Source organism: Pseudorasbora parva, chromosome 4, assembly GCF_024679245.1.
Source record: "Pseudorasbora parva isolate DD20220531a chromosome 4, ASM2467924v1, whole genome shotgun sequence".
Classification (NCBI taxonomy): Eukaryota; Metazoa; Chordata; class Actinopteri; order Cypriniformes; family Gobionidae; genus Pseudorasbora; species Pseudorasbora parva.
The window spans coordinates 10,384,007-10,528,185 of NC_090175.1; the positions used below are offsets into that span (position 1 = coordinate 10,384,007).

The 144,179-nt window shown below is 38.5% G+C and overlaps 5 protein-coding genes and 2 long non-coding RNA genes across 13 annotated transcripts; 2 read left to right on the forward strand and 5 right to left on the reverse strand.

Annotated features, from left to right (window-relative positions):
- Positions 1–1,313: 1,313 nt before the first annotated feature.
- Positions 1,314–7,896, reverse strand: zgc:66455 (uncharacterized protein LOC393502 homolog). Its single transcript, XM_067440843.1, has 10 exons — positions 7,760–7,896; positions 7,659–7,680; positions 6,587–7,000; positions 5,673–6,332; positions 5,435–5,494; positions 5,062–5,147; positions 4,905–4,963; positions 4,673–4,824; positions 1,986–2,123; positions 1,314–1,828 (listed from the first exon to the last, which is right to left on the reverse strand). Exons 1-10 carry the CDS (start codon positions 7,817–7,819, stop codon positions 1,455–1,457), a joined length of 2,025 nt encoding a protein of 674 aa, XP_067296944.1. The 5' UTR covers positions 7,820–7,896; the 3' UTR covers positions 1,314–1,454.
- A 7,636-nt stretch (positions 7,897–15,532) lies between these two features.
- Positions 15,533–33,765, reverse strand: b3gnt2a (UDP-GlcNAc:betaGal beta-1,3-N-acetylglucosaminyltransferase 2a). 7 transcript variants are annotated; one of them, XM_067440848.1, is made up of 3 exons: positions 33,418–33,765; positions 26,717–26,805; positions 15,533–17,789 (listed from the first exon to the last, which is right to left on the reverse strand). In XM_067440848.1, exons 2-3 carry the CDS (start codon positions 26,754–26,756, stop codon positions 16,525–16,527), a joined length of 1,305 nt encoding a protein of 434 aa, XP_067296949.1. In that variant the 5' UTR covers positions 26,757–26,805; positions 33,418–33,765; the 3' UTR covers positions 15,533–16,524. The 7 variants fall into 7 exon arrangements, with proteins under 7 accessions (XP_067296949.1, XP_067296948.1, XP_067296947.1 ...); XM_067440847.1 differs by having other exon boundaries at positions 26,717–26,825; XM_067440846.1 differs by having other exon boundaries at positions 33,379–33,765.
- A 4,070-nt stretch (positions 33,766–37,835) lies between these two features.
- Positions 37,836–53,577, reverse strand: commd1 (copper metabolism (Murr1) domain containing 1). Its single transcript, XM_067442607.1, has 3 exons — positions 53,366–53,577; positions 49,213–49,500; positions 37,836–38,629 (listed from the first exon to the last, which is right to left on the reverse strand). The coding sequence occupies exons 1-3, from the start codon at positions 53,537–53,539 to the stop codon at positions 38,522–38,524; spliced, it is 570 nt and encodes a 189-aa protein (XP_067298708.1). The 5' UTR covers positions 53,540–53,577; the 3' UTR covers positions 37,836–38,521.
- Positions 53,578–54,765: 1,188 nt separating this feature from the next.
- LOC137073764 (mucin-2-like) lies at positions 54,766–60,025 on the reverse strand. The gene is made up of 6 exons (XM_067442471.1): positions 59,757–60,025; positions 59,191–59,389; positions 55,785–59,057; positions 55,588–55,648; positions 55,383–55,424; positions 54,766–54,916 (listed from the first exon to the last, which is right to left on the reverse strand). Exons 1-6 carry the CDS (start codon positions 59,898–59,900, stop codon positions 54,826–54,828), a joined length of 3,810 nt encoding a protein of 1,269 aa, XP_067298572.1. The 5' UTR covers positions 59,901–60,025; the 3' UTR covers positions 54,766–54,825.
- Positions 60,026–64,403: 4,378 nt separating this feature from the next.
- On the reverse strand, positions 64,404–67,946 carry LOC137072887 (uncharacterized). Its single transcript, XR_010904697.1, has 6 exons — positions 67,891–67,946; positions 66,976–67,029; positions 66,658–66,736; positions 66,388–66,543; positions 64,642–64,753; positions 64,404–64,518 (listed from the first exon to the last, which is right to left on the reverse strand). It is a non-coding gene; the product is annotated as an uncharacterized lncRNA (long non-coding RNA).
- Positions 67,947–80,171: 12,225 nt separating this feature from the next.
- Positions 80,172–94,005, forward strand: LOC137073765 (cadherin EGF LAG seven-pass G-type receptor 2). The gene is made up of 14 exons (XM_067442472.1): positions 80,172–80,195; positions 80,284–80,414; positions 84,317–85,267; positions 85,786–85,929; positions 86,844–87,095; positions 87,185–87,283; positions 89,088–89,260; positions 89,378–89,526; positions 89,665–89,972; positions 91,448–91,558; positions 92,075–92,266; positions 92,404–92,498; positions 93,465–93,629; positions 93,801–94,005. Exons 2-14 carry the CDS (start codon positions 80,313–80,315, stop codon positions 94,003–94,005), a joined length of 2,946 nt encoding a protein of 981 aa, XP_067298573.1. The 5' UTR covers positions 80,172–80,195; positions 80,284–80,312.
- A 2,092-nt stretch (positions 94,006–96,097) lies between these two features.
- On the forward strand, positions 96,098–96,924 carry LOC137072891 (uncharacterized). The gene is made up of 3 exons (XR_010904701.1): positions 96,098–96,189; positions 96,320–96,341; positions 96,448–96,924. It is a non-coding gene; the product is annotated as an uncharacterized lncRNA (long non-coding RNA).
- The last annotated feature ends 47,255 nt before the right edge of the window (positions 96,925–144,179 follow it).

Below are 144,179 nucleotides of genomic sequence, written 5' to 3' on the forward strand. Positions count from 1 at the left end.
TTGAAAGTGGCAATCATTTGTATATTTTGCAATATATTACAGAAATATATATTTTTATGTACAATACCATCAATATATTATTCCATGTATTTACGGTTTTATATATATATATATATATATATATATATATATATATATATATATATATATATATATAGGCTATATATAATTATCCCTTTAACTCTAATTTCGCAGTTTTGAATTGAAAATAGGCCTATCTTTTGCGAGATGCATGTAATAAGTCACTGTCAATGTGAGGGGACAAGAAACAATGACAAAGCCATTTTCATCAGATATAATGAAATAATAATGAATGTAGCCTATTGTGAATGAATAAACATTTCCCTAGCGTTCGTACCCTTATAGGACCTCGGTGATTAAACAGCCCTGCTTCTCCAATCTATTGCAGAACTCTCTAATTTAAGAACAGAGCTCTGCCGTTACACTTCTTTAATGTGTTTTTTACTTGTACAATTTCGATTAGAGCTCTGCAATTGCATTTTCTACTTGTAAGGAATTAATTAGGGAGCTCTAGTTGTAATGGTAATCCAATTGTAGAGCTGTGTAATTAAAAATGAACGGAATTCAATGGAGACATGACTTGTAAGAATTCATTTGTAGAGCTCTCTAATTGAAATTGTTACGGTTAGGAAGAATTTGATTGTAGATGTTCAGCGTGAGTGTCACACCACCATTCGTCTCTCACACTCATTGATGTCTTCACACACATAAATTGGCCTGGTTAGAGCAAATGCATATAAACGGGGGGTTTTGGTAAGATAACGATTGCCAAACAAGTCCATCTAAAGCCACAATACGTGTCCTTTATCATGTATGGTATTTTTTACTACATGGATAGTGTTTAAAAAGCAGTGTCACACTGAAGGACTATATCCATCCATCCATGATATAAACAGAGCTATTCCCACATCCTTTAAATTTCCAAAGATATTTTTTTAATGGAGACTGCACTTACAAAAAGCCATAACTCATGAAAAGAGCTGAACTAGTAAAATGTATCCACCTAATTTTACATACATTTACACAATTTTGCATAAAACTACTAATGATGGGGAAAAGTTACTTTTAAAAGTAATGTGTTAGCTACAATATATAATTACTAAAAGTAACTATTTTGGGCTCACTTTTAACGCGCTACTTTACTAGTGATATGGGAAAATAAATGTGACTTAATGCATTACCCCGACATTGAAATTTACAGAGTACAGAAAGCACTTTTGATTTCTATTTTTTTTTTAGAGTGAGAAGTCTTCTGTGAACAAAAATACAAGAACAGACCAAACACAAACCAGTGTTTCACCAAATCAATTCATAAATTATAAACTAGCACAGGAAAAAAGCAAGCATGGAAACAAAGTAAATAGTTCACTAGTACAAATAAAAACCCAGTGAAGTGCAGTGAATTTAGCGACAGACGAGAGCAACACTAACAATCAGAACTGGTGTTTCTCAGCATGGATTTTACTTCTAAATCCATCAGGAGGCACTAGAGAGCTGAAGCGTAATAATGGCAGGTCCAGAGAGCGGTGGCCATCTTTGGGGATCCTCATGGGTGGGGGTGGAGGCGGGAATCTGGACACGCCAATGCAATCATCATTTCCTGTGTTATTGTTGTCATCGTCACTGGCCACGGCATCCACGACACTGCTAACGTTGCTTTTTTGGCAGTGAGGCAGGAACACCCCCCTAAAGTGTCGGCGATATAGATAAAGCATCACCAAGAGCAACAGCAAGATGAGCAACACGAGCAGGCCACAGATGGCGTAAACACCCCGGAGGATTCTGGGAGATAACGTCCCGCTACAGTCTAGAAAGTGAGTGGAGAGGAAAATGTAAAAAAGTTATGATAGGCAATTAAAAAACAGGCAAGCGAAGGCAAGTTATTGGGAAAATACTGAATATACGGTATCATCCATGAACAGAGTAGACATGTCAATATAAACTTCTGAATATCAGTCTCTCACCAAGTTCAGCAGATTCCACACAAACGCTCACGCCCTCGCGGTAACCATGGAGACAGCGACAGGAGTACGAGCCGAACTGATTCACACACTCGGCGTGAGCGCCACACACCACCATTTGCGTATCGCACTCATCGATGTCTTCAAACACACACACGAATTCACCAGTTTAGAGTGGATTGAGATAAACAGATGTTTTGGTAAGATCACGACTGCATAAGTCTCCATCTAAAATCATTTTAAGCCAGTATTTTTTGACTACATGAATTGTGTTTAAGACACGCTGTCACACTGAAGGACTATATCCATCCATCCATCCATCCATCCAATTAATCATCTAGTCTATCTATCCAGCCATCCATCCATCCATCATCTACTGTATCTATCCACCCATCCAATCATCTATCCATCCATCTAATTATTAGGGGTGTAAGAAAATATCGATACACGTGACTATCGCGATATGTTTGTCGATACTGTATCGATTCTCAAAATATATATTTATTTATTATTTTGTGGCTTTGTTTTCAAATTAATCCACAGACTGTGTAAAACCCAACAGCTAGAGGGCAGTGTTATCTCAGTCAGAACGTAACTGACTGTGTGTGTATATACCAAGCCTGCAGTCTCCCTCTCATTTACTGAAGCTTTCGCGCCTCGATCGCCCCCCGGTGACCGGTCCCAGTATAGCCGCCCCTCTGTGTTTTCTAATGGACGCGAGGCAAACTAAATAATAAAATTACACTTCAAAAATGTTTCCCCAAAGTTAGTTTATGTCACTGAAGGCAGTTATCATCACGATGATTTCATTTCAGGTGTTCGTTTTAAAAATAAGTTTACTTTGAGTTAGTTATTTGATTCTATAAAAATGGTGTGTGTGACGTCATGATTGACAGCTGAGACTGACGGCTTCTCTGAGTGAAGTTGTCACTGAGGCACTAACGGACTTTTTTCAGAATTTTTTGGGAGCAGATTAGAGCTTTAGCTTTAATTTCTACATTTCCAAAACTGTTTATTTCACACCAACATAATGAATTGTTCTGCATCTGCGAGAGTGTGGGCGGGCTTTTGATATCGCGACTGTACTTCCTGCTCTACTTCCTGCGCTCTACTGCGCAACTCCGGTCCCAAGATGTCCGGGCAGTGCAAGGCCTCCTGAAAGCTTCAAATCTGCCAAGCGGAAACGGATGATGTCGAGTCGTCCATATTTTTTTACGGTCTATGGTATATACCAAGCCTGCAGGCTCCCTCTCAGATACTGAAGCTTTCGCGCCTCGATCGCCCCCCGGTGACCGGTCCCAGTATAGCCGCCCCTCTGTGTTTTCTAATGGACACGAGGCAAACTAAACAGTAAAATTACACTTCAAATATTTTTTCCTCAAATAAGTTAGTTTATGTCATTGAAGGCAGTTATCATCACGATGATTTCATTTCAAGTGTTCGTTTTTTAAATAAGTTTAGTTTGAGTTAGTTATCTGATGCTATAAAAATGGGGGGTGTGACGTCATGATTGACAGCTGAGACTGACGGCTTCTCTGAGTGAAGTTGTCACTGAGGCACTAACGGAATTTTTTCAGAATTTTTTGGGAGCAGATTAGAGCTTTAGCTTTAATTTCTACATTTCCATAACTGTTTTTCACATCAACATAATTAATTGTTCTGCATCTGTGAGAGTGTGGGCGGGCTTTTGATATCGCAGCTGTACTTCCTGCTCTACTGCGCAACTCCGGTCCCGAAATCGCTACTGCGCAGACTCGGTCCCAAGATGTCAGCGCCGTGCACCCCCGCCTGAAAGCTTCAAATATGGCAAGCGGAAACGGATGATGTCGAGTCGTCCATATTTTTTTTACGGTCTATGGTATATACATTTATATACAGTGGGTACGGAAAGTATTCAGACCCCCATTCATTTTTCACTCTGTTATATTGCAGCCATTTGCTAAAATCATTTAAGCTATTTTTTTTCTCATTAATGTACACACAGCACCCCATACTGACACTGGGTCATTCAGACCCTTTGCTCAAATGAAGGTGTAGAACCATCTCAAGGATGATCAGAAGAAATGGACAGCACCTGAGTTAAATATACGAGTGTCACAGCAAAGGGTCTGAATACTTAGGACCATGTGATATTTCAGGTTTTTTTTTTAAATAAATTGTGTGTATATTAATGAGAATTTTTTTTTAACTTAAATGATTTTAGCAAATGGCTGCAATAGAACAAAGTGAAAAATTCAGAGTCTGAATACTTTCTGTACCCACTGTATATGTGCACATGTATATTACTAGTCACAGGAAGATGGACGGATGATTGGATAGATGATTTTATTGATTTATTATGATTATAATGATTATTATTACCATCATTATTATTATTATGTACTTTGAGATTCTTCGGAATGAAAAGTGCGTTATAAATAAAATCTATTATTATTACGAATTAGTATATAGATAGCTAAAATATCTATATACTAGATAACAATAATAATAATACTAAAAAATGCAATTAAAATAACAGTGCTTTCCCAAAAAGTAAATTAGAAACATTACATTTAAATTAAATAAAAATGTTTTAAATAGAGTTTTACTAAAATATTTTCATTGTATTTAAATATTTAAACACCATTTAATTTAAATATGAATATAAATACATTATAGAAAATGAGCAAGAGCGACAGGTGTGCGATCACCTTCAGTAGAGACAGATGCAATGACGCCCTGAGTTTTGCTGGTTTGGGATCTGATGGTTCGGTCCTGTAGCTCCTGCAGACGGGACTGAAGAGCTCCTACAGCGCCCTTCTCAAACCGCAACCACACAATGAAGAAAACGCCAGAACTCAACCTAAAAACAAACCCATCGCCAGTCTGTCAGCAGATCTACTGGAAGAATCTCCCAATGAACATGCTTCAGGAAGTGCTCACTTTTTCAGTCTTTTGAAGTCCAGACTCTTCAGGGGGAGATGTCCACACGCTTCTTGTATCTGTAAAACAATATTGAGCCCGAAAGTGGCCCGTTTGACTGAACATCTAGGGGAATCATAATATTTAGGAAATATTAAGGAATCATATTGAGCATCACCATGGTCTCTAAAGCAGGTCTGAGGGAAAAGGGTTCTTCATAATGAGGCTTCAGAAGGACCTCTACATCCACCTCCAACAACAGCTCTGATTGGACAGATGATATTACAGCAGAAGAACGTTTGCCCTTATAAACTTTCAACAGTGGACCTAAACTTTGACCTGAATTTTTAGGTTAAGGCAAGTCAAGTTTATTTATATTGCGCATTTCACACACAATGGCAATTCAAAGCGCTTTACATAGAAAGTGATAACATGCATTAGAAAAAGAATACCATGCGTAAAAATAAAAATGGTTGTAAAGAAAATAAAAAAGATAAAATGGTGATAAATAGATCCCTATCTGCTAAAGGTTTAAGGAAAGCACTCCTCACCTCCAGGTAAATGACTGCTGTGAGTGACATTTCCTATGCTCTGCTGGTAGTGAGCTTTCTCTGTGGATGGAAACAACAATATAATAATTATATTAGGCATTTTTAATTTCTTATGTAATTAGAACATCTTGGCGTGCCTGATTGTCATTGGAAAATTGGGGGGGAAAAACAGTGATGGTCATAAGAGAGGATCTATGCAAAATGTACTGCCTTTTAAATGTAAAGAATGTAACTGCACCTTTGCGGTGTAGTTTGGGTTGTGTGTCCAGTGTGACGCTGCTCTCACTCGCTGTCGTCTTCATAGAAACATCTTCCCCATCATCCCGCGGCCCCACTTTCTCAACATCAGACGCCATTTTGGGTCGGCCCGGCTCCATCTCATCAGGAGAGTGTGTTTGCGCGTGCACATTCCTACGCATGGGAGATGGAGGGCGAGCAGCGGGTTTACCAGCTTCGCTCCTGGTGTGTGGCGGTTGAGTGTTTGGGCCGAGCGTATCTGTGAGCTGTGTGTAAGCCGCCTGGTACCTGGAGCGGAGCTGAGCTGGTCCACTTCCCGATTGATTTTGTTGGGTCTCAGTGGCCAACCCACCAGCTGCTTCTAGTGACGTTGCAGAGAAATGATTGCCGTTGTATGCATCATCGTCAGATGCAACATCACTGTCGTAACCAAACGATAGATTGCGAGGAGCTAAATTCGTAGTCGAATCCTGAGGACTCTTTTCCCAGGATTCCCTTTTCCCGAAAGGGAGTTCATTCATCACTGAGGTGGAGCCAAATGTCACAGACCTGGTCAGACCAGAAGAAGCGGTTTGGGTGTTCAGACCTGGCGGAGCAGCTGTAACTGCATCCATTTCATCTCCATCACCTAATGTTGCTTCTATCACGTCTATAGGAATGTCTGTACAGAGAAATACAGTGTCAACATCTACACATCAGTTTACTAAATAAATAAATATTACTCATATACTAATATATTTAGTACTTCTGTTCCTCTCAATTCTGATTTCGTTTTAACTCCTACGGTGGCCGATTTAGTCCAAGATTAACATGGCTTCCAGTTCGACCTTGTCCATGAGTGCAATCGAGTGTTAAAACACGAAAGACGAAGCTTTAATTTACTGGTATGTCCCTCTTTGGCTAATAATAACTCACCTTCATACTCAAGATTAGGAGTATCCAGAGGTCCGAAAGATTTATAACGTCCATAGAAGCCCCTGTATGGGCCGGGAAGGTTCCTGTCGATGAGCAGCACCACCTGAACAGTGTTGGACACAGAGGTGTATCGGGCCTTACTCCAGCACCTCTCCAGGACCCTCTGTCCTCCCGCAGCCGCTGGAGACTCATCCAGGTGGATCTGATCGCTCTTCAGGTGACAGGCGTCCGGGGACGTCAAGTCCTCCAGATACAGCTCCAAACGCTTCCCAGGATGCACCTGGATGGTCCAGTTGCACCACACTGGGGGGTTTGAGCACAGATAGTCAGGGGAGAAGAACTCACCACTGTCAGCGCGGAGAACTTGATGGCAGCTCCGCAGGGCATAGAAGGCGTATTGCTCTCGACCTCCACCTGACACGAGAGAGAGAGAGAAAGAATTAAGTTCACCTTTATTATTACAGTCAACTTTCTATTACAAAAGATTTACAAAAAAACTAAACACAACCCCCCCCCTTAAAACCGAGAGAGAGAGAGAGAGAGAGAGAGAGAGAGAGAGAGAGAGAGAGAGAGAGAGAGAGAGAGAGAGAGAGAGAGAGAGAGAGAGAGAGAGAGAGAGAGAGAGAGAGAGAGAGAGAGAGAGAGAGAGAGAGAGAGAGAGAGAGAGAGAGAGAGAGAGAGAGAGAATTACTGGTCATTTAAATGAATAAAAATAACAATATCAAATAAAAACATACATTTCTTATACAATATATATATATATATATATATATATATATATATATATATATATATATATATATATATATATATATATATATATATATATATATATATATATATATATATATATATATATATTTAATGGTATAATTGATTTTCCCTTGAATAACCTAATTTTCACACAATAGTCATTGAATATTTTAGGAAAATATATAAAGTTGGAAAAAACCCGAGAACAACGTAAACAAACAAGCAGAGCGACATTTTTCATTCGTATAAAAACAAAAAAACAAAACAAAAACGTGTTCATAGGCTACTTATCATGAAAATATGACTGACAGCTGTTTACCTGCGGATGCCTGTCTGTCGATCTGCCAAAAACAGACAATATGAGTGAGATGTGAAGCGGAGAGACCGCCATCAGATGACTTATGATGATGAGCTACTCACCTCAGCACTGTTTATCAAACGTGTCAGATAGATTAATATCATAAGAATATATTTAGTCATTTTGGAATTATGATCGTGAACTTTCTGCGTTGTTGTCAGTTGCTTGTTTTAAAACATAAGCGGAAGAATCCGGCAGCATCACCTGTATTATATCTGCAGTTAATGAGACAAATTTACCTGTCGCGCATGACCGAATGACATGCGACGCTCTCTTGGTCCGACAGAGGGCGCTGCTCGGTCTTATTTCTTATGATTTAATCTAGGCTCGTATCTCGGTATTTACGAGTTGAACACGCATGAAAGTCACCACGAAATCGTAAATACCAGTGGGAACTTCGGGATTTTCTTTAAGCAAAAGAAAATGGAAACTGTGATTCATGTGGTAAAACAGAATCAGCAGAGCATACTTATAGAGTGTGATGCATATGAAGGAGCAAGATTTAAGATAAATCAAACTTTATGATCTGTTAAAATCAGTTGTCTCTTTAGGTTCTGTTAGGAAATGAATCAAAACAGTCTGGGATATTTCATGAATTAGTTATTTTCTTAAAACAAACAAGGCCAATAGATTTTAGAATTTTTTTTTATTATTTATTATTATTATTATTGGTTTCAAACTTCCAATCATTATGCGCTCCACACTCCTATCCAGTAGGTGGCGGGAATGCACCATTTAAATTGGTTTGGCAACTGCCATTAACATCAAACGAAGAAGACGAAGTTGGGGGCGTGCCCGTGAGAAACACTGCAGAATAGAATAAATGGATGCAATGTACATCTGTAGTTGAATATAACGGGTATTTAGCAGTGGCACTGTCAGGCTTTATCATTTAAGCTAGCATTGTAATAAAACAATTAGCCTAATATATAAGGTCAAGATACAGTTTACAGTGGCTTCATAGATTAATTAAAAACGTAAAAGATTAAAACTCACCTGATGATTTACATTCTTTGATGTTCATTATAAGCAGAGTTAAAGGACCTGTATGTAAGAAATGTATTTCAATGAATCATAAAATGGCCGTGATATCTTAAACTCCGTGGACCCTGTACAGGGACGGGAATGACATCGTCATGTATATACTTTCCATTTTAAATGTCTGTGGAGCTATGATGTTATATGTCGTACCATTTGAAAGTCAGTCTCTACTTTCTGGAGATATGCATCACTTTGGCATTTGTTTTACACAAAGTAATGTTTACACTATATTACTCTGGTCCCATTTCCGCCTGGATTTGGCCTTCCCAAATTGAAAAGCCTCCCATACACACATACAGTGGTCTAGCTAGGTTCAAAATATTGGTGTCATTTTACAGGAAACCCTTTAAAGTTACATAAAACACTGCTAAAAGGGATAAACATGTAAGTATATGTTGTGTAAGCTATTATACCCCCCCCCCCCAAAAAAAGGCGCTTTTTGATTTTTTTATATAAATTAATTTTTGAAAGTGTGTAACTCAGGCCCTGTGTGCTCTAGGACCCTGCAGGCACTTTGGGCTGTTTCCAGCATATATAATTAATTTAATGACATGAGAATATTGCATTTATATCACTGTATATGATGGTGGGAAGGGGTGGTGGAGGGGGGGAAAGGTGGAAAAAAGGGGGGTCATCCCTTCAGATCCATTTGAATAAATCACAAGGTGACACAACATGACACAGGCAAACTTCGTTTTTCCACTGTTTTCTGTAATTTAGTGGAAACAGCCCAAACTGTCTACAGGTTCCTAGAGCACACAGGGCCTGAGTTACACACTTTCAAAAATGAACTTATGGGGGGGGGGAAATCAAAAAGCACCTACTTTTGGGGGGGTTATTACAGCTTAGACAACAGAAACACATGTTTATGACTTAGCATTGTTTTATGTAACTTCAAAGGGTTTCCTGCAAAATGACACCAACATTTCGAACCTAGACCATGTGTATGGAAAGCTTTTTAATCTGGGTAGGCCAAATCCAGGCAGAAATCCCCAAAAATGGCCCTGAGTGTAAGAGGTTAAGAAATCATGTTCATTTCAAATAACTTCTATCACTGACAACAGTAGTCCGGCCAGGTTATTATTGTCATCATAAAGTTGTTGTCTCAGTCCTCAACTGATGTTGATGTTGACATGTTGTGTTTTGGCCTGAAGCTCCGCCCTCCACCTATCGACCAATCATGAAGTCAGTAGTGTTTGGGCATCCGGGTTGCCAGATCTGCTCTAGTTACCACAGCTGCAGATCTACAAACATTTCTGCTGATCCTGCAGACAATCTGGCAACCTCGAGTCAGGGGGAGGGGGATACACCGCTCTACAGTCAAAGTGATTGCAGTACCAGTTTTGGCCACAATCATACATACACTTCCTTTAACGAACCTTGCTGTATTTTCGTGAAATTAATTCAAATAAAGTACACCGCCATCTTGCTCCGACCAAAGAGACTTAAACACACATGATGTCGTAAACACGACTTCTCACCTCGTAAATACCAACACAAGTCCAGTCCTTCTGAGGCTCGTAGCTTGTATCTTCGTCAGCAATTAACCCATAAGAACCCGGACTAATTTATCCTTATAGGAAAATTATGAGACATATAAACCAGGCTTAATGGACCTCATGTTTCTGCAGTTGTTTTTGAAATATTATATCTCCTCTTTGTGGAAGATCTGTAATGCTATATATTACATTAGGCATTTACTTATCAGTAAAAAAACAAACAAACAAACAAACAAAAAACATTATCTATAGCCTATATATTTTTTGTTAAATAACAGTTTTTTTTTTACAACAATTATGCATATTATTCAAAATTATTAACAAATTATATCAAGCCATGGATGGATCTTTCAACACTTATCCTCTGCTTGCTGATTTTAAGAATCATTGTTGTCAGTGAAATGTAGACATGCTTGTAGAGTCTGAAAACAGTTGCGTGACATGTTGTCAGCCACCATGGGACACATGCAATTTTTTCAAGTATGCACCATTTCCTGGCATTTGGTGCAGATCATGCGCAGATCAATACCAATCAATATTTCCATTTTTTAAGCAGTTAAGCAGTGCTGTTAATTTTTTCCCCCAGATGTTATATAACACAGAGAAAGTAGGCTTATATAACTAACGTGATTAGATTGGGCAGGCGTCACTGATTGGGACAGCCTATCAGCAATCACCCTCAGCTTTCTGCCAAAGTCAACTCCATGGTGAGATTTAGATAAGAGACGAAACAATGGGTGAAGACTCAGCAGGTCCATCCCGGGAGTGTGTCGACCCGTGATGTTCTTCAGTATGCGGTGTGTTTAACACAGTCAGGAAAAAAATCCATTAAAACTCTAGCAGAGGTTTGTCAGAGCGTTGCCTTTGTGCTATTGCATTGTGGACAAGTGAGAAATGTTAAATAAAGCAACATGGTAAAGTGATAAAAATGACTTGAAATTCCTTTTACATTATTTTAAACATTAATATTTTTCATAACTCTATGTAGGATGTTTCTGCACATAAAAGTAAGCACTGTGGCAGTAGTAATGCAATATTTAGAAAATGTACTCTTGATACTCAAGTACTTTTAAAACCAAGAACTTCAGTACTTTTACTTTAGTAGACATCTGACTGTAGTATTTCTTTTCTCATACTTGAGTAAAATTTAGCAAAGGGTATCTGTACTTTTACTCAAGTTATGAAGCTGTGTACTCTGTCCGCCTCTGATGTTGGTGAAAGAAAATATAAGAAATTTAAACTTTATAAAGTAAATTGTCTACAAGAGCCACGTGGATTATTTTTTATAATTGATGGATGCACATTTTTGGGCTTCAAATTTTGGGCACCTATTCACTGCCATTTTGAAGCTTGGATTAGCCAGGATATTTATTAATATACGGTAACTCTGATTGTCATACATCTAGGTTTGCTTGAGGGTGAGTAAATCATTTTCTTTTCTTTCTTTATTTTTGGGTGAACTATCCCTTTAAGGCTGACTCGCCAATCTTTAGCCGTGTTTTTTGGCACAACCAACAACTTACTATTTGATTTTGGCAGCGATCTTGTTACAGATTGGAAAGGTATTGGGGCAGTTCTATGAAGACATTTAAAAACTAATAATAGGATTTTCAATTCAATTGTGAATGATACAGGCAGCCAGTGAAGGGATCTGAGTGTTGGAGTAATGTGATTTCTAATTTTAGAGTGAGTTTACATTCGTGCGAATGCATTATGAACTCTTTGTAAGTGCTCTTTGGTAAGTCTACGTAACAAATGCATGAAGAAGTTTCTCATTTTAGAAGGGGAGAGAATGTCACGTACTTTAAAGATGTTTCTGACAGTAGTCCATTTCATTTGTAATTGGAATGTAAGCCTGATAAAATAGCGTTTGCATCAAATATGGCGTCAAAATTGTGTACTTAAAATTGCTACCAGGATCATGTGATCAAAAATGACTTCCAGCTGCATCTGAAATCACATAAGATCCAAACTGTGTTTTGGCACCCTTGAAAGGGGCGCCATGGCATGGGGCGTTCTAAATGAAAGTTAACAACTGAATCCCTTTATGAATACGGTCCCTTTCTTGTCTGGCTATCACCAGACCAAACATTGGTCTTGGTCCTTGAGAGCAGGAGTATGCTCTGTATTTTCTACTGCACAAGAGACGTGATAAACGATCATTATTCAAATGACTCTGTACAATTGGATAGTCCTTCAACCAATCAGACTACAAGAGGCGTGATCAAGGAGCAAACCAGTCTGTGATTGGTTCCAGCAAAAGTGTAACAGAAGCAGTAGAAATGAATGCTCGATCCAGGCAGGTTTTTGAGCCTATAAATTACAACTTCAAACCATGACTGACGACTTTGTCGTGTTTCAGCCAAAGTTACGCCAGACTCCCTGAGCGCAAGGAATTGCGTAGCTAAATGTAAACAAAGCATGGCGGACCATACAGGGCTTATGCTCATTTACAATCATTTCTATCTCCAAAGGCGCTTACTTTTTACTTATTTGGGAAACAGAGGAGAAAAAACGGCACATAAGGCAAGAGAAGCTGTTATACCTTTTATTTTATGTTCTTTGTATATTTGGAAATGTATTTGGTATTCATTTATTCTTGTACTCAATGGACTGGAAACTAGCTGACGCTAGAGAAGCTGCTGATAATGCATAACATTTGCGGATAAATAACATTAGAGCAATACCTTATTTTAATAAATGATTTGGTTTTTAATGTATGACTTACATAAACACCGCATCCGTAGGGCTGCCATTGTTGTTTCACGGGCTATGTGATGTCAGAACTCGTAACTGGGAGTACATCGATCTAGTACGGGTTCACGGGCGGGACGTCACAAGTTTAATGGCCGTTCCAGTGCACTTTCACGGGTTGAAGGTTAGAAAAACATGGATCACGGTTTGTCTGGAACGTGGCATAGTGTACAGGTTAGACTGAGGTGCAGGCCAAAATCAAATCGCCGGCAGATCAAGCTGGGTTTACCAAGTCTTGTCCCTTTCACAAGTCCGTCACTTCAAGGAAGTCAATTTATAATTTATGGTCATGTTCTGCCCTTTGGGGTGAGGAGGGGATAGAGGGATGCTCTCTTAAGTACCTACCTTGGATAAGAAATTACTAGCCTACTTCGCAACCTCTAAATAGGCCTACATTCTATATGTGTGTAGCATGAATTTAATCTGGATAATCTGGAAAAGTACATTCAATATGTGTGTAGCATGAATGTAACTACATTTGCCATGTTGTCATTATCACAGAACTTCCTGTCTTCATTGGCACACTGTAAAAAATTATTTAGAAAAAAAGTTACCTGGTTGCCTTAAAATTTTGAGTTAATTGAAATTAAAATTTTGAGTTAATACAATGACAATTTTTTGAGATTCGACAACCTTTATTAAAATATTATTAAAAGATTTTGTAAGCATATTGGGTAATTGTGTGTGTTTTATTTCTGATGACGCAGTGAAACATGCCAAATAGTGTTATTTTAATGATTTATCAAAAAATGTATGTGGTTCAGATACAAAAATATTTTGAGTTTCTATTTATTAAACAAATTTCCTTCATTGTATCAACTCAAATTTTTAATTTCAATAAACTCAAAATTTTAAGGCAACCAGGTTACTTACTTTTTTAAGTTAAACCAACAAAAACCAACCAAATTTTTTTACAGTGCATTCACAAATCTTCTCCCGTGGCCCTAATGGTAAAGGGTCCATGCTCTATCTCGCCGGTAGTAGCTATTAGGACAGGTACTAGCTGTCTAGTTTTTTTTTGAGTACTGTGAATTCAGACATACTTCTTTTGTCAAATAGCTATGCTTTTCGCCAACTAGGGGAGAGCGGGGCAAAACCTTATGCTTTTTGACTGTCTCAGTTTAAATCCACTTGGGGTTTAGAGTGTTTATTTTTTCCCACATGTATTGCACACGTACAATTATGTGGTTTTGTTTCATTAAAACAGTGTATACTTTTTGCTCACATTGTAACATGAGCAAATGACAGTTTAAAATGTTATCAGATATAATAAATAAAAAATCCAAAACAAACTAAATAAATGCATATTTTATACACACATTTTTTATTTTGACAACAAACACATCGCTAACACAGCAAAAACTGAATACTAATGAATACTTTCTGAACATTGACTCACAGTCATTATTCACCCTTTTCTCATTGTTTCTCAAAAGAATTCATAAAAGTATAGAATATAATATCATATTTATAATAGGGGCTCATTATAACACCTACGACGGGGATTAAAACTGTGGCTCGCGTCTTCTGCTGTTGGATCAGCATTAACGATCTCAACTGTTAACAGATATAAGATTACAATAATATCAGATTTGTCTTATTTTAAATAAACACAAAAAACAGAGATGAAAAATAAACTTAGTAAGAAATTTACCTTTACTATGGTAAAATAAATGTTCAGTAATACCTTTTTTTAATTCTTTAAATCTTTTTGTTAAAAGCTTTTTTAATTTTGCCGCTATTTTTTTCTCCATAGTGTTGATATGGCAACTAGTAAATACGCAAAGTTTCCATCCGGTTTATGTGTGGAAAGATATCGGAAATTTTAAATTACGACTTCTGAGATCGTGATTACGAAATCATTGCATTCAAGTTTCAAAATGTGAGGGCGTTCATGTGCAATTTATACGTAGGAAATTTGTATTTACGTTAATATCCAAGAGCACCTGAAGGCAGCATTTTAATATTTAATGTTAAACCATGCCTACTAACCCCGCGTTAGGTTGTGCCCCGCTCTCCCTATAATAGGGAAGTATGGGATTTTGTTTGCTGCTTTTTAGATGGTCCAGAGTTGCCCACATCTGCAAGTTTAATTATTTTAATATAGAGGACAAAGCAGAACTTAATTAGAATAAAAAAAAGTGCTTAAAACTGTGAAACTACAAAGTCAAGTTTCACATATGGGGTCAAAGCTGTTCAGAATAGCCATGATTACAAATCTGTGAACATATGATTACAACTCATATTTGAAGAATTTACTGAGCTTCACACTGAATATGACACGTAAATCCCATCCTTAGAGCTCCGCCTCCGTTTGGGGCTAACAGATAGGCCTAATTATAATACTTACTGGGGTTTGGGTAGACTTTGATCTTCCAATGCTCATTCAGGTCATTGTGTGTTGCAAATATGCCCTGTTGCCCTACAACGATGATGCAAAGGTCACAACTCACTTGAACAGCATACAAATTAAGTAATAAACCATCTAATGTGGTCGTTGTTTCACTAGTGTAACTGGCGATCACTCAAACAGCAGCTTCCTGAGATTAGGGAGGTTTAATGCAATAGAAGTCAAACAGCTCACTTCTGCTTTTCCCAAACACAAACACAGGCATAAATAAAAGCAACGATATAAAATTACACAAAATAAAACCACATGTCTCTAGCACTTTCTTTTTATGAAAATACACCCGGATTTCTCACAATGCATCATATTTTACTCAATGCGAGTAAATTGTGTAAATGCATCTACGTGACTTATTTTTTAATACAGTTCCAGGTATCCTTGTGAATGATTTATCGGTTCACATTATTCCAATGAAAATAAATCTTCACAATCTTTCTTTAAAACATAACTTGCTCTTCTCCAACCTTCCTTCCAGGTGCCCCCTCAATTTTAAACCAGACACTGCAAATACTCAGTAATTTTGTCTTGTTTCTAGTCTAAATATCTAACAAATCTTAAATCAAGATGCATTTACTATATAAGTTAAACGACATAAAATATTTTTTCTTGTTTTGTTAAAAATAAAATCAAAATGAAGTGAGTTTTTGCTTAAAACAGCACAATGATCTGCCAGTGGGGTGAGAAGAATAATCTTGTTTCTGATTGAAATCCTGTTTCTTGTTTCCGTCCCAAACTAAAATAAGATTATTTTTCTCACCCCATTGGCAGATCATTTAGCCTGTTTTAAGCCAAAACTCACTTCATTTTGATTTTTTTCCCATTTTACCTAGTAAATGCATCTTGATTTAAGATTATTTATATATTTTGACTGGAAACAAGAAAAAAATACTAAATAAGAAGAGCATTTTTTGCAGTGCATTGTTTTTTTAACTTTGAATACACCAAGTTCCAGAAGTTTAGATGGGTTACGAATGCCATTTCTTGCACGACCGTTGTCGTGTTGCACCGCAACAGTTCGACGTTGTCTATACTGAACACGGCAAAGAGAATATTTTTTGTGTGTGTAAGCAACAGGTCAGTTTACTCCTCGATCCAATATTGACAGAATTTCTGATAATAATGGGTTCTATTTGCTTTTCTTAAGTTGCTTAGCGTCCGGTGTAGACACAATGCTACAGTTCACGTTAGGGTCATTTATCCAAGACCAGATCTTTATCATGTCCTGTGGGCTCCTGGGATGCACCAGAATCAAATTTTTGTAAGCACATGGATTCTCTCTGCTCTTCTGCTCAATGTCAAAGGTCTTGAAGCCCATGTGTTTCTCAGGAACCAGTCCCAGTCTCTGCAGACACATCCCCGTGTACACATCGTCAATCGGGTACAACGTGACCACACGAGAGATCGTTCTTAGCCGCAGTCCCAAATCACCCGAATACAGGTAGCCTCCGCCACCCGCGTATGGAGGGTAACCCCCGAGGAACACGCTCTCGGGGATATAATACTTGAGTTTTCTGCTCCGGTGTGGTCCGGCATTGGTGATCACGTCGCCAATAAAAAGGTCCTTTGTGCTGGACGTCGAAAAGTTCCCTAGGTAGCTTAGAATATGCTGCGTGTTGACGAAAACGTCATCATCGCCTTTGAAGATATATCGAGCAGAAGCGCAATGTGTCCCAAACCACTCCAGAAATAGGACTTCTTTCAAGGTGAGGTTGAAGAACGAGTCTCGGTAATCCCACTGCAGGACGTCGCCGTACAACGCCGCTTCGTGCTTGACCATTTCCGACAAATCCGGGAAGTGGTCCGTCGCAGTCGTGATGCCAAGTAGGAACACCGTGGCAATGCGTCGGCCGTTTAGAATACCAGCGCGACCCCATGATTCCCGGATGGCCTGCCGTCTGTCGAAATGTGGCGCTATGGATTTTATCGCGAGCAAAAGGTACGGTGGATCAGAACACACTTTGGGTGCGTCCGTTATCAAGGGATATGACCTACATCCCATGTACAATAGGAAATCCTGGAATCGCTGTGGTAGTGAAGAAAAGTCATTTATCTGTGTAATCACTCTGCCGTCTGGCTGGCAATGATTGGTGCGATTCAGCCAATGCGGGACTCCCCGAAAGTCCTGAGGAGGATTGGTGCCATTATTTACAAGGGGCAGGTAGTAGATGTCGTCGAGGCGGTCCTGCTCACGATTCCAGAACGCCTCACTGACTTTCGACTTCTTCCAGAACACTTTGGGCATCATTTTCTGTCGTTTGTGGATGTCCTGCTCCTGCCCGTAGCTTCGGGACACTTCCACCACGATGTAGATGAGGAAATTGGCTAACATCAGCACTCCGAGCATCTTGGTCCTGTTCCAGTTGCTGTTCATCCTGAAGATGCCCTCACAACCTGCAGACACAGAAGGAGATTCATTACCTATTGAGGTACAGTGTGGAAACAGAGGTTTGGATGGTCTACAGAAGAGGGTGGAGAAAGTGCAAACCTCGATGGCCTGGAAAGTGGAGGAAGATGTTAGTTACGTTAGAAAAATAGTCAGTTAGTATGGACTTCGTCCCAAATCCCTCAACGATCTGTCAGTCTGAGAGTTATTCACAAAACCGATTCAGTGAATCATAAAAATCAAAAATCATTCAATCATAAAAATCATGAATATCAATTCTGATCTGGGACCCTTGCATAATTGGTAATAAAAAAAATGTATTTCCACATATGTAGGTGGCCCAGAACAGAATTGATATTAATGATATTTAAGAAGAATTCATGCATTTACACCATTTATTAAACTATAACGTTTTAATGATTATTCTAATTCTGAGAATAGGGAAGTCCTCAGAATATTTTTTTCCAGCTAATGAACTATAAAAACATTGAGAGTCAATCCGAATCACGAGCTCGAGGATTCAAAGCAGCAGATGATTTACTGTAGAAACGTAAAGGGTTCTATCAGGTGCTTCATATATATCCAACCTTTTAGGGGTTTGGTAACTTTGTTAAAAAGGTTTTGAAAAACTTTGGTAACACTTTAGTTTCGGGTTCAGTTATCACTATTAACTAGCTGCTTATTAACATGCATATTACTAGGATATTGGTTGTTTATTCATGCTTATAAAGCACATATTAATGCCTTATTCTGCATGACATATTGTACATCTCTTAGATCAACCCAGTACCTAAAATTAAACGGTACAAAAACTACCTTACTTACTATTAAACGTCTCCTATAAACTGCATGCTGAATTCGACTAGCACTTAAAGGTGCGGTAAGTGCTTTCTGGTAACCGTTGTTGATCTTTTAAATCACCAAAACAAACATGCCCCTATGTTGACAGGCTCAGTCCCACATATATGTAACACAGGCAACGACTATGGCAGAATCTGTGTGTTACTCTGGTAATCCAGGTTGAATATTCAATGAAAAAGTATTCCCTCTCATGAATTGATAGTATACGAGCATGACAGTCCAACTAACGAACATAATACAGTTATGACCAGTTATGGCCTGTTCTTCGTATGTCGCTAACTCAGTTAGCTGGATTTGATTGTTGACGATTTGGCTTGATCTCGGATTGTTTGGTTCTTCGACGCTCATCCTGGACTTGCTGTCATAGCAACAGGTCCGTTAGCTTAAACCTGCTCGGGAGCTTATTTCATGTAAACAGGATTAGATTCATCTTGAGGTGATTCTTAAAATCTGTCCCAGCTGCTACCTTTATTACAAGAGTTCATTACTGAACCAGGGGCAATAAAGTTTATTTGAAAATAATATTTTAATGTTGTGTACTACTAATAATACTACAGTATAGACATAGTCACTTGATTGAGAGATTTATTCGTGAATTGTGATGGAATGATTACTAGACGTATTGGAGGTTTACACACATTGTGCAGTTAATCTCCGTCGCGCATTAATGTGAGCGATGACGGATCTTTATGGGATGGCTGGATGCAGCGCAAGCGATACAGATCATATGAATAAGAAACTTTAGTTAATACTGTCACGTAAAAAATCTGCTTCAAAATGAAATAAAAATAAAATTACAACATTAAAATAAAATGTAAAGTGTGTACAAATATTATAAAAGCGTGATTATAAATAATCGGGAATCATGTTCATCAAAACAGTGCAGATTTAATTTATCTAACTTTTATGTTGGTTTGGTCGTTTGTCTGTTTCCTTATAAAGGTCCAGAAATTCGTTTTTTCTTCTTTTCTTTTTTTTGTAGGTGGCTATTTTAATTATGATGTCATTACGTTGTCTTGGCGCCAGCCAATCGCTGCATTGCTGATCGTGGTTTCGAGTGTCGATGCGTCTGCCCCCTTCAGTGAACACAGGCACGAGCAGTGATCTCAGATAACTTAATTTTAATCCAATCTGCAAATTTGTTTGAAGAACCAAATTATCCAGAGATCAGTTATCAGGATAATCATCATAGTCATCTGAGATGACAGAAATCATCTCAGATGTATTAAGCGAGGTACGAAGAACGGACCCCAGATTAGAGAGTTATAGCGATTACAGAAACACAAACAGTTGTGGAAATTAATGGGTCTTTATCGTCGCTAAAGTGAACAATGATAATGGTTGCAAAAGGACAATCAAGCGAACATGACACACGAGCATATTCAAGCAAAAGCCAGCATATATTAGTGTTGTGAAACAAAATAAAACCAATGCTACATGCCCATTGAGAACTAATAAAGCTCTCCAGCGCTGGAAAGCTGACATTTCTTGCCTGATCGTATAAGCCTTCTTTTGTTCCAAAGACATTTTCTCTTTTTTTCTTTTATCTGCCATCTCTCTCTTTCTGTAGTCGCTCGGCTAATGTCCGTCTTGTGTGTCGTGTGTTTTGAACAATGACGTGCACTGATTGCTCTCTCTTCTCACCGTCACTTGTAGACACGCCCCTTACTGCTGATTGGCTACAAGTTTGTTTAGGTACTCGGCCCGAGTCCGTTTTGTAAAGCAGTTTTGAAATAACACTTACCAAAGCCACACCACACAAATTGGTTTATTTTGTTAGCAAATATGTAACTATAATTGTTAAAGGGTTACTTCAGCGATTAGCATATGGCTTGTTTCAGTAGAAACCCTGGAGTATTCAAATGATTGTGCTTTTCCCCCTCATATCTCCCTGAGACAAGAGATTTAAACATTTTATTTCTGGAAAAATTCCTCCTATGATTCAAATTGACGATATTTGCATCATAGGAGAAACATTTGTCCAAAGGCTAAAGACTACAGCCAGCAGAGGGAGCCATTTCCGCATGTTTTGAACTCACGCATGGGGATGGAGATCACACCCACAGCTCAGCTCGCAGCTGCAGACACTCATTTAAACGGAGCTATGCTGAGCAATGTAAGTCTTTTAACTTCTCAAATTAATTTCTATGAAAGTTAAGCTTGCAAATGCATGAACTGAAACGCGCCAGACGGAACTCGGGTTGTGAATGTATGCCGCGAGTGTAGTCACGATTACCTCAGCTCTCATCACGAGAGCTCAACAGCTCATATTTAGTTTTTCATCCCCATGAGACAAAAATACATTTTCTGTCTTTTCTCAGTCTAGAAGGCACCAAATTCAAAAATAATTTCACATTTCTACTACATTGATGACCCAGTTTAAATACAGATTTATCTTCCCAGCGCTGAAGTACCCCTTTAAGTTCTTTCAATCGATCCAATTTCTCCCTTTCATATTTAAAAGATTTCATGAGGTTAACTTATAGCCTACTTGTGGTCAGTCTGCACACATACTGATCAACATGCTTGTTTGCTTTACGGCCCCTTTAAATAAAGTTGACCAAGCATAACATTCGATCTACATCAGAGCATCAGTGCGTCCGTGAATCTTTCTACAGCGTTGCTGGCAGGGCAGCCAGAGAGAATTTTTGAGAAGTTTGAGGCAAAAGTCGTAGTTTAAACGGTTAGTTCACCCAAAAATGAAAATTCTGTCATTAATAACTTATCCTCATGTCGTTAGACACCCGCCAGACACAGATGAAGATATTAGTGTTGAAATCCGATGGCTCAGAAAGGCCTTCATTGACACCAATGTCATTTCCTCTCTCAAGACCCATAAAGGCACTAAAGACGTCGCTACAAAGCCCATCTCACTACAGCGGCTCTACAATCATTTATGAAGATCCAAGAATAGTTTTTGTTGGCAAAAAAACCCCCTAAATAATGACTTCTATAGTGATGGGCCGATTTCACAACAAAGATTCAAATCGTTATGAATCAGTGAATCAATTCATGATTTGGATCGCGTGTCAAACTGCTGAAATCACGTGACATTGGCGATCCGAATCATGAATCGATTCACTGATTCATAACCGTTTGAATCTGTTTTTAAATCGGCCATCACTATATAAGCTATTATTTCGTTTTTTTGTGCACAAAAACTATTCTCGTGGGTTCATAAATGATTGTAGAGCCGCTGTAGTGAGATGGGCTTTGTAACGACGTCTTTAGTGCCTTTATGGGTCTTGAGAGAGGAAATGACATTGGTGTCAATGAAGGCCTTTCTGAGCCATCGGATTTCAACACTAATATCTTCATCTGTGTCTGAAGATGAACGGAGGTCTGACGGGTGTCCAACGACATGAGGGTAAAGTAAATATTGACAGAATTTTCAATTTACATTTTCATTTCTCCTTATTGAACCTTTTTGGCATAAAGTGTTCTTTAAAATCGAGTCAAGAATCCTAGGTTTCTATATATAAAACCACCGAACCCCTTTTCTAAGAGTAACTTATCTTTATAATTATCGTTCTTTGTGTGAACTGGTCTTCATTGTCTTAATGCAGATTCTTGTTCTTATTATGTGCAATTTATTACATTGGTGCGTGTTATTTCAAATAAAAACGTATTTTTAATTATTTTCTTTTTGTTTCATTAAAATAACTTTAAAGATTATAAAAGCTTCAGAAATGTCTGAAAAATGAATGTCCAATCATGTTGTGGGCCACATTTGAACTGTCAGTTGATCAACTGTACAAACACATGGATTGGAGTAGATAACCAGAATCGAGCACTAAAGGCTTATGGTGTTAGTGCAGCACATTATTATACCTCAACCCAAGCAGCAGCAGCGTGCTCATGCAAAAACACAAACTAACCAAAGATGAATGGTTCATCCAGAAATTACACTTCTGTCATTATTCACTCACTCGTTCCAAAAGGGAACCTTGGGTAATGAATGATGTCATAGAAGAACCATTTGGGCTTCTTGGTTGCATTGATGTCAAAGGTTCTTTGTGGAACCTTCCATCCATTCTAATATAGAACTTTTATTTTTAGGAGTAAAGAGTTCAGATGCAAAAGCCTCTAAAAGTTAGCCTAGAAATCTAGACGCACCCTAGCGGCAGCAAATCTAATCTGACCGTGAGTGTCATCTAGCAACTCTCAATACCCTTCTGAGCTGTAAAAACCCTGGTTGGGCCAATCACATTGTGTATAGAGTCGGTGGGAGGGGCCATAATGACGAAGGCCGAGTTGCGTTTGCGTGCTTCTAGTAAACACAGAAACTGGCGAACGGCAGCGGTCTTTCGAATCAGCTTTGACCGCGACTCTGGAAGACTTGGAGTTAAGCTTTTCTCTGAGAAAAGAACAAAGAACGGCACTGAAGTCATTCTTAAAAAGGAAAGATGTGTTCAGAGTTTTGCCGACCGGATACGGTGAATGTTTAATCTTCACATGTTTACTAGCTTCAACTAGCTCCGCTTCACCTTCGTTGCTCTGGTTGGTGTAGCGCTATCCTATCGCGTGCAGAGGGAGTTTGAAAGACAACCGTTTATCCGCCCCTCGGATTGAGCTGTCAATGGTGAGTTTCCAGACCAAACATCTTGATGTGGGTCCGGCTTGTCAGGCTATCTAAAAGTCACTTTGGTCAAAAATGTGATAACCATACTGAGTGAATGCTCTCCGCATATGGTATACATTCATAAAAAAGTTTCACTTCAAACCCACTAAATCCCAGCCTCAGCCCATTCAGAACTACCGGTACTTTGGTAGAAACCTATACATAGGAGCCTGACAAAGAGGCTTATTTAAGAAGAAAAAAAGACCCACTTTATATTAGGTGGCCTGAACTACTCTGTACTAACATTGTAATTAATCATTTGATACAGTGTCCCTAACTTTACCCTTAAACTGACCCACACCACCACACCTGACCCTAACTTTACCCTTAAACTGACCCACACCACCACACCTGACCCTAACTTTACCCTTAAACTGACCCACACCACCACACCTGACCCTAACTTTACCCTTAAACTGACCCACACCACCACACCTGTCCCTAACTTTACCCTTAAACTGACCCACACCACCACACCTGTCCCTAACTTTACCCTTAAACTGACCCACACCACCACACCTGACCCAAACTTTACCCTTAAACTGACCCACACCACCAAACCTGACCCTAACCCTACCCTTAAACTGACCCACACCACCACACCTGACCCTAACTTTACCCTTAAACTGACCCACACCACCACACCTGACCCTAACTTTACCCTTAAACTGACCCACACCACCACACCTGACCATAACCCTACCCTTAAACTGACCCACACCACCACACCTGACCCTAACTTTACCCTTTAACTGACCCACACCACCACACCTGACCCTAACTTTACCCTTAAACTGACCCACACCACCACACCTGACCCTAACCCACCCACACCACCACACCTGACCCTAACTTTACCCTTAAACTGACCCACACCACCACACCTGACCTTAACTTTACCCTTAAACTGACCCACACCACCACACCTGACCCTAACTTTACCCTTAAACTGACCCACACCTGACCCTAACTTTACCCTTAAACTGACCCACACCACCACACCTGACCCTAACTTTACCCTTAAACTGACCCACACCACCAAACCTGACCCTAACCCTACCCTTAAACTGACCCACACCACCACACCTGACCCTAACTTTACCCTTAAACTGACCCACACCACCACACCTGACCCTAACTTTACCCTTAAACTGACCCACACCACCACATCTGACCCTAACTTTACCCTTAAACTGACCCACACCACCACACCTGACCCTAACTTTACCCTTAAACTGACCCACACCACCACACCTGACCCTAACCCTACCCTTAAACTGACCCACACCACCACACCTGACCCTAACTTTACCCTTTAACTGACCCACACCACCACACCTGACCCTAACTTTACCCTTAAACTGACCCACACCACCACACCTGACCCTAACCCACCCACACCACCACACCTGACCCTAACTTTACCCTTAAACTGACCCACACCACCACACCTGACCTTAACTTTACCCTTAAACTGACCCACACCACCACACCTGACCCTAACTTTACCCTTAAACTGACCCACACCTGACCCTAACTTTACCCTTAAACTGACCCACACCACCACACCTGACCCTAACTTTACCCTTAAACTGACCCACACCACCAAACCTGACCCTAACCCTACCCTTAAACTGACCCACACCACCACACCTGACCCTAACTTTACCCTTAAACTGACCCACACCACCACACCTGACCCTAACTTTACCCTTAAACTGACCCACACCACCACATCTGACCCTAACTTTACCCTTAAACTGACCCACACCACCACACCTGACCCTAACTTTACCCTTAAACTGACCCACACCACCACACCTGTCCCTAACTTTACCCTTAAACTGACTTACACCACCACACCTGTCCCTAACTTTACCCTTAAACTGACCCACACCACCACACCTGTCCCTAACTTTACCCTTAAACTGACCCACACCACCACACCTGTCCCTAACTTTACCCTTAAACTGACCCACACCACCACACCTGACCCTAACTTTACCCTTAAACTGACCCACACCACCACACCTGTCCCTAACTTTACCCTTAAACTGACCCTCACCACCACACCTGACCCTAACTTTACCCTTAAACTGACCCACACCACCACACCTGTCCCTAACTTTACCCTTAAACTGACCCACACCACCACACCTGTCCCTAACTTTACCCTTAAACTGACCCACACCACCACACCTGACCCTAACTTTACCCTTAAACTGACCCACACCACCACACCTGTCCCTAACTTTACCCTTAAACTGACCCACACCACCACACCTGACCCTAACTTTACACTTAAACTGACCCACACCACCAGACCTGACCCTAACTTTACCCTTAAACTGACCCACACCACCACACCTGACCCTAACTTTACCCTTAAACTGACCCACACCACCACACCTGTCCCTAACTTTACCCTTAAACTGACCCACACCACCACACCTGTCCCTAACTTTACCCTTAAACTAACCCACACCACCACACCTGTCCCTAACTTTACCCTTAAACTGACACACACCACCACACCTGACCCTAACTTTACCCTTAAACTGATCCACACCACCACACCTGTCCCTAACTTTACCCTTAAACTGACCCACACCACCACACCTGTCCCTAACTTTACCCTTAAACTGACCCACACCACCACACCTGTCCTTAACTTTACCCTTAAACTGACCCACACCACCACACCTGTCCCTAACTTTACCCTTAAACTGACCCTCACCACCACACCTGACCCTAACTTTACCCTTAAACTGACCCACACCACCACACCTGTCCCTAACTTTACCCTTAAACTGACCCACACCACCACACCTGTCCCTAACTTTACCCTTAAACTGACCCACACCACCACACCTGTCCCTAACTTTACCCTTAAACTGACCCACACCACCACACCTGTCCCTAACTTTACCATTAAACTGACCCACACCACCACACCTGACCCTAACTTTACCCTTAAACTGACCCACACCACCACACCTGACCCTAACTTTACCCTTAAACTGACCCACACCACCACACCTGACCCTAACTTTACCTATATCCCACCTCAATATCAGCAAAAGTTTTTTGCAATATAATATGAACACAATAAGTACATTGTACTTATTTTTTTGATGAAAGAACATAGTAGTTAATGCAACCTAATATAAAATGGGACCAAAAAAAAGTCAGACGGACTTAGAGGCTTTTGCATCTGAAGTCTTTAATAAAACACAATAACAGCACAATTAATGAGTTTTGAAACATTGTGCATGAAAAACCACAAAGCTATCGTACTCTTCTTCTGTGTACAAGTTAAAAACGCAACAGGTTTAAATGACACGAGGATGAGTTAAACAGGACAAAACTTTCATTTCTGGAGGAACTGCTCAGCTATAAAAAAAACCATAGATGCCAATAAAACGTTAATGTAACGATTGGTCCGTTACTCACAGCGAGGGCATCTGCAGGGCAAGTCTAGGGTGAGCTCCATGAGCGAATCCGGCGGGAAGCGTCCAGAGTATCTCCTCCTGTGACCGTACCTGAACAGTAAGGGATGAACCTGCTGCATATCAGCCAATGTTTCATACCAAACCCACGGTCTCTCTCGATCACAGTCTCCACACCATCTAACCATTCCCCTTTCAACCAGCTTTCCTTCTTAGAAGCTTAAGCTTTCAGTATCACCCTGAATTTCACATACTATCACATGCTTCCTTCTCATTCCTCAAACACATCATGGGTTCCTCATGACACTAATTACAGATGTGCAGCGTCAGACTCTTCCTGGTCTCGTGTAGCCAGACGTTTGACTAAACAGCTCTGGCATGCAGTTTATTTTCACCCACTTCCACAGGAAGAGACAATCTAAACTGCCATGTAAAGTGATCGACTGATAGTCTAGGGATGGTTTATGTAGGCAAAATAGTGGCCAAAATGTGCACAGACTGTAATGGGCCTCATGATATTCAGCCATTTTTTAAAGATTACATCAGCTTGCCGTATTTTGTGCAATGTGCCTAAGATGGCATCACGTGGTGTGCCTTCGGAGATTAAACTTGAAAGCATTTTACTGCAGGACAACAGGTCCATTTTATGACTGCAATTTAGATCTTTTCCCAGCATGATATCGCCTACACTCCCGCACAGAAAACTTTCCACACTATGCTATCACTACTCTACTTTTAACACTTTGTGTGCCAAGGAGCTCAATCACATTCATCCCACTATTTTACTGGCCACTGCATGTTTTGTGCAACTTTAGGAGCAGTGACTGAGCAACTGCTAGATTGGCAATGGAAAAAAAACTGAGAAAAAGAAAAAATAGGTAAATTTCATACTAGAATGTATTTAGGATTTAATCACTCTGAATTTAATGTAAAGCGTCACACACCATTACAGTACACATATATTAATCTCTTAAAATACGTGTTTTAAAAAAAAAAAAAACACTTTGGCAGACATTTTGTAAAGAAAAACTACGCGCCTGCGCACGTATTCAACCGCGCTTGCCTTAAGACTTAACATGTAATGCTTACGTGCATGCCGTCACCGTTCTCACAGATCCACGTTTTTTACGTTTACACGAAGATGATAATGGTCTTGTTTTCAAAACTATTTCAAAGTTTGCATTCTCAAGCCATTGGCCCCAAAGTACCTAACTAATGATTTTTTACAACGGAAAATAATCAACTCAGAAACTTTATTCAGCTGAACAATAGCTTTTTTTTCCTTCTAGAGCTTCTTAATCTCTCTTGCATTAATTTCCTATTATCACTGTAAAGCTTTCCGCATTATAAAAAGCGCTATATAAATGGAGGTGACTTGGACTTGACTTATGATTTCTGTAATATAATGTGTAATAATTGCAGTACTTTGGCAATGTAACGCCTGTTAGTGCTTTTAACTCTTTCCCCGCCAAACACAGAATTTTCCGTTATTTGTGAGAAAAACTGAATTTTCCAAGTGTCCGTGTTTTCACTGTCAGACACTAGGGGGCGCTATTATGCATCTTCTGAATGAGTACTGAATCTCCTGATCAAAACACAGGCGAAAAAAGACGCAGTGAAACAAGCGATCGCATGTATGCATACGTAAAATAACGTAATCATCAACATTCAACATCATAGAAATCAAAACGATCTAATGTTACTGAATGAAATGGAAAAAAGGATGAGCTCCAGGACTGTGAAGCATTAGGGCTGACGATGGACACGATCTACTCCATCTGTGTTTGATCATCACTCTGAATGTAGTCTTTCACAAAACCTTGAATTTCTCGGCTTTTTTCTTCAAAATGTTGCTTTTTTTATGAAACGTACCCATATTCAAGTGTTGATAAAAAAGGAATGCATGAAGCTAGAATAATTTTTTTTTTGTTGTTTAAAAGAAGAGGGTCAGCTCTTTTGATATATTGCATGTTCAGATATTCATAACACAAAATATTCTATTACATTTTTGTGAAAATTGTTTTAAAACTCTGGCAGGGAAAGAGTTAAAGTTGGCATGCAACGAAAGCTGCAATAGTTTTTGTTAGGGGTGTACCGGCAGTGAAGGTGTAAAATCAAATGACGATAAAAAAAAAATATATAGTCCAGGGTGCTAGAATTAGAATCTCTTGAAGAATCGAAAATTTTGGTCCAAAAATAGGAAAAACTACGACTTTATTCAGAATTGTCTTCTCTTCCTGGTTTGTATTCAAACCGCAATGAATCAGTGAATCGATTAACGATTCGGATCGCCAATGTCACGTGATTTCACCAGTTTGACACGCGATCTGAATCATTGACCGATTCACTAATTCATAAAAATCATTTGAATCTTTATTTGCGGATTAAACACAAACCCAGAAGAGAAGACAATGCTGAATAAAGTCGTAGTTTTTGTTATTTTTGGACCAAAATGTATTTTCGATGCTTCAAGAGACTCTGATTAACCCACTGATGTCTCATATGGACTACTCTGATGATGTTTTTATTCCTTTTCTGGACATGGACAGTATAGTGTGCATACACTTGCATACACTCTCGGACTAAATATAAAATATCTTAAACTGTGTGTGAAGATGAACGGAGGTCATAAAATGACATCAATTTCATTTTTGGGTGAACTAACTCTTTAAGCTGCGCTTAAATAAGGCGAAATGTTTGAGAGTTGCCAACTGAGTGCATATGAAGCAAATCAGCTGATATGTGCGGGGTTCAGTGCAGCGGCTCGTGAGTCCTGACCGTCCTGACAGAACACAGACAGACTAAATGACACTTTCAGCAGAACATCTCAAATGGAGATTGATAAAATGCAGCTTACTTGTTTATTTGGTGTTTTCAGATCATCCACGCACGAGAAAGAGCTTGCGTTTGTGCAGTTGCCAGATTTCAGTAATTAAATCCCCCAAACAGAGGTTTTCTGTGAAAAGAAACCTGTATACTATCCAGTTTTACCTAAACATGTCCAATCTGGCAACCATAGGCACGCGAGCTCTCTCTCACGCACACGGACGATCTGAAAACACCAATAAACAAGTAAGCTGCATTTCAGCAATCTGCATTTGAGATGTTCTGCTTAAAGTGTCATTCAGCCAACATTTTAGACTTGTCTTTTTTCGTCAACGATATTGTATATTTATATAACGTTAGTCACAAAGTAGTCTAGGGTTACGCAGTGACTGTGATGTAGCCTAATCTGAAATACAAATAATTAAAAATATATAACTTATATTTTTACAAAATGAATAGCCTTGTCAAATGACTATCGTTTTAACTTATATAGTGGAAAAGGTGACTTTTGCTAGAAGGATCAAGTGAACGATCTAAGCAAAGTATCTACGGTTGTATTTTGAAATACAAAATAATATTACCCTTTGTCATTAGACACACTATTTAGTTTTGTATGGTACTTGGTGTTTCCTATTGTTACTGTAAGCATCTTGCGTCATCTAGACACTGCGATCTCTCTAAGAAACTTTCAATTTAATCAGAAATTGTTTAAACAGTCAATAAGTGGATAAATCGCTACTGCTTGCAGGAATGCAGTTGTAATTGCCCCTTTCTTCAGTTTAAGACGCTGAGCGAAGCTTGCTTGAAATGGGCCGAACAAACAAACGATCTTGTTGTGGTATCGGATTATAAACATCAGCCATGACTGTTGACATTTTTTATCTGTGGGAAGGATTTGTTAAGTCCTCAGGTCTCCTGAACAGCCTGGAACATGAAGTGTGTCCATGCGAGCAGCTTGTTTACCTGATGATTAGCTCCATTTCCGCCTGACAATGAACATGTTTGGACAGACACAAATGTTGGGGGGCGTGCATATAAATGATCCCCAACGCTTGCGTCACGGTTGGGTTTATCTTGAGAAGTTTTGGATTCACGAGATCTCCATAAGAAGTAGGAGGCAATGGTGTTTGAGACTCACAGTATGTGATGTCCATGTACTGAACTCTTATTATTTCACCATGGCAAGATTAATTCAATTTTTCATTCTAGAGCTTTAACTCAATTAAATTAATGGCAAAATCCCTTTTGGCTGAATCATTTAGACGAATCACTCACACTCTGAATCATTTAATCTGAATTCTGCTTCATAAAACAGCAACATGACGAAGAAAACAAAAGCATCACTATGTAAATGCTAAAAAATAAAATAAAATAAAAATCCTGTTTTCCTTCAGATATATTTGTGTTTTGATGAAAACTGATTTTAAAGGTGTAGTAAACATCCTGATGTCATAATTCTTCTGTATACACTTTACTGTAAACAACAGTGTGTGTGTGTGTGTACACACACATGTTGATACTTCTGTCATCACAAGGACTTTCCACAGGAGTCATGGTTTATTCACTAAAGCTCAAGTAGCCTATTTTTTTAATAGTGTTAAAACTGTGCGAATGGTCCTTAAAGCAACGTTCACCTAAAAATAAAAAAATAATAATTTTCACCCTAGTGACATTTTAGATGCATATGTTTTTTTGTTGTTGTTTTTTTTAACACACACACACACACACACACACACACACACACACACACACACACACACACACACACACACACACACACACACACACACACACACACACACACACACACACACACACGCACGCACACACACGCACGCACACGCACACACACGCGCACACGCCTATCTTTACAATGGAAGAAACCAGGAAAAGTCAAATGGACCAGGACCAAAAAATATAATAGCTTTATGTGAGAAACAGATGGAAATATTAAGTACATTTTTACAGGAAAAAAAGTAAAATATGGTGCAGGTTGGACATCAGTAAAAAGTATCATTGTTTGGAGCAAGTTTTTCAACATGCTTCATATTTCCTTTGAGAAGCTTTCCAGTGAATAAGGACCTAAATTCTGTTTTGTTTTTTTGTTTGCAAAAAAACAAAAGTGGTCATACAGATTGTTATCACTGGGGTAATTTGCGGGCGGGTCACCACTTTTTCCTTTTCCTGTTATTGCAGCCTTAATATCTGATATAGCATTGAATTAGAAACTCCTCACACATTTTTGTCACACCCACTATTTAAAAGTTCTGCCACCGAGGCCTGATAAAGCCAGGATTAGGCCTTAGTTCATTTGGAAATTTAAGTTTTCTTAAATGTAACTTATATAAACATGCCTTAGGAAGAAAAAAAAAACATTACTGGTGTCCATCTTGAGACAAAACATTGACACTGATTTAATTTAAGATATACTTTCAGTTAAAGGCACAATATGTCATTTTTGCAGCTAGAGGTTGCTTATTCAAACAAAGGCGTAGCATGTTTACGTCTTGATTTTGCTGTTTAATCAAATTACACAAATTTGTGTGTGTTGAACGTCATGTTACAACGCAACTCTGTGCATTCGCTTGGCAGCTGCTACGAGACACTTGTTGCACAGTGCTGTGATGCCGGAATGATTGATAGTAGGGGTGTAACGATATAAAAAATATGACGATATGTATTGTTGATGGAAACTGTGTGATGCCGGAATGATTGATAGGCGACGCACAGACATGGTTTGTGTCCTGGTTAAAATTATTTTCTATTATTAATTGCTTATTTCTCTGCATTTAAAGCTCCACTGTGTGATATTTTCCCCCATCTAGCGGTGTAAAGGTATATGACATCCAGTGAATAATAGTTTCTGTTCCTCTCAATTTTGATTTAGTTTTAACTCCTACGGTGGCCGATTTAGTCCAAGATTAACACGGCAATCCCCCTCTTCACATTCAACAAGGTGCCATTGAGTGTTAAAACGCGAAAGGCGAAGCTTGAATTTAAGGGTATGTCCCTCTTCAGCTAATGTACTTTCAAGATGGAGGGGGAACATGGCGACCAGCATTCGAACCCCTCACCCATATGTATTTTCAATGGCATATTATAAACTTACGAGAATACTTTATTACTTGAAAGAAGTAAAAATACATTAATGAGCACATATATTTTTGAAAGAACCAAGTGTTTTTAGCTAAGAATAAACTAAAAAAGTTACACAGTGTAGCTTTAAAGATTCTTGGAAATATTTGGCATAATGAACATAAGTCAACAAAATATGTAACATTACTCTGATGGTTGTTGAATATTTTAATTAAAAAAATCTAACATATTGTGCCTATAAAAAAATGTTTTGTTTGCTTGTTTTTTTTTCTTTTGGAGACTTGACATTAAGTAGTCAACGTAGAGGTCAAATGATCTGTGTGAAGAGTCTTTAACTGTACTTTTGTCTTTCAAAACAAAACATACTGAAAGCCAAGACTTGAAAAATAATGATAAAAGGGCAATTCATAGATAGATAGAGAGAGAGATAGAGATAGATAGATAGATAGATAGATAGATAGATAGATAGATAGATAGATAGATAGATAGATAGATAGATAGATAGATAGATAGATAGATAGATATCAAAATGTGTGTTCAATTCCGTTATATTGAAATTAATAATAATAATAACACGATCAGGGTGGCAAAAGTGATTAACAGACTTAGGCTAGCAAAATAAAAACATTCATATCATGTAGTAGGCTTTATGGGATCCTCTTCGTCATTTTTTAATGATTAAATCGACACTTTTGGCACTTTATAAGTCCTAACCGGTAAGTCTCCAATCGTGTCTGCATTTACCTGTGGCTGTAGGTACGTGGCAGTGGCGACTCTTCTCACCTTTTATCACAGCGGCCCACAAATGATCCTTCTTCAAAGGGACATTTTCCTCTATATTTTGCTCTTAGTCCAGCGAACGGAATTGCTGTTGTTTATTTCTTTAGTGAACATGAAAGTCCCGTTTTCAGTTAGTCATCCATCCGTTCCCGTGCCCGAGCGCGGCGGCGCATGCAGTCGAGTCAGGTCAGTCTCCTCACGCACGCGCGCGCGCCCCCCTCACGGAACTCCCGGACCACGGAGGTTAATGGCTATGCCAGTTTTGGTATAATCTCACAAATAGATTGAAACATGGAGAAAACACTCGTCCCTATCTGCAATGCGCACAACTCATGTTTTGCTTCACATGTCCTGATATCCACCGATTTTGGGGGTGGGGTTAGGGTTGGGCTTCAGCAGATAGCCTACACCCATGTGTCTGAAAGATGTGTTCTCTCCTCTGATTACTGCCTAAAACTTGCCTCAGGACAACACTCTTCACTTTGAAAGCATATTATGCATATAATATATGCACTTGAACTTATTTCACATGTGAACTTGAGGCGGTTTCATATCTTTAAGAACTTGAGGCGGTTTCATATATTTAACTCCAATTGTCTCAGTGGCGTGCACAAGTCTGTGTGTGTGTGTGTGTGTGGGGGGGGGGGGGGGCGCTTGCACCTTTGAAAGTGAAAGTGCCCTTTTCGATTGAAAGTGAAAGTGCCCCCGCGAACGCGATTTGAACCCCCACCCCCCACCTTCCGCTAGGAGTAGGAGTAGGAGTTGAAATAAAGGTTATTTTCAAGTTGTGTTTACTTATGTTTAGATGAGTTTAGGCTATTCATGTTTTAAAAGCAGTTGAACCTTGATTTCTAGGTTTAACCAACTGGATAGATTTTACATTTATGCAAAAATGGCCATTAAGGAAGGAATAACACTGAATGAAACATTAAAACACCTCTCTTGTTCTCACTATATGCCCTATAGCAGTCATTTTAAAATATGTTCTGCATCACATGAAGGGCTTCAGTCTGAAAAACATTTTACATAGATTGTTCAAACATTAAAAATATGATTCACTTAATTGAAAAAAAAAAACCCATACACACACACACACACACACACACACACACACACACACACACACACACACACACACACACACACACACACACACACACACACACACGCCTAAATATAAAATCCGTAAAACCCGTTACCAAAAAGCAGTAGAATATGGATAACCATCATAAACAATATTGCAGTTATTATATTATGTTATTTCTTTATATACTTCCCATTATTAAAGTATGTCATTTTAGTATCACTGTAAAAAAATTATACGATCAGTAAGTTGACAACATATCTTTTTACATTGCATAAACGCATCCAAATAAATAAAGCAATTTTAAACTTTTTAAAGTCAGTTTAATGTAATTCAAGTTGAAATTACTTAAACATCCAAGTTGATTGTACTTAAAATTAAGGAAGCAACTTTTTTATAAAAAGTTTTTACAGTGTAGTATTTACCTATAAAATTAAGCAGAGGTCAAATTAAGCAGAGGTAATTTGTGGAGGTAATTTGTTAAAATTGCTTATAGTATTACTATTAATATTTCAGGCACTCAATTTCACGGCAAGTAAAATGCTTGCTATTTTTATTTTAGTAATGAGATCAAATGTTTTTGTTTGTTAAAATAAGATATTCTCCTGATATCTGTAAACAATTGAAATATCTCACTGTAAACAATTGAAATAACTTAAACATCCAAGTCGATTGGACTGCAAAAGTTTAAAATTTGCCTTTTTTTTTCTTTTTTTTTTTACAGTGTAACAGTATTCTCTTCTTTTCTATTCTGCACAATTGAACCCGGAGTGGCAGCATTAGTTGGTTCTGTCAGTATCAGGCTTAAAAAAAGAACAAGTAAACTCATATGATACTTTTCAGAGAAGGCCACAACTACCCCCATTGTCTTCTCATCTGAATAATTAATCGGGCGTCCGCCAGCTCTCAGGCTGCTTAAAGCACACATTTGCTGTGGATGCCAGAACGAGGAGCATCTGTTTGAGGTCGAGCAGGAACAAAAGCTGCCTGATGTGTTTGGTCTGTGATAAACACACAACACTCCCCGTCTGGTTCCCGTCCAGATATTCACACCTGTGCGAGTGGAGACACGTCTCAACCTGTTCACCTGAAGGGTGTTAACTTGTCTTAAATATTTAAACAGATATCACTGTGCTTTAGTAAACAGAGTCTCCAAACGGAAAATAAAGCATCTAAAACTTAACAACATTGAAGGTCAATGAATGTTGTTTTTCCCACCTCAGTAGAAAATTATTATATATTTAAAACAAAATGATGTTTTTTCCTGTGCATTTCATATGTGGTTTGCAATTTTCTAACAATAAACACAGAATAAAAGTAAACGTAATAAATATTTTATAATTTTTTTTTAAATACAAACATTTGTGCATCTTTTTTTGCGTTTAATATAAATGTTCGCTACAAACAAAAGGCATTTGTATCATAACGAGACACCAATTTTTATCCTAATCATGAACAACATGCCATTTATGGCTTTAAATATATGGCAACAGTATCTATTCTCAGCATCATGACCTTTGCTCAAAAGCACAGGGGTGATAAAGATGTTTGCGTAAAAGCACCCTTAACCCTGTAAAGAGAGTAAGGGTGTGTTCACACTTGTAGTTTGGTTTGCTTGGTTAAAAAAACAACCCGAAAAACATTTAGTCTTGTTTCGCTTACCGTTCACATTGGCATTTTAGCACCGAACCCAAAGGCATAGTGATATGTTCGCATGAACTTCCGAAACAGTGCTGTATTTTGGACTAAATGCGCTCGCTGTTTGGGCGTAGCTACATATGATGGTATTTTGACAAGCTGAAAAATTGTGAAGAGCTAATAAAATGTAGCTTGACGTGGTCATACTATATTCTAGTCAGAATATGAGTCTGATGCTCCATTGAGCTGTGATTATGGGGTATGTTTCAACCGAACCAGGAAAGACCTCAATTGGACAGACCTACAACCAATCAGAGCAACGAAGAGACGCATAACGTAGTTGTCAAATGTCAACAGAGCTCAAGTCAAGCTTGGCTGTGTTGCCAAGTCCACGTATTTTTTCCGCGGGTTGTTTTCCATGTCCACGGGTTGAAGTGACTGTTATGTGATATATAGACCCATGAGTGCGAATTTTAGCAGGCAACCTTGCCAAAATAACACACATTTTACCCCCCAAACACCTTTTTTTCTTCTTCGGCGAACTCCCCGAGAAGCTATTGTTTAGGGCTAGTAGTTGGAGGGTTTTGTTGTAAAAACTTGGCAACCCTGTCTGCACGCGCGCTGGATTAAACGATCTTTGCCGGTGTTAAAAAAATAAAAATTGAAGGATACACAGCCGCACTAACAGAGCAATCGCACCGGGGTTTCATTTTAATTGAACCAAACATGCAAAGTGTGAACACACCTGTAAGCAAACCCTGCTGCGAGTGCTCTGTTAGTCCGGTTTATTTGAATCCTGACATCTGAACCCTGGTGTTATATGAACGCAACACAGACCAAAGACATCTAAACAAACCAAAAATTGGACATGATTTGACAAGATGTGACCCTTAAAGCTACACTGTGTGATATTCTCCCCCATCTAAGCGGTGAAACGGTATATGACCGTCCATTTTCTGTTCCTCTCAATTCCAATTTCGTTTTAACTCCTACGGTGGCTGATTTAGTCCAAGATTAACATGGCAATCCCCCTCTTCACATTCGACACGGTGCCATCGAGTGTTAAAACGCGAAAGGCGAAGCTTGAATTATGGGTATGTCCCTCTTGGGCTAATGTACTTTCAAGATGGAGGGGCAACATGGCGACCGGCATTCGAACCCCTCACCCGTATGGATTTTCAGTGGCATATTATAAACGTACAAGAATACTTTATTACTTGAAAGAAGTAAATATACATTAATGAGCACATGTATTTTTGAAAGAACCAAGTGTTTTTAGCTAAGAATAAACTAAAAAAGTTACACAGTGTAGCTTTAAAAAGACAATGCTCAAGCATAGCTGTTTTTTTTCTCATCAGGAGTGATCAAGTCAGTACAGTCGTCGAAATGCCTCCTTCGTTTGAGTCTGTAAAAGAGGAATTCCTGTCAACATTTTATAAGCTTTTCACAAGTTTTCAGCTGAACAAAATACCATCATATATAGCTATGTACATACAGCAAGTGCTTTTAGCCCAGAATACAGCATAGTTTTGGATGTTTGGTAAGCTCAGTCACAAAATATATGTTATTAAAGCCATTTTCTCTTTTTTGTATCTTTAGGTTTGGTCTAAAAAGTGACAGTGTGAGGGTAAAGCGAATAACGACTAAATGCATCATTTTCTTTTTTGGTCTGAAACAAAAGATCCAAGAGAACTGAACACTGTGTACAAACACACCTTTAATACTCAGCAATTAAATCTGGAAGACAATGAGTGCTAAACTATTAGTTAGGGCATGGCACTAGCATGGGTTTGGTTCCCTAGAAACCCCCCTGGTCACATTTAAAGATTTAAGGGGGAAAATGACTAGTATTTACTTAATGCTCAAAAGTAGGAGTGCATATTTCAGTGATATAAACATTTCAAATGAGTATGTACTAATTTACATTTGTCTGCAATCCCATCCTGATCGATGAAACTTGATCTCTCGAAGTGTTCACACTCAAAACCACAACTAAAATTAGATTATGTAAGAGATGACTTAGACAAACTTTCATAATGTATGTTAAGGGTTTGCTAGGATTCGAGAAGAGCTTGCGAAACAAGAGAAAGACTTTGGACGGGTCCGTTCAAGCACATCATTTGCGATGTTCCTGTGTGACGTCTATGTCAGTATATTAGTAACTAACACCGAAATAATACAGAACCTTAAGTGCTCCTTTGAGAGGAAAAAAAAATAACTCGCATATATCAAAGTTCGAGTTTTGACATTGATTATTTATGATGAAAATAACAATACAGCACACATTCTCTCTCTCTCTCTCTCTCTCTCTCTCTCTCTCTCTCTCTCTCTCTCTCTCTCTCTCTCTCTCTCTCACACACACACACACACACACACACACACACTTTAGCTGCGATGAACAACGCTGTCGATGCTCTCCTGAAGCTCTGCCATCTTCTTCAGCACCAAATTCACCTTCTGCTCATCAAACTCCAAACACACAAACTCAGAGCTCTGAAGGAGAGAGAGAGAGAGAGAGAGAGAGAGAGAGAGAGAGAGAGAGAGAGAGACATTCAGTATGACTGAAGAACCTGAAGTGACCCAGAATCATTTAAAACCACACGTGTAATATTTTAGCACTGCTGTTGACACGACCTGCATCAACACAGCGGTGTAAGATTCACTGCAAAACACTCTAAAAGTAGTTCCCACCCAAACAGAACCGACATAAATCCTTTAAAAAACTTTTTATTTTCAATCAATAAAAAGATTGCTTTTAAAGGGGTCATATAATGCCATTTTTATACAAGCTAACATGATTCTTTAGTGTCTAAATGAAAACTTTGTATTATACTTTAATTAAAAATTCTCATTAGTATTGTAAGAAAAAACTAATTTTACCTGGTCAGTGCTCAATAACAGCTCTGTTTTCACCAAGCCATTCTAGAGCATTTAGCTTTAAATGATAAATGACCCCGCCCCTCAGTTATGTGGGGCGGCGCGAGGAGTCGTTGCCCATGACAGCAGAGGCGACGAGTCTTTGGGTACGTCTCAATCCGCTCCCTAGTTCACTAGTCAGGGAACTGATTAGGACATAAGTCAATGGGCTGACTCCCTGATCAGTGCCCTGGCAATTGAACTAGGGATCCAATTGAAACGCACCCTCTGAGAGGACAGATCATAGACCGTAAATAAGATCAACTCTATCAATTGTAACCAGAGTCGGACCGGGACAAGATCTCGGCTCCAACGAATTTAGGAACATCAGAATGACTGCTGTGTTCATTATTACACCCGAGAACAGAACACCACAATCGGCCAGCGTCTCTTCTTACACAATGGCGGACTGTAACGACCATAGATATCATATAGATTTGAAACCTAGATGTCTATGGTAACGACGACAGCTTGAGCTCGCTCAGGGCGGGTCCGAGCTGAAACACTGCTGTCAATCAACAGTCGTGGGAGGGGTGTCCAATCGTGTGACGTCACACATCGAACGGCTTGATTTCAGACAGGTGAAAACCAAGCGGCAACCTCCCGCGATCTCTCTTGAAGCCAATACGGAAGTAATGTAAACTGCGATTCCTTAACTGGCCACTAGAGGCAGGCTCCAGAAGGAGCAGAATCTCATTGAGCCCCATGTTAAAATTCTCAACTTTACACCAGAAAAAAACATGTTTACAGCCTGCTACAAATTGTGGTTTTGGCTTATAAGGCTAATTTTGATCTTCATGACGACTGTGAGGAGGGTGAATTTTTTTATAACTCATTCGTTTACGTTATATAAAGCCTTAAAGTTCTGCATAATTAAGGGCGTGGTTACAAGTGGATAGCCATTTATCTGCCATAGTTATTGCGTCACCTCAGCTCCGCGCACATCCCGCCTTTTTGCCCATTTTCTGTTATGTGGGAGTGACGCACAATGACTCGCTCACAAGATGGCGACGCCCAGCTCGCCCATACTTTAAGCTTCAGAACGGCTTATCGGAATCTTATGGGTGACGTCACGGACACTACGTCCATATTTTTTTACAGGCTATGGTGAAAACATATAAGGAGATTTAAAAAAAAACACTTGATGGATTTTTATCATTATAGGATGGTTGTGTACAGGCACGGCCAACACACATTTCCATACAATCAGCTTGTGAAAGTGCATGTACCATTATATGACCCCATTAAACCTTCATTTGAATGAGAATTAAGAACTAGAACTTCCTGTAATTCTTGATTTCGATTGGTCAGCATTCTGTAAACAAGTTTGTTTCCAGTGATACTAAACTGCACATTAATTTCTGAACCGCTTCCCTACTGAGTTTCTCTTCTCTATCTCACTTGTGAATCAGCTTTATGTCCATCTGAAATGACACCCTGAGTAGGTACTACCTTTGAATTTGACTCCTGTGGCCTCATGGGATTGATAGATCCATTGAATGCAAACTTTAGAATCTCACTGGAGCTTTTTTGCCTACTTCTTTTCCACATACTATAGTAGGAAAGTATTCGATTTCAGGCACAGAGCATTTACTGGGTAAACGTGACCTGAAAGTACATTTAGCATTCGATCCAGGCTGGGTCACGATCCCCCTCATGGTATATTATATTTTGTAACTTATACATTATTATCCCTTAATTACAGGGCAGCAAAAGAATAGTGTTGTTAAAATGATCCAGAAGGACAGATGAAGAATGGGAATGATATCAGCTGCTGAAGCAGATCATTATGACCTCACCAGACACCGAATGCAGTTTTTCATTCACAGTGAACCAGAGCATGAACCCTAAACTAACCTTCATCTTAAACACTGCACTGGTGTCTCCTTCAGGAAAGATACATTTCCCCAATGTATGAATACACAACTGTTCAAAGGTTTGGGCTCAGTAGAATTATTAATTCTTTTTGACAGACTTTATTTATTTAAACAAAAAAAACAAAAAAATGAAAACGGCTATGAGATATTGTAACAATTTAAAATAAGTGTTTAAAAATGTAATTTATTCCTGTGATCAAAGCTGTATTTTCAGCATCATTACTCCAGTCTTCAGCGTCGCATGATCCATGTTTAACTTTTATTTTTGAGGAAACGATTTTGATACGATTGCGATACGTTTATTTTCCTGGATGAATAGAAAAGATCAAAATAACAGCATTTATTTAAGATATATAACATAAAAGTCTTTACTGTCACTTTTACAGTCTCCAAAACTTTTGAATGGTAGTGTATGCACACATTAACAATTTGTATTAATTACATAAATATTTAATTAGTGATACATTATTGTTAACTTATATTAGCTCTTAATACATTATTGAGAAATGTTAATTTATGTAACTGGGATTATTATAAATGTATTAATACACAGAAAATTACCCTAGATTAATACGATTAGGAAATATTAGAAGAATTAATATTACAGATTTTATTAATGATTAAGAAATTAATGATTATTATTAAGTATATTAATGCAATAAACATTGTGCCCATTATTAGTTTATGTGGTAACACTTTTCCAATAAGGTTTCATTAGTTAACATGGTAACTCTTTATTTTAAGGTTCAGTTATTAACTAGTTGCTTATTATCATGCATATTACTGGGATATTGTCCGTGTATTAGTACTCATAAAGCACATAATAATGCCTTATTCTGCATGACCTTATTCTACATCTCTTAATCCGACCCCTAAACTTAAATACTACAAAAAAGACCTTACTAACTATTAATAAGCAGTAAATTAGGAGTTTATTGAGGCAAAAGTCGTAGTTAATAGTGTGTATGTGTTCCCCATACTAAAGTGATACCGTTAACATTAACTAAGAATGAACTGCACTTACAAAGCATTTGTTTATCTTTGTTAATTTCACATTTACTAATACTTTATTAAAATCTTGTTAGTATTAGTCAAAGCACTGTGAACTAACATGAACAAATCATGGACAGCTGGATTTTTATTAACTAACGTTAACAAAGATTAACAAATACAGTAACAAATGAACTGCTCATAGTTAGTTCATAATACATTAACTAATGTTAACAAAATAAACCTGTGACACTGTATCTGGGCACTAAGAGTTAACGGGAAAAGAAGCAGATACCAAAATGAGGCAAACATTACTGTGGGGAATCTGACCTCGTAACAAACTCAAAAAGACCCAACAATACACACACAAAAATGCTGACATCCATGCAGTCAGATTATGACAACTGCATTTCATAAATGTGACTCTCAAAAATGTTCCCTTTAAGTACAGCATAAAGGAATAACTGATGTAATGTTTACAATTATTGTAATAACTATCAATATCTGATATGAAAATAAAATTTTCATTGGGATAATAAATATTGGCATATGTCAAGTTGCTTTTTCATGGTCACAATAGTCATATCACATAACCTTTAACCACAGCGACAGTGGCTAAAGTAAATATAATAACATCGGAAAGCACAATTGACACGATATTTAATAAACAAGCCCAATTAAGGTGCCAATTCATCTGTGAAATCTAATTAACTGACAGCGGCGGACATCCACAGACCGCAAAACGGATAGGAGCGTTGCTGGAAAACAGAAACATGATCTGAAATCTCACACTGGGCGACGTGACCGAACATAGTGACAGGCCCGTCCCGAAAAATTAAGGGAGTCATTAAATTTTCATTCTTATTAATATCTGAACTGTACAATACATAACGTGTTCTGTGGACGTGTGCAAAGCTCTATCTTCCTTGCCGTCCAAACACAAACACTGAGATATCTGAAATGATTTGTGTTTTTATCATGCAGTAATTGATCTCGTGACCCAGAATCAATCTCCTCCTGTTCTTGTGGTTGTGGCCGTGATGAGGGACGCTTATGCTCTCCAGCTGCTCTGAAGAGGATTGAATACCCAACAGTCCCCTATTCTCTGAGCATGAATCATACGCGTATAATGCATCTCGCAGCACCAATGATACCAAACAATTAGAGCACTCAGACAAACAAACGGCTGAGAGCCACTTACGTCGAGCGAAGGCTCTTCTTACAGCGCTGCTATCGTTTTGCTATATTGTGTATTTCACAGCATTTAGAGTGTGTAGTGTAATACTTATGAGGATCAATTGACAGATTGGAATATAATATACATAACTATGTTTTCAGTGGTGTATAAAGACCTTAGCATTATGTTTTTATTAGCTTAGAATGAGCCATTTCTGTCTCCATACACCACGGGTCTCTTTACAGTGAAGTCAGGGGTGAGGTGTGGACGGATACAATTCTCAACCTCCCTGCTAGATGCCGCTAAAATTTACACAGTGCACCTTTAGAGGGGAACTTCAGCGCTGGGAAGATGAATGTGTATGTAACTGGGTCATTTATGTAGTAGAAATGTGAAATTATTTTTTAATTTGGTGCCTTATAGACTGAGAAAAGCCATTAAATGTATTTATGGCTCATGTGGATGAAAGAAAACATATTGTTATTATTGTATTTGTCCTATCGTTTGTAATTAGCTTTGTTGTTATTTTTAATAAAAAAAAAATAATAAAATAAAAAAAATTATATATATATATATATATATATATATATATATATATATATATATATATATATATATATATATATATATATATATATATATATATATATCAATCAGTGCCTTGCGAAAGTATTCGGCCCCCTAGAACTTTGCGACCTTTTGCCACATTTCAGGCTTCAAACAATGATATAAAACTGTAATTTTTTGTGAAGAATCAACAACAAGATCATGAAGTGGAATGAAATTTATTGGATATTTCAAACTTTTTTAACAAATCAAAAACTGAAAAATTGGGCGTTTAGAATTATTCGGCCCCCTTAAGTTAATACTTTGTAGCTCCACCTTTTGCTGCGATTATGGCTGTAAGTCGCTTGGGGTATGTCTCTCTCAGTTTTGCACATCGAGAGAATAAAATGTTTGCCCATTCCTCCTGCAGAACAGCTGGAGCTCAGTGAGGTTGGATGGAGAGCGTTTGTGAACAGCAGTTTTCAGTTCTTTCCACAGATTCTCGATTGGATTCAGGTCTGGACTTTGACTTGGCCATCCTAACACCTGGATATGGTCATTTTTGACCCATTCTATTGTAGATTTTGCTTTATGTTTTGGATCATTGTCTTGTTAGAAGACAAATCTCCGTCCCAGTCTCAGGTCTTTTGCAGACTCCATCAGGTTTTCTTCCAGCATGGTCCTGTATTTGGCTCCATCCATCTTCCCATTAATTTTAACCATCTTCCCTGTCCCTGCTGAAATAAAGCAGGCCCAAACCATGATGCTGCCACCACCATGTTTGACAGTGGGGATGGTGTGTTCAGGGTGATGAGCTGTGTTGCTTTTACGCCTTTGTTGCATTGTTGCCAAAAAGTTCAGTTTTGGTTTCATCTGACCAGAGCACCTTCTTCCACATTTTGGTGTGTCTCCCAGATGGCTTGTGGCAAACTTTAAACAACACTTTTTTCTTCTTGCCACTCTTCCAGAAAGGCCAGATTTGTGCAGTATACGACTGATTGTTGTCCTATGGACAGAGTCTCCCACCTCAGCTGTAGATCTCTGCAGTTCATCCAGAGTGATCATGGGCCTCTTGGCTGCATCTCTGATCAGTCTTCTCCTTGTATGAACTGAAAGTTTAGAGGGACGGCCAAGTCTTGGTAGATTTGCAGTGGTCTGACACTCCTTCCATTTCAATATTATCGCTTGCACAGTGCTCCTTGGGATGTTTAAAGCTTGGGAAATATTTTTGTATCCAAATCCGGCTTTAATCTTCTCCACAACAGTATCTTGGACCTGCCTGGTGTTTTCCTTGTTCTTCATGATGCTCTCTGCGCTTTACACGGACCTCTGAGATGATCACAGTGCAGGTGCATTTATACAGAGCTTGATTACACACAGGTGGAGTCTATTGATCATCATTAGCCATTTAGGTCCACATTGGATCATTCAGAGATCCTCACTGAACTTCTGGAGAGAGTTTGCTGCACTGAAAGTAAAGGGGCCGAATAATTTTGCACGCCCAATTTTTCAGTTTTTGATTTGTTAAAAAAGTTTGAAATATCCAATAAATTTCATTCCACTTCATGACTGTGTCCCACTTCTTGTTGATTCTTCACAAAAAATTACAGTTTCATATCATTATGTTTGAAGCCTGAAATGTGACAAAAGGTTGCAAAGTTCAAGGGGGCCGAAAACTTTCGCAAGGCACTGTGTATATATATATATATATATATATATATATATATATATATATATATATATATATATATATATATATATATATATATATATATATATATTATCAATTGTGAAATAAGCTCATAATGGCCACCTCTAAAATATATAAATAAATCAAAAGAAACAGAAAAAGGAGGCTGTCCTTCTCATCCTGCCCCGCTGAGGTTAAATGATAACATAAGGCAGATTTTACTGATAATAATCTAAAATCTGCAAATGAAAAAAAAACCCAGATGACCTTGAAAGAGCTGATAATGTACGGAAAGATTTAATGGCAGGGTAATGGCGGCTAATGTCACTAATGGCTCTCCGTTTCCTGTAACTCAGATCTCCTGATATCACGGGAAATAAAGACATGGATTAGAGCTCCATCAAAACCTCATGCAGTTCGAGAACATATTGACCAGAGGGTGCACACTTTGCTGATGAGGGTGTTTCTGTAAATAACTAACAGTTTATGATATCGATTAGAGTTATCGTGAACAGAAAATATGCATAGAAAAACTATAGTTTCACTGTAATAGCGACAAATAAATAATGGTTAAATTACTGAAAATTCTAATTAAATTACAAAAAGTACATGTATAATAAATAAATCCATGTACATTTAGTGTATATTTAAATAATATACCATAATATAATATAAAATAAATGTAACAACATGTGTTTATTATTCATACATAATTAATAATCAAACCGATGGTAAAGAAGAATCCATTTTTAGAGTGTTTTTTCCTTTACACTGCAGCACTATCTTTTCATAATTAATTATTAATAATTTCCATAGATATTCAATGTAGTTTCAGGAAAGCAGTCATTAAAGCAGAACTGCTTCACAGCTGTGCACTTACAGAAAATTATTCTGAACATCGATCAATCAACAAGAATTCAACTGGGCCATGGTATAATTTGATTAAATACAATTTTGCTTATGGTAAGATCTCATTTCATCTGCGATTTACATCATTACTCATACAGACAAGAGGCCAGTTTGCATTAGACTAGTACTGCTATAACACTTGTCTGGCAGGTAATGCACACGCATCAACATGCACTGCTGTTGTTAATTCTAATTATTGGTACAAAGAATAAAGAAACAATGTAAGCTGAGCCGTTGCAGAAGATTATTAGAAATCTCGGAACATCTGTCAATCATCAAAAAAGAAAAGAAAAAAAGAACTGTACCATGTAATTAAAATAAGGTTAAAAACAATTGATAAGAAATCGTTTTGGACTAATATCTGCTATATTAGCTTCTTCCTATGCTACACTTGTCTAGTTAAAGGGGGGGATGAAATGCTGTTTGATGCATACTGAGCTTTTTACACTGTTAAAGACTTGGATTCCCATCCTAAACATAGACAAAGATTCAAAAGCTAATGTTGGACGTTTGATGGAGTATTTCTGTGTCAAAAATACTCCTTCCGGTTTCTCACAAGTTTCGGAGAGTTTTTTTCGAGTATGGCTCAGGTTGACGTTAATAGAGCGGAAGGTCCTTGTATGGGCCGTACTAGAGCGAGAGAGGAAATGCACGCCCATAAACACTCTATCAGGTGCAGATCCAGTCGTCCGTGAACACTTCTGAGGCGCCCTGTGGTCGCGCCGCGCTCCACTTTATTCCTATGGGTGACGTCGAGCAACTTCAATGCTTCAGCACAGCATTCTGGGAAGGCAGCGCTGCATTTGAACCGATTTGAACGCAGAAATGACGGGAAGCTTCACAACATCGCTTCAATCGCGTCTCAAAGTGGATCTCCACCATTCACTGCTGTCAGGACTTCACCAAATCATACCAAAGAAGTGTGTTTTTGACGGAGCCGTCCCAGCAATAAAGGTTCGGTCCTGCTTTGGAAGCAGCCGGTGACTAAAACAGCTTCAAATGTCTGTGCTGTTGGCTATCGTCGCGTGAGTAAACATCAGTAAACGACACGATCGCGTGCTTCGTCATTCAAATGCGCTAACGGACTCCATTGTTTTTCTATGTATAACGTTACACTATCTGACGTGCAAAACCGTTTTGCTTGCTCTGCAAAGGTTTAGTCGCATACAATAGTCCATAAACCGAATCATGTCCTCATAAACTGCGAGTAAACACACAAATGTTGACAGGCCACTAAATACAGTACATACCACAGAGACGGACGTCCTGCTGCTGCTGATTCTCCTGTTCAATTTATTTCAGCCTCCGAATGATTCTGGATCATATCTATTAGCTGAGACCGATAGCGATGGGTTTCTCCACGCTTGAGGACATCACCGCTTTGCGCTCTCATCATTCTTTAGCTCCGCCCACTCGATACGCCTCCAGCTGCTCTGTTTTTTTCCGGAAAGACTCGGTACAGCCCATATTTCTTTTATAAATATAATAAAACGAAAGACTTTTCGGCGATATGAAGGATTCAATACTACTCTATAGGTACTCAAGATTGACATGAGATTGACTGAAACTGAGTGTTTCACCCCCCCTTTAATGCACATACAACAATATGCAATGCTGTTGATCTTTGATACTAATAATTTATTAAATGATCATAAAAAAAAAAAAGCTCAAATATGACAAAAAATTCACAACAGTATAATGCTATTTGTCAATGTAAACTCTTAAAATACTCTCAGGTTTTGTGCAGACCCTTTTCTCCACATACATCTCTGAACAAACACCCAAAATATCACGACAGCGTACCAGGGTTGCCAGGTTTTTACAACAAAACCTGCCCAATTGCTATTCAAAACTAGCCCAAAACAAGCCTGATCGCGTTACGGGGGTAAAATATATGTTTTTTTTTGGCAGGGTTCCCTGCTAAAATTTGCATTCCTGTGGCTAAATATCACATAATTGGGGTCGCTTCAACACATGGACATGAAAAGCTGCCAGCGGCAACAGTGTTAAAGTAGCGGACTTGGCAACACTGCAACCTACCAATGTGAACTCAAGCACCGAGGGGTATGACTTAATTTTTTGGGACATGTTTGCACATATCATAGGTGTGTGCGATACCAGACAGAGTACCCACATTTCCCAGAAATTATCACCATCATCATCATCATCATCATCCTCATCAAAACTGTGAAAACGGAAGTATTAAAAACCTATTGAGGCATATTACCCACAGATATCAACAGTATGTTTACACCGGCATTGTTAACTTTCCCAAAACATAATGACAATTGCATTTTAGACCCTGCGATTTTGAATGCAACCTGGACTTAACATTACGTGGTGTGACATTTTAACTTTATTATGTGTGCTCTCTCTGTATTATGTTGTGAGTTTATATTACGGCCCTGTTTACACCTGGTATTGAGATGAATTTTGGTTGGTTGTATCACAAGTGCTAAATGCTAAATACAGGTGTAAACGAGGTCTAAAACACATTGAGCTCGGCCACTTTTAACCACTTCCAGAGGTAGTCGATAATGTATTCGTTATAATATATATATATATATATATATATATATATATATATATAATGTAAAGGCTGATGAAGGTTAAACGATACAAAAATAGCACTTTCATATATATATATATATATATATATATATATATATATATATATATATATATATATATACATACATACATACATACATATATATACAAACACATACACACACACACACACACACACAGGAGTAGATTAGACTGGATTCAGGGTAAAAAAATTAAAACTCAACCAACATATGAAACAACAACATCCATTACAAAAATAAAACAGTACCAGTGTTTCCACAACTTAGACTGATAACAGGTTACGCTAGTGCTAAACCTTGATACAAGCGGCACCAAGTGAAATCTTGCCTAGGGCATTAAATTGGTCAGGGCCGGCCCTGATTGCACCCTCTTTTCTCACCTCTCCGGTGCGGCCAAGCTCTAACTCCACCAGGGCCACGGGGCTGTTGGACACCTGCCCCCTGCTGGCGGATGTGTGCAGGTCCACCCTCCACTTCAGGCCTCTGAGGCCCGGCTCCCAGCGACTCTGAGCCAGCAGACTCTCTCGCACCCGCGTCCGGTGGGCCTTCCAGAAGCGTGCCAAAACGGCCGCCTGCTCCGGAGTCACGCCGCCGCCGCCCTGCTTACGTGTCTGGGCCGTGAGGAACGCCTCGAGCTGCGTCTGATCCATGTCCGCAGATGCGATGGACTGACAGAGGACAGAGAGAGATCAGGATATGGGTGTAATATGGGATAAGAGTAGATAAAAGCTGGTAAACGCAGAGTTGAGCTTCTTGAGTCTATTCAGTAAGGAGTGTTTTGATTTGTTTATTAAAAGCTCACCATGATTGGCTAAACAGAACGTCCTCCAAAAAAAGATATTTACAAATCGTAACCAGCCAGGAAGGTCTCAAAAATCCCACACACACATTCAAAGCAGTCCACACACATGACGATTTGCAAATGCAGATTCAACGATCCATAAATACATGCAACATCTATTATAAATGCGTGATGGAAATTAATTCAAGAACTTTATATTATACATATTTGTGTAAAGATTTTTTTATTTATTTAGGTAAGATGCATTTGTGTGAGCATTTTGGGAAATATTTATGCTTTTACTTGTGCATTTATGAATTGTGTTTTGAATTTACGAATCCGATTTTATAAATGTGAATTGTGCTGTGCATTTATGAATGGCTCCATACGCAGCCTGTTGATCACGCCTCTTATGGTCTGATTGGTTGAAGGACTATCCAATTGCGTACAGGGTCGGTCAGAAATCTTGGAGTAATCTTTGATGACCAGCTGTCCTTCAAAGACCACATCTCAAAGACAGCTCGGTCATGCAGGTTTGCACTGGACAACATCAGGAAAATCAGACCGTTCCTTACGGAGCATGCAACACAGCTTCTTGTCCAAGCCCTGGTCATTTCTAGACTTGACTATTTCAATGCGCTTCTGGCTGGACTTCCATCTTGTGCAATCAAACCGCTGCAAATGATTCAGAACGCTGCGGCACGTCTTGTATTCAATGAGCCCAAAATGGCTCATGTCACACCTCTATTCATCTCTCTGCATTGGCTACCACTCGCTGCCCGGATCAAATTCAAAGCTCCGACTCTTGCTTATGGATCTTCCACAAGCTCAGCACCCGCATACTTCGACTCACTCCTACGAGTCTACACCCCCACCAGAAGCCTTCGCTCAGCTAATGAGCGAAGGCTTGTGGTACCATCACAGAGAGGCATTAAAACCTCTACAGAACTTTTTCTTTCATTGTTCCTGGTTGGTGGAACGATCTTCCGTCCTCCATACGCGCGACAGAATCACTCGCTTCGTTCAAAAGACAGGTAAAAACTCATGTCTTCCATGAGCACTTAATCTTACATAAAAATAAAAAAAAACTCTATTTCTCCTTTCTCCATCCCTTTTCTGGTTTTTGCTACTCTAAGCGGTATACAAATCTTGGTATTTGGGGCACTTTTTGTGTTTCTTTGCCTCTTCTTGATCGATCGCTTCCTGTTCTCCTGAGTTGTAAGTAGCTTTGGATAAAAGCGTCTGCTAAATGCATAAATGTAAATGTACAGAGTCATTTGAATAATGCCCGTTGATCACGCCTCTTGTGCAGTAGAAAATACAGAACAGACTCCCCAGACCAATGTTCAATCTTAAAGAGGTGGTTGCATGCGATTTCACTTTTTTAACTTTAGTTAGTATGTAATGTTGCTTTTTGAGCATAAACAGTACAGCATAAACTTGGCACTTCAGCCAATAAAAATACAGGAAACTACATTTGGCCATTTATCTACATTTGGCCATCTATCAATCTAAGACCATTGTGTTTTTCGGAGGGATGGGCTTCATAGAAGCAGGAAGCAGACGAGCCGTTCAAAGGACAGTGGAGACAGAGGCGTGGAATACAAGAAAAATATGCCGTAAAAAAAAAAAAGAAGTATTAAGACATGTTATACTGTGCCCCATAAACACAACAAAGCCTAGAAAAAATACACGGGACCACCCCTTTAAATTGAGCTTGGTCTGGTGATAGCCAGACAAGGATAAAAGCTAATATTTGGAATTATTAATTTTCATCCGACCAGTTTTACTGTTTGGCCAATAAGTGTCATAAGCAGACTTTCATTTTGACATCGCTGAGATGAGAATGCAGCAGCACAGGATCTCATTCTCCATCTTCATTAGATTCCCGTCTTTTGTTTAAAGGTGCAGTGTGTAGTATTTAAGAGGATCTATTGACAGAAATGCAATATAATATACATAACTATGTTTTCAGTGGTGTATAAAGACCTTACATAATAATCCTTTATGGGTTTTTTTTTTAGCTTAGAATGAGCCGTTTCTGTCTCCACACACCTCGGGTCTCCTTACAGTGAAGTTGCCATTTTGCGCCATCATGTTTCTACAGTACACAATAATCTTTGCATAAATGACCTGTGCTTCTCGGTTTGAACAGAGCTCGGAAAATAAAGCTTTTAAGTATAATAATAAATATTAGGCAAGGCAAGTTTATCTTGTATAGCACATTTCATACACAATGGCAATTCAAAATGCTTTACATAGAAATGAATTAAAACAGTGATAACATATGCATAATAAATAAGAATACCATGTGTAAGAATTAAAATAAAAACAAGGATAATTAAAACAGTTGTAAAGAGAATTTAAAACCCCTATCTGCCTGATTCTACATTCGGGTACCTCTATCTGAGATGGAGCAGGTTAGCAATGTCTCCTGGACCTTACAAGACGGGCTCCTATAGGAGACGTTACCCCTTTGCCCCGCAAATATTAGTTCCTAAAATGTTACTCTTAAAAGACTATGCATTTTGTTTTATATTGTGGTTGATATTGTAAACTGGTTATGTTATTTGTTGCTGCCATCTCTTTTCAAGAGGTCACTCTTTTAAAAGTGATTTTTTTTTTCTCAAAAAATCTCAATGATTGTTTTTAAACTAGTTAAATATAGGAAGATGAATGAATGCATAAATGAAAATAATATTATACAGACATATTACACAAAATACGAGACAGGTCTGTTAAAAGGTGAACAATGTATGAAAAGAATTATAGAGTTTGCCTTTCTATTATTAGTAATAATAATATTTTTACTATTTATTTGGAAAAAAAAAAACAGGATTACAGAATCAAAATCTTCTATCTAAAGTATAGATCTGTTTATTTTACATATGTATTTATCTGGCTATTTTAATTTATGAATGCAGCCTTTATGCATGAGTTAGTATCTCTAAAAAAAAAATCACATGATAAGGGCTTTTTATCGATCATCAGCCACCCTGCTCTCTAAGTGTTACAAAATCCATATCGTCAGTCACTAAACTAGTGTACACTGTCACTAAATATTGAAAATAAGTCAAACATAACGCAATTATCGTAATAATAAACGCTCAGCAAGTGACATCCATGGCTAGTAAGTCTGGTTATAATTGTGAATTAACATTCAGAGATGTTATATTTTGAATCACAAAAGCCATCTGTCAATTTTATGTTGAATTATTAAATAAAATCACTTATGATGATTTTATTTGCTAAGTTTCATATTTATAAAAGTCAATGGAATCATTCTAAACCCTGTTTGAAGGTATTTATGACGGACTTTCATTTCAATATTAAGTATATTCAATGTATTGATAACAAAACATGTAGCCATACACTTTTACGTTACTTTAAAGTTGCTCTGTGCTGTTTCTTCTTGTTTGTTCATTTTGAATTTATTTATTTTTCTTTATACAATGTAAACCATTTTCTTTAAATGTGTTATCTTTTTGCATGTCTTGTTAAAAGTGTAAATGTTGTGTTACGTTTAAGTTCCAATACATTTTTTTATTATTCCATGTCTAGCATTGGCAGTGCAAGAAATCTGCTGCGCTCTAGCGGTAGACGGATGACAGTGCAGTCCACATCTGCATTTAGTGTTAAACAATGAAATATCTCTGTGAAATGTTTCCGTTCGTATGTTAATGCATAAATAGCAATAAGCGTCCTGCTGTCATGTAAGCTCTTATAGAGAGTGGCGGAAGAGGAGATAGTACCTTCAGAAGCGACCTCATCTTGTCATGCAGCGCGCGGAACTCGTCCTGCTTCATCTCGGCGTAGAGCTCATTCTTCAGAAACTCCTCTGTGATTTCTGTATTTCCGTAATAAAGTCTCTGAGTGATTCCGTTCAATAAAGCGCTCACACATCTCTGGCTGTCCGCGTCAGCCATGTTGGATGTTGACAGGGGGTCATGTGATCCGCGTCACACCGCGCGTTCTGTCACTTCCGGCGTTTTTTTTTTCTTTTCATTTTAATATATCTTCCTGGGGCCCAGGAATAGACTTTTGTCCACATTTGTGTACATTATATTTTACTGAATTTCTCTGACACCATACATGTCACGGGTTCACAGTCTGGATGTCTTGTAAAGAGCACAGTCAGGGCTTTCAACATGTCAACAACTTCTCATTGGTCTTTAAAAAGGATATTCAATATGATAATATTTTGTAATTATCATTTAAATCTAACAAATTTTTACATTGTTTGTCATAAATCAATGCCTCAAGAAAATGTTATGGGGTTTCTAATCAAAATATGAGTTTCTTTTACAGTACAGGGCATTGCTTTCATACTGTAATGAACTTAAAGCGTGTTATTTTGGGAGATACAACAAGTGAACAGAGAAATAAATTATATATCAATATTCATATGAAATATTAGACATTATATTGTTATGAAAATGTATATTGTTACTCCCATTATACTTCTTTTTTACATGTTGGAACAAGGACACATTAATATGCAATTTAGATACAGTGGATGGATACATTATATTGAATGGCACTATCCATGTAGGACCATTTTACCCATATACTAGGCTACATAAAGTAAAATGGTATCACAATTCATTTCATTACATTTTATAAAATAGTTGAGAAACATCTTTATACAAAGTTTGGTTAAAAAAAAAAAAAAATGTATTAATTGGTGAATGAAAAAAAAAGTTTTATTTTTTATTTTTTTACTACCAATTATCCTTTTCAGATCATGTCCTCAATTTTTTGTGTGTTTTCATACACCAAGTGCTATGTCACCAAGTGTCATACCATTCCAGTTAAGAGTGATTTTTAAGATTTTTCGGTCAAAAGTGACCAAAAAGCGCCAGAAGGTAACAACTGAGTGGAGTCCTCTACAGAGGATATAACATATACATTTCCCTCCCCTTTTTCCCCCCCAAAAAACATTTCTGTTTAATCTCGCACTAGCACCATAACTGCAGAAAATAACTACATTTTGAGAATTCCAATTTTTTTTATTTATTTTTTAATGATAAAGTGACAATGAAATGCAAAGAACATAAAACGTTAAGATAAAAACTTGCCACATATATATATACATTACAGCAATACAATAAAGTGACTTAATGCACACACATTAAGTGTGTTTTAAGACATTTTTATTTAGAAATTTAAACTCACACAGGTCACACCATCACCACTTTGACCCCATTACCAGTCAATCAAAGTGAGCGGACATTCCTCTACATTCAGCAAAGTACTTTGACGGAACAACAAAGCGGCACTCATTCACCAACAACATCTCCAAGCTGTAACACATAGAAGACAGTCACATTCAGGCCTGATTTTATGTCTGACATATAATAATTAATTGGGATACTCTGTTTGTCATATAACAAAAATAAAGTAATACAAAAAAAGTATTACAGTATACTAGTTTAACATCTGTTTGTTCAAACATTGTTGTTCATGTCACAACATGGTGAAAAATGGAATTCATGTAATGCGGTTACCTTGCTAACAAAATATGATTGTAATTCATTGACAACATAAAGCGTTACTCAATAAGCAAAACATCCCAAAATATTGTTTGTTCCATAAACTATTACTAAATATTACTTATTTTATTTATACTATTATAATTAGCATGTCTTAAAAGCATTGTGAGCTAAGTTGATCGTAGAGACCATTAGTGGGTTCAATCTTTTGAACTTGTGGGCTTACGATGCTTTTAAGAAACAAAGCATGATTATTAAGTCATAAAAAAATACTTACATCTTCTTCATATCAGAGGGGTTGAATTTAGGTTTAGGTGGCCTGTTAAAAAAGAAGACACAGAGTCATGAATGTTATATTTAGTGTACATACTTCTTGTTTCAGTTTCTTTAATTTTCTTTTCTTTTAATTTTATATTATTTTCCAGTTTTGAATTCAAATTTAAAAACACTTAAAGTGAGTGATTAAGCTTGTGTGCACTTACATACTGTTCATCAGGGTCTTCAGACAGGCAATGTCATCTGTGATGTCATCATCCAAAAAAGCTTTGGTAGAAAAAAAGTTAAAAGATTATATTTAATCATTAATCATCTTTATTTGGTTCATATTTCAGAGAATTCATATATATCTGACTTGCGATAAAAACATTTGATTATAGCATATTTTGTCTCACAAACTAACCATTGCATTTCATGTTGCAAATATTGAGTGATGGCAGGCCGGAATCACAGGCCCACCGATCACTGAGCTGAAATACTCCATACAGGCGCCGGACAGTGGGCCTCTTTGGCTCTTTCTCAAAAAGGAGACCACTGGGTTTGAGGAAAAAGGGAATGTGACGGCGGACTCTTCGTGGATTTGAGTTATTTCCTGGAGTGGGTCTTGAAGGCAAGATTGGGACATTCCTTGAGAATGATTGTGTGCTTGTTGTGGTGGGCCTTGAGGTTGAGACTGTGGTAGGCCTTGTAGTGGAGCTTGAGGTTGATCTTGTGGTAGGCCTTGTGGTTGAGCTTGTGGTTGAGCCTATGGGGGGACTTGTGATAGGGATTGTGGTGGAGTCTGTGGTGGGGCTTGAGGTTGAGCCTGTGATGGGGATTGTGGTAGGGCTTGTGGTGGAGTCTGTGGAGAAGCTTGAAGTTGAACTTGTTGTGGAGTAAGTGGTGGGTCTTGTGGTGGAGTCTGTGGTGGGTATTGTGGTAGGGCTTGTGGTGGAGCCTGTGGTGGAGCTTGAGGTTGAGTCTGTGATGGGGATTGTGGTGGAGCTTGAGATTGAGTCTGTGGTGGGAATTGTGGTAGGGATTGTGGTGGAGCTTGAGGTTGAGCCTGTGGTGGGGATTGTGGTGGGGCTTGCAGTTGAGCCTGTGGTGGGGATTGTGGAAGGGCTTGTGGTGGAGCCTGTGGTGGGGATTGTGGTAGGACTTGTGGTGGGGATTGTGGTGGAGCTTGAGGTTGAATCTGTGGTGGGGATTGTGGTGGGGCTTGCAGTTGAGCCTGTGGTGGGGATGGTGGTAGGGATTATGGTGGAGCTTGTGGTTGAGTCTGTGATGGGGATTGTGGTGGAGCTTGAGATTGAGTCTGTGGTGGGAATTGTGGTAGGGATTGTGGTGGAGCTTGAGGTTGAGCCTGTGGTGGGGATTGTGGTGGGGCTTGCAGTTGAGCCTGTGGTGGGGATTGTGGTAGAGATTGTGGTGGAGCTTGCAGTTGAGCCTGTGGTGGGGATTGTGGAAGGGCTTGTGGTGGAGCCTGTGGTGGGGATTGTGGTAGGATTTGTGGTGGGGATAGTGGTGGAGCTTGAGGTTGAATCTGTGGTGGGGATTGTGGTGGGGCTTGCAGTTGAGCCTGTGGTGGGGATGGTGGTAGGGATTATGGTGGAGCTTGTGGTTGAGTCTGTGGTGGGGATTGTGGTAGGGCTTGTGGTGGAGCCTGTGGTGGGGATTGTGGTAGGGATTGTGGTGGAGCCTGTGGTGGGGATTGTGGTGGGGATTGTGGTAGGGCTTGTGGTGGGGATTGTGGTTGAGCTTGTGGTAGGGATTGTGGTGGAGCCTGTGGTGGGGATTGTGGTAGGGCTTGTGGTGGGGATTGTGGTAGGGCTTGTGGTGGGGATTGTGGTAGGGCTTGTGGTAGGGGTTGTGGTGGGGATTGTGGTAGGGCTTGTGGTAGGGGTTGTGGTGGAGCCTGTGGTGGGAATTGTGGTAGGGATTGTGGTGGGGCTTGAGGTTGAGCCTGTGGTGGGGATTGTGGTGGGGATTGTGGTGGTGCTTGCAGTTGAGCCTGTGGTGGGGATTGTGGTAGAGGTTGTGGTGGAGCTTGCAGTTGAGCCTGTGGTGGGGATTGTGGAAGGGCTTGTGGTGGAGCCTGTGGTGGGGATTGTGGTGGGGATTGTGGTAGGACTTGTGGTGGGGATTGTGGTGGAGCTTGAGGTTGAATCTGTGGTGGGGATTGTGGTGGGGCTTGCAGTTGAGCCTGTGGTGGGGATTGTGGTAGGGATTATGGTGGAGCTTGTGGTTGAGTCTGTGGTGGGGATTGTGGTGGAGCCTGTGGTGGGGATTGTGGTAGGGATTGTGGTGGAGCCTGTGGTGGGGATTGTGGTAGGTATTGTGGTGGGGCTTGCAGTTGAGCCTGTGGTGGGGATTGTGGTAGGGCTTGTGGTGGGGATTGTGGTAGGGCTTGTGGTGGAGCTTGTGGTAGGGATTGTGGTGGAGCCTGTGGTGGGGATTGTGGTAGGGCTTGTGGTGGGGATTGTGGTGGGGATTGTGGTAGGGCTTGTGGTGGGGATTGTGGTAGGGCTTGTAGTAGGGGTTGTGGTGGAGCCTGTGGTGGGGATTGTGGTAGGGATTGTGGTGGGGCTTGCAGTCGAGCCTGTGGTGGGGATTGTGGTAGGGCTTGTGGTGGGGATTGTGGTGGAGCTTGAGGTTGAATCTGTGGTGGGGATTGTGGTGGGGCTTGCAGTTGATCCTGTGGTGGGGATTGTGGAGGAGCCTGTGGTGGGGCTTGCAGTTGAGCCTGTGGTGGGGATTGTGGTAGGGATTGTGGTGGAGCCTGTGGTGGGGCTTGCAGTTGAGCCTGCTGTGGGGATTGTGGTAGGGATTGTGGTGGAGCCTGTGGTGGGGCTTGCAGTTGAGCCTGTGGTGGGGATTGTGGTTGAGCCTGTGGTGGGGATTGTGGTAAGACTTGTGGTGGGGGTTGAGGTTGAGACTGTGGTGGGGATTGTGGTAGGGCTTGTGGTGGAGCTTGAGGTTGAGCCTGTGGTGGGGCTTGTGGTAGGGCTTGTGGTGGAGCTTGAAGTTGAGCCTTTTGTGGTGATTGTGGTTGATCTTGATGTGGAGCTTGTGGTTGAACCTATGGTGGAGCCTGTGGTGTGGCTTGTGGTGGAGCCTTTGATGGGACTTGTGGTGGAGCTTGATGTGGAGCTTGTGGTTGAACCTATGGGGGAGCCTGTGGTGGGTCTTGTGGTGGAGCTTGTGATGGGACTTGTGGTGAGTCTTGTAGTGAAGCCTGTGGTGGGTCTTGTGGTGGAGCCTGTGGTGGGTCTTGTGGTGGAGCTTGTGGAGGAGCCTGTAGTGGGTCTTGTGGTGGAGCCTGTGGTGGGTCTTGTAGTGGAGCTTGTGGTGGAGCCTGTGGTGGGTCTTGTGGTGGAGCTTGTGGTGGGTCTTGTGGTGGAGCTTGTGGTGGGTCTTGTGGTGGAGGTTGTTGTGGAGCCTGTGGTGGGTCTTGTAGTGGAGCTTGTGGTGGAGCTTGTCGGTGGTCTTGTGGTGGAGCTTGTGGTGGGACTGAATGTAGGCTTTGAGGTGGTGCTTAAGGTGGAGCTGAAGGTGGCCCTTGAAGTGAAGCTAGACGTAGGCTTTAAAGTGGAGGTAGACGACTGAGTTGGGGTATCTTCATCATCAGGCTTATCCTCAGTGATGATTTGAATATAGCTGGTGTTGAAGGCTGAGGCTGTGGCCTTGCAGACAACTGCCTCAGAAAGAAAGAAACATGGAAGATGGTAATGAACCTCTTAGGAGACATCATGTAAAATGACAATATGGCATCTCATGACTGAGCAAGAAAAAAAAAGGAATTTGAACGAAAAATAACAATTACTCACGTCTAGCGACAAGATCGTTAGTTTCAAATTTTTCCCCCATGACCTTAATCTCATTAAGCCGAGCTGCCTCCAGCTTGTTCTTTAGCTCACATTTACTCATAATCCTTCCATCACTCGCACTGGACACCAGCAGTACCAGGACCAACACGGTCAAGATATTCTCTAGATGAATGCTCTTCATCTCTCTCTGGTCTGATACCTGGAGGTTAAATACAGCAAAGTGAAAGCACAGGTAAATACACTTTGTTTGTTTTTTGTTAGACCTAGTTAGTACCTTTTTGCTGAAGAAAATGTATAATTCGGTATGTATGCAACATTCACTTATATATACACTGAGAATTCACCCTGTTTAATATGATTGAGCAAGCTTCTTTGATGCATTTTCTGGTCAATTAAATGTAAAAATAGCTGTTTAGCTCAATAAACATGTATATGATCAAATAGATAATAAAGTACATATTTTGACACAAATGTTGTTTGTTATTAGACAAGGTACATCTGTAAACAATTTAAGCAAAGAGCCTGCAATCATACAAGGGCAAGAATCATATTAAAAAGAGTCTTACCAGACGTTTTGCTGCTGGAGATACAGATAAATGAGTCTTCAGATGTTCCTCAGACTGTCTGTGACCCTTCAGATTTATATATGATAGAGTCGCCTCCACCTCGACTGCACCTGTGCTTTTGGTTCTTCCCTCCATTATTGACATTTTTGACTAATTTCTTTCAACATGTTCCAGAGAAGGATGGGCTCTCCCAGTTGAGTTTTGGTTACTCCCAGTGTTCCTTCTTCATCCACCCAAACCAACCGTTGGGGTGTTTTAAGGCACTATATTCTGTAATACCATTTAGGAACAAAGAAAACAGCTCAGTCAGGTTGTGTTACTTCAACATCTGAATTCTGCTTGACTTTAGATCATGATGTTTTGGTTGATTAAAACCAACACACACATCCATAGTAATAATTAAAACAAGCAGGTAATTGATATTTTACAGCTGGACATCCCAAATGCACTGCTCATATGATAGAAGACAAAAATTAACAAGAGGAGAAGACCAACTTTCAGCTTTTAAATCTTAATTGTTTTTTTTTTGTTCTTCGGGTGGTTCTGTTATCAAGGTGTACTTGCCAATTTTATGTCAAGCCTATGATTAAAACAATACATTAGTGGTTTTGCTCAAGGCAATTTCATTTGAAAAGCTCTTTCTAGTAATAGACAATGGTTTTAACGGATTTAAACATCATACTGGTAGTAAACATTCATGAAGTTTATAAAAACTTAGCAATGCATTTCTGTCCTCTGTAGACGACATCTTAATTTGCCATTGTAAACTTTTTAGACAAAAAAGCTAATGTATATTCAGGCGCGCTGTTTAATTCCGGGGGGGCTGAAAGTTGGGTCGGAAAATGTGTGACGTCATTATGTTGTCGGTGGCGACCAGACAGGTGCATGTTGTAGTACCCCCCTTTACAGTCAAAGAGCACAGACGGACCCACCGCCCCAGATTATTGTTGTTTAAAATTAATTACTTGTTAAAACGTGATCATACCATGGGTGTCGGAAGCAAAACTGTGGGTGGTCTCAGAATTTGTTTTTGCTGGAGTAACGTTATAGATACAAATATACTGCAGTTTACTAAACGATTGATTGCGCCAGACAAAATTACGGAAATCACTGAGTTATTTGCCCTGCCTTTTGCCGAACTTGCTCTACTCCCTTTTCACATCACAGATCAGAAAGGCATTTATTTTCAATAAAAATTGAGAAAATATTAGAAAAGTGGAAAAAAAGAGAAAAACACCTAATAGGTTTTCTCGGTTAGGGGTAGGTAAACAGACGTGTTGAATTAGTGACGATAAAAGTTAGTGGGTCCAATATATCATTGGTCTTTAAAAGTGGGTGAGTCTTGTCCTCATGACACACAATGGTTCCGACGCCCATGGATCATACACACACACACGTTAATCATCACTCATAAAGCATTATTTTTATTTGTGTTCATAGGCTACATACAATATCCAGCATCTGCCAGGGCTTTTAGTCCATCAGCGCATATTTTGAGAAATAATGATTCATAATCACATTTGTAAAATATCATGTGTCCCGACCTCAGCAGACTGGTGAGAGTAGGCTAACGTTACATGTTAACGTCCAGCTCACAAACCTCGCGGATGTCTGAACAGAGTTTGTGTCGGTGTCAAGGTCAGCGTCGTTGTTGTTTACATACTTTATTTGAGAAGATTTCCCAATTTTACTTTTCTTAACCGTGTTAGTAGTAACGTTACTCAAAAAAAGTCTACAAATACGTTTCTGCTGCTTATTGCTAACCATGACCAAACGAAAGTGAGCGAGGGGACATGGTGGCGAAAGCACTTCCTGAGGAATTATTAAAATAATTATTATTTAGTTTATATCTTATCCACGGCCCATTATTTTAATCCCATTAAAACACAGTATGTTATGTCAGTCTATTTTAATTTATTTTATTTCATTTCATGTTTTAAATACAATATAATTTTAGTCCACAGCCCCCCACCAGGGGGGCTGATGCTATAACGAGGGGGGCTGCAGCCCCCGCAGCACCCCCCTTCCCGCGCTACTGCGTATATTGTATTTTGTACTGATTTATACTTTATATTTTTTATATTAATTTCTTACATTTTATATAACGTTTTTCTAGGCACTCAAAGTGCTTTACATAGAAGGGGAACATATATATATACACTGTAAAAAGTGAACAGTTGGATCAACTTAAAAAAATTACTTCAATTGGTAACACCTAAACATGTTAAGTTCTCTCAACTTAAATAATTACGTTTTGTCAACTTACTTTCAATGGGTCAATCACACTTATATTAATTGAGTTCATTGAGTTAATTGAGAAAATTGAGTTCATTCAACGTAATTTCATTTCATTCCTACTTAAATGTATTAGTTTTTCCCACAGTTGGATCAACTTAAAAAAATTACTTCAATTGGTAACACCTAAACATGTTAAGTTCTCTCAACTTAAATTATTCCATTTTATCAATCACACTTATATTGAGTTCATTCAACCCTATCATTTACATTAGTCTAACTGAATTTCATTCCATTCCAACTTAAATGTTTTAGTTTTTCCTACAGTTGGATAAACTTTAAAAAATTACTTCAATTGGTAACACCTAAACATGTTAAGTTCTCTCAACTTAAATTATTCCATTTTATCAATCACACTTATATTAATTGAGTTCATTCAACCCTATTATTTACATTAGTCTAACTTAATTTCATTCCATTCCAACTTAAATGTTTTAGTTTTTCCTACAGTTGGATTAACTTAAAAAAAATACTTCAAGTGGTAACACCTAAACATGTTAAGTTCTCTCAACTTAAATTATTCCATTTTATCAATCACACTTATATTAATTGAGTTCATTCAACCCTATCATTTACAGTAGTCTAACTGAATTTCGTTCCATTCCAACTTAAATGTTTTAGTTTTTCCTACAGTTGGATAAACTTTAAAAAAATACTCCAATTGGTAACACCTAAACATGTTAAGTTCTCTCAACTTAAATTATTCCATTTTATCAATCACACTTATTTTAATTAAGTTCATTCAACCCTATCATTTACATTAGTCTAACTGAATTTCATTCCATTCCAACTTAAATGTTTTAGTTTTTCCTACAGTTGGATAAACTTTAAAAAATTACTTCAATTGGTAACACCTAAACATGTTAAGTTCTCTCAACTTAAATTATTCAATTTTATCAATCACACTTATATTAATTGAGTTCATTCAACCCTATCATTTACATTAGTCTAACTGAATTTCATTCCATTCCAACTTAAATGTTTTAGTTTTTCCTACAGTTGGATAAACTTTAAAAAATGACTTCAATTGGTAACACCTAAACATGTTAAGTTCTCTCAACTTAAATTACTACATTTGATCAATCACACTTATATTAATTGAGTTCATTCAACCCTATCCTTTACAGTAGTCTAACTGAATTTCATTCCATTTCAACTTAAATGTTTTAGTTTTTCCTACAGTTGGATAAACTTTAAAAAAATACTCCAAATGGTAACACCTAAACACGTTAAGTTCTCTCAACTTAAATTATCCCATTTTATCAATCACACTTATATTAATTGAGTTCATTCAACCCTATTATTTACATTAGTCTAACTGAATTTCATTCCATTCCAACTTAAATGTTTTAGTTTTTGGATCAGTTGGATCAACTTAAAAAAAATACTTCAATTGGTAACCCTTAAAAAAAGTAAGTTTTCTCAACTTAAATAACTACATTCTATCAACTTAATTTCAATCACACAAGACTCAAATAGCTTTAGAAATATTTATTAACAATTCATTTTATTAAATTTAATTTCCCTTTTTTACAAACTTTGAGAAATCATTACAAACTGTTCATATTTGTTGTGCAAATGAAACTTCCTGACACACTTAACATCCATTTCATTAACAGTCTTTTTGAAAAGTTGTCATTGCCTTTCAGGATTATGCTAAAAACTGAGCCACTAATCTATCTTTAAAAATAAATATAAACAGTGGTTATGCGAATAAATTAGCCACATAAATAAAAAGGGATACTTCACAAAAGGGAAAGTTCACCAACAAATGGTTCAAGTTGTTCCAAACCTGTATTTGTTTCTTCCTTCTGCTGAACACATAGGATGATGTGTTGAAGAATGTTGGTAACCAGACAGCTGACGGTACCCATTGACCTCCATAGCAGGAAAAAAAAATACTCTGGAAGTCAATGGGTACCGTCAACTGTCTGGTTACCAACATTCTTAAACACATCTTTTGTGTTCAGCAGAAGAAAGAAACTCATACATGTTTGGAACAACATGAACCATTTTTGGATGAAATATATCCCTTTAATATATTCTATGGAACCATTTCTACCGAGTGTATTGTGATAAGTGCTTTAGAATAGCTTACAGGCAATGCTATAAACCATGTTAAAAAATCTAATTAAAAAATAAACAGATCATGGAAAATCTTTAACAGCAATGGGTGATTACCCTTTCACCAATCAACTACAGATTCAAACATACAACTAGATACTAGACAAACATATGAAACAAATGGATAATCTTACAAACATAAGAAAACAAATTAAACTAAACTAGATACATTCTTTCAAACACAAACTAGACATAAGCACATTCAAACATTACTTCAAGTTCACTGCAGTCTACTGAAAAGACTGCTTGACATCTTGTGCTAATGAAGCTGTAAGAGCACTTTCTGGAATGCCGTGAATATAAGCTCACCCAGCTCACCCTCGCAATCATCTCGTAGGTTATCCTAAAGTAGTGCACATAAAAATAAATTTAAAAAACATTTAAAAAAAAAAAAAAACATTTTGCTACCACAAATGTAAAATTTTCTGAAAAATAAATCAAAATAGAATGTGGCCTTTCAACTCACAAGGTATTCCTTGATAAGGTCTTGATTTCCCCCCAGGAAAAGGATGAGCCGGCGTTCTGACATGGAATCCGGAAGCTCTGTGCTGAGTTTACTACATGAACAGCATAGGAGACTGCAAAGAAGAAAAGAAACTGTTGAATAAAGTCATTATTTTATTAAAATAAACATTTAGTTCACTTCAGAATTCAATTTCCTGATAATTTAGTCACCCCAAGATGTTCATGTCTTTTTTTTTTTTTTGTCGAAAAGAAATTAAGGTTTTTGAGGAAAACATTCCAGGATTTTTCTCGATATAGTGGACTTCAATGGTTACCAATGGGTTAAAGGTCAAAATTGCAGTTTCAGTGCAGCTTCAAAGAGCTCTACACGATCCTTGACGGGGAATAAAGGTCTAATTGAGCCAAACCATCGGTATACGTTTTAACCACAAATGCTTGTTTTGCACTAACTCTGTGTCTTCTCACATTATGTTATAGCACTGTAAAGGTCATGCGTGACATAGGTGGAAGTACCGATCCAGTGTTTGCGAAACGGTAGTGCAAAGACTAAGTCAAATCCCCTGTCACCTAAAAAAAGAGGGTAAAACATCGCAAATTTCTTTAAAAGACAGATTGTTTCGTTAGATAAGACCCTTATTCCTTGTCTGGGAGCCATTTGAAGCTGCACTGACACTGCAGTTTGGATCGTCAACCTGTTGATCCCAGTGAAGTCCACTATATGGAGAAAAATTTGGCATGCTTTTAAAAAAAAAACTTTAATTTCCTTTCGGCTGAAGTTACAAAGACATAAAGATCTTGGACGACATGGGGGTGAGTAAATTATCAAGAAATTAATTCTAAAGTGTACTCTTTAAAAATGCATCTGAATCAGTCATTGCTGGCATTTATAATTTAGTCCGATAATAAAACATGCGTCAACAAATCATTTATTAGCTTTATACCCTAATACATTTAATCATTCTTGATTAAAGGGATAGTTTTGTTAAATTTACAGGCCATCCAAGATGCATAAAAGGTGACTTTTTTCTTCAGTATATCAGTAAAGATTTTTTTAGCTGAAACCGCATTCCTCTGTGATTCATATAAATGCAAGTCAATGGCTACCGTCACTTTGAGAGTAAAAACAAAATAAAAAAAACATGTGAAAAAAAACAAAAAAAACATGCAGACAAAAAAAAAAAAATACCCGGGGCTACTGACATCACATCGAGTCTTATAAAGTGAAACGATCAGTCTATGCAAGAAACTGAGCATTATTAACATGCAACATTGCCATGAACGTACTTAGGACTGTTTGCTGAGGCTGTTTGCTTCCTCAAAGCTTACAGGTAATAATAGATTCAGTTTCCTCCATAGGCCGATCATTTTGCTTTATAAAACCTCAAAGAATCGCCAGGACCCACAGGTATTATTTTTGGTTTGCCTGTATGCATTTTTTTTTAAAATTCTTTTTGACTTGCATTATATCAACATGGACCACAGTTTCAGCTAAAAAACAACAACAACATATTTACTGTTCTACTGAAAGAAAGAAAAAAGTCACCTACATATTTTGGATAGGCTGAGGGTGGGTAAATTAACAGCATTTTTTATTTTATGACTGAACTATCCCTTTTAAATTGTCCGTTTTGTTTGTGTGGTGATGACATTTCAAATTTCTATGCTATAAACAAGTATTTAGCAATTAAATGTTACTGAGACTAAAATAAGATTGTGCAGTTTATATTAATGTAACACACAGACGTACCAGTTATAAGATTTTAAAAATTGCAGCAGTCTTCTCACGGGTTGCTCCTCCTTTTGAATGGATTACTCTGATTAGTTGATTCATGTACACGTCCAACTGGGCCAGGAACGTGTCTTCCAGTGGAACAGCCATAAGCCTATAGAACTCTGAATTGATCTAAAATCAGAAAGAAAGAAAAAAAAACCAGTCAACAACAGTCAAACTGATTATATCAATTCATAAAAGGTATTTAGCCAGTAAAACCAGAACTTTAAATTATTTTTTCAATACCTTGTAATGTCTGAAAAGCACAGGCCACCTCGCCTTGAAATCCCTGACACTGGCCTCCTGCATCACTACCTCCTTCTATCTATGAGCAAACGAAAGAGACATTTTGTTCATGACAACCTTTTAATTTTTCCTTTTTTTTCAGCCTCTGTTAAAAGTTCAAGTCTGTGGCTGCTTAAGCTTTCAGCAAGTTAACAGACACCTCTACACACACCTGTCAATTGTCAATAATGTTAGATAACACAAGATGGAATTTACTCATACATATCCAACATTAGTAATTAATATCATCAACTATATAAGAAATGATAAATTACTTACCATGTAATATTATAGCAAAGTTTTATCAGTTGTCAAACATTAAGACTTTCGGTCCTAAGAGGAGAAAAAGTAATTGTCAACAATTGTAGTTTGTAAGTGATTGTAAGTGAAAAAATGGTTTGCTACAGGTCAAGGAAGTTAATTAATTAGATGTGGAAATACTAATATTTCTACTAAAAAACCCTGAAAATTTGTCTGGATGTAACACCATGAGGTAGGCAAATGAACGGCGCTAGTGTTAGGCACAATGACGTTCATCACAGGCTGAATCAGAAATCGCCTCCTATACCCTCAAATAGGGCATTATTTGAAATGACAGTCCTTTGTAGTGGTGTCCGAAACCATAGTGGACGTTACTGACTGAGTGCACTCATTTAATTCCACATTGCACCGCAATAACCAGTGTAAGTTACAGCCGGTGTCACAAACGGATGTCCGACTTCACATCATAATTTTGCCCGAAAAAGTGACGTTTTAAAGACAGATAAAAGAACAGACAAACATTACTTTAAAAGCAAACTCAATATTATACTGCAGGAATTCAAATTCGAGCATGTTGTCCCGCTCTGCGAGCACTTCCTGCCCACAGCATTTCCACTAACGTTAACTTTATCTCGCGCGGCACAGACGGTTAAGGAGGCATCAATTAAAAAATATATATTTCATACACATACTCCCAAGATCCAAACTGAACACATTTATATAAGACAAACGAGTAACTTAAGTTACAACATATTGTTACATAGAACATACTCAGAAACGCTATATCGCAAACGTACGTTCAAAAGTTCGGTTAATTTAGATTTAATTAGAATTTATGTTCACAGACAACATCAATTAACTCAAAAACAACTAAAACACACGTCCACAAGGTACATTTTCGAGTATAGTAATTAAAACAAACTTCCAACCTACCTTTTTCATCCGAGTCCCGAGAGAGAAAAAAATGGCCGCCGAACAGAACATTTTCCAATTTTCAGACAGGCTCGTGCGTAATGACGTCAGAAAAAAACGTCTGACGCGGGTGTCCTTAAAGGGAAATCTTACTTTGGGTGAAAGTGACATTTTAAAGGGAAATCATACTTTGGGTGAAAGTGACATTTTAAAGGGAAATCATACTTTGGGTGAAAGTGAGATTTTGAATCTATCTGAATTTCTATGCGTTCAAGTTGAAAGAGTGTACAATTATACTTTGAGTGAAAGTGAGATTTTGAATCTATCTGAATTTCTATGTGTTTAAGTTGAAAAAGTGTACAATAATCCATTACAATTAGGAAAGCAGAAATACCAAGTAAATAGACTCAAATAGTTGTAGTAATCCAACTTTCACCCAGGTTCACTTTTTACAGTGTATGTTCCCCTTCTATGTAAAGCACTTTGAGTGCCTAGAAAAACGTTATATAAAATGTAAGAAATTAATATAAAAAATATGATGTATATATATATATATATATATATATATACATATAGTGAAGACATAACTATATATATATATATATATAGTTTCCCCTCACTAAACTGGGGCATAAGGACCAACCTCCTCCAATTTCTGTTGAAACCAATACGGAAGTAACTTTAACTGAAATTCATCGACTGGCCGACAGGTTCAAGAAGGAGCAGAATTTTATGTTTATAAACATGTTTCCAGCCTGATACAAAATGTGGTTTTGGTCTATACTGCTAATTTTGCCCTTCATGACAACTGTGAGGGGGGTGAATTTTTTATAAATCATTCATTTACATTATATAAAGCCTTAAAGTTCTGCATAATTAAGGGCGTGGCCACTTTGATTGACAGTTGGATGGCCATTTATCCGTCGTCTGTTATTCGTGTCACCTTAGCTCCGCCCACGTCCCGCCTCTTTGCCCATTTTCTGTTATCAGCGTGATACGAGATGACGCTTTCAAGATGGCGACCGCTAGCTCGTCTCTACTTTACGTTTCAGAACGGCTCTTCAGAATTCTATGGGTGACGTCACGGACACTATACGTGCTTTTTTTGTTCTTTTACAGTCTATGATTAGGACCCTCACAGACGCCCCTGCTGGCCTCACTAACACCTCTACCAGCAGAAACTATAGTTTTCCAAGAAGCTTCAGTGACAAGCCAATCTTGGCTACAGGGTGATATGGCTGCGATTTTTTTTTTTTTTTTTTTAATGAATAATCTCAGTCTCAGAGGAACTTTAGTGAGCGGAGTGTGATTTTCCCTGATGACAGAAAGTTTGTCTTAAAATATATTATAGATATTCTTATAAAACAACATTTAAAAGATGCGTCTTAGTAACAAAACAAACAGTAATGATTAGTACTGCATAGAAATAAAGGTGTGGTATAGGTAGTCAAAATATTTAAAAAAAATATTTACTAGGGCTGGACTAGGTTTTGCAACCTCAAGACGTCATGTTCATAAAAAAATATTTAAAAAAAAATCAGCTCATCCACAGTCATCAAGCCAATCCTGCCTATACACCCAAAAATTGGTTTCTTTTTGGTAGTCGAGGTCTATTTAGCATCACTGCCATACAAAGAACCTGTCAAGCCCCTTTATTACACGGCTCTGTGAAATACTTGATTCTGATTGGTCAATCGAGCATATGTTATGAAAGGGGGTATGTATATGTACATGGGGGTTTTGTGTCACCTAGAGTTGAACTGAATGGAGTTAAAGTAGAGTTGAACTGAATGGAGTTAAAGTAGAGTTGAACTGAATGGAGTTAAAGTAGAGTTGAACTGAATGGAGTTAAAGTAGAGTTGAACTGAATGGAGTTAAAGTAGAGTTGAACTGAATGGAGTTATAGTAGAGTTGAACTGAATGGAGTTATAGTAGAGTTGACCTGAATGGAGTTAAAGTAGAGTTGAACTGAATGGAGTTAAAGTAGAGTTGAACTGAATGGAGTTAAAGTAGAGTTGAACTGAATGGAGATATAGTAGAGTTGAACTGAATGGAGTTATAGTAGAGTTGAACTGAATGGAGTTAAAGTAGAGTTGAACTGAATGGAGTTAAAGTAGAGTTGAACTGAATGGAGTTAAAGTAGAATTGAACTGAATGGAGATATAGTAGAGTTGAACTGAATGGAGTTATAGTAGAGTTGAACTGAATGGAGTTATAGTAGAGTTGAACTGAATGGAGTTAAAGTAGAGTTGAACTGAATGGAGTTAAAGTAGAGTTGAACTGAATGGAGATATAGTAGAGTTGAACTGAATGGAGTTATAGTAGAGTTGAACTGAATGGAGTTATAGTAGAGTCGAACTGAATGGAGTTAAAGTAGAGTTGAACTGAATGGAGATATAGTAGAGTTGAACTGAATAGAGTTATAGTAGAGTTGAACTGAATGGAGTTAAAGTAGAGTTGAACTGAATGGAGTTAAAGTAGAGTTGAACTGAATGGAGTTAAAGTAGAATTGAACTGAATGGAGATATAGTAGAGTTGAACTGAATGGAGTTATAGTAGAGTTGAACTGAATGGAGTTATAGTAGAGTTGAACTGAATGGAGTTAAAGTAGAGTTGAACTGAATGGAGTTAAAGTAGAGTTGAACTGAATGGAGTTAAAGTAGAGTTGAACTGAATGGAGATATAGTAGAGTTGAACTGAATAGAGTTATAGTAGAGTTGAACTGAATGGAGTTAAAGTAGAGTTGAACTGAATGGAGTTAAAGTAGAGTTGAACTGAATGGAGTTAAAGTAGAGTTGAACTGAATGGAGTTAAAGTAGAGTTGAACTGAATGGAGATATAGTAGAGTTGAACTGAATGGAGTTATAGTAGAGTTGAACTGAATGGAGTTAAAGTAGAGTTGAACTGAATGGAGTTAAAGTAGAGTTGAACTGAATGGAGTTAAAGTAGAGTTGAACTGAATGGAGTTAAAGTAGAGTTGAACTGAATGGAGTTAAAGTAGAGTTGAACTGAATGGAGTTAAAGTAGAGTTGAACTGAATGGAGTTGAATTAGAGTTGAACTGAATGGAGTTAAAGTAGAGTTGAACTGAATGGAGTTAAAGTAGAGTTGAACTGAATGGAGTTGAATTAGAGTTGAACTGAATGGAGTTAAAGTAGAGTTGAACTGAATGGAGATATAGTAGAGTTGAACTGAATGGAGTTAAAGTAGAGTTGAACTGAATGGAGTTAAAGTAGAGTTGAACTGAATGGAGTTGAATTAGAGTTGAACTGAATGGAGTTAAAGTAGAGTTGAACTGAATGGAGATATAGTAGAGTTGAACTGAATGGAGTTAAAGTAGAGTTGAACTGAATGGAGTTAAAGTAGAGTTGAACTGAATGGAGTTAAAGTAGAGTTGAACTGAATGGAGTTGAATTAGAGTTGAACTGAATGGAGTTAAAGTAGAGTTGAACTGAATGGAGATATAGTAGCGTTGAACTGAATGGAGTTAAAGTAGAGTTGAACTGAATGGAGTTAAAGTAGAGTTGAACTGAATGGAGATATAGTAGAGTTGAACTGAATGGAGTTGAATTAGAGTTGAACTGAATGGAGTTAAAGTGAGGTCACACAAGGTTTATATAATAAATGTTGTGAAATAATTGCTTAATGTATTTTTTACTCTACTTTAGTGCTGCAAGGATATTGCACAATATCTCATCTGAGCTGTCATTGGTCTGTCACTACTAGTAGTCAATGTCAAAATATTTGAGATGACCAATCAAATCAAAGTAGGCAGGCTTTATGTTCACAGAGGCAGCTGAGCGTGAATTTCAGCACGATTTGACGCTTCAGTATATGGCTGGTAATATAAAGTGTGCGATAAGTATATCTAAATAAACTTTAGGATAGGATTTTTTTCAGGATAGGAATGTAAAATAATCAAAATAATCAGGAAAACTAAACTTTTGTCTAATTTAGCCATTTTTAATTGAAAATAGTCCTATATAATTTACCTGATTCTTGTAATGTTCCATTACGATGACCGTTACTAATTATTATAAGAAACCAGTAGAGTTGAGCTGCTAGTATAATGCATTCCCTATCTCTCTCTGCAAAGAAATCATTTTACTTTTATGAACATATTCTTATGACTCTATTCTTCTGAGGGTCAGTATGGCATTGGTCCAACATATAATAATTGAATCTTCCAGTGTACTTTTAATTTAATTTTATTCAGTTTTGCTGCAACTATGTGAAGTTTAAATTTGCTTGTTAATGAAATATGTCCTTTTCATTAGTGACATTGTTACATTTGATTTAGTTTAATGGTCTTGAAAACAAATGCATTCAACATTGGGGAAACTGTCTCCTACGTAATTAAATGTAGGCGTAGTTAAATGGTCATTTAAAATACTGTATTGTGTGATATTATGCCATTCAAAGTATATTGTATAAAGTATAGAAAGTAATAACAACTGCATTACTACGAACAATGTAAGAAATTATTTAGAAAAAAAAGTTACCTGGTTGCCTTAAAATTTTGAGTTCATTGAAATTGAATGAGTTAATACAATGAACATTTTGTGAGATTCGACAACCTTTATTCAAATATTATTAAAAGATTTTGTAAGCATATTGGGTAATTGTGTGTTTTATTTCTGATGACGCAGTGAAACATGCCAAATTGCAAAATGATTTATCACATCTTTTATGTGGTTCAGATACAATAATATTTTGAGTTTCTATTTATTAAACAAAATTCCTTCATTGTATTAACTCAAAATTTTTAATTTCAATAAACTTAAATTTTTAAGGCAAACAAGTTACTTACTTTTTTAAGTTAAACCAACAAAAACCAACAATTTATTTTACAGTGTATTTTTTTTAGCATTTGGAATAAGCCAAAGGTACTGAGCACACAGTATATTATTACCTGTAAAATAATATACAGTCTATTGCTTGTGTGTTCTGAATATACTCGTAATACATTTGTTATGTACTTATAACACAAATAACGTACAGCCTATAACACAAAAAGTACAAATAAACTACACTTTAATATCACATAATAGAGCATAGTCCCATATAATTAAAATGTATATTTGAAGTTGTTCCAATTTAGCACGTAAAAGTACACTAAATACACTTAAAGTTCTGCTTTAAAACAACTTAATTACAACTAAAATATACTGTATGACAAGAAAAATCCTACTAAAGTAAATTAAAGCGTTGCTATAGAAATGTATTTGTACATAAAATCATGATAAATTATATTTTATGTGCAGTGTTTATTGCGTGTGACCTTTGGTTTGTTCTGTAATGCCACTAAAATGTTGCCGTAATAAATATAACACTGGTTCTGATAAACATGGCTCATAACCAGTGATAAGACAAGACAACATGGAAAAAAGGGATATTGATTTTTTTGTTGTATAATGATCTCATCCGAGTTACTGAGCAGTTCAGGGTGTGAATTCTTCATTGTTGTCATGTATCTTTACAGCCTGTTCAATTACAGGCCAAAATCCACCATAAAGGTCTTTAGATTTATGGCATTAAGGAAGGAATAATGTTAGTCATTATTGAAAAATAAACTCTGACAGGAGGATTTTGTTATTATGAGCAGTTCTCTTTTCATTATCTTATTAGTCTGCCCACTTACTAATTAAGTAAATAAATGGATGTAAAATATTGCATTATGTGACATGAATGAGTACAAGGTGATACAAGAGGCAGTTCCGGATTAACCAATCAGAATCGAGTATTCCAGAGGGCTGTATCATTAGAGTAGTCCCGGGTGACTGAAACCTTTTTAAAATCTCAGATATCCTCAAATAAACTTGTAACATGAAACTGAACTATTTCTGTACAATCCCTCCCACATCTCTCCTCATTTTTGTCCTCTAAGATGCACCTTTGAGCCCTGCTTAGAGGCCATAACTGTTTATGGCATACAATAAAATAACAGCTCAGCGACATTACACAAGGAATAATCATTCTCTTCACTGCCAAGCTTCATAATACAGGCAGCACTGACAGAGAATTATGGAAAAGGTGGACTTATTCTCGGTCTTATTTATTTTAGCTTGTCTTCATGTCCACAGTGTTAGGAGTGCTATTGGTAAGTCAAAATATATTCCTATCCAGATAAAGGATCAACGTTAAATTCAAATATTTGGATGTGAGGCCTGCTTACTTTGATAAGTTATGTCTATTTAGTGCTAGCTATTGTCTGTTGTTTGAAAGCATGTGTTTTACAGGACAAGTCTTCTAATAAAGTAAAATACATGTCGGGATTTAATAGTAAACTGCTTTGTTTAATTATATAAGTAAAGTGATTCAATGAAAATGAAACAATTAAATGACGATTACATTATTTTTCACGGTTTTCCAGCTGTATTCATACTGTTTTATCATCCGTTAGGTTTAGTAACTTGCCATTTTGTGACATTTGGAGCTCATTTACTCAAAATGACACAAAAAACACCATCTATCGAATGTTACCATCACTGTGTGTTGTGCACCAAGTATTGAGGTCTCTGCTCAGGTGCCACATTACTTCTGTTATGTATATATTTGTATTTTTTACTTAGACAAGTAAATAATACAATAGATATTGTGTAAAGCATACACTTTAAACGCGTGGTTTAAATCAGTGTTATATTGTTTGAGTAAAAAAGTATGAAAAGTATAAAAAAAATGATTTGTAAAACTGTATGCTCATGTTTAAATTTGTTATAGAGCTTTTATTGCACTGTGTGATTTATTTTGTGCAAGAGCAGGCTTTAAGCTGTTTGTTAAGTCCTAAAACCAATGACTTGTTGCTGTTTAAGGAACCTTTGAGATAAACTGTGTAACTGGGTCCGAGGCCAATGTAGGAAATATCCAGGAGGGATATGAAGGTGAGACATGTCCACAATATTTGTGGTTTCTTTTCACATTTACAAGAAAAAACACTTTTATTTTAGTTCACTGTAAATAATATTATTTCTATTGAAACAGCAAATATAAAATATTTGATTTAAAATGCCTTTGCTTGTGAATATTAAAGGGTAGCAATGCAAGAACAATACTGGAATTATCTAGCATTTATGTTTAGATTACGTGTCAGAATATGTATTTGATCTGGCCAACAGGAGATGTAGAGTCTGTCACTAATATCGGACCTGATGAACGTCTGAAGTTGGAGTCACATCTCCTTCCCATCGGAGTGACATTTCTGGAGCTGGTTTACACTGATGGAGAATCAACCGCTACTGTACGGACCATCAAACCACTGGACGCTGATGTGCTGAAGGAGGTTTGTCCACTCTCACTGATCCACACATATACTAGAGAGAGAGAGAGAGAGAGAGAGAGAGAGAGAGAGAGAGAGAGAGAGAGAGAGAGAGAGAGAGAGAGAGAGAGAGAGAGAGAGAGAGAGAATATATATAGCCTATATTGTTCAGTTTTTTCAAAATTTTTATATCTTTAATGAAATTTATAAATTTAATCAACTACAAACTAACAATAGCTACTGACTGAGAGTTTAGTTTAAGCTAATTCTGCATCCATTACCCTTCATGGCATAGTTAGCAGCATTACATTAAAAAAAAAAAAAAACTCATAAAGAAATTAAGTACCACGTTTCTCTTTTTGTGTTTTATTTCTTCTAGATAGGAGGGAATTTGTATTATTCACTCACTTGCTCAAATTCGGTAAGTTTAACCAATAACATTATCAAATCATTCGATTAGACAAATCATTATACAAACCAGATTCCAAAAAAGTTGGGACTCTGTACAAATATGTGAATAAAAAAGAAATGCAATCATTTACAAATCTCATAAACTTATATTTTATTCACAATAGATTATAGATAGCGTATCAAATGTTGAAAGTGAGACATTTTGAAATGTCATGCCAAATATTGGCTCATTTTGAATTTCATGAGAGCTTCACATTCCAAAAAAAGTTTGGGACAGGTATCAATAAGAGGCCGGAAAAATTAAATGTACATATAAGGAATAGCTGGAGGACCAATGTGCAATGTATAAGGTCAATTGGCAACATGACTGGGTATAAAAAGAGTCTCTCAGAGTGGCAGTGTCTCTCAGAAGTCAAGATGGGCAGAAGATCACCAACTCCCCAATGCTGCGGCGAAAAATAGCGGAGCAATATCAGAAAGGAGTTTAACAGAGAAAAACTGCAAAGAGTTTGAAGTTATCATCATCTACAGAGGATAATATCATTCAGAGATCAAAGATTCAGAGAGCCTGGAGCAATCTCTGTGTGTAAGTATCAAGGCCGGAAAACCATACTGATGCCCGTGATCTTCGGGCCCTTAGACAGCACTGCATCACTTACAGGAATGATACTGTAATGGAAATCACAACACGGGCTCAGGAATACTTCCAGAAAAGATTGTCGGTAAACACAATCCACCATTGGTGCCGGCTAAAACTCTATAGGTCAAAAAAGAAGCCTTATCTAAACATGATCCAGAAGCACAGGCGTTTTCTCTGGGCCAAGGCTCATTTAAAATGGACTGTGGCAAAGTGGAAAACTGTTCTGTGGTCAGACAAATCAAAATGTGAAGATCTTTTTGGAAAACTGGGATGCCACGTCATCTGGACTAAAGAGGAAAAGGACAACCCAAGTTGTTATCGGCGCTCAGTTCAGAAGCTGCATCTCTGATGGTATGAGTGTGTGTGGCATGGGCAGCTTACACATCTGGAAAGGCACCATCAATGCTGAAAAGTATATCCAAGTTCTAGAACAACATATGCTCCCATCCAGACATCGTCTCTTTCAGGGAAGACCTTGCATTTTCCAACATGACAATGCCAGACCACATACTGCATCAATTACAACATCATGGCTGCGTAGGAGAAGGATCCGGGTAATGAATTGGCCAGCCTGTAGTCCAGATCTTTCACCCATAGAAAACATTTGGCGCATCATAAAGAGGAAGATGCAACAAAGAAGACAGTTGAGCAACTAGAAGCCTGTATTAGACACGAATTTCTTTTCCTAAACTTGAGCAACTTGTCTCCTCAGTCCCCAGACGTTTGCAGACTGTCATAAAAAGAAGAGGGGATGCCACACAGTGGTAAACATGGTGGTAAACATTTTTTTTGAGATGTGTTGATGCAAATCAACTTATTTTACCCTTAAGACGATACATTCTCTCCGTTTAAATATTTGATATGCTATGTTGTATTCTGAATAAAATATTGAAATTTGAAACTTCCACATCATTGCAATCTGTTTTATTCACAATTTGTACACTGTCTCAACTTTTTTGGAATCAGGTTTGTAAAAAAGAAGAAAACAAAAAGATTCAGCAAATTAACCTTCACTATAACGTCTTCATTGTGCATTTCAGCTGAAAAACATCAGGACATTAAATGTTCAGGATATCAATGACAATCCTCCGATCTTCCAGCATAAATCATACAGTGCCACAGTGACAGAGGTGTGTGTAATGTCACGTCTTTATACAGCGGTAGTATGTTTGGTCACAGAGACTCACATCCCTTTGTAAACCGTGTATTTCATTCCAGACACTGTCTGTGGGTTCAGATGTGCTTAGGGTGATAGCTGAAGATGCAGATGTTCTTCCAGAGAACAGCAAAATTACATATTCTATACTGGTAAGACATGACAAATTATCAGATATTTTAAATAATATGAAATGTATATCAGGCTCTAGGTGTAATTTAATTCACATTTTTCCAATTTCATGTTTTTTAGAGTTCTGATACATGCAGATCCTTTTAAAGAAAAGAAAACTAAAGAATATACAGTATATAATGATTCAGTAAGCACAACTTCTTCAAATACTCACTTCCCCTTTATCAACAGCCTCCAGTACCAGATGATTTTGAAGTGAGAGATGACGGGAACATCAGGTTGAAACGACGTCTGAACTACAACATTGCTCAACAGCACAACTTCAACGTGCAAGCTAAAGTAAAGACAACTCTCTGATATCTTTCTAGACCCTAATCCATTTTATTTTGATCACTAATCATCAAACACACAAAAAAGATACAACACAAAATGAGATGTTTAGCTGAATGTCCAAGCTGCTTTTTCCAATACAATGAAAGTGGATGGGGACCAGGAACAAATTAAATAATTAAATGTTTTAGATGGACTATAATTTGAAGGTAGATACTAATAAGAACCCTGTTTATTTGCAGGATATAGGAGATTTCAGTGACACCACAACAGTTACAATAACAGTTGAAGATTTTGACAATCTAAACCCTTACTTTGATCACAGTTTGTACACGGCATCCATTGAGGAAAACCAGGTAAACGATATCACAATCAATGCTTTAAACCCATGTTTGATCAAACAAATGAAACCCTCTGTGTCGTTTCTGTGCATGCACAGGTAAAACAGATTATAGACGTCACTCCCGAGGCCATAAAAGCTCAAGATGGCGACACGGGGATCAACGAGCCTGTAGTTTACAGCATAACAGCAGGTGCTGTTAACAGAAGAATTACAACACACTTACAATACATATGTCCAGTAATTACCTCCTCCACCTGTGTCCAAATAAAGTTTCGATTTCTTGGAGCTTTTTTTCATTATTTATCTGATAATATGGATGGAAATAAACATGTCACCAAACAATAGTCAAGCACAGTAATTATGATAAAACAAGAACTTTACACCCCTTTACACCTAAATATACACTTCTATTTGAATAAAGAAATGCACTCATTCTGTTTCAAGTTTCTGATAATAAAAAAGCATATCTCCGCATTTCTTTTCCAGTCTTTCCAAATGAATATCAGAGCAACTTTGACATTGACCCAAACAGTGGCGTCATCTCTGTGAGAACAGCATTAGACCGAGAGGAAATCGACCAGATAACTGTTCACATAAAGGTATTGGACGTTTCTTAAGACATTCATGAATCTGAACGGGTTTCAATATTGTGTTCGCTTATATTTTCTATTCATGATTTCCTTATAAATAGGCAACACAGCAGGATGATGCCAGTAAGACAGCTAACGCTGTGGTGTCTGTCACCATTGAGGATGTGGACGACAACCCTCCGAAATTCGACAATGATGAGTACACCGTATCTATTCTGGAAAATTCCCCACAGGATCAATTTGTGCTTCAGACTACAGTCACTGATTTAGACCTGGTACTGTTCCTGAAAACATTACTGTCTGGTTGTAAAGTAATATAATTATTGTGAGATTCAGCAAAAAAAGAACTTAAAAGAGTGACTTTTCTCTAGGGAGGATTTGTGGGCACATTTCGGATTATTCCAGAATCCGTACCTTTTTCAATCAGGCCTGATGGAACAATTCTGGTGAAAACTTCTGTGGACCTAGACAGAGAAACCACAACCAGCTTCACTTTTCAAGTAACAAATAAGCCTCATGTTATCTTTAGATATCACTATGATTTTTTAGAAATTAAGAATTAGCTGTGATCCCATTGTGAACACTGCATAATAAGCATGCCAATTTTCTCTCCAAAATCTAAAGGTTGAAGCGCAAGAAAACCCTCCTTCCACCAACAAAGCAACAGCTGATGTGACCATCTTCCTGCTGGATGAGAACGATAACAGTCCAAAGTTTACAACTTCCAAGTATCAGGGCAAAGTTTTCGGCAATCAGACTACTGGAATGCAAGTTGTCAAGGTGATGAATCATTGTTTTGTCGAGTCATTTAATCTTTTAAGAGTCATTTACTCTTTTAGGATTGAACATTGGTCTGGGTTGGCTGAACATTGGTATTTTCTACTACACAAGAGGCGTGATCAACGGGCATAGTTCAAATGACTCTGTACGCAATTGGAAAGTCCTTCAACCAATCAGACCAACGATCCGTCACTTCTCTCTCCGTCATCGTGTTAACCTCGCCAATAGCATGGAAGGTGGTTAAGCCAGTTTGTGATTGGTCTCCGCAAATGTATGGAATCAGAAAAGAAAAATTTACAGGTTTCCAGCCTGAGCTGCAGGGCAAAATCAAATCGCCGGTAGATCGGTCTGGGTTTACTCGGTCTATCGCTTTCCAGCACAATCAATATTTTGGGTAGATTTCTTGAAATTATGGAACCATTATACCCTTATAAGATGACTCCTATACCATAAGCATTGGAATATTAAAGTTACTAACTAAATGTACTGTACATACATTTTTATGTAAGGTTGAAGCAACAGACCTGGATGAAGGCCCAAATGCCGAAATCAGCTACTCCATTGAGTTTGGAAACGAGAAAGGTTATTTTGGCATTAATGAGAATGATGGGGAGATTACGCTAGTTCAAACAATCCCACTGGTGGACAACAGAATCCTTGAGTTTTCACTCTATGTGACTGCAAAAGATGGTAAGTTTTCGTTTTATGGAGGTATACATGGCTGTGGATATATTACTGTTGGCTTAAAAAACACTGCACTTCCTTTTCATACAATTAGGGGGCGCTATAAGCAGATCAACTTCTGCAATGGTGGATGTCCGGGCACCTGGAGATTCTAATCCGCAGTTCCTTCAGAAGACCTACCAGGGACAAATAGAGGAGGATCAGTCAGAGGCAGACATTGTGAAGGTCCTTACAGCACAAATATTTTCTTCTATCCTAATGACTGTCCCTGTGTAACTGATATACAACAATATGGTCTAAATAACAACCAGCTAACTAACGAATCTTTAGTTAAAGAAATAAAATACCAATCTTAGTACACTTAAGTATCTGCTCAGTTGGAGGACACATGCAAAAATGGCAGATCCTGGCCACTTGGTGGCGCTATAACAGGAAAAAAACATGGAACGCTATAGAACCATTGTTCTGATCTACTTTAAATTTTGTAGTTTTTGGGACAGTCCCATTTTCAAAAAACAATAAAATTAAGTCATTAAATACCTTCTTTCTGTTTCAAACCCACTTTTGTTTTCGGTGGTATACACAACATTTTGTGTGCTTTATTTTGCAATTTTAAAGTAAAAGTAATCTGTTTTGATAGTTCAATCCACTGTTAATTATAACAGCTATAGCTGAAAATAACTAATATTGCTAAAAATAGAACAAAGACTTGACTTGGACCTCAGAGACTTGAGACTTGACTTGACTTGGATCCTAAAGACTTGAGAACAGTCATCTTCTCCTAGTGTATTTATAATTCCAGGATATCAATGTTTTAGACGGGATAGATCTTTGGGAAGGGGAGGAGGAGTATTAATATACGTTAAAGATGGCATTAAGTGTGAACGTCTTATGTTTAACTACGTTAATGATCTGGAATTGGTGGGTTTGAAAATTGTTCTATCACCTCAAATGTCATTTATAGTTTTATGTGTATATAGACCTCCCTCAGCAAAAGATACCTTCTATGATCAACTTACAGGAATTTTAAAAGAATGTGATCGTGGTAAAGAAATAATTATTATGGGTGATCTTAATCTGAACTGGGAAGATAAATTAAAAAGGAAAAAAATAAAATACATTGCAGATAAATTCAATTTACGTCAATTAATTAAAGGGCCAACAAGAATTGCTAAATCCTCTAAGACACAGTTAGATTTAATATTTACCAACAGACCCGAAAGGATAATTAAGAGTTATAATTTGATCACTGGGTTATCTGATCATAATTTAACCTTGGTTGCACGGAAATTAACAAAAAATAGGTTTAAAAATGATATAGTAACTTCTTCCAATGTTTTTCATTGTATACCTAAAGGAAAATTAATAGCATTTAATGAGGAAATAGCGGGTTTAAAGTGGAACGACATATTAGCTTCTAGGGATATAGATTATGGTTGCAATACTTTTTTTAATAAAATTAATTCTGTAAGAGAGAAATTTACTATTGGAGTTAAGAAAAAAATTAAGCATACAAATAATTTACCGTGGTTTAATGAGACATTATGGAAGCTGATGAAAAGTAGAGATTCAGCATTAAAAAAAGCTATTAAATCTGGAAGAGATGTAGATAGGCTTTGTTATAAAGGTTTGCGAAATAAAGTTATCCGAGAAATGAGAGTAGCTAAATCAAATTATTATCTTCATTTAATGAGTGAGGCAAAAGGCAATAGTAAGCTAATTTGGAAAAATGTAAACACGCTTTGTCGGAGGGAGCCAACTTTTAAAGAAGATTTTAAGCTACGAGTTAAGGGAAAGAACGTTGAAGATAATTATGCAATTGCTACTATTTTTAATAGTTTTTTTATTAATTCTGTTAGTGAATTAGGAAAAAAATTTGTAAAGGGGGAAATAAATATGTTTCCGAAAGATGTTGGGAGTACAAGTTTTGATATTATTAAGACTAATGAAATGCAAGTTAACACAATTATTAGTTCATTGAAAAATTCAAAATGTAAAGATGTTCACCAATTGGATACTATGTTTCTAAAAACTCATAAAGATATTTTAACTCCTATTATTACTCATTTAATTAATTTGTCATTTGAACATAGTGTTTTTCCCAATGCATGGAAACAAGCTGTTGTTACTCCGATTTTTAAATCTGGCGATCATCATGAAGTTAGTAATTACAGACCGATAAGTATATTACCAGTACTCTCAAAGGTTGCAGAAAAGATTGTTTTTGAACAACTGACATTCTATCTGAAAACAGTGAAACCTGGGTTACACTGTATGCAGTTTGGTTTTAGAGCTAATTATTCTGCTGAAACAGCTACATTACATTTAATAGAGCAAATAAAATCCAAAGTTGACAAAGGGGGATTAGTTGGTGCCATATTTTTAGATCTGCGTAAAGCCTTTGACACCGTTAATCATGAAATTCTACTTTCTAAATTATCTAATTTCAACTTTTCATCTAATGCCCTAGCATGGATATCCTCGTATTTATCAAATAGAGAACAATGTGTAAAAATTAAAGGGATTAAGTCTAGTAATTTACATTATACAATGGGTGTACCCCAAGGATCAGTGTTAGGCCCCTTATTATTCAGTCTTTATGTAAATGATCTCCCGCTTCAATGTAACGGGATACAAGTGCAAATGTATGCTGATGACACTGTTATTTTTACGCATGCAAAAACCGCAGAGCTAGCAGCTGAAAAGCTACATGTTGCAATGGAACGAATTACACATTGGCTGGAGAATTCATGTTTAACCTTGAATATTGGTAAAACTAAAGGAATGTTTTTTTCAAAAACAAAGGTTCAAACACCAGTGGATATTTGTATAAATGGTGAAAAGGTAGAATTAGTCAATGAGTTTAATTATCTTGGTGTAATATTGGATTCAAATCTTCGCTTTAAAAAACATGTAAAGAAAATGATGAGGAATATTAAATATAATTTAGCAAATTTCAGACAAATTAGACATTGTCTTTCTGTTGATGTAGCCAACACTTTTATGCATGCCACAATACTTACTCATATTTCATATTGTCTCACATGTTGGGGTCAAGCTGGTGAAACTGTGGTTAAGCCTTTAAAATCCCTATATAAACAAACTTTAAAAACTTTCGATAAAAAACCTAAACATTTTCATCATTGTAGCATTTTAAAGAAATTTAAATTATTGAGTTTTGAAAATTATGTGCTATTTAAAAATTTGTGTATGGTTTATAAAATTGTAAATGGTTTGGCTCCTTTGGTACTCAGCGATTTTGTTAGTTTCCGTCCGAATATTTCTGAGAGATCTACTAGATCATCTATGAGAAATTGTGCTGTTCCTTTTCGTCGTTCTGCTTTTGGACAATCCTCTTTTGCTGTGAAAGCTACGACTAACTGGAATGCTTTACCGGAAGGTATAAAAGGGTGTACATCGTTTGGAATCTTTAAAATGCAGTTGAAATCTTTTTTAGAATGTAATCAGCTTTGTAAACAATGACATGGTTGTTGTTTAATTGTTTGTATTGACAATGTTTTATTAATTTATTTTTATTTATTTTTTTGTATTGTGTATTTGTGTATATATGTATTGGGTATGTTATTTTATTGTTGACCTGCCAAAGGACTGCGGGTGAAAATTAGCTTTGAGCTAAATCCGGTACAATACATGAAATGGAAACATTTATGTTAAAAATTGTACATTGTCCTTTTATAAATAAAGTAAAGTAAAGTAAAGTAAAGTAAAGAATTGACTTGACTTGGATCCTAAAGACTTGAGAATTGACTTGACTTGGATCCTAAAGACTTGAGACTTGACTTGACATGGACCTCAGAGACTTAAGACTTGACTGTTATACAGTATCTCTGAGGTCCACTTAACTTCACATGGACCTCAGAGATGAGGCTTGACTTGGACCTCAGAGACTTGAAGTGGACTCGGACCTCAAAGACTTGAGACTTAACTTGGACTTGGACCTCAGAGACTTGACTTGGACCACAGGGACTTGTGGACATGTCTGTAATTAACCAATGTATTCTCTCTCTCTCTCTCTCTCTCTCTCTCTCTCTCTCTCTCTCTCTCTCTCTCTCTCTCTCTCTCTCTCTCTCTCTCCCTCTCTTTCCCTCTCTCTCCCTCTCTCACAGGTGGACTTCCTGTCCATTGATCCCATTGTTCCTGTCATCTTAACAGTTGAGACTGAAGCTGACAAGTTCTCCATAAACCAGGAAACAGGTGTTCTCTCGACCAAAGTCAAACTAGACTTTGAGGAGAAGAGCAGCTACACTGTGACGCTGTCAATATCTGATGGAACTAACCGGGACGAGGCATCAGTCATGGTTGAGGTGCTGGACATCAATGACAACAGTCCAGTGTTTGAAAATCCCCCTGCTACTGTCTCAGTACCAGAGGATCACACAGTGGGAGATAATGTATCATCTGTTACAGCCACGGACGCAGATGCAGGGTTTAATGGAGAACTGCGGTACACTCTCCTGGGAGGTGCTGGGATGTTTAATGTTGACCAAGAAACAGGAGTGATAACTCTGGCAGCTCCCCTTGACAGGGAGACCCAAGATGAGTACCATTTAGTGATTACTGCCCAAGATCAGGGTCGCCCATCACGTTCCACCACCACCACTCTGGACATCTCCGTGACTGACATTAACGACAATCCTCCTATATTTTCCAAACAGCAATATGAGAACACAGTATCTGAGCATGCTGAAGTAGGAACACCTGTGGTAGATATCATGGCAACAGACAAAGATGATGGTGCAAATGCTGTCGTGACCTATCACATTGTCAAACAGGAGCCTTCTTCAACTCCATCCGTCTTTAACATTGATGCCGAGTCTGGTACCATAAGCCTTGCTGAAAAGCTGGATTATGGCAAAGTTAAGCGCTACACTTTAGAGGTGGAGGGACGAGATGGAGGACTCCCTGTTCTCACTGGCAGTGCTACTGTAACGGTATTGGTGGAGGACATTAACGATAAAGCTCCTGTCTTCAGTAAGGACCAGTACGACGTGTCTGTCTATGAAAACCTTCCAGGAGGAACTGCTCTGGTGTCCTTGGAGGTTACAGATGAGGATGAGGTGAGAAGAAAGCAGACAAACTACACAAGAATTAAAGGGGTGATGAATTGAGAAATCAACTTTACCTTGAGGCTTTGATATATAAAAAGTCATAGTCATATAAGAATATCCTGTAAGTTTCAGAGCTGAAAACGTCCTTGTTAGTAAAAGAGAAGCTTTTATAGACACCAGGCCCAGAAAACGAGCCTCTCAAATCAATGACGTATTAGAAGGGTGAAACGCCGCTTTTATGTATGCCGGCGTCTGTTGCCCCGCCCACCTACTCGTGGACTTAAACTGATCGCATTACTGAGCAATAAACACGGCAAAGATAGCAAGATAATCGTTTGTAAACAAGACACAGGTCGACAATGGATTTGCAGACATATTGAGATTAAAACACAATGCTGTGCCTTCTATATTGGATCTGACAGGAATGTTGCAGCACACTTATGTGAGTAAAACGTTTTTTTTTAATACGCGATAGTATTGCATTGTTTCATATCATATTGATTATGTGTACGTGGTGTGTCTAACAGAGCATACCAGCACGCTGTTACAGGCTGGAGAATCCCTTATTTGTAGGTTCATTGCGATTTGGGTTCAGACTCCCAGGGCTCGCAAAGCCCAACGTCCGTCCCGGGGCTATGTGTTTTCCAGATGGGCTACCGAAACGCAAGCACGTCAGTAGGCCGGTGAATCTTAAATAGTAAAATAACATTAATATCTTACCGCGTGTGTGTTTGTGTGTGTGTGCCCCTTGTTTATATTAAATTGTGGGGACCAAATGTCCCCATAAGGATAGTAAAACCCGAGATCACCAACATTGTGGGCCCGCCAGCAGTCCTCACTTTTTTTTCAAAAGGCTTATAAATCATACAGGATGATGTTTTCTGAAAATTGTAAAAATGCAGAATGTTTCCTGTGATGGGTAGGTTTAGGGGCAGGGGCAGTGTAAGGGGGAGAAAATGTACAGTTTGTACGGTATAAAAAACAATTACGTCTATGGAGAGTCCCCACAAAGATAGTGAGCCAGACATTATTATTAAATTATTCTGGCCGCGTTCAAAACATTCACTTCCTCATGTGAAGGGAGCAGAAGCTCATTAAATATGCAAATATTATCCAATCCTAGCCGTGGGCTTTTACTTCCAATTCTCCAGTGCGTCACGCCCATCAAAACCCAACGTTCAGGAGTGAGCCTTAAAACCAGTGTAGAAAATAGCCTAGTTATGATGTTTTTGAATGTAAAAACCATGCCTTTAAATAGCCAGTTCATGACACTTTTCATTAATTGTCAAATTAACAATGTAAGATTTAGTCGAGCCGGCATTTTAAGTCTATTTTGATGTACTTACCTCTTCCAGTTTTCTGTCCATTTAGGGAGGGTTCTCTAAAGGTCATTTTATCATGGATAGCGATACCTTTGCTATCAACAATCAAGGAGTAATATCACTCCGGAGCGATGCAACCTTGGATAGAGAAATTCTAGACAATTACAATATAGAGGTACAAAGCAATCACATTATTTCTTAAATCCAACTTGTTGATCAGGATGACTATTCTCTAAATGGGATGCTTTCGTTGTCTTTCTCAGGTAGTAGCTGTAGACCAGCCTGATGATGGTTTCAGCTCCACAGCTCAGGTCATCATCACTGTTCTGGACGTCAATGACAACAACCCACAATTCCTTCCTCTGCCAGAGACCATTGAGATTCAGGAAGGTGCGTACACACCCTCATCACCTGGAGAGGTGTGTGAAATCTTAGCCACAGACTCTGACATTGGAGACAACGGACGTGTCACCATCACTACTTCCTCTTACAGGAATATCTTCAGCTTCAGAGATGTGAGGACCTAACTCTAAAAATATGAAAATGTACTGTAAAATATTAGATCTGTAGAATTTGAATCCTTTCCTTTATTGTATCCCTATAGGATGGAACTCTACTAGCTATTGAGGAGCTGGATCGGGAGACACAGGATGTGTATGATGTGGTCATTGTTGCTATGGATCATGGGATGCCACAGGGACATGTAATTTCCTTTTCTTTGTACGATTTGTGATGTGAATGTGTACTTTAATACAGTTTTGTGATTGTACTGATTGGTACATTCGTAGTCACAACCTCAGGTGGCATTTCCACAGTCTTTTCCAGGACGGCAAGTACCTATTGCAAATATAGCAAAATTGTTCTTAAAATGCAAGCTCCAATCTGATCCTCAGGTCTTTCTTCGAGGCACATATTAGCATGTAACCTAGAAAACATAGGGGGCTCCCTTTGAGGGCTACCTTCCAACAGACTTTAGTCAAACTCTGCTCCAAAATATTTAGCTGTTGTTTTCAAGTAATCATAAACATCTTAATTAGCTGGACTAGAGGCCTGTTGCATGAAACTAGCTGAACAAACTCTGAGTTTCAGAGTAGGTTTAGAGTTGACAAATCCTGATAAATCCAACCTGGTTTAGATCAAGTTCAACCGTTTCTCAAAGCTTGGTATAAACTTTCTCTGTCAACTCAGGTTAAATCCAGAGTTTGCGATTAACTCTGAAGTGCGTTGTGCAAACAGTGTCCGTTTGATTCACTTTCTCTTCTGGAGATTGAGAGTTCGTTTTGAAAATTATCATGAAATTAAATGCGTTTACAAAGCAGGAATAAACGAAAGACGAAAAGGCAGCTGAAAGAATATCTGACGATATCAATCCATGATGTGAATCAACGAATATGCCTATTAATTATAGGTTCACAAAGAGCTCAAATGAATACACATTGTTTAAAATAATTATGAATCCATGTTTTATGCATTTATATTAATATTTGTCTACTTGTCAATTATGCATAAATTATATTAATTAAAAGTAATTTGTATAATAAAAATATAATAAATAGGCCTATTAGTGCCAAAGGATGAGCAATTTTGATGAGCAAACGTTTTTTTTTTCACGATAAACTGCAAATTTGGAACGAGAGATACAGGGGGTGTGGCTTTATTGAGTCTTTACCTGCAGCTGATTGGTCCAGTTTGGGTTTGCGATCTCTAACCCAGAATAAAACTGGCTCCAGAGCAGGTTAGCAGTGTAGTGTAAGTTACCATGGTGATGAACACTGATAAAAACCAATCCACCTTCTTGAGCCCGAAAAAACAGAATTTGCACAAACTAAACTTGAACTTACCTGGGTAGCAACTGAAACCAGCTTTGTGCAACAGGCCACAGGTATATTAGGGTTAGAGCTAAATTCTGCAGGATGTTAGCCCTTGACTTAGACAAACATTTGAGTTTGCTCTAAAGAAGGGGTTAACAGTTTAAAGCTCTGAAAGCAGGGGTAGCCATTTAAAGCTCTGAAAAAGTCTTAAAACTACGTCGTCACACATTAAGTCATTTTTCCAAATTATGCAGGGTTTCTTATCAAGACATTTTGTATCTATTGTTTGCACTACACATCACTCTTGTTGAGGCTGTTGTTATAGCAACAAAAGACGCCCTTGGGTGCTATTTTGAACCAAACCTAATTTTTATTTTTTTCTAAAAGAGTGCTTGTCAACTTTTTCTTGTCAAAAAAGACGTAAAGTGTGAACGCAGCCTTACATGTCGTACCCAAGTTTATTAGATCCATGTCGTACAGTGTGATTTGTGATCTTTTAGGATTATCAAAATCACACAGTGTGTAGCAGGCATCAGTAGGATACTCTTAAAGATGTTGAAACTGAGGATCCAACAATCAATATTCAAAATGATAGATACACGATACTAATACAATCCTTACATACTAGACATTGCAAATATGAAACTTTTGGTCAGTAATACAAAATGGTTGCTTGCCTGGGTTAATTTTCTGCAGAACATCACCACAGTGAGGGTCAGTATCACAGATGTCAATGACAACGCTCCAGTTTTCAGCTCTGACACCTACAGCAAAAGCATTCTGGTTAAAGACGCCAAGGTTGGAGAGGTACTGCTGACGCTTTCTGCCACGGATAAAGATGCCGGAAACAACGCACTCATCACCTACAGGTGAGCTTAAGACTGAGCTTCCATTTCTTTCGGATCAATAAAATGAAGGCAAAACCATGATCACACTTGCCTACATCACACTTTTAGGACAGATGCATGAATGTTGTGTTTCTGTAGTTTCTCTGAAGACTCCTCAATGGTCGCACTGGATGCTGAAACAGGAGACATCACTTTGACCTCTGACCTTAGTGAGGCCACAGAAGACACGCTGCTAACCCTTACTGCTATAGCGACAGATCACGGGACGCCACCAAAATCTGATGAAGGTTTGGGCTTGGTTTGCATAATTTCCTTTAGTGATTCTGGTGTTAAAACCATGCAGATGATATGAGCCATTCTTATTTGGAGCAGGTAATTCCCCCTTTAGTATTAAAATCTGATTTGATGATTTCTTCTCTCCGTAGCTGAAGTCTTGATCCATTTCAAAATTACCTCTCTCACTGAGAGTGTGGCTTTTGAAAGCTCCTCCTACAAATTCACAGTAAAGGAGAATGAACCTGAGGCCTCAACAGTGGGCAAGGTCAAGGCATTAACTGGTAGTTCAGAGGTTACGGTCAGCTATAACATAAAGTCACATGAGGATGTCTTCTCTGTGGATGGTGAGGGAACCATAAAAGCTCTCAGACCACTGGACAAGGAGGAAGAGGAGTGGTACATCCTCACAGTAGAGGCCATAGACTCCAGGACTCCTCCAAACACTGCAGAGACAACGGTATTATTCTTGTTTTATATGTGTAACGGGGCGTCTTTGATGTGGCCTCAGTTTCTCACTTGGCCAATATTGGTCCAACATCCAACCAAAAAAAGTAAAAACAAATCTCAACACTAATTCATTCTAAAATAAATGGTTATCGTGCATCCTTCTACCATTCATTATTTTGGTTTATGACACTCAGGACACCCATCCAGCCATAATACTCTTAAACAATGCATCATATGTTCAACCCTCAATATTTCGCCAATATTGGACATGTGACTGCACATAAGTGATCTTTACGTTTGCTGGTCTGTTGCCACAATGCAACATGTACACCTGCTACGACTTAAATCTATCGCGACCTCGGACGGAAAGGGCGTAAGTGAACGAACAAGTCTCATCACTTCCTTTTATAGAACTGAGGCTGATGGGATTTGTAGTTCCTATAACATGCCCTGTTACATTTGGGAAGCTAGCTAAAATACATGTTGAGTAATTTACATCATGCAGACAATTGCTCCCCATAGCATTTTTTGATGGAACCGAGAATGCACCAAAAACTTTGGTTGGAGTCGAAGGTTGCAGGTTCGATTCCGAATACCGGCAGGAAATTACTGGGTGCCCTTTACCAAAGGGATCAAACCCCCTAATCGCAAATAACGGCTGTCCACTGCTATGGGTGTCTGTGTTCGCTACAAGCTACTCCTAATTTGTCTGCACTTGGATGGGTTAAATGCAGCGGACAAATTCAGACTATAGGTTACCATATTTGGCTTTCACATGTCACTTTCACTTTTATTAATTGCATTAATTGCACTTTTCAGAATGAAATGACTTAAGTTTGTGTGACTAAAAGTGTTTGCATTCACACTTTCTGTGCCAACACTTAAAGGGTTAGTTCACCCCAAAATTAAAATTCTCTCATTATTTCCTCACCCTCATGTCGTTGGACACCCGTCAGACCTCCGTTCATCTTCAGACACAGATGAAGATATTAGTGTTGAAATCCGATGGCTCAGAAAGGCCTTCATTGACACCAATGTCATTTCCTCTCTCAAGACCCATAAAGGCACTAAAGACGTCGTTACAAAGCCCATCTCACTACAGCGGCTCTACAATCATTTAATGAAGCCACGAGAATAGTTTTTGTGTGCAAAAAAATGAAATAATGACTTCTATAGTGATTAGCCGAATTGAAAACAAAGTTTCAAACGGTTATGAATCAGCATTTTAATTCATGATTCGGATTTGCCAATGTTATGTGATTTCAGCAGTTTGACAGTTTGACACGCGATCCGAATCATGAATCGATACACTGATTCATGGCCTCTGAGCAACTTTCGAATGACATTAGGGTAAGTAATTAATGAGAGAATTTTCCTTTTTGGGTGAACTAACCCTTTAAAGTCAATGTTTCTCTTCTTTAAAGAAAGCTGCCACAGGGCTCATTTATATTTTCATTTGACTTTTCTTTCTCTCACAATTTTCAGGTCAACGTTCAGGTTGAGAATGTGAATGAGGCTCCTGTGTTTGACGCTGAACTGTATAAAGCGGAAATTTTCAGCATCTCTCCATACAAATTCCCTGTAGTGCAGGTCCAGGTAAGTGTGACTGGGCATAGACATCAGATATACATGCAATGGATGAAGTCAGATCTATTTTATATAGTGGTGTTTGCTAAGTTAAGTATCACCGTAGTTAATGCTTGCACTCTAAAAAATTCTGGGTAAAAAAACAACCCAATGTTGGGTCAAATATGGATTATATAACCCAAAAACAACCCAATCGCTGGGTTAAAAGAACCCAATTGCTGGGTTAGTCCATATTTGACCCAACATTGGGTTAAAACAACCCAGCATTTTTTAGAGTGTACAAGTAGTTAGTCATTTTGACAAAAAAAAAAAACCCACTTGGGTTTAACCTTAGCTTCAGGATGGTTTGGCGTCTGAAATAGTATTAGCATCTGAGCTAATATCCATCTCTTTTACAAAATGGAAATACACGGCAAAGCAGAAAACTGTGTATATTAGAAGTAATAGACTAGACAATTTGTTCATTGCAATTAATAAAATGTATTTGTGGTAGTTCCGTAACTGAATTGGGTGTGTGTCCTTCAGGCGTCGGACCCTGATGTGGGCGAGAGCTCAGAACTGCAGTATTCCCTGCTAGAGTCCACAACTCTGCTGGATGTGGAGACAAACACTGGTCAGATCTACGTACTGGATGCATCCAGAATTGGTGACAATCCTTCCATGTTTCAGGTTAAAGCCACGGATAAACATGGACTGTTTACGACTACAACAGTACAGGTGAGCAGAGACAGAAGAAAGCAAAAGCTTCTGTAAGATTTTCAAATTACCAATGGCATTTTGATTGAGAACAAAGCAGTCAATGCAAAGAAGAGAATTCAAAGATCAAAACAAGCTTTTGTGTTTGACGCCCACAGATTACCGTGAAAGAAAGTGCAAGTGACAATGTTGCGGTCATCTCTCTGAACCAGCCCGTGTTCACAGTGGAGAAGAAGAAATTCGAGACTGAAGAGTGAGTAGGAGAAATGCCATTTTCCAGCTCACTTTGCATGGGGATAGAAGGGAAATTGTATCATTATAGTTTGATTTAATGTGTTTTGAGAAAGGTGACTAGGGGGAAATGTGTTAACCCAAATAGGTAAACAAAAAAATGCACCTATTTTGTCATTTATGTACTCTAACCCTGATGCTGATGATTTTGACTTTTTTTTTATTACCTTGGGAACTATCAAGCTCCCCAAAAACACCACACCATTAAAAGTCTTTAAAAAGCCATAGATTTTTTAAAAGCTTTTTGCAAGAAAAATACTGAAATTATTCACTCATAATCTCAAGAACTGTTGCGACTGGGTTGACCTCGAGTCGAGAACCCATCTTATTTGAATAAATCATTCTGTTGAGCAAAATTAATTTTAGCTTAACTTAGTACTCCATTGAAGGATATCTAGAGACCAGATATTATAGAGACTTGGGCTGGGCTCTTTTGACTTTGGTCAGTACACTCAGAACATCCTAGCAATTGTATAACAACAGCCTAGCAACCATATGGCAATGCTCTAGTAACCACCTAGAAAACCTGGAAAGCAACTAACAACACCTTGGCAAATAAAGACAACAAACTAGATGAATACCAATGCTGTAGCACCTAGAACACCAGAGTAACCACAATGGTAATAAACCACTCAGAACATAATTAGCAATTGCAAAGTAACACTCTACCATCAGTTAAAAAAATATAAAGTTTGTTGTCTGAAATAGCAGCTATTAGCATCTAAGCTGTTAGCCATCAAATTTACCAAATGGAAAAACATGACAAAGCACAGAATTGTATATTAGACTTTAGAAGACTTGGAATGGTGTGCATTGGGACTATTTTATGTCTGAATGAATCGTTATTTTGAGCGGGTTCTTTTCAACAGACTTCTTGTGCCAGTTCCCAAATCAGACTGAATGATTTATTGGTACGTTTCTGTCTCAGATCCATGAAAAAAGTTTTAGGCTGGACCGTGAAAATCCTCAGTGTGAGAGCTGAGAATGGCAATGAGATGCGCACCGTTCTCAGAGACTCTACGGCCAAAACTTACATCAGCTTCATCGCCATGGACTCCAGTGGTGCTGTCCTCTCAGCCACGGAGGTCAAAGAGTAAGTTCAACTGGTACCAGTTTATGAGTAAATGTGCAATCTGCAATATATTCATAAAGAACTTGTGTTCTTCATCAAAAACATGAGCTTCACAGTTTGCTTTTAAACTCTCTGGCCTCCATGCCAACTAGGTTTCCATTGTAGACGTGATCATTGTGTCGACTCCCACAGGAAACTGCAGAGTAATCACAACGATTTAAAAGTGGAGCTGGAGAAGGTGTTTGGTTCCGATTTGGAGATCAAAGTGGAGGCAGGATCTGGGACCTCTGGAGATTCTGAAGACTCCAGCTCAGCAGCCGTCATCGCTCTCAGTGTTCTCCTGGCTATGAGCATCGTGGGACTTATCTCTCTGTTGACTGTCTATCTCATTAGGTAAGTTATTAGAAGGCATTTTTTCTCTGGATTTCAAACATGTAATCTGGCTCACACTGAATAAATGAGCACACTGAAAACCTCAAGGGGCTACAAGTGAGGGGGAAAAAAACAAAACAAAACAAACAAAATAATAATACTAATAATTACATTAAAGGGGTGGCTGCATGCTATTTCACTTTTTTAACTTTAGTTAGTGTGTAATGTTGCTGCTTGAGCATAAACAGTATCTGCAAAGTTACAGTGCTGAAAGTTCAATGCAAACAGAGATATTGCCTTTTAAAGTTATTAGTTTATTGCCTACAAAAACGGCCGGTTTAGACTACAGCGAGCTTCTTCCTGGGTTGGTGACGTCATAAACCCTTGCTAGTCACTGCAGATTCGTCACTTCGGGCATCTAACCAATCTAAGACCATTGCGTTTTTCAAAGGGATGGGCTTCATAGAAGCAGGAAGCAAACGAGCCGTCCACAGGACAGTGGAGACAGCGGTGTGGAATAAAGGTCAAATATAAGAAAAATACGTTGTTTTAAAAAAAGAAGAAGTATTAAGACATGTCATACTGCGCCCCATAAACACAACCAAGCCTAGAAAAAAAACACGGAACCACCCCTTCAAAATAAAATAGTAAGCATCTCAGTTTGTTGCGTATGGGGCGGCATAACCACAGACCAGTCAGGGTGCCCATGCTGACCCCTGACCCCGCCGAAAGCACCAATAGTGGCACTCAGAACTGAGAGCATCAGAACTGGACCACCATGCAATGAAAGAAGGTGGCCTGGTCTGATTAATTTTTTACCATGGGAACACAAGGCCCCAGGATGCACTATGGGAAGAAGGCAAGTCGGTGGAGACAGTGTAATGCTTTGGGCAATGTTCTGTTGTGAAACCTTGGTTCCTCCATCCATGTGGATGTTACTTTGACACGCTCCACCTACCTTAGCATTGTTGTTGAAATGGTATTCCTATTGGCTGTGGCTCTTCCAGCAGGATAATGCTCCTGACACAAAGCAAAAAGGGTTCGGGAATGATTTGAGGAGCACAACAATGAGTTTGAGGTGTTGACTTGGCCTCCAAATTCCCCAGATCTCAATCCAATCGAGCATCTGTGGGATGAGCTGAACAAACAAGTCTGATCCATGGAGGTCCCACTTCGCACCTTACAGGACTTAAAAGATCTACTGATAAAATCCTGCTGCCAGATACCACAGCACACCTTCAGGGGTCTAGTGGAGTTCATGCCTCGATGAGACAGGGCTGTTTTGGCAGCAAAAGGGGAACCAACACAATATTAGGAAGGTGGACTTAAATGTATGCCTGATCGCTGTATATTAACCACTAATAAAATAGTAATTTAATCTTTGTTTTAGGCTGTTGAAGGAAATGCCTATTCTATGTTTAGGCAAAATTTGAAAAAGCAGCTTTACAACTGGCATATGTGATGTTCTGGCAGGTGGATTTGAAAAATTAAGTTAATTTTTTTTTAAATAAATAAAAAAAATTACACCATGACTCCAAGAATTTCATGAAAATTTACCCAGATCAACTACAGACCATTTTGGTAAAAAGCTATCAAAAGCTTTTTGATAAACCCAGCCATTCTCGAATAATGCACAAACACATTTGATGAAGAGGCTGCCATCATATCACAGTAATGTTGGACATATTCAGACCAAACTTGACACGTCATCACAAGTATGACCTGAGGCTACATGCAGCGTTTTGCCACACCGCTATCTACTGGTCCTAAGATATAAAAAATGGCTGTTTTTTGCTTATAAATTCTGAATGGTTTGCCCAAAAATAAAACCGGTCGAATGACACCCAGTTTTCCCATATTGACTTTTGTGGCTGTCGGCCATTTTGAATTTTGCCCTGAAATGCTCTATTTTATGAGCGCATTAATGTATCATTATGAAACTCGGTATGTGTCATTGGTACCATACCCTGGAGGTACTCAAAGTTTCGAGAAAGCGACACCTTGTGGTCAAAAGTTATAATGACACTTCCACTTTTTGGACTATCCATTTGAGAGTAAACTTTTTAAAAGTTGAAAAAATGCTTAGTGATTATATTATTTTTTGCTGCCTCAGGATTAAAAAAATGAAGGACACAGATTCTGATAGAGAGAGCTTTGATATTGGCAGACCCAAGAAATCAAGTATTGACAAAAGTTTTAACTTTTCAAGGTAAGTGCCAATACATTGTTAAAGAGCAGATGCTAACAGTTTCTCTCAAACTAAAATGTGTCCTCAAATACAAAATGCGCTTAAGTTTTGTTCTGAGATGTTTGACTGAACATGTTTTTTCTGTTGACAGCAGAAAACAAGAAGCCAGAGAGGTAAAGCACTCGATTCAGAATCAGATAACTGATGACAAGATGAAATTGGACACTGTTCAGTTTGTGGAATTGAAAAGCTTAAAGTGTCAAATGTTTTGTTTTTCAGGTTAAGTTTAGTAACACAACCGATTCTCAAATAGATGCCGAAAATGACACGGATTTGAAAAACGGAAACAGCATCTTTGCCCTCTGAAAACGCCTCGATGGATCAAAACTCATAACACTGCAGGGTTCAAAGTCACCCGATGCACTGTGACAAGACTGAGAGAAATGTTGATTATAAATGTATTTATTTCAGTTAATGAAAAATATCAATTAAAATGTTCAATAGGCAACATTTTTTATATGTATTTTTGTTTGAGTAGCCTACTCTAACTTTAGCTCAGCTTCATGCTAACGCGAGTCTCACTTCTTGTGTTGCTGCCTAAGCAGAACGTTTCAATTCAGTCACTTTCAGGTTCCTCTTGAGATAGTATTTTGAGATTGCATTTCTTTTAAGTAATATGTACATTTAACTGCCTAGCAATTTTCAACGTGGTCTTTCACAAAGGGACATCTTACAAATAACAGAAGGCTTTTGCACTTTTACCATCTCAGCTGTGATTGTGTATCAAAATTGTGTACTGCTTTTAATTTGTATCTTTTATTGTAAATATCGGAATGATTAAACTTTTTAAAAATGTTTCTCCATCTGTGTGTGTGTGTGTGTGTGTGTGTGTGTGTGTGTGTGTGTGTGTGTGTGTGTGTGTGTGTGTGTGTGTGTGTGTGTGTGTGTGTGTGGCCCTATTCGGAAGGTAATTGTTTCTCATGTGGACCTCCGTAAAAATAAATTTGCATGCCATCTCAGTGATAAAACTCAACCTGATCTCACAGAAATAGGTGAAATGAACACGACCCCTTAACCCCGATTTGATAAAACTCGTGCAGTCGGATGCTGATTTATTCCCGGTGGAGGAGCAAGTTTTGTTCACATGGGAACACACTGTTTACAGTCGAATGATTGTCTGCTGTAAAAATGTCATATGATTGGAATAATAAGAATAAAATCATATTTAATAATAGAAAATTATTACTAATTTAAATCTTCTTAAAAAAAGATGTAATTTTAAAAATGTGGAAATAAGCGGAAATAAGTTAGCCTAATACAACGCTGCAAACTACAACGTTCATTTCTGCTGCAATAACAGCCCAGTTTACGTGTTTTTTCGAGTGGTGATGAAAGCTTATTCTTGTAAATACTTTCTAGCATTTCAGCAATAAAAACATAGACTGTAAAAAAATATGGACGTAGTGTCCATGACGTCACCCATAGGATTCTGAAGAGTCCTTCTGAAGTGTAAAGTAGAGGAGCTGGCCGTCGCCATCTTCCGAGACATCGCATGTCACACCGGATAACAGATAATGGGCGAAGAGGCGGGACGTGGGCAGAGCTGAGGTGACGCAATGACTACAGACGGCAGATAAATGGCTATCCACCTGTTAATCAAAGTGGCCACGCCCTTAATTATGCAGAACTTTAAGGCTTTATATAATTTAAACGAATGAGTTATATAAAATAAAATAAATCACCCCATCACAGTTGTCATGAAGGGCAAATCCAATTTATTGATCCAATTTATTCAATTATTATAAATGTATAAAATTTATACTATCCATATTTATTTATTTATTTTGTGGATATTTTAAATTATTTACCTCTAAAAGTACCACATTTTCTATGTAAATTATGTTGGTTTTTTTTGTTTGTTATATTTAATATTATTTTAACAAACTATCATTCTGCTAAGTTCTGAGAGTTAAAACCTAAAGATGAAGTGTCTTTGCTGGCATCTGGTGTCTTATATTGACATTAAATTAAGGAGAAAAAAACAATATCAATAGCCACTAGATGGCTATAGTACTCAATGGCTGCATAATAGGCTGAACTCTATGAACTGTATAAAAAATATTTATCTAAACATATTTTGGCATCTTTGTATAGTCTCACCTTACACAGATATATCTTTTTAAAATTACAATTTCAACTTGTGAAACTAGTCAAAAACTTAAGAGGTCAAATTAATTTTATACAGTGGTTCATAGAGTTCAGCCTACCTTGCTACAAGGAAAAGTAGTAGATCATTTGTCATTTATTTCAAACAAAAAACATCAAATTTTAATAACTAATTAGAACCAAACGGGTAAGAATATACGTAACAATAACTTAGCTAAGAATAAACAGGTAAGAACAAACAATAATAGTTATTTACATTTTTTACATGCACTTGTGGCAGCAGGCAGGGGCGTAGCACCAAATTTTGGGCCCTGGGTACAAATCATCTTGCTGGGCCCCCGTACCATGTATGTGTATGTTTAGAAAACGGACTTCCCTGCCTCGGGCCCTGGTTACTCAGTACCCTTTATCCCCCCAGTCCCACGCCCCTGGCAGCAGGTAATTGTAACCTAGTGTTCTTTGCAGATATATTCTCTGCATTTTCCACATACAGTGCTGTTTATTTTTTCCTGTTGGAAGTACAGACATGGCACCTTTTTCTCTTAGTTGGGGGAGTAGCTGTGGATGTGTCAGGGATGTTTTCTCGTCTCCAGCCTCTGGAGGCTGCTCCACGGGGAACGCTCTTCCATCTCTCAATCTGTGGAGACACCAGAGCCTTCCCGAGCTCTTCCAGGAAGATCCGCCTTCTGGAGGTCTTTCCATCTCTCAATCTGTGGAGACACCAGAGCCTTCCCGAGCTCTTCCAGGAAGATCCGCCTTCTGGAGGTCTTTCCATCTCTCAATCTGTGGAGACACCAGAGCCTTCCCGAGCTCTTCCAGGAAGATCCGCCTTTTGGAGGTCTTTCCATCTCTCAATCTATGGAGACACCAGAGCCTTCCCGACAACTGCAACAACAACTTTTAAATGACAATAACCTGACCGGACTACTGTTGTCAGTGATATAAGTATTTGAAACTGACATGATTTCTTAATGTCTAGTGACATATCAGGGTTTGTTTTTGCTCTTGCTTAAGATATGTGTGCAGATGGGAGCTCAGGCTTGTTCTTCCTCACCGTTCCCAGCATGCCTAGTTTCCTCTTCAGGAGCTCCAGGCCAAAGGCATACAATGTGAAGTAATTGTCACACATGATGGCGTGCTCTTGGAGATCCGCAGACATGTCAGGGACAACGCGCATTGCCAGGTTTTTTTCTCGCTGCCCATTAGCCCATTACTCTTAGCATCACAGGCTGCCCAGATTTTGATACCATATACACATATCTGGCTGGTTTGCTCAACATGTCCTGCTTGAAGCTACAGCATCCTCTGAATGGTACCAGGCATTCATCTACTGTAACTTCTTGGCCTGGGTTGTACATTTGTCCATTTTAGACAGATTTCGAACCCATTTGTCCCAGGTTTCGTATCTCTTGTTGGACTTTCTCCCCCAAAGTCCTCCCCAAGTTCAGTGATCGGCCAGGAGTCGAGTTATCAATTAAAAGTATAAATGTATTAAAAGTAACAGCGAGTAAAAAAGGTTTCTGAGCTCAGGATTCAGAACAACAGATATAAGCATCAGGGCAGTCCTGAATGCCTCACAACTTTTTACATCAATGTTTATATTCTTGTTCTTCCATCTCCTCCCCACACCACGTTTCCTCCAATCTGGGTGTACGGCGTCATCAGTCTCCAGGCAGTATTTCTATGAACATAGGTTAACCACACACACACAAAAGAAAGTACAGCTCTGGTATTTTTACATATCATAAGACATATCCTTCTACAGCTTTGTTTTATTTTAACCTGTTTCACTTGTAGCATGTGGTTCTCAGAAATGTCCTACCTCTGCTGTCTCACCCTTGCTTGACCTCGTACCACATCTACTTCTCCTCAGTTTCATTTCACACCTTTTATAGCGTTCTGCAAAATCATCTGCACATGTGCAAGTTAAATCATCATAAGCAAATTCAATCAATTCATAATGAACATCACACTCGATCATGAATACTTCATGGTGAAAAACACAATTAATACTGTATACTTAATATTTTATACTGTGAATCATATGCAACATGGTTAATACTTAAAATCATAATAAGCAACTGCATGAAAATAATGAGCATATCCTTGAAATAAATGAAAATATCCTTCACTCTCCAACAGTCAGGCTCTCCCTGTTTCTGCATTCCTCCAACTGCTTTTCTGCAGTTAAAATTTTCCAGTTTGACTTTCCAGTTTGGTGAGGGTGAGTAAATGATGACAGCATTCACATTTTTGAGTGACCAGATTCTTTATTGCATTAAAATTAGACACAATTAATTAAAAATAGATAGTACACAATAGGCTATACTAATGCTGCTCTAAGTAATGACGCAAATGATCCACATCTATTTAAGTTCAAAACAATACGTTTGCTATTATAGTAAAAGTCCAGGAAGGCACTTGTCATGTAAGGCATTAATAGGAATGTTTGATTTTAACTATGAGTGTCTGTAGGATCCAGACTGCATAAACACACACATCACACAAGCTCATTGACGATTACGCCGCTACTGGCTCCTAACTTCCCTAAAGAAATCAGACCATTTCATGCTCTGAATGATCTCAATGAGGCCTTGGCTGATCCGGTAGGTGCTGTCCGCATCGAAGCGGCCCTGCCCTAAATGATGAGTCACATAAATTTTGTCAAACCATTTGTCATTACAGTCTGAATTGACTGAAACAACAATGCGATCTGCGTTGCTCTCACGCACACTGGGGTCGTAGTTTTTAGTGACATGATGAGACATTGTGCCCGGATGGTGCAGGTTGCCCAGCTCATAGTACGGTAGGTCGATATCAGGAAGAATCTGCTCCTTGTTATGGAACGGATGGAAACCAAAGTCTTTATGTTCTGGGTCGCATTGTACTGCAATCATATTGCCGCCATCGTCAATTTCAACACATTTATGAGCAAACCACCACAGCAGACTGAGACCATGTCTGGGAAGGGGCTGACCATATCCGGTCTCTCTCAGATGGGACAGTTCATTCAGTGTTCTCACTCGGACCATTCTGTGTCTAGAAAAAAAAAAACAGAAAAAAAAAATATAAGACTGGACTACAGTGTAAAAATGTAATTTGACTTTACTTTATCTGGAACATATATTAGTCTATTACGCATGTATTTTACAATATTGTGGCATAATATGTAGCCAATTAATTTATTAAAATGTATTCATAAAAAGTAATACATTTGTTACTATTTATATGTTATGTATTAGCTTAGCTACATATTATAATATATTATATATGTAAAATGTATTAAATAATACAATATAACATAACATATGAATGCAGCCCATCTGGGATACAGGTAAGAAAAGCGTAGCTTAATTTAAACGGCAACGTCCGTAAAGTTTAAAATCATTCTATAATGTAATTAAAGTTGGTCTTATTAACAAAATGCAACAATAATCAGACAAACAGGAGATAGATACTGTACCTTGTTCACGCGCTGTGAGAAGATCTGCGTCTGTGCAGCTCGCGCGCTCCTTTTATTCTTCTTCTTGTGTGTGTTGTGGGCGGTGAAAAACACACGTAGCCTATAGCCTATACAGAAACCAACACTATCACGGATGATTATTAAGGGAGGATCCGAATTTGTTTATTTTTATTTAACTATTTTTTTGATATTGAAGGGTGTTTACTTTCTGTAGCTTCTCTGCAGAAGAACAGACGAATAACTGGGAAAGTGAAACCAGTCATTGATGAGAGACGGGGAAACACAGCCTGGGATAACCCGGACAACTTCCGAGGCAAATGCAGATTTGCTCTGCAAGTAAAATTAGGTTATAACTCTCAAGTTACTAATGAGAATAGTCTGGTTTTAACCTGCAGGCTAGAAAAACGTGTTGGTAGGCTATTCATAAAGGCTAGTGCCATGTATTAGATATTAAAAACTAATATTAGATATTAAAAAGTGTTTACAGTGTTTACAATGTTTAGCATGTCGCGCTGTTGCTAGGGGTGATTTTGAAAGCTAATTTCTGTATCAAAAACTACAACTGTTAATGTCCAGGAAAATAATGCAATTCATATTGGCCTTTTGTGACAACATGCCCCAATAAGTAAAGAGGAGTTTTGACCAGTTCACACAGTGAGCAGATATTAAATAGTACCCTAAATGCATGTATTTGAGCATGGAAATAAATCGAGCTATTCAAGGTTAAAAATAGAGTTAGTGAATAAATAATTAGAACCAGTTTAGGAACAGACAGGAGGAAGCGTTTCCGCCAGGGAATACAAAAATAATTAATTAATGTAATTTGCTACTTTTTTCTCTCTCAGAATTGTGAGATATAAACTCGAAAATTAGATAAAATGTCGCAATTACTTGTTACTTGTGTGTGTGTGTGTGTGTGTGTGTGTGTGTGTGTGTGTGTGTGTGTGTGTGTGTGTGTGTGTGTGTGTGTGTGTGTGTGTGTGTGTGTGTGTGTGTGTGTGTGTGTGTGCAGTATAGGAAACAGAAACTGAAGCGGACGGACAGCAGTGGGCGTGTCTAAGATAATATGAGCAAACGCACACTGGACACAAGAATTTATTATTTTAAACTTTGACATTACAGTAAATATACATATATAACATATTATACTGTAAATTTCTTAAATGAACTCATTACATTTTCCAAAAACATTTTAAATGTCTTCAGCAATCTTTGGCACTGACTGCATCATTTCTATGATGATAATGCATGTTTGCTGATGCCACTAAACTAAGTTAATGTGGAAAGAGAAACTAATGGAATAACAAATGTCATTACATTACATTTTACATTTAATCATTTAGCAGACGCTTTTATCCAAAGCGACTTACAAAAAAGGGGAGAGTAATAGAAGCAACGAAACAAACAAGGCCAACAACCTGTAAGAGCTGTAAGAAATCTCAAATGTCAAAGTTTAAACGACATTTTTCTTATTCAGATTTCATATTATATATTAAATAATATAAAACTTATACCTCATGAAATGTTAAAAATGACATATATGCTTGACTCATGGCAAAGTTTAGTTAAGTTTGCATTGAAAACACAAAATCTCTCACACACACACACACACACACACACACACACACACACACACACACACACACACACACACACACACACACACACACACACACACACACACACACACACACACACACACGCCTCTAAATCTTGAATATTTATTTATCACTGCAATGAAGGATTAAAAAGTATCAGTGATAAACAATGCCATAGAACATTATATAACAAAAAAATTGCATTTATTTATTTAGTTACACTGTAAAAAAAAAAATCAGGTCTTCAATTAAACATTTTCAAGTAAGCGTAATTCTGGCCATGAAAAGAGGGGGAAAAAACACCATGAGAGTGAATTGCGGGAACAGCAAATTGCATCAATTCACAGAATTTCAAATCGGCCAACTAAAAAATGATGTGATCAGTCACTTGAAATTTTTCAATTGGAGACTTTTTTTTCTTTCTTTTTTTTTTTTTACAGTGTAGTCGCTTTTATCTATAGACAACATGATTTAAAGGAGACTGCAGTGCACAGCTCTAAAATTACCTATAAAACCCCCCTAAAAAAACGAACTAAAAAAAAACAGATCAAGAACATGATGGCACATATCAGCAGAGTGCAGCATTTATCATCCTTAAAGGAGGACTGTGACCTTTGACTCTGTTCCCTCTCCACTGACTGAGCTGCAGATGGAAACTGTGAGGGTCTGCGGTGCTCTTCAATAGTAACCTGATAAGAATCATTCCAAGTTTTCAGGAGGAATTTCTTTCTGCTTAACCTTCTAATGAACTTCATGAGTTCAATGCTAATGCAGTAAGTGTGGTTCTGGTCAAAGTGCGTCTGATCTGAGTGCTGTGTCACATAAATCTTGTTGAATCGTGGAGAAGAGCAAACTGAGTTAAATAAAACAATGATGCGATCAGTGTTGCTGTTATCATCTGAGTATCCGGTGTCATCCTCAGTGACATATTCAGGCAGTGAGTCTGCGGCGTTCAGGTTGCCCACCTCGTAGTACGGGAGATCAGAGTAAGGAAGAAGTTCATCAACATTATAGAATCGGTGGAAGCCAAAAGCACCGTTTTCAGGGTTGCAGCGAGCGATCATACGACCAACGGAGTCAATAAACACACATTTATGAGCAAACCACCACAGCAACTTCAGCCCGTGTCTGGGAGACGGCTGGCCAAACATGGACTTTCTCAGACCAGACAAATTATACAGGGTCCTCACCATGTTACTGTCAATCCTGCTGAAAAAAGTAAAGAACAGGACTAGTTTTACTTCAGCAATACTGCACTTTATTTATTTATTTACACAGCCAGTCATTTTTTGTGAAGTAACGTGAGCACACGGTAGGTTTCGTTTCTCTGTAAACACACACCCACAGTACAGCCCATCTGGGATACAGATCGCAAAGCAGAGAGATTGGGCTATCAAAGTATAACTGTTTACTAAGTCTGAGCTATTTGGTGTAGTTTTAAAAAAGGACATCTGGTGTAAGGTTTAAAATTATTCTATATATTATTTAAAAAAGCAAACAAACAGATAACAGCATGCTGTACCTTGTTCACACTGACGCCGTGAGAAGATCTGCGTTTGTGCAGCTAATGAGCTCACATTCTTCCTCTTAGTGTGTGTGTGTGTGTGTGTGTGTGTGTGTGTGTGTGTGTGTGTGTGTGTGTGTGTGTGTGTGTGTGTGTGTGTGTGTGTGTGTGTGTGTGTGTGTGTCAGTGGGTGGTGAAACACTGGACTTTCATAGATGATCAGAAAAACATTTTTTGTGGAACTAAACACTGAACTTTCCTTTGACTGAAAACCTAAAATTGTAGTCTTTTAAAATAGCCTATATGATTAAAACATATAACTTACAGAAATTAAAACGTTTGCTAATGTATTTGATCCAGATTTTAGTATTCAGAACTGTTTTTTTCTTCTCACAGTATTAAAGTGTTACTAACAGATGGTTTTAGTTGCTTCTTTTTACAGCTGCAGATGAACAGATGAATAGCTGGGAAAGTTAAACTAATTCAGACTGACAGTACCGTGGGTGTGTAAGATGAGAAAAACTCTTAAAAAAAGAGAAAAATTATCTATAAAGGCATATTGTCATAGCCTAATATTCTCATGCAATTTAACTAATATTACATTGAAAATGTAGTGTTTAAAACTGCAGTGCCGACATATGGCACACTATTTTACTCCAAATATTCATTTTGAAAGTCAGTCTCTGTAAAAGACACAAAGCTGGGGTTACAAAAACTTACATTTACAACTGTTGGTGTTCAGGAAAATTATACAATTCATTTAACACAAACTGGCTTGAGCAAAGGGATCCGTTCTTCCAGAAAGACTCGGGAGGCCAGATGAAGTACAGTACAGTAACAAGTTTATTAACAGACCAGCAAGTATTAAATTAGAGGTCCTTTGGCGTTTCGAGGGTAATGGACTCTGCATTTCCTGCCTGAATATGAAGGTAGGGGATGTGATAAGTGACATAACATTGAATCTTCCTGGCAGAACTTTTATTTCACAGTGAGTATTGTGCATTGTATTTGTGCATTAAATCAGTAATTCAGGGTAAAATATGAGTCTATGGTGAAAAAATAATAAGCACATTAGTTGAACAGGAAAGTAGAGAGCGGTCAGCTGATTATGTAGGAAACAGAAACTGAAGCAGGCAGACAGCAGTGGGCGTGTCTAGGAGAATATGAGCAAACTCTGACACACACACACACACACACACACACACACACACTGGACAACAGAACTATAGTTTGACTCATGTCCAGGCTTACTTGTGTTTCACAAATGTGTCTAACAATTAAAGACATACAACATCATCATCTATTTGAATTCATATCCAATCCCAATTGCTGGGTTAGTCCATATTTGACCCAAAATTGGGTTTAAACAACCTAGCAGTTTTTAGAGTGTATGTTTGCTGATGTCACCCTATATTATTCATAACATTTATTATCAACATTGCATAAGATTTCACCTTGTGTCGCCCATGATCTCAAATATTTGTCTAAAATCATAGCAATCATGAAAATAATACAGTGATATATTTATATTTAAATATATTCGTCATACACTCTAATAAATGCTGGACTAAAAACAACCCAAGTTGGGTTGAAAATGGACTAACCCAGCTATTGGGTTGTTTTAACCCAGCAACTGGGTTGTCTTTAGCAACATTTAACCCAACCACTGGGTTAAAATAACCCAATTGCGGGGTTAAAACAACTCAGCCTTTGGGTTAAAACAACCAATTTGCTGGGTTAGTCCATTTTCAACCCAACTTGGGTTGTTTTTAACCCAGCATTTTATAGGGTGTACAGTACATTCATTGATTTAGCAGATACTTTTATCCAAATCAGATTTTGTTGTCATTTGCAGCAGTGGATAAAAACTATATTTTTCATTTTAATAGCAAGCGGAAAACCGCAAAAATGAACAATAAAAGTACAGATCAGCAGAGTGCAGCATTTTTCACAAACATCCTTAAAGGATGGATGTGACCTTTGAATCTCCACTGACTGAGCTGCAGATGGAAACTGTGAGGGTCTGCGATGCTGTTCAAAATGTTACAGAAATGCTGTCGAATCTGGACGGACTGGTTTTTGTGTCAAGGAAACAATTATGCGATCAGTGTTGGTGTCATCTAAAAATCCTGTAATTCTCGGTGGCATATTCAGGCAGTGAGTCAGGGGGGTTGAGGTTGCCTCATAGTATGGTAGTTTAGTGCGAGGAATTAGACTATCGAGCATTATAGAATCGGTGGAAACCAAAATGCCGACACATTCGTGAACAAACCACCACAGCAGACTGAGACCATATGGGAAGTGTTCAGGAGGGACATCCCTCCAGATGCTGAAGTTCGGTGAAAATACTGTTCGTTAAAAATATTACTCGGTCAAAATACTAAGCTTGGCCATTACTCTGTCGAAACTTTTTGTGTCGCTGTGTTCATTGACATTGCCATCCAAACGCACAATGCGAGATCCTTGTTGTCACTGTCAGGCCTTTTGCGGCTGTAATTGGCCCTGACATAATCTGGGAGCTTGTCTGCTCCAGGATAGTTCAGGTTGCCCACCTCTAGTATGGGAGATTCTGAATGGGCACAATGTGATCCTCTTCTTCAATTCGGTTTTGGTACTTGTAAAAGGCCAGATTAGACAGCATAAGCAAAAATGAGAAACAGTAAAATCAAGGCAAAAATCAGCAGACAGCAGCAATCCTTACTCAGACAGGATTCACTCTGCACTGACTGGAGTGTGTGTGACGGCCTTTCTTCAACATGGTCTTCGTTAAACATGTTTATGGACACATGTTCAGAAGGATTCACGGGTTGATTTGGAAAAAGGAGTTTTCTGAGGAATTCCTGACGGCTCAAATTTGTAATGTCCTTCATGAGTTCAATGTTGATGCAGTAAGTGTGATTCTGGTCAAATTTCGATTGATCTGAGTGCTGTGTCACATAAATGCTGTCAAAATGTTTCAACCTTGAGTTAAAGGAAACAATGATGCGATCTTTGTTGCTGTTGTCTGAATGTCCTTTGTAATTCACAGTGACATAAGGTGGCAGTGAGTGAGTAATGTTCAGGTTGCCCACCTCATAGTATGGTAGATTAGAGTAAGGTAGAAGTCTCTCCCTATTATAGAATCGGTGGAAGCCAAAAGCTTCATTTTCAGGGTTGCAGAGTGCGATCATACGACCATTGGAGTCAATCTGAACACATTCATGAACAAACCACCACAGCAAGTTCAGCCCGTGCCTGGGAGGTGGACGACCAAAGCTGGACTCTCTCAGACCAGACAATTCATTGAGAGTCCTCATGATGTTTCCTGACAAATCTGCTGGAAAAACACAGAGCACTTGTAAAGTATAAATATAAATGTTATAATAGTATAGAAGATATATGCAATTACTGAAAAACTGCTAAATGTAAAAACAAGAAGGAACATAAATCAGTTTGTTATTCATTTAAAGCTCTCTATCATAACATAATTTAAGCAAGTAACCAGCCAGTGTTAAAAACGATCTTCTTATCTTAACCTGATTGTAATAATGTGTTATATTTTGAGAGGTACTGGTAGCTTCCCGCGGGAAATACAAGCTTCCGCCGTTCGTCTTTGCGTCATTACGTCATGTCTGTATACACAAAGGAGTCACATACACATACAAATGTGAATTCTTGATGATTCTTACGATTAAGTAAAAATGTTACTAATGTAACCCCAATTCGCCAAAGGATGGAATTGAGATGTTATGTCAGGTGACTGACGAATTGGGATCTCTCCAGAGAAGTAAAGTGAGAAGTAAAGAAAGTGTCGCCAAGCCTGCAGCTCTACAAATGTCTGTCAGCGAGGCGAGGTGCGCTGACCAGGTGCGGAGCTATAGGGGTGGCCACCCCACTCACAACTGCTGTGTCGGTGTCTTTTTCTTTCTTTTTTTACAAGAATTGCGTAAAAAGATTGCGTACCCAAGAGGGTACAAGGTAAGGGCAGGGAGGATTCAGCCTCCTCGCGCCCCTCAGGAACCTTTAGGTCATGCTTTCCCACAGACTTACCATCTACTGCATCGTGATGTGCAGCATCAGTGTGGAGGAAGACCCGCTCTCCAACCCTTCACAGTTCTGATCGGGCACTTCCAGGGGTCTTCTCGGCAAGAAGAACACCAATCAACAAACAGATTTCACTCCAAAGCGAAAGCAGTCTAGCCTGACAAGCCAGACCCACATCAAGATGTTTGGTCTGGAAACTCACCATTGACAGCTCAATCCGAGGGGCGGATAAACGGTTGTCTTTCAAACTCCCTCTGCACGCGATAGGATAGCGCTACACCAACCAGAGCAACGAAGGTGAAGCGGAGCTCGTTGATAGATTAAACATTCGCCGAATCCGGTCGGGAAAACTCCGAACACATCTTCCCTTCTTAAGAATGACTTCAGTGCCGTTCTTTGTTCTTTTCTCAGAGAAAAGCTTAACTCCAAGTCTTCCAGAGTCGCGGTCAAAGCTGATTCGAAAGACCTCCGCCGTTCGCCAGTTTCTGTGTTTACTAGAAGCGCAAACGCAACTCGGCCGTCGTCATTATGGCCCCGCCCGCCGACTCTATACACGATGTGATTGGCCCGGCAAGAGTTAGGCGGAATACAGCTCAGAAGGGTATTAAAAGTTGCTAGACGACACTCGCGGGCAGATTAAATTTGCTGCCGCTAGGGTGCGTCTAGATTTCTAGGCTAAAAGCAGTCGGGATAGTGTGGCATAATGTGCCCAGTCTCTGAGAAAGCAGGTCCTTCCTCAGAGGAATCTGCCAGGGACGGGCTGTCCCGAGGAGCATCATTTCTGAGAACCAGGTCCAGCACTGCAAAAAAATGCATTTCTTACTAAGTATTTTTGTTTCTAGTCCAAACACCTAAAAATTCTTAAAACAAGAAGTATTTACTAGACAGGCTAAAGTAATTGTCTTGTTTTGGGAAAAATAACTAAAAAAATTAAGAGAGTTTTTGCTTAAAATAAGATAAATAATCTGATCTGCCCCTGGGGTAAGAAAAAACGATTTTGTTTTAAGATTATTTTGCTTACCCCACTGGCAGATTATTTAGCTTATTTTAAGCAAAAACTCTCTTAATTTTGAGTTATTTTTCCCAAAACAAGACAATTACTTTTGCTTGTCCAGTAAATACTTCTTGTTTTAGGAATTTTTAGATGTTTGGACTAGAAACAAGACAGAAATACTTAGTAAGAAATGCATTTTTGCAGTGCTGGACCTGGTTCCCAGAACTGATGCCCGTCCCTGGTAGATTCCTCTGAGGAAGGACCTGCTTTCTCAGAGACTGGGCACATTATGCCACACTATCCCGACTGCTTTCGCTTTGGACTCAAATCTGTTTGTTGATTGGTGTTCTTCTTGCCGAGAAGACCCCTGGAAGTGCCCGATCAGAACTGTGAAGGGTTGGAGAGCGGGTCTTCCTCCACACTGATGCTGCACATCACGATGCAGTAGATGGTGAGACTGTGGGAAAGCATGACCTAAAGGTTCCTGAGGGGCGCGAGGAGGCTGAATCCTCCCTGCCCTCACCTTGTACCCTCTTGGGTACGCAATCTTTTTACGCAATTCTTGTAAAAAAAAAAAGAAAGAAAAAGACACCGACTAGAAACAAGACAAAAATACTAAGTAAAAAATTCCTTTTTTGCAGTGTGGGCCATTAAGGCACAAACTAACAAGAGGTGCTCCTCATTGTCAGTGTCTGTGTAAGGAGGCTCACTCGGGGAAAGGCATTACTTGCGTAGGCCTTGAGGCCAGCTGTGTGCCAGTGCATCCGTACTGAGGGTCCTCTCGGTCAGGGAGTAAAACAACTGGCAGTGGGACCAGTCCAGGGAGGCAAACCGGTCTATGTGCAACTCCGAAGCATCTCCAAATCAGCAAATCATTCTCCCAGCACTGAGAGCTCATCAAATGCACGACTGAGCTTGCCCGAAATGTGAATGTCACAAAGCAGCTCCACACTGCGGCCTAGGGAGAGGCTGCTGCTTAGACTTCATCTCTTTTGATCATCTTGCCGCAGTGAGTATAACTCATCCACAAAGGCCACATCAGCGTGTTTTCGGCCCTGACACATTAGGCAGAGATCGTGTCAGACAGAGACAGAAAATTATTAAATCCAGAAACATACGGGTGGAATGACATCTTTCAAAAAGACGCGATGTCACACCCGTGCTTGCTCTTTTAGGAAAAAATATATATTGTTGTTGAAGCTGCACAGTGTGCAAGACTATTAAAAGCCTGCACAATGCTCTTTTAGTTCAAACTGCAACAAATGCACCGTCACACTCTCCGGAGAGTTTCTTCTGGATTTGTAGAAGACTGTGATGGCAGAGCAGAAAAAATGAAATGCTCGGCTCCGGAGCAAATTCTAGCAAAGTCTTAAATGAGCTAATGCTGCATACAAATCTGCAAATGCAAAGCTTTCCAATGTCCATTGGCTTGTTTTGTGAACGGTGATTGGGCTCTCAGGTGAGATTTCCTTTCATCAGTCACCTGGCACTGATAGGGGACTGTAATTTTTGATATCTGTAATTGTATTTTCACCAGTGACATGTCACCATAGACTGGCATTCAAATTCAATTGTTGATATCAAGGTTTGACTTCTTACTTAGTTGAAATTCCAATTTCACATATCAGGAATACCGTTCTTACTAGTAAAAAAACATATTGATGTGGTTATTAGTGAAAATGTCTATTTTTGATATAAACTGTTGAACTGCTACAATTTTAGTGACTAGTGACAATTTTAATTTCTGATATCATGAATGTTACTAAGAAAGCCATTTTAGATATCTGAAATTATAGTGAAATCAGGAATTGAATTCTTAATATCAACAATTCAATTCTTGATATCAGAAATGCTGATTGTTGATATCAGCAATTGAATTTGAATGGCAGCCTGGTGAGATTTCACTAGTGAAAATACAATTACAGATATCAAGAATTAGAGTTTTTACTAGTGAAAATGTAAATGTTGATATCAATAATTAATATCCTGGGTATTAATAAAAGTCAAAACGGCCATATGTCTGTTCTTGATATCAATAATTAAACTGAGTAAAAAAAAAAAAAATTTCAGTATCAATAATTCAGTTGTCACTAGTGACAATGTTAATTTCCGATATCATGAATGTGATTGCTATTTGTATCAGAAGCCTTTTTAGATATCTGAAATGACTCCCCTAATTATTGATAATACATTTTACAATTTTTGAAATACATTATATTACATTATCAGATATCAGAAATAACAAATGTAACATGTTGAAATACATTTACAGATATTAAGATGTAACATTTCAACTAGTGAAAACTCTGTTCTTGATAGCACAAATTTATATTTTTCCCTAGTTGAACACACACACACACACACACACACACACACACACACACACACACACACACACACGCACTTGTTCATTATCTTGGAGGGGACTCTCCATAGGTGTAATGTTTTTTATACCATACAAACTGTACATCCTATCCCCCAACACCCCTGTCCCTAAACCTACACATCACAGGAAACATTCTGCATTTTTAATTTCTCAACAAAAAAATAAAAAAACTCATCCTGTATGATTTATAAGCCTTGAAAAGTGGGGACCGGTGGCTGGTCATCTCAGCTTTTATCCTTATGGGGATATTTGGTCCCCACAATGTAATATAAACAAGGACACACACACACACGTGTATATATAAACACATAAAAATGATACGCCTTACCTTGTAGTGATGCACCTTATACTTAGATAGGCTATTTGGCACTGACTGTCGTTTATGACACGATAATGCAGTTTTGCTGATTTCACTGCACTCATGACAGGAACAGCATAGTAGGTTAAGTAACACACATTAGTTGTCTTACAGGTTGAACGTTTGTTTCTGTTTTGACGAACAGAAACTCATAATGGGGAAAGCGAAACTTGTGCAGAAACACATCTGGGACTGTTCCAGGGGCGCAGTTAGCTGGCCGCGGCCACCCTTGACCTAAGCTTGGCCACCCCGCTCTCAACTGCTGTGTCTTTATCTTGTCTTTTTTGTGTGACAATTGTTTATTTAAACACAGAACCGTCTCTTTAAGACAACAAAAAACCGTGAGACTTTTCAGACGCGCACTCAAACCTCGCCTCAGCGCCAAGTCAAGCGAGTGCGGAAATGTAGGCTACAGAATGAGCTTCAGCAAAACAACAGCACACAGTTGATAGCCAACGTAAATGTTTCTCAACCGGTGGGTTGTAAGACCGTTTTGAATGAGTCGCGTTGTGTGCAATAACGAAACAATACCAGAAGAAACAACTACAAACTTATTTAAATGCATAAAATAAAATGTTGACTTCCTTATTCACATTCTTACATTTGTCCTTTGTAGAGTTTTTTATGATTGAAATGTTGCAATTATTTATTTTGTCAACTGATATAGAAATTTAAACATTCAAGTCTTTGGCTGCGAGGTTTAAAAACATTTAGGCTAACTCATAAATATTGAAGTGTTCATTGGTTATATAAAATTCAGTGAAGATTGAATAATTTAGGCTATGGAGTTATATGCATGTTTCATCCATGAAAGATGCAACAATGGAGAACAAGCTGTGGTTTTTGAGAACCAGAACCGAGCTATCTGAGCAAGTTGAACTTTAGCTATAATGTAAGCCCCTTGCCTGGAGGAGAGGAATAACACAAAAATGGCCAAATTCACTCAGTAATCCAAGATCTAATTCACTGCTATCTCAATTACAATTAAGTAGGCTACAAATTATCTGTATTCAGTTGTGTTGTTGACTCTAAAAAGTTCAGTACATTAGTCAAACTAATTTTTATGTTGAAATCATAAAAAAATTTTTAGCCACCCAAGACTGGTGGCCTCTGCCCGGCTACCCCTAAGACAAAATCCTGGCTCCGCCACACTGTTCATGATTTCCATTTAAGCTACTTTATAATAAACTATAATGACACACTCATAATTAGATTTTATATTATAGTTAGATTTTTGTCTCCCCAAATATTTATCTATATCATTGTAATAAATCATTAAGAGAATCAAGTGATAAACATGCAAAGCTTACATCTAAAAAATGATGAGTATGTACACTGACCTAAAGGATTATTAGGAACAGCTGTTCAATCTCTCATTAATGCAATTATCTAATCAACCAATCACGTGGCAGTTGCTTCAATGCATTTAGGGCTGTGGTCCTGGTCAAGACAATCTCCTGTACTCCAAACTGAATGTCAGAATGGGAAAGAAAGGTGATTTAAGCAATTTTGAGCTTGTCATGGTTGATGGTGCCAGACGGGCCGGTCTGAGTATTTCACAATCTGCTCAGTTACTGGGATTTTCACACACAACCATTTCTAGGGTTTAAAAAGAATGGTGTGAAAAGGGAAAAACATCCAGTATGCGGCAGTCCTGTGGGCGAAAATGCCTTGTTGATGCTCGAGGTCAGAGGAGAATGGGCCGACTGATTCAAGCTGATTGAAGAGCAACTTTGACTGAAATAACCACTCGGTACAACCGAGGAATGCAGCAAAGCATTTGTGAAGCCACAACACGCACAACCTAGAGGCGGATGGGCTACAACAGCAGAAGACCCCACCGGGTACCACTCATCTCCAATACAAATAGGAAAAAGAGGCTACAATTTGCACAAGCTCACCAAAATTGGACAGTTGAAGACTGGAAAAATGTTGCCTGGTCTGATGAGTCTCGATTTCTGTTGAGACATTCAGATGGTAGAGTCAGAATTTGGCGTGAACAGAATGAGAGCATGGATCCATCATGCTGTTACCACTGTGCAGGCTGGTGGTGGTGGTGTAATGGTGTGGGGGATGTTTTCATGGCACACTTTAGGCCCCTTAGTGCCAGTTGGTCATCGTTTAAATGCCACGGCCTACCTGAGCATTGTTTCTGACCATGTCCATCCCTTTATGACCTCCATGTACCCATCCTCTGATGGCTACTTCCAGCAGGATAATGCACCATGTCACAAAGCTCGAATCATTTCAAATTGGTTTCTTGAACATGACAATGAGTTCACTGTACTAAAATGGCCCCACAGTCACCAGATCTCAACCCAATAGAGCATCTTTGGGATGTGGTGGAACGGGAGCTTCGTGCCCTGGATGTGCATCCCACAAATCTCCATCAACTGCAAGATGCTATCCTATCAATATGGGCCAACATTTCTAAAGAATGCTTTCAGCACCTTGTTGAATCAATGCCACGCAGAATTAAGGCAGTTCTGAAGGCGAAAGGGGGTCAAACACAGTATTAGTATGGTGTTCATGATAATCCTTTAGGTGAGTGTATGGCTATTTAAACATACTTATTATAGATTATATTCATTTAGCATCCAAATAAGCCATTTGTCCAAATGGAGACACAGCTTCATAATTAAATACTGAGTGTGACTGTATTTCATTGAGTCATTCCAACTATTATTTTAGAGCTAGGCGGCAGCTTTCCTGCAAGTGGATTTTGGTTTTAAAGTCTATTTAAAGGCAATTCTGAGATTTGTTTATAAACACATTATAAATGTTAGAAATGTATTAAACGAACAGGAAACATGTTACAAAGACTGTGAACAGTGTAGTACTATGTGTCAGCTTTCCCGCGAGTGGGCGTGGTTTAAACGCAGACAGCGGACACGCCCCCACCATTTGAGAGCAGAGAACACTGCTTATTTTTCAAGCTTTTGGTAACTTATTTACTTGGCAGTTTTTTTATCATACAAATTTGGCTTGGCTGTTAATAACACATTTTCCCTGGTGTTCTCTGGTGACTCTTTTTACCCATTAGGGATGTGACGGTGAGAAAGTTTCCTCTCACTGTCACATTACAGTACTTGTGCACGTGAACTGTGCGCATTTTACTTTCGGTTTAGAATTAGCGCTAATTCAGGGACGGGTTGCTTGAATTGTGGGTTCAGTAGCCTATTATTCTTAATGAAAAACACAACAAACACATTAGAGCAGGTGGGACACTTCATGAGTTCTGTAATGTCTTACTCAGACAGGTTTATTATTCAAATTGAATGCATTTTAGTCACATTAAAACTTATTTTAATTTATTAAGATTTACCATTTATGACAGGCTTACATTGTTAAATTAAAACAATGAAATCACACAAAGGCAAGTCAATGGTTTTTGGAGTTTTAATAGATTGTTTGTATATGTCAAAGAATAAGCACAAATTACTATAAATCAGGACGTAACCACTGAAGACATTTGAATCAGAAAAAAATATCAGCATTAAGATTGATTCTTATAGTTTTACATTTGGTCCTTTTAAATCATGAATATTTGTTTACATAATTGCAATGAATCATTAAAAAGAATGCAGTGATAAACATGCAACGCTCAACATTGCATTTTATTCTGATATAATAAACATGTAAATTTGTATTATATCAGATTATATATTATTAGATTATTATATTCCATTATATTATAAAATGTATTTAATTTCTTTCATTCCAATAATGAACTGACCCAAAAGAAACAAACATTCAGCTTCATAATAGCTAGAATAAACAGCAGTGGATGAAAACTATTTCATTTTAAACAATATAAAGAAAATAGCAACAGCAATGACCAAAATGAAAATAAAGACGCAAATCATTGCACAGCAGCATTTCTTACTCAGACAGGATTTACTCTGCACTGACTGGAGTGTGTGTGACGGCCTTTCTTGGATGTAGTCTTCGTTTAATATGTTCATGGACACATGTTCAGGAGGATTCACGGGTGGATATTGAGGGATGGGTTTTCTGAGGAATTCCTGACGGCTCAAATTTTTAATGTCCTTCATGAGTTTAATGCTGATGCAGTAAGTGTGATTCTGGTCAAAATGAACTTTATCTGAGTGCTGTGTCACATAAATGCTGTCAAATCTGTTCCACCTTGAGTTAAAGGAAACAATGATGCGGTCAGTGTTGCTGTTGTCTGAATGTCCTGTGTAATTCTCAGTGACATAAAGTGGCAGTGAGCCAGTGGTGTTCAGGTTGCCCACCTCATAGTATGGTAGTTTAGAGTAAGGAAGAAGTCGGTCCCAATTATAGAATCGGTGGAAGCCAAAAGCTCCATTTTCAGGGTTGCACAGTGCGATCATACAATCATTGGTGTCAATCTGAACACATTCATGAACAAACCACCACAGCAAGATCAGCCCGTGCCTGGGAGGTGGACGACCAAACCTGGACTCTCTCAGACCAGACAATTCATTCAGGGTCCTCACCATGTTTCCTGATAATTCTGCTGAAAAGAAATAGTGAACTTGTAATGCAATAAATGTTATAATATTGTGTTTTTAATATAAAATTACAGAAAACTGCAAAAATGTAAAGCCAAAAAAAAAAACCCAAATCAGTTGGTTATCATTCAGGACTTCATTTAAATCAGTTAATTTCATCATTAGTTACGTAAATCCCATGGGGCCTCATTTCTAAAGCATTGTATTTAAGAGTGTGCGTATGCTAGAATACATGCCAATACCTCTTTTTTTTTTTTTTATTATTAATAAAATGGCCTTTGACGTGGAAAAGTGTTTAGCACCACATCAGGGTCTGAGCAGATGACAGATGAGATTAAGAAGAATTCAGTTCTTTACCTCCTCCTCTTGCTACCTATATAAGCGGGTGAACACCCACCCATCCATACCCAATAGGGGCAATAGGCCCACTCAGATTGTTCAGTTAAATGAATATATGGGCACTGAAGTACTCACTGAAGTTGGTTTAGTATTATTAGGGGCCAAGCACCGAAGGTGCGGAGGCACCTATTGTAATCGTAGCCGTTCCTATTATTAGGGGCCAAGCACCGAAGGTGCGGAGGCACCTATTGAAATTGTTAGTGTTCCTATTATTATTATTAGGGGCCAAGCACCGAAGGTGCGGAGGCACCTATTGAAATCGTTAGTGTTCCTATTATTATTCTGCTTCTTCTTCTTCTTCTTTTTCCGCCATAGGAGTCTCTGGCAGCCCATAGAACCGTATGGTAAAAAGTTGTGAAATTTGGCACACTCATAGAGGCCAGTCTGAGCTGTCACTATAGCAAATTTGGTGCCTCTAACTCAATCCCTCTAGCGCCACCACCTGTCCAAAGTTTCACTCATATTTATGCTTATAACTTTTGACCCCTAAGGGCTAGAAACAAAATTCTTTTTTCATCGGATTCCTTGGCTCAAGCCGATTCGATTTCACCCTATGATGTCATTTTCCGGTATGCAAATTTTCCCGCCATTTTGAATTTTCTGAAAAACCTACTTTTTCGAACTCCTCCTAGGCCGTTGCTCCGATTTTCACGAAAATTGAAACAGATCATCTTCAGAGCATGTTGACAAAAAGTTATGGAATTCAAGTTGATTCGTCCAATCGTTTTCAATAAACGCACAAACAAATTTTACGTGGAGGTTGCAAAAACACACTAAAGGCTATATCTCCGCAACGCTTTATCGTATTCAAACCAACCTTGGTACATGTCATCACAAGCATGACTTGAAGCAACATGCAGCGTTTCGGCGCAGCGCCACCTACCTGTCCGGAGATACGAAAAATGCCTATTTTGGCTTATAACTTCTGAACCGTTTATCCAAAAATCATAAAATTGGTCTCATTAGATTCAGGGCGTCATGCCGAGTCGACTGATATCCAATTTTACCATGTCGGCCATTTTGGATGTCGGCCATTTTGAATTATGTGCAAAAATGCTGTATTTTATGAACGCATGAACAGATTGTTATGAAACTTGGTATGGGTCATCACCACGATGCCCTGAAGTAGCCTGAGAAGTTTCGAAACAGCGCCACCTAGTGGAGAATTTTTTTTTTCAAACGCTTATAACTTTGGGTGTGGTTGACATATTTTGATGGGAGTGTGTTTTTTGGTCTCCTGAATCCTTGCCGACTCCAACGATACCAGACTTGCCAGGTTTCGGCATATGGTTTGCGCAGAGTTGTAATTTAGTGCTTAAAAAACATTTGCTGATATCTTCGAAACCGCTAGTCCGATCGAGACGAAACCAGCCTCAGAAGTTCGGAAACATAGGTCGATAGCTATACGCTAATGCCCAAATCTCAAAATATTGATAGTAAGGGGTAGTAAAATCCAATCAAAGTCAGGTGTCAGTCATTTTTTACGTGTTTTTTCATATAAATGTCTATAACTCCAAAACAAAATGAAATATTTTCACCAAACTTGACACACATATGTATGGGCTCACTACGAGGACACATAAAAAAATTGGTGGGATTGTGCCTCTTGGTGGCGCTATAATAAAACAAAACATGAAATTCCCATTGACTTCAATGCAGTATTACGGTTTAAAATGCTAATGCTATAATTTAAGAATGCACTAGTGTATCATTACAAAACTCGGTATGTGTCTTCCGCTCTATGTCCCGAAGATATTCAAAAAGTTTCGGGGCAGCGCCACCTTGTGGTCAAAAGTTGTAATAAAATGTACAAAAATGCTAATAACTTTTGATTAAATTAGCCTATTGTAATGAGACTGGTCATAATACATTCATTGGCTCATGCCGAGAAGATAGATACCAATTTTGCCATATTTTGCAAACATATCTGTGCTCCATCTTGTTATTTGTTAAAAATCTACTTTTTCAAACTCATCCTAGACCGTTTGTCCGATTTTCACCAAAATTGATCCGTATCGTCTTCAGACCATGCTGACAAATAGTTATGGATTTCGGATTGATAGACAAAACAGTTTTCATATACCACTGCAACAGAGTTGAGCCATGATGCAAAAATTACTCTTGAGGCTGTATCTCTGCAATGCTTTGACATATTGACACCAAACTTTGCATGTGTCATTGTCATCTCAATCTGACTAAACCACATCAGTTTCGTAACAGTGACACCTATTGGTCGAAAGTGATAAACCATTAAACCATTATTATTGACTGTATTTAAAATTTGACTGCTATTTTGCCTAAAATCAACTTAATAGGTCCTTAATGGCTCATTGTTGCAGTTGGCTTGAGACTTCCAGCCATGCTGGCATGTCTTGTCTTCTTCTTTGCGCTTGGCCCCGATAATGGCTGCTTGCAGCTATATTTCTGCTTCTTCTTCTTCTTCTTCTTTTTCTTTTTCTTCCGCCATAGGAGTCTCTGGCAGCCCATAGAACCGTATGGTAAAAAGTTGTGAAATTTGGCACACTCATAGAGGCCAGTCTGAGCTGTCACTATAGCAAATTTGGTGCCTCTAACTCAATCCCTCTAGCGCCACCACCTGTCCAAAGTTTCACTCATATTTATGCTTATAACTTTTGACCCCTAAGGGCTAGAAACAAAATTCTTTTTTCATCGGATTCCTTGGCTCAAGCCGATTCGATTTCACCCTATGATGTCATTTTCCGGTATGCAAATTTTCCCGCCATTTTGAATTTTCTGAAAAACCTACTTTTTCGAACTCCTCCTAGGCCGTTGCTCCGATTTTCACGAAAATTGAAACAGATCATCTTCAGAGCATGTTGACAAAAAGTTATGGAATTCAAGTTGATTCGTCCAATCGTTTTCAATAAACGCACAAACAAATTTTACGTGGAGGTTGCAAAAACACACTAAAGGCTATATCTCCGCAACGCTTTATCGTATTCAAACCAACCTTGGTACATGTCATCACAAGCATGACTTGAAGCAACATGCAGCGTTTCGGCGCAGCGCCACCTACCTGTCCGGAGATACGAAAAATGCCTATTTTGGCTTATAACTTCTGAACCGTTTATCCAAAAATCATAAAATTGGTCTCATTAGATTCAGGGCGTCATGCCGAGTCGACTGATATCCAATTTTACCATGTCGGCCATTTTGGATGTCGGCCATTTTGAATTATGTGCAAAAATGCTGTATTTTATGAACGCATGAACAGATTGTTATGAAACTTGGTATGGGTCATCACCACGATGCCCTGAAGTAGCCTGAGAAGTTTCGAAACAGCGCCACCTAGTGGAGAATTTTTTTTTTCAAACGCTTATAACTTTGGGTGTGGTTGACATATTTTGATGGGAGTGTGTTTTTTGGTCTCCTGAATCCTTGCCGACTCCAACGATACCAGACTTGCCAGGTTTCGGCATATGGTTTGCGCAGAGTTGTAATTTAGTGCTTAAAAAACATTTGCTGATATCTTCGAAACCGCTAGTCCGATCGAGACGAAACCAGCCTCAGAAGTTCGGAAACATAGGTCGATAGCTATACGCTAATGCCCAAATCTCAAAATATTGATAGTAAGGGGTAGTAAAATCCAATCAAAGTCAGGTGTCAGTCATTTTTTACGTGTTTTTTCATATAAATGTCTATAACTCCAAAACAAAATGAAATATTTTCACCAAACTTGACACACATATGTATGGGCTCACTACGAGGACACATAAAAAAATTGGTGGGATTGTGCCTCTTGGTGGCGCTATAATAAAACAAAACATGAAATTCCCATTGACTTCAATGCAGTATTACGGTTTAAAATGCTAATGCTATAATTTACGAATGCATTAGCGTATCGTTACAAAACTCGGTATGTGTCTTCCGCTCCATGTCCTGAAGATACTCAAAAAGTTTCGGGGTAGCGCCACCTTGTGGTCAAAAGTTGTAATAAAATGTACAAAAATGCTAATAACTTTTGATTAAATTAGCCTATTGTAATGAGACTGGTCATAATACATTCATTGGCTCATGCCGAGAAGATAGATACCAATTTTGCCATATTTTGCAAACATATCTGTGCTCCATCTTGTTATTTGTTAAAAATCTACTTTTTCAAACTCATCCTAGACCGTTTGTCCGATTTTCACCAAAATTGATCCGTATCGTCTTCAGACCATGCTGACAAATACTTATGGATTTCGGATTGATAGACAAAACAGTTTTCATATACCACTGCAACAGAGTTGAGCCATGATGCAAAAATGACTCTTGAGGCTGTATCTCTGCAATGCTTTGACATATTGACACCAAACTTTGCATGTGTCATTGTCATCTCAATCTGACTAAACCACATCAGTTTCGTAACAGTGACACCTATTGGTCGAAAGTGATAAACCATTAAACCATTATTATTGACTGTATTTAAAATTTGACTGCTATTTTGCCTAAAATCAACTTAATAGGTCCTTAATGGCTCATTGTTGCAGTTGGCTTGAGACTTCCAGCCATGCTGGCATGTCTTGTCTTCTTCTTTGCGCTTGGCCCCGATAATGGCTGCTTGCAGCTATATTTATTATTATTATTATTAGGGGCCAAGCACCGAAGGTGCGGAGGCACCTATTGAAATCGTTAGTGTTCCTATTATTAGGGGCCAAGCACCGAAGGTGCGGAGGCACCTATTGAAATCGTTAGTGTTCCTATTATTATTATTAGGGGCCAAGCACCGAAGGTGCGGAGGCACCTCTTGAAACCGTTGTCGCACTTTCTTCTTCCGCCATGGAGGTCTATGGCAGCCCATAGAACCGATTGCGGGAAAGTTGTAACGATTTGACATTCTGATAGAGGGCAGTCCCAACATTAAATACACCAATTTTGGTGTCTCCAACTCAATCCCTCTAGCGCCACCACCTGTCCAAAGTTGCACTCATGTTTATGCTAATAACTTTTGAACCTTAAGGGCTAGAAACAAAATTCTTGTTTCCTCAGATTTCTGAGCTCCTGCCAATCCGAAAGCACCCTATGACGTCATTTCCGACATTATATGTTTCCCGCCATTTTGAATTTCCCCAAAATCCTACTTTTGCGAACTCGTCCTAGACTGTTCGTCCGATTTGCATGAAAATTGAACCAGATCATCTGCAGCCAGTGTCGACAAAAAGTTATGGAATTCAAGTTGATTCGTCAAATCTTTTCCGTTAAACGCGCAAACAAATTTTACGTAGCGCTTGCGAAAACAGACGCATGGCTGTATCTCCGCAACGCTTTATCGTATTCAGACCAAACTTGGTACATGTTGGCACAAGCATGTCTTGAGGCAACCTGCTGCGTTTCGGCGCAGCGCCACCTACTGGCCCGGAGATAGGAAAAATGGCTATTTTTGCTTTTTTTTGCTGAACCGTTTGCCCAAAAATCACAAAAGTGGTCTCGTCAGATTCGAGACGTCATGCCGAGTCGACTGATGTCCAATTTTACCATGTCGGCCATTTTGGCTGTCGGCCATCTTGAATTATGTGCCAAAATGCTGTATTTTATGAACGCATGAACGGATTGTTACGAAACTCGGCATGGGTCATCACCACGATGCCCTGAAGTAGCCTGAGAAGTTTCGAAACAGCGCCACCTAGTTGAGATTTTTTTTAAAAAGTGCTTATAACTTTGGGTGTGGTTGACTTATTTTCACGGGACTCATCTCCTTAGACTCCTGAATCGTTGCCGAGTCCAACGATACCACACTTGCCAGGTTTCTGCGTATGGTTTGTGCACCGTTGTAATTTAGCGCTTTAAGAAAATTAGCCGATATCTTCGAAACCACTGGTCCGATCGAGACGAAACCAGCGTCAGAAGTTCGGAAACATAGGTCGCTAGGCACAGTCGTGAGGCCAAATCTCAAAATTTTGATAGTAAGGGGTAGTAAAATCCAATCAAAGTCAGGCGTCAGGCTGAAACCCTATTGGAACTGTTCATTTCCCCATGATGCATCATTTTCCAGCTAAAACTGCTCGGGCAGACCAAACCGTAAGTCGTAGAGACTTGAAACTTTCAGGGCTGGTAGTACTCACAACCACTGCAGACGTCACCGAAGCCCGCCCCGATCGGCCTGACGGGGGCGCTACAGCGATCAAAAGTACGAAACGGCGACCAAAAGTACGAAACGGCTCATAACTCCTCAACCGTAAGGCTTAGCCTCGAGTGTCTTATATTGCTGGAATCCTTGGCTCGAGACGGACAAAATGCATATCTCGGATTTGCTCGCCCTTCAGGCGCCAATTTCGAGATATTTTAGGTTTTTTGTAAAACCTACTTTTGCAAATTACTCCCAGCTTATTTGACTGATCGGAACCAAACCACTGCAGAAATGTTCTCTGGAGAGAGACTATCAATAATTATCAAAAAAAAAAAACATTTTGATTTATGGTTGCTAAGGGGAGCCAAAATGTTTGATGTGACCGGGACCTTATTTAATAAAATGGCTATAACTTGTGAACAGAACGAGTTATTTCCACCAAATTAAGGTCACGTGTGAGTGAGATCAGTCTGAGATCACATGAAAAAAATCGTAACGATTGATCACTTGGTGGCGCTATAACAGGGGAAAAAGTCATGAAACTGGCAATATACACACCCAAACATTAGTCAGATGAAAATGGGCATTCATTGTCTTTATCCTTGGTGCCATGATAGTCTATGAGGACAATGGCGTATCACAAACAAAGCATACTTCATTGGCGCAATGCCCTGAAGGAGCCTGAGAATTTTCAAGCCAGTGTTTTTCACAGTATTCACCTCATTAGACTCCTGAATCCTTGCCGAGTCCAATAATACCAAACATTCCTGGTTTCACCTTATGGTTTGTAAAAAGATGTACTTTAGCACCTAAAAAACCTTTGCGAATGTAGGAAACAGTTAGTCCAATTAAAACAAAACCACAATAGGAAATTCTGAATACTTACATAGGTCAATAGCTAAACAATAATGACCAAAACAAAGCCAAAATTTTGGAAGAAAAAAAAATCCAATCAATGCAGCCCATGCTCTCAAATATATTTTGCTATAACTTTAAAAGAAAATTAGATATTTACAACAAATTTGACATATATTTATGGACCCCTTTGAGGACACCTAAAAAAGCTATGATATTATATTTTTCCTTAGTTAATTTACCCATGAATGCTCTTTCCCATCTATGATCTAAGTTTATTTGTTTATTTGGATCCCCATTAGCCAATACCTAGGCAGTGACTACTCTTCCTGAGGTCCCAAAAAGTAAAAAATACAAAACTACATTGAAGCTGCAAGAGGAATAAAAGGGTCCTCGCAACTGTGCCACCACTACCTTGTGGTTGTAGGAACACAGAGCACGGTGGGCAATATGCATTTAAGTATGTAAAAATAGGAGGACTATATCAATCATTTGTATTTGCCACACTTCCTGCTACTGGGCTGTACTCTGATCAGAGGGTGGACCTGTGCCAGGACATGACCAATGCATCCCTGAAATGTCTGAAGAGAGTGTGTCAATTAAACTCTGCCCTGTAAATGCAGACTCGAAAAGTCATCCTTATAAACCTGTCTCCGGCACGACAACTCTAATCTATCAAATGATCTTACGAATATCTATTTATCTAATATGACTTCTAAACTGTAATGTTGCCAGTTTAAAAGGTAAAAAATAATCCTACACTGTTATACGCAAAATAATAATCATACACTGTTTGTTCGTCGGCCAGAGGAGAACTGGCACCCCAACTTAGCCTGGTTTCTCCCAAGATTTTTTTTATCTCCATCCTGGCCCTGAAGGAATTTTGGTTCCTTGCCACCGTTGCCTTTGGCTTGGCTTGCTCAGTTGGGGACACCTAAATTTCAACTATATTACTGATCTGCCCGCATTGACACTACATGATAATTGAAATTAGCTGGATAACATCACCATTTTCAACAGACCAGTTGTACAAAATCTGTTGCATTATTTTCTTGTTAAAACTGTGAAGCTGCTTTGAAACTGGACTTGTTAAAAGTGCTATATAAATAAAGGTGACTTGACCAGCTAGTGGCACTATGAATAACTAAAATTTTGCCGAAACATCAGACTTTGTCAGGATACCACGGACATGTTCAACAAAACTCAAGATCTTTGAAATTTAACATCATTAAGTCTATTAACTATTAGGCTGACCAAATATGATGTTGTTTTGGTTCAATCTTAATTAGTGGTTAATCACAATTTACTCTTGCCCACAGGTGATAATATATACTGACTAAATATTGACATGTAGACCACCATCAGTGCTCGGGCTCTAATTAAATCCACAACAATAAAATGAAACATACAAATCCCATTAAATGTCCCTTCCTTTTAAAACTCATTTTACTTCTTAAAATATGTAATATCTAATAGTAGTTCATTCTATATTTTCATTCCGATCGAGACGAAACCAGCATCAGAAGTTCGGAAACATAGGTCGATAGCTATACACTAATTCCCAAATGTCAAAATATTGATAGTAAGGGGTAGTAAAATCCAATCAAAGTCAGGTGTCAGTCATTTTTTACGTGTTTTTTTCATACAACTGTTTATAACTCCAAAACAAAATGAGATATTTTCACCAAACTCGACACACATATGTAGGGGCTCACTCTGAGGACATATAAAAAATGGTGGGATTCTGCCTCTTGGTGGCGCTATAATAGAACAAAACATGAAATTCCCATTGACTTGAATGCAGTATTAGGGTATAAAATGCATATGCTATACTTTTTTTCGAATGCATTAGTGTATAATTACAAAACTCAGTATGTGTCTTCCGCTCTATGTCCTGAAGGTACTCAAAAAGTTTTCGGGCAACGCCACCTTGTGGTCAAAAGTTGTAATAAAGTGTACAAAAATGCTAATAACTTTTGATTAAATTAGCCTATTGCAATGAGACTGGTTATAAATCATTCTATGGCTCATGCCGAGAACATAGATACCAATTTTTCCCATATTTGGAAAACCTCTCTCCCCTCTATCTTGTTATTGGTTAAAAACCTACTTTTTCAAACTCGTCCTAGACCGTTTGTCCAATTTTCACCAAAATTAAATCGTATCGTCTTCAGACCATGTGAACAAATAATTATGGATTTCGTGTTGATAGGCAAAACAGTTGTCATATACTACAGCAACGCAGTTGAGCTCTGATGCAAAAATTACTCTTGAGGCTGTATCTCTGCAATGCTTTGACATATTGACACCAAACTTTGCATGTGTCATTGTCTCCTCAATCTGACTACACCACATCAGTTTAGTAACAGTGCCACCTATTGGTCGAAAATGATAAACCATTAAATCATTATTATTGACTGTATTTAAAATTGTACTGCTTTTTTGCCTAAAATCAACTTAATAATTCTTTAATGGCTCATTGTTGCAGTTGGTTTGACACTTCCAGCCATGCTGGCATGTCTTGTCTTCTTCTTTGCGCTTGGCCCCGACAATTGCTGCTTGCAGCTATATTTCTGCTTCTTCTTCTTCTTCTTCTTCCGCCATAGGAGTCTCTGGCAGCCCATAGAACCGTATGGTAAAAAGTTGTGAAATTTGGCACACTCATAGAGGCCAGTCTGAGCTGTCACTATAGCAAATTTGGTGCCTCTAACTCAATCCCTCTAGCGCCACCACCTGTCCAAAGTTTCACTCATATTTATGCTTATAACTTTTGACCCCTAAGGGCTAGAAACAAAATTCTTTTTTCATCGGATTCCTTGGCTCAAGCCGATTCGATTTCACCCTATGATGTCATTTTCCGGTATGCAAATTTTCCCGCCATTTTGAATTTTCTGAAAAACCTACTTTTTCGAACTCCTCCTAGGCCGTTGCTCCGATTTTCACGAAAATTGAAACAGATCATCTTCAGAGCATGTTGACAAAAAGTTATGGAATTCAAGTTGATTCGTCCAATCGTTTTCAATAAACGCACAAACAAATTTTACGTGGAGGTTGCAAAAACACACTAAAGGCTATATCTCCGCAACGCTTTATCGTATTCAAACCAACCTTGGTACATGTCATCACAAGCATGACTTGAAGCAACATGCAGCGTTTCGGCGCAGCGCCACCTACCTGTCCGGAGATACGAAAAATGCCTATTTTGGCTTATAACTTCTGAACCGTTTATCCAAAAATCATAAAATTGGTCTCATTAGATTCAGGGCGTCATGCCGAGTCGACTGATATCCAATTTTACCATGTCGGCCATTTTGGATGTCGGCCATTTTGAATTATGTGCAAAAATGCTGTATTTTATGAACGCATGAACGGATTGTTATGAAACTTGGTATGGGTCATCACCACGATGCCCTGAAGTAGCCTGAGAAGTTTCGAAACAGCGCCACCTAGTGGAGAATTTTTTTTTTCAAACGCTTATAACTTTGGGTGTGGTTGACATATTTTGATGGGAGTGTGTTTTTTGGTCTCCTGAATCCTTGCCGACTCCAACGATACCAGACTTGCCAGGTTTCGGCATATGGTTTGCGCAGAGTTGTAATTTAGTGCTTAAAAAACATTTGCTGATATCTTCGAAACCGCTAGTCCGATCGAGACGAAACCAGCCTCAGAAGTTCGGAAACATAGGTCGATAGCTATACGCTAATGCCCAAATCTCAAAATATTGATAGTAAGGGGTAGTAAAATCCAATCAAAGTCAGGTGTCAGTCATTTTTTACGTGTTTTTTCATATAAATGTCTATAACTCCAAAACAAAATGAAATATTTTCACCAAACTTGACACACATATGTATGGGCTCACTACGAGGACACATAAAAAAATTGGTGGGATTGTGCCTCTTGGTGGCGCTATAATAAAACAAAACATGAAATTCCCATTGACTTCAATGCAGTATTACGGTTTAAAATGCTAATGCTATAATTTAAGAATGCACTAGTGTATCGTTACAAAACTCGGTATGTGTCTTCCGCTCTATGTCCCGAAGATATTCAAAAAGTTTCGGGGCAGCGCCACCTTGTGGTCAAAAGTTGTAATAAAATGTACAAAAATGCTAATAACTTTTGATTAAATTAGCCTATTGTAATGAGACTGGTCATAATACATTCATTGGCTCATGCCGAGAAGATAGATACCAATTTTGCCATATTTTGCAAACATATCTGTGCTCCATCTTGTTATTTGTTAAAAATCTACTTTTTCAAACTCATCCTAGACCGTTTGTCCAATTTTCACCAAAATTGATCCGTATCGTCTTCAGACCATGCTGACAAATAGTTATGGATTTCGGATTGATAGACAAAACAGTTTTCATATACCACTGCAACAGAGTTGAGCCATGATGCAAAAATTACTCTTGAGGCTGTATCTCTGCAATGCTTTGACATATTGACACCAAACTTTGCATGTGTCATTGTCATCTCAATCTGACTAAACCACATCAGTTTCGTAACAGTGACACCTATTGGTCGAAAGTGATAAACCATTAAACCATTATTATTGACTGTATTTAAAATTTGACTGCTATTTTGCCTAAAATCAACTTAATAGGTCCTTAATGGCTCATTGTTGCAGTTGGCTTGAGACTTCCAGCCATGCTGGCATGTCTTGTCTTCTTCTTTGCGCTTGGCCCCGATAATGGCTGCTTGCAGCTATATTTAGGGGCCAAGCACCGAAGGTGCGGAGGCACCTATTGAAATCGTTAGTGTTCCTATTTAGGGGCCAAGCACCGAAGGTGCGGAGGCACCTATTGAAATCGTTAGTGTTCCTATTATTAGGGGCCAAGCACCGAAGGTGCGGAGGCACCTATTGAAATCGTTAGTGTTCCTATTATTAGGGGCCAAGCACCGAAGGTGCGGAGGCACCTATTGAAATCGTTAGTGTTCCTATTATTATTATTCTGCTTCTTCTTCTTCCGCCATAGGAGTCTCTGGCAGCCCATAGAACCGTATGGTAAAAAGTTGTGAAATTTGGCACACTCATAGAGGCCAGTCTGAGCTGTCACTATAGCAAATTTGGTGCCTCTAACTCAATCTCTCTAGCGCCACCACCTGTCCAAAGTTTCACTCATATTTATGCTTATAACTTTTGACCCCTAAGGGCTAGAAACAAAATTCTTTTTTCATCGGATTCCTTGGCTCAAGCCGATTCGATTTCACCCTATGATGTCATTTTCCGGTATGCAAATTTTCCCGCCATTTTGAATTTTCTGAAAAACCTACTTTTTCGAACTCCTCCTAGGCCGTTGCTCCGATTTTCACGAAAATTGAAACAGATCATCTTCAGAGCATGTTGACAAAAGGTTATGGAATTCAAGTTGATTCGTCCAATCGTTTTCAATAAACGCACAAACAAATTTTACGTGGAGGTTGCAAAAACACACTAAAGGCTATATCTCCGCAACGCTTTATCGTATTCAAACCAACCTTGGTACATGTCATCACAAGCATGACTTGAAGCAACATGCAGCGTTTCGGCGCAGCGCCACCTACCTGTCCGGAGATACGAAAAATGCCTATTTTGGCTTATAACTTCTGAACCGTTTATCCAAAAATCATAAAATTGGTCTCATTAGATTCAGGGCGTCATGCCGAGTCGACTGATATCCAATTTTACCATGTCGGCCATTTTGGATGTCGGCCATTTTGAATTATGTGCAAAAATGCTGTATTTTATGAACGCATGAACAGATTGTTATGAAACTTGGTATGGGTCATCACCACGATGCCCTGAAGTAGCCTGAGAAGTTTCGAAACAGCGCCACCTAGTGGAGAATTTTTTTTTTCAAACGCTTATAACTTTGGGTGTGGTTGACATATTTTGATGGGAGTGTGTTTTTTGGTCTCCTGAATCCTTGCCGACTCCAACGATACCAGACTTGCCAGGTTTCGGCATATGGTTTGCGCAGAGTTGTAATTTAGTGCTTAAAAAACATTTGCTGATATCTTCGAAACCGCTAGTCCGATCGAGACGAAACCAGCCTCAGAAGTTCGGAAACATAGGTCGATAGCTATACGCTAATGCCCAAATCTCAAAATATTGATAGTAAGGGGTAGTAAAATCCAATCAAAGTCAGGTGTCAGTCATTTTTTACGTGTTTTTTCATATAAATGTCTATAACTCCAAAACAAAATGAAATATTTTCACCAAACTTGACACACATATGTATGGGCTCACTACGAGGACACATAAAAAAATTGGTGGGATTGTGCCTCTTGGTGGCGCTATAATAAAACAAAACATGAAATTCCCATTGACTTCAATGCAGTATTACGGTTTAAAATGCTAATGCTATAATTTAAGAATGCACTAGTGTATCATTACAAAACTCGGTATGTGTCTTCCGCTCTATGTCCCGAAGATATTCAAAAAGTTTCGGGGCAGCGCCACCTTGTGGTCAAAAGTTGTAATAAAATGTACAAAAATGCTAATAACTTTTGATTAAATTAGCCTATTGTAATGAGACTGGTCATAATACATTCATTGGCTCATGCCGAGAAGATAGATACCAATTTTGCCATATTTTGCAAACATATCTGTGCTCCATCTTGTTATTTGTTAAAAATCTACTTTTTCAAACTCATCCTAGACCGTTTGTCCGATTTTCACCAAAATTGATCCGTATCGTCTTCAGACCATGCTGACAAATAGTTATGGATTTCGGATTGATAGACAAAACAGTTTTCATATACCACTGCAACAGAGTTGAGCCATGATGCAAAAATTACTCTTGAGGCTGTATCTCTGCAATGCTTTGACATATTGACACCAAACTTTGCATGTGTCATTGTCATCTCAATCTGACTAAACCACATCAGTTTCGTAACAGTGACACCTATTGGTCGAAAGTGATAAACCATTAAACCATTATTATTGACTGTATTTAAAATTTGACTGCTATTTTGCCTAAAATCAACTTAATAGGTCCTTAATGGCTCATTGTTGCAGTTGGCTTGAGACTTCCAGCCATGCTGGCATGTCTTGTCTTCTTCTTTGCGCTTGGCCCCGATAATGGCTGCTTGCAGCTATATTTATTATTCTGCTTCTTCTTCTTCTTCTTCTTCTTCTTCTTCTTCTTCTTCCGCCATAGGAGTCTCTGGCAGCCCATAGAACCGTATGGTAAAAAGTTGTGAAATTTGGCACACTCATAGAGGCCAGTCTGAGCTGTCACTATAGCAAATTTGGTGCCTCTAACTCAATCCCTCTAGCGCCACCACCTGTCCAAAGTTTCACTCATATTTATGCTTATAACTTTTGACCCCTAAGGGCTAGAAACAAAATTCTTTTTTCATCGGATTCCTTGGCTCAAGCCGATTCGATTTCACCCTATGATGTCATTTTCCGGTATGCAAATTTTCCCGCCATTTTGAATTTTCTGAAAAACCTACTTTTTCGAACTCCTCCTAGGCCGTTGCTCCGATTTTCACGAAAATTGAAACAGATCATCTTCAGAGCATGTTGACAAAAAGTTATGGAATTCAAGTTGATTCGTCCAATCGTTTTCAATAAACGCACAAACAAATTTTACGTGGAGGTTGCAAAAACACACTAAAGGCTATATCTCCGCAACGCTTTATCGTATTCAAACCAACCTTGGTACATGTCATCACAAGCATGACTTGAAGCAACATGCAGCGTTTCGGCGCAGCGCCACCTACCTGTCCGGAGATACGAAAAATGCCTATTTTGGCTTATAACTTCTGAACCGTTTATCCAAAAATCATAAAATTGGTCTCATTAGATTCAGGGCGTCATGCCGAGTCGACTGATATCCAATTTTACCATGTCGGCCATTTTGGATGTCGGCCATTTTGAATTATGTGCAAAAATGCTGTATTTTATGAACGCATGAACAGATTGTTATGAAACTTGGTATGGGTCATCACCACGATGCCCTGAAGTAGCCTGAGAAGTTTCGAAACAGCGCCACCTAGTGGAGAATTTTTTTTTTCAAACGCTTATAACTTTGGGTGTGGTTGACATATTTTGATGGGAGTGTGTTTTTTGGTCTCCTGAATCCTTGCCGACTCCAACGATACCAGACTTGCCAGGTTTCGGCATATGGTTTGCGCAGAGTTGTAATTTAGTGCTTAAAAAACATTTGCTGATATCTTCGAAACCGCTAGTCCGATCGAGACGAAACCAGCCTCAGAAGTTCGGAAACATAGGTCGATAGCTATACGCTAATGCCCAAATCTCAAAATATTGATAGTAAGGGGTAGTAAAATCCAATCAAAGTCAGGTGTCAGTCATTTTTTACGTGTTTTTTCATATAAATGTCTATAACTCCAAAACAAAATGAAATATTTTCACCAAACTTGACACACATATGTATGGGCTCACTACGAGGACACATAAAAAAATTGGTGGGATTGTGCCTCTTGGTGGCGCTATAATAAAACAAAACATGAAATTCCCATTGACTTCAATGCAGTATTACGGTTTAAAATGCTAATGCTATAATTTAAGAATGCACTAGTGTATCATTACAAAACTCGGTATGTGTCTTCCGCTCTATGTCCCGAAGATATTCAAAAAGTTTCGGGGCAGCGCCACCTTGTGGTCAAAAGTTGTAATAAAATTTACAAAAATGCTAATAACTTTTGATTAAATTAGCCTATTGTAATGAGACTGGTCATAATACATTCATTGGCTCATGCCGAGAAGATAGATACCAATTTTGCCATATTTTGCAAACATATCTGTGCTCCATCTTGTTATTTGTTAAAAATCGACTTTTTCAAACTCATCCTAGACCGTTTGTCCGATTTTCACCAAAATTGATCCGTATCGTCTTCAGACCATGCTGACAAATACTTATGGATTTCGGATTGATAGACAAAACAGTTTTCATATACCACTGCAACAGAGTTGAGCCATGATGCAAAAATTACTCTTGAGGCTGTATCTCTGCAATGCTTTGACATATTGACACCAAACTTTGCATGTGTCATTGTCATCTCAATCTGACTAAACCACATCAGTTTCGTAACAGTGACACCTATTGGTCGAAAGTGATAAACCATTAAACCATTATTATTGACTGTATTTAAAATTTGACTGCTATTTTGCCTAAAATCAACTTAATAGGTCCTTAATGGCTCATTGTTGCAGTTGGCTTGAGACTTCCAGCCATGCTGGCATGTCTTGTCTTCTTCTTTGCGCTTGGCCCCGATAATGGCTGCTTGTTATTATTCTGCTTCTTCTTCTTCTTCTTCTTCCGCCATAGGAGTCTCTGGCAGCCCATAGAACCGTATGGTAAAAAGTTGTGAAATTTGGCACACTCATAGAGGCCAGTCTGAGCTGTCACTATAGCAAATTTGGTGCCTCTAACTCAATCCCTCTAGCGCCACCACCTGTCCAAAGTTTCACTCATATTTATGCTTATAACTTTTGACCCCTAAGGGCTAGAAACAAAATTCTTTTTTCATCGGATTCCTTGGCTCAAGCCGATTCGATTTCACCCTATGATGTCATTTTCCGGTATGCAAATTTTCCCGCCATTTTGAATTTTCTGAAAAACCTACTTTTTCGAACTCCTCCTAGGCCGTTGCTCCGATTTTCACGAAAATTGAAACAGATCATCTTCAGAGCATGTTGACAAAAAGTTATGGAATTCAAGTTGATTCGTCCAATCGTTTTCAATAAACGCACAAACAAATTTTACGTGGAGGTTGCAAAAACACACTAAAGGCTATATCTCCGCAACGCTTTATCGTATTCAAACCAACCTTGGTACATGTCATCACAAGCATGACTTGAAGCAACATGCAGCGTTTCGGCGCAGCGCCACCTACCTGTCCGGAGATACGAAAAATGCCTATTTTGGCTTATAACTTCTGAACCGTTTATCCAAAAATCATAAAATTGGTCTCATTAGATTCAGGGCGTCATGCCGAGTCGACTGATATCCAATTTTACCATGTCGGCCATTTTGGATGTCGGCCATTTTGAATTATGTGCAAAAATGCTGTATTTTATGAACGCATGAACAGATTGTTATGAAACTTGGTATGGGTCATCACCACGATGCCCTGAAGTAGCCTGAGAAGTTTCGAAACAGCGCCACCTAGTGGAGAATTTTTTTTTTCAAACGCTTATAACTTTGGGTGTGGTTGACATATTTTGATGGGAGTGTGTTTTTTGGTCTCCTGAATCCTTGCCGACTCCAACGATACCAGACTTGCCAGGTTTCGGCATATGGTTTGCGCAGAGTTGTAATTTAGTGCTTAAAAAACATTTGCTGATATCTTCGAAACCGCTAGTCCGATCGAGACGAAACCAGCCTCAGAAGTTCGGAAACATAGGTCGATAGCTATACGCTAATGCCCAAATCTCAAAATATTGATAGTAAGGGGTAGTAAAATCCAATCAAAGTCAGGTGTCAGTCCTTTTTTACGTGTTTTTTCATATAAATGTCTATAACTCCAAAACAAAATGAAATATTTTCACCAAACTTGACACACATATGTATGGGCTCACTACGAGGACACATAAAAAAATTGGTGGGATTGTGCCTCTTGGTGGCGCTATAATAAAACAAAACATGAAATTCCCATTGACTTCAATGCAGTATTACGGTTTAAAATGCTAATGCTATAATTTAAGAATGCACTAGTGTATCGTTACAAAACTCGGTATGTGTCTTCCGCTCTATGTCCCGAAGATATTCAAAAAGTTTCGGGGCAGCGCCACCTTGTGGTCAAAAGTTGTAATAAAATGTACAAAAATGCTAATAACTTTTGATTAAATTAGCCTATTGTAATGAGACTGGTCATAATACATTCATTGGCTCATGCCGAGAAGATAGATACCAATTTTGCCATATTTTGCAAACATATCTGTGCTCCATCTTGTTATTTGTTAAAAATCTACTTTTTCAAACTCATCCTAGACCGTTTGTCCGATTTTCACCAAAATTGATCCGTATCGTCTTCAGACCATGCTGACAAATACTTATGGATTTCGGATTGATAGACAAAACAGTTTTCATATACCACTGCAACAGAGTTGAGCCATGATGCAAAAATTACTCTTGAGGCTGTATCTCTGCAATGCTTTGACATATTGACACCAAACTTTGCATGTGTCATTGTCATCTCAATCTGACTAAACCACATCAGTTTCGTAACAGTGACACCTATTGGTCGAAAGTGATAAACCATTAAACCATTATTATTGACTGTATTTAAAATTTGACTGCTATTTTGCCTAAAATCAACTTAATAGGTCCTTAATGGCTCATTGTTGCAGTTGGCTTGAGACTTCCAGCCATGCTGGCATGTCTTGTCTTCTTCTTTGCGCTTGGCCCCGATAATGGCTGCTTGCAGCTATATTTATTATTCTGCTTCTTCTTCTTCTTTTTCCGCCATAGGAGTCTCTGGCAGCCCATAGAACCGTATGGTAAAAAGTTGTGAAATTTGGCACACTCATAGAGGCCAGTCTGAGCTGTCACTATAGCAAATTTGGTGCCTCTAACTCAATCCCTCTAGCGCCACCACCTGTCCAAAGTTTTGCTCATATTTATGCTTATAACTTTTGACCCCTAAGGGCTAGAAACAAAATTCTTTTTTCATCGGATTCCTTGGCTCAAGCCGATTCGATTTCACCCTATGATGTCATTTTCCGGTATGCAAATTTTCCCGCCATTTTGAATTTTCTGAAAAACCTACTTTTTCGAACTCCTCCTAGGCCGTTGCTCCGATTTTCACGAAAATTGAAACAGATCATCTTCAGAGCATGTTGACAAAAAGTTATGGAATTCAAGTTGATTCGTCCAATCGTTTTCAATAAACGCACAAACAAATTTTACGTGGAGGTTGCAAAAACACACTAAAGGCTATATCTCCGCAACGCTTTATCGTATTCAAACCAACCTTGGTACATGTCATCACAAGCATGACTTGAAGCAACATGCAGCGTTTCGGCGCAGCGCCACCTACCTGTCCGGAGATACGAAAAATGCCTATTTTGGCTTATAACTTCTGAACCGTTTATCCAAAAATCATAAAATTGGTCTCATTAGATTCAGGGCGTCATGCCGAGTCGACTGATATCCAATTTTACCATGTCGGCCATTTTGGATGTCGGCCATTTTGAATTATGTGCAAAAATGCTGTATTTTATGAACGCATGAACAGATTGTTATGAAACTTGGTATGGGTCATCACCACGATGCCCTGAAGTAGCCTGAGAAGTTTCGAAACAGCGCCACCTAGTGGAGAATTTTTTTTTTCAAACGCTTATAACTTTGGGTGTGGTTGACATATTTTGATGGGAGTGTGTTTTTTGGTCTCCTGAATCCTTGCCGACTCCAACGATACCAGACTTGCCAGGTTTCGGCATATGGTTTGCGCAGAGTTGTAATTTAGTGCTTAAAAAACATTTGCTGATATCTTCGAAACCGCTAGTCCGATCGAGACGAAACCAGCCTCAGAAGTTCGGAAACATAGGTCGATAGCTATACGCTAATGCCCAAATCTCAAAATATTGATAGTAAGGGGTAGTAAAATCCAATCAAAGTCAGGTGTCAGTCATTTTTTACGTGTTTTTTCATATAAATGTCTATAACTCCAAAACAAAATGAAATATTTTCACCAAACTTGACACACATATGTATGGGCTCACTACGAGGACACATAAAAAAATTGGTGGGATTGTGCCTCTTGGTGGCGCTATAATAAAACAAAACATGAAATTCCCATTGACTTCAATGCAGTATTACGGTTTAAAATGCTAATGCTATAATTTAAGAATGCACTAGTGTATCATTACAAAACTCGGTATGTGTCTTCCGCTCTATGTCCCGAACATATTCAAAAAGTTTCGGGGCAGCGCCACCTTGTGGTCAAAAGTTGTAATAAAATGTACAAAAATGCTAATAACTTTTGATTAAATTAGCCTATTGTAATGAGACTGGTCATAATACATTCATTGGCTCATGCCGAGAAGATAGATACCAATTTTGCCATATTTTGCAAACATATCTGTGCTCCATCTTGTTATTTGTTAAAAATCTACTTTTTCAAACTCATCCTAGACCGTTTGTCCGATTTTCACCAAAATTGATCCGTATCGTCTTCAGACCATGCTGACAAATAGTTATGGATTTCGGATTGATAGACAAAACAGTTTTCATATACCACTGCAACAGAGTTGAGCCATGATGCAAAAATTACTCTTGAGGCTGTATCTCTGCAATGCTTTGACATATTGACACCAAACTTTGCATGTGTCATTGTCATCTCAATCTGACTAAACCACATCAGTTTCGTAACAGTGACACCTATTGGTCGAAAGTGATAAACCATTAAACCATTATTATTGACTGTATTTAAAATTTGACTGCTATTTTGCCTAAAATCAACTTAATAGGTCCTTAATGGCTCATTGTTGCAGTTGGCTTGAGACTTCCAGCCATGCTGGCATGTCTTGTCTTCTTCTTTGCGCTTGGCCCCGATAATGGCTGCTTGCAGCTATATTTATTATTCTGCTTCTTCTTCTTCTTCTTCCGCCATAGGAGTCTCTGGCAGCCCATAGAACCGTATGGTAAAAAGTTGTGAAATTTGGCACACTCATAGAGGCCAGTCTGAGCTGTCACTATAGCAAATTTGGTGCCTCTAACTCAATCCCTCTAGCGCCACCACCTGTCCAAAGTTTCACTCATATTTATGCTTATAACTTTTGACCCCTAAGGGCTAGAAACAAAATTCTTTTTTCATCGGATTCCTTGGCTCAAGCCGATTCGATTTCACCCTATGATGTCATTTTCCGGTATGCAAATTTTCCCGCCATTTTGAATTTTCTGAAAAAACTACTTTTTCGAACTCCTCCTAGGCCGTTGCTCCGATTTTCACGAAAATTGAAACAGATCATCTTCAGAGCATGTTGACAAAAAGTTATGGAATTCAAGTTGATTCGTCCAATCGTTTTCAATAAACGCACAAACAAATTTTACGTGGAGGTTGCAAAAACACACTAAAGGCTATATCTCCGCAACGCTTTATCGTATTCAAACCAACCTTGGTACATGTCATCACAAGCATGACTTGAAGCAACATGCAGCGTTTCGGCGCAGCGCCACCTACCTGTCCGGAGATACGAAAAATGCCTATTTTGGCTTATAACTTCTGAACCGTTTATCCAAAAATCATAAAATTGGTCTCATTAGATTCAGGGCGTCATGCCGAGTCGACTGATATCCAATTTTACCATGTCGGCCATTTTGGATGTCGGCCATTTTGAATTATGTGCAAAAATGCTGTATTTTATGAACGCATGAACAGATTGTTATGAAACTTGGTATGGGTCATCACCACGATGCCCTGAAGTAGCCTGAGAAGTTTCGAAACAGCGCCACCTAGTGGAGAATTTTTTTTTTCAAACGCTTATAACTTTGGGTGTGGTTGACATATTTTGATGGGAGTGTGTTTTTTGGTCTCCTGAATCCTTGCCGACTCCAACGATACCAGACTTGCCAGGTTTCGGCATATGGTTTGCGCAGAGTTGTAATTTAGTGCTTAAAAAACATTTGCTGATATCTTCGAAACCGCTAGTCCGATCGAGACGAAACCAGCCTCAGAAGTTCGGAAACATAGGTCGATAGCTATACGCTAATGCCCAAATCTCAAAATATTGATAGTAAGGGGTAGTAAAATCCAATCAAAGTCAGGTGTCAGTCCTTTTTTACGTGTTTTTTCATATAAATGTCTATAACTCCAAAACAAAATGAGATATTTTCACCAAACTTGACACACATATGTATGGGCTCACTATGAGGACACATAAAAAAATTGGTGGGATTGTGCCTCTTGGTGGCGCTATAATAAAACAAAACATGAAATTCCCATTGACTTCAATGCAGTATTATGGTTTAAAATGCTAATGCTATAATTTAAGAATGCATTAGCGTATCGTTACAAAACTCGGTATGTGTCTTCCGCTCCATGTCCTGAAGATACTCAAAAAGTTTCGGGGTAGCGCCACCTTGTGGTCAAAAGTTGTAATAAAATGTACAGAAATGCGAATAACTTTTGATTAAATTAACCCATTGTAATGAAACTGGTCATAATACAGTCAATGGCTCATGCCGAGAACATGGATACCAATTGTGCCATATTTTGCAAACCTATCTGTCCTCCGTCTTGTTATTTGTTAAAAACCTACTTTTTCAAACTCATCCTAGACCGTTTGTCCGATTTTCACCAAAATTGATCCGTATCGTCTTCAGACCATGCTGACAAATAGTTATGGATTTCGGATTGATAGACAAAACAGTTTTCATATACCACTGCAACAGAGTTGAGCCATGATGCAAAAATTACTCTTGAGGCTGTATCTCTGCAATGCTTTGACATATTGACACCAAACTTTGCATGTGTCATCAGGGGCGTGGGACTGGGGGGATAAAGGGTACTGAGTAACCAGGGCCCGAGGCAGGGGGGGGCCTTAGAAGTCAGTTTTCTATACATACACATACATGGTACGGGGGCCCAGCAAGATGGTTTGTACCCAGGGCCCAAAATTTGGTGCTACGCCCCTGTGTGTCATTGTCATCTCAATCTGACTAAACCACATCAGTTTCGTAACAGTGACACCTATTGGTCGAAAGTGATAAACCATTAAACCATTATTATTGACTGTATTTAAAATTTGACTGCTATTTTGCCTAAAATCAACTTAATAGGTCCTTAATGGCTCATTGTTGCAGTTGGCTTGAGACTTCCAGCCATGCTGGCATGTCTTGTCTTCTTCTTTGCGCTTGGCCCCGATAATGGCTGCTTGCAGCTATATTTATTATTCTGCTTCTTCTTCTTCTTCTTTTTCTTCCGCCATAGGAGTCTCTGGCAGCCCATAGAACCGTATGGTAAAAAGTTGTGAAATTTGGCACACTCATAGAGGCCAGTCTGAGCTGTCACTATAGCAAATTTGGTGCCTCTAACTCAATCCCTCTAGCGCCACCACCTGTCCAAAGTTTCACTCATATTTATGCTTATAACTTTTGACCCCTAAGGGCTAGAAACAAAATTCTTTTTTCATCGGATTCCTTGGCTCAAGCCGATTCGATTTCACCCTATGATGTCATTTTCCGGTATGCAAATTTTCCCGCCATTTTGAATTTTCTGAAAAACCTACTTTTTCGAACTCCTCCTAGGCCGTTGCTCCGATTTTCACGAAAATTGAAACAGATCATCTTCAGAGCATGTTGACAAAAAGTTATGGAATTCAAGTTGATTCGTCCAATCGTTTTCAATAAACGCACAAACAAATTTTACGTGGAGGTTGCAAAAACACACTAAAGGCTATATCTCCGCAACGCTTTATCGTATTCAAACCAACCTTGGTACATGTCATCACAAGCATGACTTGAAGCAACATGCAGCGTTTCGGCGCAGCGCCACCTACCTGTCCGGAGATACGAAAAATGCCTATTTTGGCTTATAACTTCTGAACCGTTTATCCAAAAATCATAAAATTGGTCTCATTAGATTCAGGGCGTCATGCCGAGTCAACTGATATCCAATTTTACCATGTCGGCCATTTTGGATGTCGGCCATTTTGAATTATGTGCAAAAATGCTGTATTTTATGAACGCATGAACAGATTGTTACGAAACTTGGTATGGGTCATCACCACGATGCCCTGAAGTAGCCTGAGAAGTTTCGAAACAGCGCCACCTAGTGGAGAATTTTTTTTTTCAAACGCTTATAACTTTGGGTGTGGTTGACATATTTTGATGGGAGTGTGTTTTTTGGTCTCCTGAATCCTTGCCGACTCCAACGATACCAGACTTGCCAGGTTTCGGCATATGGTTTGCGCAGAGTTGTAATTTAGCGCTTAAAAAACATTTGCTGATATCTTCGAAACCGCTAGTCCGATCGAGACGAAACCAGCCTCAGAAGTTCGGAAACATAGGTCGATAGCTATACGCTAATGCCCAAATCTCAAAATATTGATAGTAAGGGGTAGTAAAATCCAATCAAAGTCAGGTGTCAGTCATTTTTTACGTGTTTTTTCATATAAATGTCTATAACTCCAAAACAAAATGAAATATTTTCACCAAACTTGACACACATATGTATGGGCTCACTACGAGGACACATAAAAAAATTGGTGGGATTGTGCCTCTTGGTGGCGCTATAATAAAACAAAACATGAAATTCCAATTGACTTCAATGCAGTATTACGGTTTAAAATGCTAATGCTATAATTTAAGAATGCACTAGTGTATCATTACAAAACTCGGTATGTGTCTTCCGCTCTATGTCCCGAAGATATTCAAAAAGTTTCGGGGCAGCGCCACCTTGTGGTCAAAAGTTGTAATAAAATGTACAAAAATGCTAATAACTTTTGATTAAATTAGCCTATTGTAATGAGACTGGTCATAATACATTCATTGGCTCATGCCGAGAAGATAGATACCAATTTTGCCATATTTTGCAAACATATCTGTGCTCCATCTTGTTATTTGTTAAAAATCTACTTTTTCAAACTCATCCTAGACCGTTTGTCCGATTTTCACCAAAATGGATCCGTATCGTCTTCAGACCATGCTGACAAATAGTTATGGATTTCGGATTGATAGACAAAACAGTTTTCATATACCACTGCAACAGAGTTGAGCCATGATGCAAAAATTACTCTTGAGGCTGTATCTCTGCAATGCTTTGACATATTGACACCAAACTTTGCATGTGTCATTGTCATCTCAATCTGACTAAACCACATCAGTTTCGTAACAGTGACACCTATTGGTCGAAAGTGATAAACCATTAAACCATTATTATTGACTGTATTTAAAATTTGACTGCTATTTTGCCTAAAATCAACTTAATAGGTCCTTAATGGCTCATTGTTGCAGTTGGCTTGAGACTTCCAGCCATGCTGGCATGTCTTGTCTTCTTCTTTGCGCTTGGCCCCGATAATGGCTGCTTGCAGCTATATTTAGGGGCCAAGCACCGAAGGTGCGGAGGCACCTATTGAAATTGTTAGTGTTCCTATTATTATTATTCTGCTTCTTCTTCTTCTTCTTCTTCTTCTTCTTCTTTTTCTTTTTCTTCCGCCATAGGAGTCTCTGGCAGCCCATAGAACCGTATGGTAAAAAGTTGTGAAATTTGGCACACTCATAGAGGCCAGTCTGAGCTGTCACTATAGCAAATTTGGTGCCTCTAACTCAATCCCTCTAGCGCCACCACCTGTCCAAAGTTTCACTCATATTTATGCTTATAACTTTTGACCCCTAAGGGCTAGAAACAAAATTCTTTTTTCATCGGATTCCTTGGCTCAAGCCGATTCGATTTCACCCTATGATGTCATTTTCCGGTATGCAAATTTTCCCGCCATTTTGAATTTTCTGAAAAACCTACTTTTTCGAACTCCTCCTAGGCCGTTGCTCCGATTTTCACGAAAATTGAAACAGATCATCTTCAGAGCATGTTGACAAAAAGTTATGGAATTCAAGTTGATTCGTCCAATCGTTTTCAATAAACGCACAAACAAATTTTACGTGGAGGTTGCAAAAACACACTAAAGGCTATATCTCCGCAACGCTTTATCGTATTCAAACCAACCTTGGTACATGTCATCACAAGCATGACTTGAAGCAACATGCAGCGTTTCGGCGCAGCGCCACCTACCTGTCCGGAGATACAAAAAATGCCTATTTTGGCTTATAACTTCTGAACCGTTTATCCAAAAATCATAAAATTGGTCTCATTACATTCAGGGCGTCATGCCGAGTCGACTGATATCCAATTTTACCATGTCGGCCATTTTGGATGTCGGCCATTTTGAATTATGTGCAAAAATGCTGTATTTTATGAACGCATGAACAGATTGTTATGAAACTTGGTATGGGTCATCACCACGATGCCCTGAAGTAGCCTGAGAAGTTTCGAAACAGCGCCACCTAGTGGAGAATTTTTTTTTTCAAACGCTTATAACTTTGGGTGTGGTTGACATATTTTGATGGGAGTGTGTTTTTTGGTCTCCTGAATCCTTGCCGACTCCAACGATACCAGACTTGCCAGGTTTCGGCATATGGTTTGCGCAGAGTTGTAATTTAGTGCTTAAAAAACATTTGCTGATATCTTCGAAACCGCTAGTCCGATCGAGACGAAACCAGCCTCAGAAGTTCGGAAACATAGGTCGATAGCTATACGCTAATGCCCAAATCTCAAAATATTGATAGTAAGGGGTAGTAAAATCCAATCAAAGTCAGGTGTCAGTCATTTTTTACGTGTTTTTTCATATAAATGTCTATAACTCCAAAACAAAATGAAATATTTTCACCAAACTTGACACACATATGTATGGGCTCACTACGAGGACACATAAAAAAATTGGTGGGATTGTGCCTCTTGGTGGCGCTATAATAAAACAAAACATGAAATTCCCATTGACTTCAATGCAGTATTACGGTTTAAAATGCTAATGCTATAATTTAAGAATGCACTAGTGTATCATTACAAAACTCGGTATGTGTCTTCCGCTCTATGTCCCGAAGATATTCAAAAAGTTTCGGGGCAGCGCCACCTTGTGGTCAAAAGTTGTAATAAAATGTACAAAAATGCTAATAACTTTTGATTAAATTAGCCTATTGTAATGAGACTGGTCATAATACATTCATTGGCTCATGCCGAGAAG

What these genes read in the sequence shown, in the direction of transcription:
- zgc:66455 (XM_067440843.1), bottom strand. Translation starts at nt 7,819, where the DNA reads ATGACTAAATATATTCTTATGATATTAATCTATCTGACACGTTTGATA. An exon ending in CAGCAGTCATTTACCTGGAG is followed by an intron (nt 5,148 to 5,434) that starts GTGAGGAGTGCT and finishes CTGTCCAATCAG; the next exon opens with AGCTGTTGTTGGAGGTGGAT. An exon ending in TGTGGAATCTGCTGAACTTG is followed by an intron (nt 1,829 to 1,985) that starts GTGAGAGACTGA and finishes CTCACTTTCTAG; the next exon opens with ACTGTAGCGGGACGTTATCT.
- b3gnt2a (XM_067440844.1), bottom strand. Translation starts at nt 26,900, where the DNA reads ATGGTTAGATGGTGTGGAGACTGTGATCGAGAGAGACCGTGGGTTTGG. An exon ending in GCCCTGCAGATGCCCTCGCT is followed by an intron (nt 17,790 to 26,716) that starts GTGAGTAACGGA and finishes CTGTGTCTGCAG; the next exon opens with GTTGTGAGGGCATCTTCAGG.
- commd1 (XM_067442607.1), bottom strand. Translation starts at nt 53,539, where the DNA reads ATGGCTGACGCGGACAGCCAGAGATGTGTGAGCGCTTTATTGAACGGA. An exon ending in AGATGAGGTCGCTTCTGAAG is followed by an intron (nt 49,501 to 53,365) that starts GTACTATCTCCT and finishes GTCCTCTGTCAG; the next exon opens with TCCATCGCATCTGCGGACAT. An exon ending in AGCTTGGCCGCACCGGAGAG is followed by an intron (nt 38,630 to 49,212) that starts GTGAGAAAAGAG and finishes TCTCTCCTTCAG; the next exon opens with AGCTCTGAGTTTGTGTGTTT.
- LOC137073764 (XM_067442471.1), bottom strand. Translation starts at nt 59,900, where the DNA reads ATGTCAATAATGGAGGGAAGAACCAAAAGCACAGGTGCAGTCGAGGTG. An exon ending in TAACGATCTTGTCGCTAGAC is followed by an intron (nt 59,058 to 59,190) that starts GTGAGTAATTGT and finishes TTTCTGAGGCAG; the next exon opens with TTGTCTGCAAGGCCACAGCC. An exon ending in CCCTCTGATATGAAGAAGAT is followed by an intron (nt 54,917 to 55,382) that starts GTAAGTATTTTT and finishes TATGTGTTACAG; the next exon opens with CTTGGAGATGTTGTTGGTGA.
- LOC137073765 (XM_067442472.1), top strand. Translation starts at nt 80,313, where the DNA reads ATGGTGGATGTCCGGGCACCTGGAGATTCTAATCCGCAGTTCCTTCAG. An exon ending in CAGAGGCAGACATTGTGAAG is followed by an intron (nt 80,415 to 84,316) that starts GTCCTTACAGCA and finishes CCTCTCTCACAG; the next exon opens with GTGGACTTCCTGTCCATTGA. An exon ending in TTACGACTACAACAGTACAG is followed by an intron (nt 92,267 to 92,403) that starts GTGAGCAGAGAC and finishes TGACGCCCACAG; the next exon opens with ATTACCGTGAAAGAAAGTGC.